General features: G+C 39.9%; 4 protein-coding genes across 8 annotated transcripts; 1 reads left to right on the top strand and 3 right to left on the bottom strand.

The window, feature by feature from the left end:
• Window positions 1–26,709: 26,709 nt before the first annotated feature.
• IMPA1 (inositol monophosphatase 1) lies at window positions 26,710–55,088 on the bottom strand. 3 transcript variants are annotated; one of them, XM_047783674.1, is made up of 9 exons: window positions 55,007–55,088; window positions 51,460–51,577; window positions 50,948–51,081; window positions 46,635–46,739; window positions 44,900–44,945; window positions 41,530–41,638; window positions 39,300–39,408; window positions 29,936–30,087; window positions 26,710–28,270 (listed from the first exon to the last, which is right to left on the bottom strand). In XM_047783674.1, exons 2-9 carry the CDS (start codon window positions 51,520–51,522, stop codon window positions 28,155–28,157), a joined length of 834 nt encoding a protein of 277 aa, XP_047639630.1. In that variant the 5' UTR covers window positions 51,523–51,577; window positions 55,007–55,088; the 3' UTR covers window positions 26,710–28,154. The 3 variants fall into 3 exon arrangements, with proteins under 3 accessions (XP_047639630.1, XP_047639631.1, XP_047639632.1); XM_047783675.1 differs by having other exon boundaries at window positions 51,460–51,525; window positions 55,007–55,086; XM_047783676.1 differs by lacking the exon at window positions 50,948–51,081.
• Window positions 55,089–60,060: 4,972 nt separating this feature from the next.
• SLC10A5 (solute carrier family 10 member 5) lies at window positions 60,061–63,662 on the bottom strand. The gene has a single exon (XM_047783673.1). It carries the CDS (start codon window positions 61,585–61,587, stop codon window positions 60,271–60,273), a length of 1,317 nt encoding a protein of 438 aa, XP_047639629.1. The 5' UTR covers window positions 61,588–63,662; the 3' UTR covers window positions 60,061–60,270.
• A 2,055-nt stretch (window positions 63,663–65,717) lies between these two features.
• ZFAND1 (zinc finger AN1-type containing 1) lies at window positions 65,718–86,610 on the bottom strand. 2 transcript variants are annotated; one of them, XM_047783671.1, is made up of 8 exons: window positions 86,536–86,610; window positions 83,069–83,111; window positions 81,724–81,763; window positions 78,840–78,967; window positions 78,661–78,752; window positions 77,482–77,603; window positions 66,411–66,566; window positions 65,718–66,317 (listed from the first exon to the last, which is right to left on the bottom strand). In XM_047783671.1, the coding sequence occupies exons 1-8, from the start codon at window positions 86,588–86,590 to the stop codon at window positions 66,147–66,149; spliced, it is 807 nt and encodes a 268-aa protein (XP_047639627.1). In that variant the 5' UTR covers window positions 86,591–86,610; the 3' UTR covers window positions 65,718–66,146. The 2 variants fall into 2 exon arrangements, with proteins under 2 accessions (XP_047639627.1, XP_047639628.1); XM_047783672.1 differs by lacking the exons at window positions 81,724–81,763; window positions 83,069–83,111 and having other exon boundaries at window positions 86,448–86,604.
• A 13,210-nt stretch (window positions 86,611–99,820) lies between these two features.
• Window positions 99,821–133,843, top strand: CHMP4C (charged multivesicular body protein 4C). 2 transcript variants are annotated; one of them, XM_047783670.1, is made up of 5 exons: window positions 99,821–100,208; window positions 125,820–125,997; window positions 129,790–129,904; window positions 133,316–133,436; window positions 133,675–133,843. In XM_047783670.1, the coding sequence occupies exons 1-5, from the start codon at window positions 100,019–100,021 to the stop codon at window positions 133,737–133,739; spliced, it is 669 nt and encodes a 222-aa protein (XP_047639626.1). In that variant the 5' UTR covers window positions 99,821–100,018; the 3' UTR covers window positions 133,740–133,843. The 2 variants fall into 2 exon arrangements, with proteins under 2 accessions (XP_047639626.1, XP_047639625.1); XM_047783669.1 differs by having other exon boundaries at window positions 133,316–133,481.
• Window positions 133,844–144,179: the final 10,336 nt, after the last annotated feature.

The following is a 144,179-nucleotide window of genomic DNA, read 5'->3' as shown; positions in this document are numbered from 1 at the left end:
CACTACGTCAGGTTCTTAACCCACTGAGTCACACCAGGAACTCCTCATCCTTAAATTTTTATCCAAGTAATTTCATCTTGGAAGCTTCTGTTGTTGACAAGAAATAAGAGTTAAAAAATGAATTATAGTTGACATAATATTGTATTCATTGCAGGTGTACAGCACAGTGAAATACAATGAAGGAAACCTTTGACAAAACAAAAAGGCAACCTACTGAATGGGAGAATATATTTGCAAGATGACTTTGTTTTAACAGCCCGACCTTGAAGATACCATAGAGCAAATCTCTAAAACCAGGTCTAGACAGGGGTGATTGGAGGGGACAGATTTAGAAGAGGCTGGTTTTCAAGAGGAGTAGCAGCCCAGGGTCTCCTGCTGAGTAGAAACGCTGAGGTTCCACAAAGGACTTGAAGGCTGGGTAGCAGGTTTGAAGGGAGGAAGAGCAGGCTCTCAAGGGCTCTTCCACCTTGGCTCAGCCTGGAGGGGCCACACAGCTGCCCACCTGCAGGGCTTGGAAAAGGAGGACTTCAGCTGTGGTCCAAAATGTCTACACCTTAATGTCCTTACTTGTGGAAACACTCCCTTTTGACCCTCAGGAAACAGAAGGAATTCCCCCGAAACCTGAGATTAGGAAGACAAAGCTCACAACCAAATTTGATTTGATATTGAACAAATAAAGGAAGGTGACATTTCTTTTTCTTTTTTTTTTTTTGTCTTTTGTCTTTTTAGGGCCACACCCATGGCATATGGAGGTTCCCAGGCTAGGGGTCAAGTTGGAGCTGTAGTCGCTAGCCTAAGCCAGAGCCACAGCAACGTGGGACCTGAAATGCTTCTGTGACCTACTCCACAGCTCAGAGCAATGCCAGACCCTTAACCCACAGAGCAAGGCCAGGGATGGAACCTGCGTCCTCGTGGATACTAGTCAGATTCGTTACCGCTGAGCCACAAGGGGAACTCCAGGAATATGACATTTCTTAGACCCAAGTGTTATGCAGTAAGTCCACTGCCACACACATGCCCTGCCTCGCCTGCTCCAGCTCTCAGGTATTTAAGCCAGACACCTCCAGAGAAGAATATTTAAAATATTAAAATATATAACGTGTATACATATAGGTGTGTATATATGTGTATATATAATATGTATATATTATACATATTATATGTATATATGTGTATATATATATGTATATATGTGTATATATAATATGTATATATTATACATATATATATCAGAGTTACCATTGTGGCTCAGCAGGTTAAGAACCTGACACGGTGTCCAGGGTGGATCCCTGGCCTTTCTCAGTGAGTTAAGGATCCAACTTTGCCATAAGCTGTGGTGTAGGTGGTAGATGTGGCTCAGATTTCTCCTGGCTGTGGCCTCAGGTGCAGCTCTGATTCAACCCCTAGCCTGGGAATTTCCATATGCCACAGACAGGGCCTTAAAAATATATATATAGGAGTTCCCGTCGTGGCGCAGTGGTTAACGAATCCGACTAGGAACCATGAGGTTGTGGGTTCGGTCCCTGCCCTTGCTCAGTGGGTTAACGATCCGGCATTGCCGTGAGCTGTGGTGTAGGTTGCAGACGCGGCTCGGATCCCGCGTTGCTGTGGCTCTGGCGTAGGCCGGTGGCTACAGCTCTGATTCAACCCCTAGCCTGGGAACCTCCATATGCCACGGGAGCGGCCCAAAGAAATAGCAAAAAGACAAAAAAAAAAAGACAAAAAAATAAAAAATAAATAAAAAATAAAAAAATAAAAATAAACATATATATATCTCGTAGCAAATGTTGCTGCTTAAAATGAGTAGCTGTGTGGGCTTTCAGATTTAATGGTATTTTTAATGCATTATTTGTTTATAGGATAAGTAGAACGGGGCTCATGAAATTTAAACTTTGCAAATTCCACTTCCACGTTAGATAGAAACTGGGTCCTGAAAGAGTTGGAAGGTCATAATTATTTAGCTATAAGAATAAAGTGGAGGCTTGTTTGGAACAAGCCATACAGCGCACAGAAAGATATGATCTGGTATAAGCCTCAAGGGGAAAATCAGCTCTGATGATACCAGTGACACAGGGTGGGGCTCAGGAGCAAGCCTGCTGACATGTCTGGAGACTCAAATGCAAACAGCAGGTAAGAAGCCTGGTTTAAGGCTGAGTCTGTAGACAGTAGGAGGGAGGAGCGATTCAAGTGTGGTCTTAAAGCTGATAGTTTTCCCTTTATTTTTGTTCAGGTTTTCATTTAAAATTTATTGTAATGGAGTCTGCACAAAGGGAGGGGGTGAAGGGTGGGGAGCAGCAGGAGACTCAGGAACACAATGACATGGCCAGGACCACAGCTTCTGTCGTGGAGGAGAGGGATGAAAAGAAAAGACCAGGGCTGGAGCTGGGGAGGAAAAGGGAAGGGGAGACACTGCAGCTGTATCTCCCCACCCCCAGGAAGCACCTCTAGTCCCTGTATCCCCCCATTTTCCCTGGGCCCCTAAGATTCCATCTCTTGTCCTGGTCCTAGTGGCTCTTTTTTTTTTTTTTTTTTTTTTTCGCTTTTTAGGTGCGGCATATGGCGGTTACCAGGATAAGGGTTGAATTGGAGCTAAAGCTGCCGGCCTTAGCCACAGCCACAGCAATGCAGGATCCAAGCCACATCTGCGACCTACACCACAGCTCACGGCAATGCCGAATCCTTAACCTACTGAGCAAGGCCAGGGATTGAACCTGCATCCTCATGGTTCCTAGTCGGGTTTGTTAACCACTGAGCCATGAATCCTTCCTTTGCTCCCCTTGACTTGTTTTCCCCTGACAGATTCTCAAATAAGATGATGTTTAGGGCCTGACCTCAAACAACCCCACATCATGAAGGTACAAACTTTGCTTTGCTTTCCCTCCTCCTGCCCATTCTCAAATCTCACTTCTCCCCTCCTCTCTGGGACAGAATCTTTGATTTCCTTCCTTCCTCTCCTCCCTGGGGAAAAAAAAAAAAAAAAAAAAAAGCACCAACTCCTCGGGGAGGGGCAGCAGACAGCAGCAGGGCACTGGAAGGACGAGAGCAAAAAGGTCCATGGAGGCAGAAGGCTCACAAACCCTTGGAAGGGCAGGGCAGAGGGTTGCAGAGAGGAGAGGGGGTGAGGGAAGTGGCCACTCCTGTCCTCTGCCTCCCCTGCCCACTGTCCAGGGGGCTTCAACACACCCAAGGGAACAGATATGGGGGTGGGGGATCAGGTCTGATAGGGAGAAAAGAGGAGCAGGAGAAACAAATTGTTAAAACCTAGCGAATTCCTCTAAAAAAACATTTCTTCCTCCTTTCTGTCAGCAGGTTCCTTGGTGGGTGGGGGAAGTAGTGAGGAGTTGGTGGAGTTTTCCCACTAAAAGGGACTTCTGTCAGGGTTCCTGGTGGTGCAACAGGTTAAGGATCCAGTGTTGTCATGGCTGTGGCACAGGTTTGATCCCTGGCCTGGGAGCTCCCACATGCAGCAGGCACGGCAAAAAAAAAAAAAAAAAAAAGATTTCTGTGAGTTCCCGTCATAGCTCAGTGTTAATGAACCCAACTAGCATCTATTAGGATGCAGGTTTGATCCCTGGCCTCGATCAGGGGGTTAAGGATCCGGTGTTGCCACGAGCTGTGGTGTAGGTCACAGATGCAGCTGGGATCCTGAGTGGCTGTGGCTGTGGCCTAGGCCAGTGGCTACAGCTCTGATTGTAGCCTGGGAACCTCCGTATGCCATGGGTGTGGCCCTAAGAAAACAAGACCAAAAAAAAAAAAAGATTTCGACAACATATTAGATTTCTGAATGTTAATTGGAAACATCATAGGATTATTTGCATAGATTTTCCAAATGACGGAGATGATTCTGTTCTACCAACACTTGTGAGGTATCTTATTATTCACAATCTACTGTGCAAGGCACGTAGGAGACATAAAAAGTTGAAGGACAGTCCTGTGTCTTTCTTCAGGAACTCAAGTTAATGAGCAAAAATGGACACAACATAAATCAGACTAAGACAAGAATCAGCATGTCATATGTTAAAAGAAAGTAACGTTACTAGCTTAAATTTATTAAGGGCTTTCTATGAACTAATATACTACACTAATATACCACAGCCTTTTGAGGTAGCTACTATTATTATCCCCACTTTACAAGTGAGGGAACCAAAGTCCAGAGAGGTTAAAAATCACTTGCAAACCATATCATTAAGAAGAGTCGATTCAGAATTCGAATCCAGAGACACTGACCTCAGAACCGAAGCCCTTAAAATCTACAGTGAAATACACACACTGTGTGACAGCAGAATGCAGTAGAAAGAGGTTAAGTTGTTCACAGAGGGAAGGAGAGATCAGGAACAGATTAAAGCTTTTAGAACCTTTCACATGTTAGAAGAAGAGGGGAAATGGATAAACTATGCATTAATTCACTTTCAAAAGCAAACAAATTCCTTTCACTTATTTATACTCTATAAATCAAAAGGTTAGTTTTTCAAAGAGAAAAAAGTTATTATTGTGGGAACTATACAATTTTCCATGCATTTTTTCTCATATCTGTGTCTATATGTAGCTATATGCATTTTCCTTACCTTTTCAGTAAAAATATAATATTTGTACTATTTTTCAGAATAGGTAATACAATTTCATTAATCAGCCTTTCTGCCTACAAATAATATGATGTCCATGTACAATAATAGTAGTTATCTTGCATTTCTTTTGCTCTTTTCTCTCAAATGATTCTAAGGTCTTCATGTAGCCATGAAAGCTTTCTATTGTCGGGCTATCCTTGTCAATAATTTATTGTACTATAGGTATTACAGGGAGAACTAAACAAAAAAAAGATTTTGTGACATTTCTGGGGGTAGAGATTACTGTCTTTGGGAGACTGAACTAGAATTTGTAACCTCACTTCCACCCAAGTCTCAAGCTCCCAAACCACATCAAGTAGCAAAGTAAGTGAGAATGGATTGGACTAATCGAATAAAAAAAAAAAAAAAATCAGTGTCCTGGCCCAAAATTCTCCTTAAGAAATATGTCATGTGAATATTATTCATATCTGAAATAGCCACTTTTGTAATTCCCTCTATGGTGCAATAGGTTAAGAATCCAACTGCAGTGGCTCAGGTCACTGTGTAGGCAAAGTTTCGGTCCCTAGCCAGAGCAGTAGATTATGGATCCGGAGTTGCCACAGCTGTGGCCTAGGTCACAGCTGTGGCTCCAGTTCAATCCCTGGCCCAGGAACTGCCATATGTAGCAGATGTGGCTTTTAAAAAATTGAAAAAAAATTTTTTTGTCTTTTTAGGGATGCCCCTGCATCATATGGAGGTTTCGAGGCTAGGGGTCAAACTGGAGCTATAGCTGCCCACCTATGCCACAGCCACAGCAATGCAGGATCTGAGCTGTGTCTGCATCTTATACCACAGCTCTGGCAATGCTGGATTCTTAACCCACTGAGTGAGGACAGGGATCAAACCTGTGTCCTCATGGATACGAGTCAGAGAGCCATGATGGAAACTCCATGAAAAAAATTTTTAAAAAAGGAGTTCACATTGTGGCTCAGCAGGTTAAGAGCCTGACTAGTATTCACGAGGATGTGGGTTCAACCCCTGGCCTTGCTCACTGGGTTAAGGATCTGGCGTTGCCACAAGCTGCCCTGTATGTCACAGACAAGGCTCGGATCTGGCCTTGCTGTGCCTGTGGTGTAGCCTGGCAGCAGCAGCTCCAATTCATCCCCTGGCCCAGGAACTTCTATGTGCCACAGATGTAGCCGTTTAAAGAAAAAAAAGAAAAAAAAGAAAAAAGAAAAATACCACTTTGGAATTTTTCTCATTGTAAATTGTGTATGTCTGCATCTTTGTCACAATTGCATGTATATCATACATTCATGTACACAATGATAGAATGTGCGCAAAGAAGAAAAGGGAATGGAGTTCCCGTCGTGGCACAGTGGTTAATGAATCCGACTAGGAACCATGAGGTTGCGGGTTCGATCCCTGCCCTTGCTCAGTGTGTTAAGGCTCCGGCGTTGCCATGAGCTGTGGTGTAGATCACTAGGTCACAGACTCAGCTCGGATCCCGTGCTGCTGTCGCTCTGGTGTAGGCCAGCAAGTACAGCTCAGATTCAACCCCTAGCCTGGGAAACTCCATGCCGAGGGAAGCGGCTCTAGAAAAGGCGAAAAGACAAAAAAAAAAAAAAAAAAGGAAGTGAAGGGATGAAGACCTTAGGTCACAGAGTCTGGGGATTCAGTGTCAAAGTGTCTGGTTTAGTTAGAGCAACCTTCATTCCTGAGCCTCTGAAGCTGGGCACGTCCAGACTCACCAGAGAAAGCCATGTGAGTGTGGGTCCTGCCCTTTTCTTCCTCCAGGCTCGGCGTGTTAATGACTGAACTCACTCCACAATTGTTTCCCTGGGGGGTGGGGGGCGCGGGGGGGAGTCCTCAGACATAGTCATAATTCCAAAGCCAAGCTGCAGCGTTCTTAGCTATTGATTTTGCAGTCTTCAGTAGTTCAGGAATGTTCCTAGGACCTGGCAGATGAGCAGTTGTTTTCCTGAGTGAGGTCATTGAACGCACTGCCTGATAAGCAGCCATCCCCTGAGTCTGAGATAACAATGATTGTTTACCAGAGGAGCACATCACCTTTTCTGGGGCGGAGGTTCCTGAGGTCCTGACACTGCAGACTTTCTGGCACCAGGGAACCTCAGCAGTCAAGGTTCCAGCACCCAGAAAAAGGACTCATGCTTTTTTTTTCCAGTGGTGTTTGTGGCATAGAGAAGTTCCGGGCTGAAGATGGAACCTGTGCCACAACAGTCACATCACTGGAGCCTTAACTCACTAGACCACCAGGGGACTCCATGGACCCATGCTCTTAAGGGACCCTTGGGGTGGGTTCTGTGCTGCTGTGTCTTTTTTTTTTGCTTTTTAGGGCCGCACTTGTGGCATATGGAGGTTAGGGGTAGAATCAGAGCTACAGCTGACGGCCTGGCTACAGGCACAGCAACGCAAGATCCAAGCTGCATCTGTGACCTATACCACAGCTCACAGCAACGCCAGATCCTTAACCGAGTGAGGCCAGGGATCAAACCCGAAACCTCATGGTTCCTAGTCGGATTCTTTTCCACTGCGCCACAACAGAAACTTTTTTTTTTTTTTTTGCTTTGTACTCTTGAGTTCACACAACTGGGAATTTGTTAGTTTGCTTGTTGATTTGCTTGCTGATTAGAGTCAGCAGTGAGCCGTGACTTCAAGGCCACTACATAAGCAATGGAACAGAGGGCAGGGGACACAAGGGACGGTCCTGAGGTGGCAGGCCAGGGCACACAAATGGTGAGAGGTCATCAACAATAGTGTGAAAAGGCCATTCTCCTCCACTTCTTAGAAGTGGGTCTAGACTTTCAAGAAGACTCAGTCGGCTGAAAGCTAACTGAAGAGTAAAAGATATTTATCTGCATACACACTCACCCACTCAGGATGCAGGGAAAGGGTCTCTGCCCATGTGATTCAGGACCTTGAGATGGGGAAACTATCCTGGGTAATCCCAGCAGGTACTAAATGCTATCACAAGTGTTCTTGGAGGAGAGAGGCAGAAGGAGAGTTCCACACACAAAGCAGAGGTGATGTGACGATAGAGGCAGAGATTGGAATGATTCGGCCTGGCCTGAGGAGTTTCAGCTGTGGTTCAGCGGTTTAAAAACCCCACTAGTATCCATGAGGATGCAGCTTCGATCCCTGGCCTTGCTCAGTGGGTTAAGGATCTGGCATTGCCGCAAGCTGAAACATAGTTTGCAGATGAAGCTCAGATCCCACATTGCTATGACTGTGGTGTGGGCCTACAGCTGCAGCTCTAATTTGACCCTTAGCCTGGAAACTTCCATATGCCACAAGTTTGGCCTTAACAAAAAAAAAAAAAAAAAAAGAAGAAGAATGATGCGGCCCAAGCCAAGGAATGCCAGAAAGCCAAGGAATACCAGCCTAGGCCACCAGCATTCCACCAGAAGTTGAAAGAGGCAAGGTTCTCCCCTAGAGCCTCCAGGGGGAGCATATACCTGCTAACACTTTAATTTTGGTTCAGTGATATGGATTTCAGACTTCTGGCCACCACAACTATGAAAAAACACATTCCTAATGTTTTAACTCCCCCAGTTTGTGAGAATTTGCTTCAGCAGCCACAGAAAACTAATACAGATTATTATCTAATACAGATGTATTTATCTACTCACAAAAAATCACTTTCAAATATAATTATAAAGTTTAGATTGTAAAGACTTCACACCTTGTACCTTCTTCCCTTTAACTTTACTATAACCTGTCTTCTCATCAATCCAGCTATCCTGAGATTGGCTCACTTCCATCCCCAAATTTCTGCAGATGCTTCTCATCTTGTCTGCATTACTCTTTACACTGTCATGTGTTAGCCAGGAGTCCATTAAACATAATTGATTTTTTTTTTCTTTTTAGGGCCACACCTGTATCATATGAAAGTTCCCAGGCTGGGGTTGAATCAGAGCTGCAGCTATAGGCCTATGCCACGGCCATGGCAACACCAGATCTGAGCCACATCTAAGACCTATGCTGTAGCCTGTGGCAACGCCAGATCCTTAACCCACCAAGCAAGGCCAGGGATCAAACCTGCATCCTCAGGGACACTGTGTTGGGTTCTTAACCCCCTGAGCCACAACAGGAACTCCCAATTCGAACCTTGGTCCACATATCAAGATAATAAGTCCTGCAAATCTCTTACTTTGTAGGCAGAGGAGCTCAAAGAATTATAGAGTCAACCTCGGGTTTGTTAATGAGAAAACAAGGAGGTTATATCATTGGCCCATAGTGTTACAGCAAGTAGCTGAACACAGTGGGCAAGAGATCCTTCTAGGTGGGCAATTTGGTTTAGGTTAGAAGACATATTTATCAAGTCAGTGGGAGAACTAGAACTGTGAAAGAAGACACTCAGAGCTCCAAGCTGCTGTTACTGACTGGAGCCGAATACAGTGCAATGGGCTGGGTACTATTCCAGGACACTAAGATTGCTGCACAAGAAGCCAGGCATGTGCATTTTTGACACACTGCACTCCACTCCATACTGCACTGGAGTGAAAGCCATCTTCTGCTGTGGCACAGTGGGTTAAGCATCTGGCTACAGTCACTCAGGTCACTGTGGAGGTGAAGATTTGAACCCCAGCCCAGCATAGCGGGTTAAAAGATGCCACGTGGCTTCAGCTACAAACCTATGTTGCAGATGCTACTTGGATTCATTCAGTCCCTGGCCCAGAAACTTCCATATTTTGTGGGTGCAGCCAAGAAAAGAAGAAAATAAAAAAACTGTCAAAATTTGACCATGAAGTGACATTGATTTCTTCTAGTAACTACCTCTAGACATGCTATGTGGAAATGTTCCTTTCTTACTGCGTAATGAGTCCCTTCATGATTACTGGCCATATTTTATAACTTCCAATAAAATTTGATTATCATAGAAGTCTTGTTTCATTTTTAAAAGCTCATTTTTCTTCATTTAAAAAAATTAAACCACTAACCTTTAAAAATTATAAAAGGTTTTTTTAAAATTCTAAAAAGAGATTAAATCACATTAATCTAAAAAAAAGTAAGTCACAAATTTAATTCAAAGTTTTTCCCTGTAACCCCAGCATTGGCAAGATCTGTCTATATACAGTTCTCTGTTTTTCTTTGGGGGGGGGCATGGTTTGCTCTTTATGAAATATTCCCTTCTCCCTCTTCTAGTTTCTAGGTCCTCCAGTGTCTTGAAAAGAATAAATGCCTCCTTACTTAACTGGGAGAGGTTGCGTGCATCTCCCTGTTGGGCCAGAGCTGCTAATTTGGATGGACAATGGCTCCAACCTGCCCTGCTCAAGCCAGACTCAAGCCTTTGAAATTTTCCTGGGCATTGATGGTTCACTGTTAAGTTGGGCCACCTCTGCTGCTGACCCCCAGCAGGCACATTCCTGTGGGCTTCCTCAACCCATATCTCTCTGCTTCCCTTACTTGGTTGCCTAGCAACAGTCCAGCTATGCCTCTCATCTTCCCTCTCCAACAGGCTCTAGGCAAGGACACTCTGGATCCATTGTCCTCACCTCCCAGAAACCCCAGACAGTCCTGACTCCCCTCCTTACTTGGCAGTCTCTGGGACACCAGGTCACTCCATTGAACTCCCCCCTCCTTAAGGAGGATGAGACTGATTAACTAGTCCCTCAGAAGACATCTAATTAAGGGGGAAATTGTCCATTCTCTTTTTTTCAGGCATCACCAAGCCTCATAAGGATTCTCTCACCACCTCCACCTTTTGTGGTTTGGGGAAGAAAACATTCCACTGTCTGCAAACTGAGCTTTCTAAGACAGGCTGCCTTCTCATCTCTCCTGAGTCATCAAATCCCATAATGAGAAAGCCAGCAGCAGCTGTGTCTCTCTAGTCAGCCTTCTGGGAAGTAAATGGGTTTAACACAGGTATCACCTTGAATTTGGAACTGGAACCATAGGATGACTTTTGCTTATAACTGGGTTATTGAAATTTTAAACAACATGAAAAATCCCAGGCAACATTCTATTTATACATATAGCATAACATATCCAAGACATTTTTTTTCTGTTTTCTTTTTTTTTTTTTCACAGCATACCGAAGTTCCCTGGCTAGGGGTTGAATTGGAGCTGCAGCTGCAGGCCTACACCACAGCCATAGCAATGCCAGATCTAAGTTGCATCTGGGACCTACGCCACAGCGTGTGGCAATGCTGGATCCTTAACTGAGCGAGGCCAGGGATCAAACCCACATCCTCATCAATACTAGCTGCATTCTTAACTCCTGAGCCACAATGGGAATTCCCCAAGCATTTCAAAAATTGTTCTTTTTATAATACAATAATCTTCAGTCGTATCTGAGAGTTCCAGGATGTCACATCAAAGTCACCTGAGGCAGGACCTGGGACTTTCACCAGCACGCCATCCAGAGGCAGCACTCCAGCCGAGTCTCCCGGGCTTCGAAGATCACTAGGCTCTGTTAGAGGATTACCACTCTATTTACGCTGCTTCCCTCATCATTTCAACATATGCTCAACACTGATTTCATAGTGACCACTTATACATTACAGACGCCATCCATGAATATGAGAGTGAAAGAGACTTTAATGAAAAGCAAAATATTATGTATGATTCACAAACTATCTGGATCAAGCATACAAAAAAAAGAATATTGGAGTTCCCGTCGTGGCACAGTGGTTAACGAATCCGACTAGGAACCATGAGGTTGCGGGTTCGGTCCCCGCCCTTGCTCAGTGGGTTAACGATCCGGCGTTGCCGTGAGCTGTGGTGTAGGTTGCAGACGCGGCTCGGATCCCGCGTTGCTGTGGCTCTGGCGTAGGCCGGTGGCTACAGCTCTGATTCAACCCCTAGCCTGGGAACCTCCATATGCTGCGGGAGCGGCCCAAGAAATAGCAACAACAACAACAACAAAAAAAGACAAAAAAAAAAGAATATTGGCAAATTCTGATTTCTAAAACAATCAAGTAATGCTATCTCCATGATGATTTTTAGAGCTTCATAATTTGGGTGCCTAAAGATTAAAAAATGTGCAGATATACGCCCCATTATAAAAGATTTTGTTCTTTTTGCAGTTAATGAAATAAAATTTATCTCCCCTTAATTTTTTTTCTTTTGGTTTTGATCATTTCTTTTGGCTACCACATGATTTGATGGGAGAATGTTTTTTGGTAACACCTACATAAATCAAAATGTACAGGCTCTGGCATCAGTTCTAGTTATTCCATTAACTTACCTTTTTAAAGGGCTTTAGGATCAGATGTGCTTAAGGAAAAGGCTGACTTGTGGGAAGAAATATACTCCCTCTAGTGGAGAAAGAGAGAGAAGAAAGTATTTTATTTCTTCATTGAGGACTAGTTATGATTTTAATTTCTAAGCACTAATTCTCTGATTTTTTTGGCTTAATTTCTCCCTAAGGAGGTACACTTTGTTAGGTTAAATTTACCAAGACTCCATCAAGCAGTCTATGAAAGCTTTTTGTAATTTATCTCCACTGTTGTCATTTTTTCCCCATTATGATTCTCTTCATCATTGAAGTCATTCAGCCAATCAATATTTATTAAATGTTTACCATGCGGCAAGCTCAGCTCTAGGTACTGGGGATATAGCCACGAATGAACAAAATGATTCAAACGTCTGTCATCAAGGTGAGGCAGGAGATAGATGGGCCCCAGGATAGACATGTACAAGCAGCCACCTGCCTATATGCTTCAAGATAGAAATAACAATAGGCACAAGCCAAATAATGGTAATGGCAGAAGCAGAGAGGAGCTAAGCTCTGCTTGGGCAAAAGATTAGGAGGTCAAAACACTCTCTGTCCCTGGGGTCAGGGAGATCGCCAACTACACATGTGCAGAAAGACTCCTCTGGGTCAAAAATTGAAGAGGTGCCAAGCCATCATAAGTTCTGATAACCATCCCATAACCCTTTGCTCTGGAATTTATCTTGGCCAAAACATGTACATGCATATCAGGGAGGGTCCTGGGTCTGGTCAGGTGTAGAAAATAAAGCAAGACAATTGGCCAAAGGAAAACAAAAACCAAGAACTGTCCTATACAAGCGATTTAAATCACCTCTCTGGGAGTTCCCGTCGTGGCACAGTGGTTAACGAATCCGACTAGGAACCATGAGGTTGCGGGTTCGGTCCCTGCCCTTGCTCAGATGGGTTAATGATCCGGCGTTGCCGTGAGCTGTGGTGTAGGTTGCAGACGCGGCTTGGATCCTGCGTTGCTGTGGCTCTGGTGTAGGCCAGTGGCTACAGCTCCGATAAGACCCCTAGCCTGGGAACCTCCATATGCCGTGGGAGCGGCCCAAAGAAATAGCAAAAAGACAAAAAATAAATAAATAAATAAATCACCTCTCTGACATGCTCCTCATTCGGGGGAACGCCTGCACCCTCACTCTTCCTTTGGGTGTAAGCTACCGCTTTGCTTCTGTCTTAAATAGACTAAATCTCTGTGTGCTCTCCTTCATGTTGTACTGTGTTTCTAACTAATCTTTTTACTCGTTTTTACAATCTTTACCTCCTTGAAATATTTTTGCTTTCAACAGGGGGCAAAAATCAGGATAATTCTGCTTTTAGCCTCTAGCTGGTCTAGTGGCTAGGATTCCTGGTTTTCATCCAGGCTGCCCAGGTTCAATTCCTGAGCAGAGAATTAAGATCTGGCTTCAAGCCATTACTCACTTCTGTCTCTAAAATCAGAGGAGCTTAAGATATTATTACACAATGTTCATTGTGTGTGTGTGCTTTCTATGTGCCAGACAACATTCTTAGTGATTCGCAATTATTATTTAACAGAATCCTCTCCAAAACTCTATGAGGAAACTGAGAAGCTGAGAAACTTGCCAACATCACACAGAGAGTGAGGGCTCCCTAGCACTTTAGAGAGCTTCCCTAAACAGACCAGGAACTCTGAACCTTGTGGCTCTGTTTTGATGTTCATCATGGCATTTTTAAAAAATTGCCTGTCTTCTTCAACTAATACATGTGCTCCCTGAGCAGGCACTGTGCCTGCTTGTTCAGCCCCATGATCCAGCACTAGAGGCTGGCTCAGTACATCCTCCGGAATAATCTGGTTTAATGACAATGATAATGAAACCAACCAGAGAAAATTAAACTTGAGACTAATTAACTCCAAAACCTTCTCACCAATGTACTCCACCACCCCCATGAGCATCCAAAAAATAGGAAGTAATCCCTTCCTAGTTGGCTCAACTGAATTTCTTTAGAGTTAAATGTCCTTTCCATTTTCTTAAAAAGTGAAGGAAATCAAGTCTAAAATGAAAATCTGGAGTTCCCTGATGGCTTAGTAGTTAAGGATCTGGAGTTGTCACTGCTGTGGCTTGGGTTTCTGCTGTGGCATCGGAAAAACCATGGGTGTAGTTAAAAAAAAAAAAAGAAGAAGAACAGAATCTGGATTTTACAACTAGAGGAAACATGAAGAAGCCAAAGCAACATTCACCATTCACTGGGGCTGAATGGGTTTCCTCAGAGAGTCATTCATGCTTTGAGGTGGAGAGTGGAGGATGGACAGAATTTAGCTAGACTTTCTCATCTCTTCTGAACCTAATGCCTATCCTAAGGGGTCGAGTTCCACAGTGTTATTTTCTTATTATATAGTAGTTATTTTCTCAATCATTATATGCTCTATAAGAGTATTCACCATTTACCAAGTGACTTCAGAACATGATGGCTATCATTCAAATCTATTAGACTTTATTTGTGTGAAAGTCATTAGTGGCATTCTGGCTAAGTTGCCCTTGGCAGGAAAAATATTGAAAGAACCCTCTTGCCGTTTGAAGAGCTCCTTGCTGGAACAAATATTTGCTCAGGTTGCGGTACTGCCCAGGTAATTACTCGATAATGAAGCAGGATTGCTTCTCCAGGGCTGGGGCAAGCAAGGGATAATCACCAGATGTAGAAGAGCTTGTAGGGTGGGTCTCTCCCAGACTCCCCTTCAGGTTTGTATATTAAAGAGGAATTGCCAGTGTCAGCTCCTATTACTCAAGTTAAATAAAACCATCCAAAAGGAGAAAGCTGAGAAGAACTGATCTCAGGTTGACAGTTATTAAAACAATAGCGAGCAACCCAGGAAAATCCTGAATATTACAAATCAAGAGGCTGAGCCTGTCATTCAGTCTTTATTAAAATCTTGGGGATGGTTCTTTCCTCCAGTCTTTTGTGAATGAGGAGTTCTGTAACCATAGAACCCTATGGGGCCTTCCGGAGACAGACCCCTCCCTTCATATCCCCTGCTTAAGCTCCTCTCTGAAGTACCTAGATAACAGTATCTTATGCATATTTCCTGAGTTTTCCAGATGCTAAAACCACCACCAAAAGAAAGAAATTAACTACCTGGTGAAGGTGAATACACAGCCTCCAGACCTTCTGGTACTTAAGGATTGGTTACCATCAACAAATCAGGCCTTCTGGTACCTAAGGATTGGTTACCATCATCCAATCAGAGAATCTTACACATACCTTGTGATGCTCCTCCCTCACCTGGCCTTTCAAAATGCTTTGTTAAAATCCATCAGCATTTGGGGTTTTTTGAGCACAAGCCACCTGTTCTTGCTCAGCCCTGTTATAAACCTTTCTCTGCTCCAAACTCTGATATTTCATGTTTCATTTTGTTTAACTTCACTGGTGCACTGACCACATGAACTTACATTCCATAATATGTAAAAGTAAGTTTGCCTGTTGATTCTATACAGATATTTTTTCATTGCACCAGATTTTTTTCTCCAGAGTCAGATTGGGTTTATACTGGATAACCACTACCTTTTTTTTTTTTTAAATAAATGCACTTGCATTTATTTATTCTTTTTTAATTTATTTGTTTATTTATTTTTGTCTTTTAGGGCCACACACCGTGGCATATGGCAGTTCCCAGGCTAGGGTCCAATCGGAGCTGTAGCCCCTGGCCTACACCACAGACACAGCAACATGGGATCGGAGCTGCATCTGCGATCTACACTACAGCTCATAGCAATGCTGGATCCTTAACCCACTGAGCAAGGCCAGGGATTAAACCCGCATCCTCAGGGATGCTAGTTGGGTTAATTAAGCACTGAACCATGACGGGAACTCTGATAACCACTATCTCATTTTGAGAGATCAAGATACCAGTTTTTGATGGGGTTAAACTGTGCTTAGGCACTCTTTTTCTTTTACACATACCAACTTCCCTGATCTCCAAGTGAATGGACCCCACACTCTGTGAAGATCCTCTGAGGAGGATTTTATCTCCCACCTCTTCCTTCTGCCTTCCTGTAATCACCTCTTCTCCTATAGTGTCAACTATCAGCTCTTCTCATGTTTTATTAATACTCTCTTTCCAAACTCTGGGTGTCTCTTCCAACTGTCCTCTGAGCATCTCTATCTGGGTTTCCTACTCTTGCTTGAAGTTCAACACATGCCCAGTCTGCTCCTATTCTTTCTTTTTTGTCTTTTTTTTTCTTTTTTTTCTTTTTTTTTTTTTTGGTCTTTTTCCAGGGCCACACCTGCAGCATATGGAGGTTCCCAGGCTAAGGGTCCAATCAGAGCTACAGCAGCCGGCCTATGCCAGAGCCACAACAACGAGGGATCCGAGACATGTCTGTGACCTACACCACAGCTCACTGCAACACCGGATCCTTAACCCATTGAGTGAGGCCAGGGATCGAGCTCACAACCTCACGGTTCCTAGTTGGATTCATTAACCACTGAGCCACAACAGGAACTCCTGGTCCTATTCTTTCTAATCAATGGCCCAGGCCTGAAGATGTTAACTCTACCATGGGTTTTGGGCATGTCTAATCCCCCTCATTCTTTCTTGAACTTTTTAAAAAATTCTCTGAACTGCTCTCCATGCTCTCCAAGTACCACTCCTGTCTGCAATCTGTTATTCATCCTCTTACATCTCCAAGGCCCAACAACCTTATCAGTCCATTAGCAAATTTGAAACCCCTCAGGCCAGCCAGTCCTCCACAATGTGGTCCACCTGATTGGCCCTTAGGCTCAGCTGATAGGCTCAATGAGCACCCTCACCCATCTCTAAACTAAACCAGTCCTCTTCTGTCTCCAGGTGTTTTATCAGACTGCTTCTTCTTCAACCTGGTGTGCCAGTCTCAAGTCCATCTTTCCCAAATCCATGTATTCCTTAAGGTCTTTAAATGAATTCAAAAGCAAGTTTTACAATCCCTCCTAACAGAGTATTTTCCTCCAAATCTTTATAGTACATTGTTGGTTTTTCTCTCATCATACTTTGCTTATTTTCTTCTTGATATTATAGTTATTATTTTACATATCTTATCACACATGCACACACACACCACATGCCACACATCCCATGCTGAAAGTGGTACCATAAAGAAACTGAGCAGGGGCCTGTGGGACTCCTGGGCACAGAAGCCTTTCTGTGTCCCAGTTTCTTGCCTGTAAGAAATCGGCTTAAATCTCCATGAACTTCCTGGTGTTCCAAAGAGTAGGTTCAGACAGTTGCTAATCAGGGAAGGGAGAGGATGCAGGGACAAGGGAGGAACAGTCAAGTAACAACAATGCAACCTTGGTATACACGTATATATAAAACAATATCTTTTGAGTTCTTCTGCAGAACTGAACCCCCAATAAATGAAAGATTTCATGAAGCATTCTTCATTCCAGGACCCTCAGAACCAGTACTGGGGCCACTAAATACGAAATTTGAAGAAGAATACAAGCTCGCATTTACCCTGATCCTTATCTGTGGCCTTATTTTCCACACCCAGACTATAAAAACCACTTCCTAATCTCTCCCAAGGGAGGGCACCGTCTTTAGGGCATTAGCCTGCTGTGGCCTCCTTTGTCTGGCAAAGCAGTAAAGTTATTTTTTTTCTCCTTCACCCCAAACTCTGTCTCTGCATTTCTATTCAGCACCAGAGGACAGAGGCTGAGTTTCAGCAACAATAGTTGGGAGAAAGCAGTAGCTTTGAATCCCAGCCCTAAATCTTAACTAAGTGACCATTGTGTAAGTTCTTTGTCCAATCAGATCCTAGTTATCTTATTTCTAAGTGAGTGATGATGAACTTTTTCAAATTCACCTAAATACTACCAGGTGCTCACTGAACCTGGCTCTGGTTATTAACTCTCGAGGGCAGTCTTCCCATGTCCAGATCCCTATGATGCATAGCCCATAGCTTTCACAAACCAGGTGCTCAGAATGTTGGTGGAGCTGAAGAGGAACCTTATCTTTAGGTGGATCCATGTGCTTAATGCTTATCTCGAAATTTAGTAGCACTTTGATGATTATTGTATTTATCTACAGAGCCCTGAAGAACATTTCCCAACTAGATGAATCAGACTCTAGGGTTTTCAGTGGGACCAAAATGACCCAATTGTGATAAAACTGATCTTGGTGTGGTGAAGCCTAGCTGTCATTTATGTTTCAGGACAGATGGGACCATGTGACAAGTTGATATGCAAAAGGTGAAAACTCAGCAAATGCAGTGAAGCTTAAGAGCCCCCAGCTTGATTTCTAAGGCAGAGAATTACCATCACCCCATATCACCCCAATGGCTCCCTGAGGTCGGTTAGTTGAGATGTCTCAAACTGTGGCTCTCTCTTTTTTATGTCTGGTAGTATTTCTTTTCTTTCTTTCTTTCTTTCTTTTTTTTTTTTTTTGTCTTTTTAGGGTGGCACCAGTGGCATATGGAGGTTCCCAGGCTAGAGGTCCAAACAGAGGTAGAGCTATTGGCCTACACCACAGCCACAGCAGCACCAGATCCAAGCAGCATCTGCAACCTACACCACGGCTCATGGCAATGCCAGATCCTTAACCCACTGAGCGAGGCCAGGGATTGAACTTGCTTCTTCGTGGATACTATGTTGAGTTCTTACCCTGCTGAACCATGACAGGACTCCATTTGTTTTCTTTCTGATGATACCCATCCTGAAGGTGTGAGGTGAGGCCTCTTGGTGGTTTTGATTTATATTTCCCTGGTGCTTACTGATAATGAACAATTTTCATGCACCTGTTGGCCATGTGCATTTCCTCTTTGGAAAAATGTCTATTTGGGTCTCTTGGACAGTTTTTAATTGGGACTTTTTTTTTTAATAATGAGTTGTATGAACTTTTTTATATATTGAATGTTAACCATTTATTAATCATATCATTTGCAAACATCCTCTCCCATTCAGTGGGTTTTCTTTTCATTTTGTACATGGTTTCCTTTGTTGTGCAAAACCTTTTAAGTTTAATTAGGTCCAATTTCTTTATTTTTGCTTTAACTTCCTTTACTTTAGGAGACAGATCCAAAATTGCTGCGATTTATGTCAAAGATTGTTCTGCCTCTCTTTTCCTCTAGGAGTTTTATAGTATCTGGTCTTATATTTAGGTCTAATCCATTTTGAGTTTGTTAATATGGTGTTATAATCTCTTTCTTTTACATCTAGCTCTCTAGTTTCCCCAGCACCACTTATTGAAGAGACATCTTTTCTCCATTGTATATTCTTGCCTCCTTTTGTTTTTGAAGAAATGTTATCTAGTTAATCTTATCTTCAGAATTTACTGTTGAGGAACTGGTTATCCCCAGGATTTGAATTGTGACTGAGGGAGGAGGCAGGGGGAGGGGGATGGAAGGAAATGGGCTCCACCTTATTATGGAAATTGCTCTTCGTGGAGACCTAAGTCTGTTTTTAGTGGAACCAAATCATCGAAAGTTCTCAATGTGGTGAAATTCCCAATACACGTGAGCTTTGCATGATCATGTAAGTTTGTGTTCCTTCCAATGTTGTGGTAAAAGCCATGTGTGTTTTATTATATTTTCCACACCTCACATCTTGTCACCTTGAATCTGAAGTGCATCTGCAAGACTTTGGAGGTGATTCCTAGATGGTTTGCTTTGTCTATTTTTTTTTATGTTTTACTCTTTTTTTAAATGCATTTTGTTACAAGTTTTGCTTTGTCTTGTTTTTAAATATGTCAGGAACTAGATGGGATGATCTTTTTTTTTCCTAGGAAAGGGACGGCTTGAGCTGCTTGCTTGCTTGCTTGCTTGCTTGCTTGCTTTCTTTCTTTCTTTCTTTCTTGTATTTTTATTTATTTGTTTGTTTGTTTGTTTTTGGCTGCTCCACTGTATATGGAGTTCCTGGCCAGGGATCCTATCCAATCAGCAGTCGCTACCTGGTGGCAGCTGCAGCAGCAACGCCAGATCCTTAACCCACTGTGATGCGCCAGGGAGCAAACCTATGTCCCAGCGCTCTCAAGACTCCCACTTGTCTCAGCGGGAAATCCTGAGGTGGTTTTGGAGAATTTATTATTTGCAGGTGTGCATAAAGTTAGTGATCTCAACCCTGGGTACAAACCAGCATAAGGGCACTACTAGATATTGAGACCTCATTCACTTGTTCAGTAAATACCTGTGGACGACTTGGTATTTGCCAAGCGCTGAGACAAATGATGAAAATACAAGAGTGACCAAGACTGCTTTCATAGTGTTTGCAGTCTTGTCTTTACAGACAGGAAAAGAGGTGATTATAATAATGTGTGGTAGGTATGCAGTTTGAAAGAGGAAATGCAGAACACCCAAGAGAGGGAATAAAGCCATACTCTGATGGTCAGGGAAGACTTCTTGGAGGAAGTTACATGGAAGCTAAGACTTACTATGTAAGTAGAAGTTAAACATGTGAAGGTGGGTTAACCATGGGTTGAGATGGTCTTCAAAATGGAAAATGAGAGAGAATGCTACTAAACAAATAAACAAAAAATGAAACACCGAAAAATATCCCCCAGCATGGGAACATTCACGGGACAGAAAAAGACAAATTATTGAAGATGAAAGAAATCCCGTCTGAACTCTATATTTATATGTGGGATGGGACCAGGGGTGAAAAAGTTGAGTGAACAGGAGATGTGGGCCAGATCTTGAATGGTTTTCTAATCTATACTGAAGAATTTCAATTGAATTCCAAGGGAGTCAGGGAGCCATTAAGAAAAGTGGACAAATGATAATAAGCAATCCTGGCTTTGCAGGACTAGCTTTCCACAACTTCCTAAGAAAGGTGAGACATTAGCAAATTGAGTTGATTCTTTGACAGGACATTGAAATCTATCAGTAGAAAAATGTTCTCAAATATTTCATTGTGTATCTGTGTATGATTAGTAAACCCCTTTCCAAAGCTAAAGTTGAAGAGTAACTAAAATCTATGAGAAAAAGAATGTGTATATATATATATAAAATGAGTATATATATAATATAATGTGTATATACATTTAATGTGTGTGGGTCACTTTGCTGTACAGCGGCAATTGGCAAAACATTGCAAATCAACTATACTTTAATAAAAAATAAGTAAGTGCCAAAAAAAAAGTAAACTAAAATCCAGGCCAAAATATATATGAAGTATCTACAGTACTTCCTAAGGGATCAACTCATGTTGATCCACAACACAGAGTAATTCAATTAGAGAAAAAAATCCCTTAGTTTTAATACTATATCATTAAACTCAAATATTGGCTAATAAGGTTATTTGGAGGAAAAATCAAATGTTTCAGAGATGAAAAAAATGCTTAACATAGGATGATTCCCTATGCATAGTTTGCCATCTAGTGCTCATTTGTGGAATAAAAAAGGCTGCTAGGATCATTTTCAAACCAGGCTCACTGGGTGGCAAAGTGACACTTGCATTTTAAGACATGAAGTGATACCAGGAAACCCCCTGAGATGTATGGCCCTGGGGGAGTGTATGGATGGGCGAGCTGGCTGCTTCTAAGGAATCGTGAATTCAGAAGTAGGAAGCGTCCTCTGCTTCCCAGAGGAAGCAGCATGGAGTAGCAAACAGTTCTCAATTCTGGCTACCCTGAGAATCATCTGGGAAATTTTTTAAAACTGCAAATGGTGAGGCCACCAGATTCACTCAAACCCTATGATGCAGTCTGGGTGAGGACCATGGGGTCTTGGGTTAAGACTATGGAGTCAACTGTATTTCTACATGAGTTTCACCACTTAGTTGTGTCACCTTGAGCAAGGAAGTTAGGCGCATTAAATAACATCTATGTGCCTCAGTAAAATGAGGATAATAACCTCTCCTGGGGTTACTGTAAGAATTAAATATAATCATGAATGAAAAGTGCTTGGCATCATTTGTGGTGCACTGTGCTCAACAAGTGGTAACTATAACTAACACTATTTTTTTAATGTTTTTAAATTTTTAATTTTTTTCTAGAGCTGCACCCACAGCATATGGAAGTTCCTAGAGCTAAGGATGGAATTGGAGCTGCGGCTGCCAGCCTACACTGCAGCTACAGCAGCACAGATCCGAGCCACATCTGCAACCATAGCTTGCAGCCACACTGTATCCTTTACCCACCGAATGAGGTCAGGGATCGAATCTGCATCCTCATGGATAATAGTTGGGTCCTTAACCTGCTGAGCCACAATAGGAACTCCTGCTAACACTATTTATTATCAAGGAAAATCTTTTATGAGTTATTTAAGGAAATAACCTAAGGGAGATGCACATACAACATGGAATATTAAAAATTAGGACATGTTACTTATGGCCAATTTCTCTTCCTCTTAAACTGGAAGACTTGTAAGATTTGATGTCCATGCCCAGATCAGCCTGAGGTCTGGCCACTTTGAGAAGCACAGGACTTCTTTTTATTCTTTTTTTTTTTTTTTTCTTTTTTGGCCACCCTGCAGCATATAGAGCTCCCAGGTCAGGGGTTAAATCTGAGCCATGATTGTGGCCTAAGCCACAACTTTGGTAATGCCGGATCCATAACCTACTGTGCTGGACCAGGGATTGAACCTGCATCCAAGTGCGCCCAAGACACTGCTGATTCTGTTGCACCACAGCAGAACTCCCAGAATTCCACATGTGACTTCTTATTTAGTGCTGATCTCGTAACATTATAGCATAAATTATCCCCAATCATTTCTAATTTTTGTTCTACTCCCATTCCTAATTTGGTTCAAAATGCCCAGTTTCTTAGCAAATTTCATTTGTCTTCCTTGGGTCACATATTGTCTCATGAATGAATCAGGGACAGAACCATATCATTTACAGGCCTGTGTGCTGAGGGCAGTTCCCAGTGAAAGAGGATTGCTGTGACTTAGAGGTGTCTTTACAATCATAAAAAATGTTTAGTATTACTGTAATAATATTGGGCAGAAAGAGTATCATCTGAAAAGTCTCAGAGGAGTCCGATGAAGAGCAGGTGTTTTGGCTGGGGTATCCAATTGGAAATTATGTGGGGCCATATTATGAAACACTTGGTTTGGACAAGTTGGATATGGGGGAATAGTGAGAAGGAAACATCGAACAAAACAAATTCTAATTTGAGAGGATGGGGAAAGGAGGGAATGTATACAGGACAGTAGCAGAAAATTCTGGGGAGAAAATCCATTGGTTTGGTTAGAGGTATGTTGAGCTGATAAAAATAAAGGGCATTCAGAAAGGACCATCTGGCAAGGAGATGGAGAACAAGATCAGGGTGAGAACTCACAAGGGAAATGTAGCCTCAAGCCAAGATTTGGGCGTCCTCAGAATGGAGGCGATAATTCAAGTTATGGATGTGAATGAGTTTCCTGAGTGACTGGATGGAAGCTGGGACCAAGGCTGGCTCTCTACAGCAGAGTGTCAGCACTAGAGGAAGAGTCAGCAAAGGAGACTGACAAGGGGTGGACAGAAAGGAGAATTTGACAAGCATGATTTTATTTATTTATTATTTTGCTTTTTTTTAGGGCTGCACCCATGGCATATGGAGATTCCCAGGCTAGGTGTCCAATTGGAGCTACAGCTGCCGGCTACACCACAGCCACAGCAACCTGGATCCGAACCACGTCTGTGACCTACACCACAGCTCATGGCAACACCAGATCCTCAACACACTGAGCGAGGCCAGGGATCGAACCGCAACCTCATGGTTCCTAGTCGGATTCATTTCTGCTGCACCAAGACAGAAATTCCAGATGAGTGTGATTTTAAAAACACAGGCAACATGGGGGTGCCCTGGTACCCTAGCAGTTAAAGGATCCAGTGTTGTCACTTCAGTGGCATGTGTTCAATCTCTGGCAGGGGAATTTCTACATCCCAAGGTCGCAGCCAAAAAACCCCCCAAAACAGAAATAGAGAGCAGGCAGGGGAAAGAAAAAGAGTTCAAGTTCACAGCAGATAAGATCTGGCCTCTTTAGGACATCACTGGTAACTTCAATACAGGCAGAGGCTTTGGAGTGATAGAGGCAGCCAAACTCTTCACATCCTTCTCAAACCTTGGTATCATTATTTCCCTGACTCTCTGGTGTATTTGGGTGATAGAAGCTCCTAATATTAATGCAGCCTAATACATCAATCTCCCTTTAAGCATAGTCCTTTTCTATTTCCTTTTTCATAGACCAATTCTTTGTCTACCAAGGTCAGGAAGATACTCTCCTCTCCTGTCTTCTAGAAGCAAAGAGAAGCCCCAGAAGGACTGCCATGCAGCCTGCCTAACCTGGAAGAAATGCAACTGGAAGGAAAGGAACAGGGCCCCCAAAGGTATATCTTCAGGAGGAAAAGAAAATAATACTAATAGACAAGAATACCTGATCATGGTTGAACAAATGGAAAGGAAAGAGGATTTAGAGTCCTGAGGAAACTTGTCAGTTTCAGAACAAAAAGCTGCACAGGAAAGAATGTAATCATAACACACTACTCATTAGCTAACCAGTGAATATAAGTCTTAGGTTAAACACTGAATATAAGTCTAATAACAAAATAGATGTCACTGTAGTATAAGGATGGAAAAGAGGTAAAGGTAACACATGGGGTGAGTTGAGAGTACAAAAATCCTCATTTTCCATAATAGCAAGTTAATAATTAACGAAGTCAATAAATAAAGATGTAACAGAACATGTCTACCATGATAAATAGCAGAAAAAACTATTTTAAAAGTTTGGGGAGGAGTTCCCTTGGTGGCTCAGTAGTTAACGAACCTGACTAGAATCCACGAGGATGTGTGTTCAGTCCCTGGCCTCGATAGTAGGTTAAGGATTGCCATGAGGTGTAGGTCTCAGATGTGGCTCAGATCCTGCATTGCTGTGGCTGTGGTATAGTCCTGCAGTTACAGCTCCAATTCGACCCCTAGCCTGGGAACTTCCATATGTGTCTCTAAAAACAAAAGAAAAAAAAATTTGGAGAGATGGACACAGGGGAGGGGAGGATTGGGATGGGAAAATGTTGCTTTTCCTTCTGAGCTTTGTATATTATTTGAAATCTTGAACTATGTATATGTACTAATTAGATAAAAGTATTTTTCTAAATGAGGCAAGGAAAAGATAAGTATTATAAACATGAAGCAAAGTGGAAACAGTTTGATTTTTTTTTCTTTCTTTAAACACAGCATGTTAGGTTTTAGATTAGATCTTAAAATTGAGAACTGAGAGTTCCCTGGAGGCCTGTTAAGGATTTGGCATTGTCACTGCTGTTGGCTTGGGTTCGATCCCTGGCCCAGGAATTTCTGTATGCCACAGGCACAGCCAAAAAATAAATAAATAAATAAAATGAAAAAAAAAAAGGACAACTGAGTCAAAATGATGATAACAGGCAAACTACTGAGACAGACATTGTAAACCATTTTGAGGGATAGCCAGTAATTCAAATTGAAGACAATGAATGCTTCACACATAAGTACATTATAGATTGAGCTCATTTTTTGTTAAAAAAAGGTATGAAGGATAGCCAGCAAACACATGAAAAAATGCTCAACATCGTTGATCATAAGAGAAATGCAAATCAAAACTACCATGAGATATCACCTCACCCCAGTCAGAATGGCCATCATTAATAAATCCACAAATAACAAGTGCTGGAGGGGCTGTGGAGAAAAGGGAACCCTCCTGCACTGCTGGTGGGAATGTAAACTGGTACAGCCACTATGGAGAACAGTTTGGAGATACCTTAGAAATCTATCCATAGAACTTCCATATGACCCCGCAATCCCACTCTTGGGCATCTATCCGGACAAAACTCTACTTAAAAGAGACACGTGCACCCGCATGTTCATTGCAGCACTATTCACAATAGCCAGGACATGGAAACAACCCAAATGTCCATCGACAGAAGATTGGATTCGGAAGAGGTGGTATATATACACAATGGAATACTCCTCAGCCCTAAAAAAGAATGACATAATGCCATTTGCAGCAACATGGATGGAACTAGAGAATCTCATACTGAGTGAAATGAGCCAGAAAGACAAAGACAAATACCAAATGATATCACTTATAACTGGAATCTAATATCCAGCACAAATGAACATCTCCTCAGAAAAGAAAATCATGGACTTGGAGAAAAGACTTGTGGCTGCCTGATGGGAGGGGGAGGGAGGGGGAGGGAGTGGGAGGGAGTGGGAGGGATTGGGAGCTTGGGCTTATCAGACACAACTGAGAATAGATTTACAAGGAGATCCTGCTGAGTAGCATTGAGAACTTTGTCTAGATACTTATGCTGCAACAGAACAAAGGGTGGGGGAAGAAATGTAATTGTAATGTATACATGTAAGGATAATTTGATCCCCTTGCTGTGGGAAAATAAAAAAAAAAGGTATGAAGGGTGTTAAGTGTGTATATTTTATATGTGTATGTTTCTGTGGATGTATACATATAGGAAGATTATAATCCATGACTATAACATATTATTGTACTTGTTAATTTTTTTTTTTTTTGCTTTTTTTAGGGCTGCTCTTGTGGCATATGGAGGTTCCCAGGCTAGGGGTCTAATCGGAGCTAGAGCTGCTAGCCGACGCCACGATGCCATGGCCAGAGTAACTCAAGGTCTGAGTTGCGTCTGCAACCTACACACCACTGCTCATAGCAATGCCAGATCCTTTACCCACTGAAAGAGACCAGGGATCAAACCCACAACCTCATGTTTCCTAGTCAGATTCATTTTTACTATGCCATGACAGGAACTCCTGTACGTGTTAATTCTAATTAAGTCCTGATAATCAAGAAAAGATTTTCAAATTATTGTTGAACAGTTTACTTATCAATCATCCATTTTCAATGTCTAAAGAAATTTCAATCACAAAACATCTAACTGCAGTTAGAATGAAAAAGAGCTACCTATTAAAGGAGTATTTTGAAAATCTTTAGAAAAGTTGGGGAAAATTCAGGCAAGAACCAAAAGCATCTTTTCAGCCACAACTGCAAGTTAAATATTAAAACTCAACAACAAAAAACTCTAAAATCAGCGCACCAATTATATTTTTATTTCAAATTTATTCTTAATTACAATAAATTTAACTGCAAAAACAACCTGTTTTAGAATAGTACAGTATGAAATACATGTGAGCAACAGTACAAATACAGTAACTATAATGCTCAAATCTTAGTTCATATATATCTGACGTATTAGATGTGCACAATAAAATAACCCCCTGGCTTGAAAACTTGGTAGAAGCATTTTTCATTGCATCAAATATACAGCTCACATGAGCCTATAACAAAACTTCATGGTCTGTTCACTTGCCAAGTGTCAAGGCTAAGCAATAAATTAATCTTTTAAAAATATCTATGACCCAGAGCAATTTCTTTTTTGAGTTTGAGAAGACAGACTATTAAGGAATATTTAAAGGCTGAACAGAATCTAGTAGCGACGGAGTAAAATAAGGAGTTTGGGAAGAAACACATAGTTTGATCTTCATAATGCAGTGTATCTGCCAGGTCCCAGCTTTCCTGTGCTCAACCAGATCAGTTTGAACATCTTTAAAATCTGAATTTTGAATTCAGTAAAGTGTCATACAGTATCTAGTTACATTAGCTCTTTTGAAACCGCTTCTTTTCTTTTATATAGAGACTTTAAAGAAATCAAAGCAAATATGGTAATGCAGTGTTTTGAAAAATATACAAACTAGGGAAATGCCCATAATTATAAATGATATAAGGAGGTACAGTAATTGAAATGCCATGGAAATGAGAAATGTTAAAAGGAATGGTGATATGAAATATAAAAAGGATGACTAGATAATTTTTACTTCCAAACCTGAAGTGAAACTACAGAATGATGAGCTCATTACTTTATGCAGCAACTAGGAACTGCTACCGTCAAAATATCCATCCCTTCAAGGCTTATTTTTGGATTGCCTTCTATTTTATAGGCACCATGTTTGGTGCTACATGTATACTGATGAATAAAACAAGGTTCTCTGCAAAGAAAGAAACCTTTTGTCTAGGAAAGTATTCATTATATACTTCTTACAAATTTAATTAAGTATGGCTTTTGGAACTAAAGAAAAAAATTTTTTCCCCAAAATTTAACTTTCTAATTAAGAATGCACATGCACAAAACTGTCAAAATTTCAGAGGCTCACGCATAAATACTTGGAAACTCTAAATTGCTAATTGACTATTTCAGTGGATGTGATACCTATCTCAACAACTGCCTGCGTCTTTTTTCCCAGAGTACAGTCTTAACACACAGAAATTTTTAAAGCAAATATTTCATCCATTCTTGCAGGCCTACTCTTGGTAAAATGCAGAACAAGTAGCAATTTTTCAATCTGGGCATCAAAGACAATTTAAGCCAATCATATTATTCAGGTGAAACAGATGTCCCAAATTCTGTAACACCCATCAATGCACCAGCAAGCCTGGAGAGATGTGACTGGGACTGAATGTGTGAAGCTGTTAAAATTAATCTTCATCATCTCTTTGAAGAGGTATTATCTGAATTTCTTTGGCTATTCTTTCTCCTAATGCTTTATTACTTGAAGCAATTACTCTTCGTGACATCAAATCAAATGGTCCACCTACAATAAAATATGGAAAATGGTTAGATCTCATATAAAAATAATTCCTACAAAACTAACATAGTGGAGTTCCCGTCGTGGCGCAGTGGTTAACGAGTCCGACTAGGAACCATGAGGTTGAGGGTTCAGTCCCTGCCCTTGCTCAGTGGGTTAATGATCCGGCGTTGCTGTGAGCTGTGGTGTAGGTTGCAGACGCGGCTCGGATCCCGCGTTGCTGTGGCTCTGGCATAGGCTGGCGGCTACAGCTCCGATTCGACCCCTAGCCAGGGAACCTCCATATGCCACGAGAGCGGCCGAAAGAAATAGCAAAAAGCCAAAAAAAAGCAAAAAAAAAAAAAACTAGCATAGCAACGCATACTATGGTCAACAATAACACTGTAATACTTTCGTTTATCTTTAAAAATCTACACTGTCTCATAACCATGATGATTTGAACTCTGATAATATGTAAATTTCTAAGGATCTTCTTTAAGTAAATACCAGCTTTGAAGGGAGGAGGGTCTCAAACATACTAGTTTGGAAAATGTCATTTTTTTCACTATTTCCTTTTTTGTGTGTTCTATATTTTCTTTTTATTACTCTTATTACCTCTTTAATGTTTGGGAAACTATGGACAGAAAATTTGACTCCAGTGAATTTTCACACCACTCTCCTTCCCATTTTCTTAATTCCTTGCTGCCTTTCTCCCAGACCACTGGCGAATTATTTTATCCCAGGTTCCCTTTTTAAAAATATCGGAGTTCCCGTCGTGGTGCAGCGGAAGCAAATCTGACTAGGAACCATGAGGTTGCGGGTTTGATCCCTGGCCTCACTCAGTGGGTTAGGATCTGGCATTGCCGTGAGCTGTGGTATGGATCTCAGAGGCGACTCAGATCTGGCATTGCTGTGGTTCTGGTGTAGGCTGGTGGCTACAGCTCCGATTAGACCCCTAGCCTGGGAACCTCCACATGCTGTGGGCGTAGCCCTAAAAAGGGCAAAAAGACAAAAAAAAAAAATCACCATCAGTGCAAAGAAGTATATGTAACTTCTTTAGGCCCAAGGAAGGAAGTGATGGTGGAAAAAGCTCATGTTCAACCACCACCATGGTCACCGTTCAAAAGCTCTTGGCATACTCCTCAGATTCAGACTTTTTCTGTAGCCTCTCAAAGAGTTCCTGATACCCATACCTGAAGAGGCTTAGCCATTTACCATTATTAATCACTACCATTAGCAGCTTCTCCTTGCCTCTATCTCCCAATGTTTATAATTTTGATTTTGCAGAAAATTACATGGCTTGTTTTGCCGTTAAGGGTTGAAGGGTAGGACTTCCCATCATGGCACAGAGGAAACGGATCCAACTAGGAACTGATCCCTGGCCTTGCTCAATGGGTTAAGGATCTGGCATTGCCGTGAGCTGTGGTATAGATCGCAGACACGGCTCGGATCCTGCGTTGCTGTGGCTGTGGTGCAGGCCAGCTGTGGTGTAGCTCTGATTAGACCCCTACCCTGGGAACATCCATATGCCTCAGGTGCGGCCCTAAAAAGCAAGGGGAAAAAAAAAAAAGAGTTGAAGGGTAAACACTGAAAGAAAACATTAGATGAAACATTAAAAGAAAAAAAGTTACATCTGGAGAAGCGTCCAATAGGTATGGAAAGAAACAATGCTTTACTGTCCTGTAATATTACCTGTTATATCCATGAGGACTCCACCAGCTTCAGTAACAATAATGCCAGCACCTGCCATATCCCAGCAGTGAATTCCCATTTCATAAAATGCATCTGCAACTCCAGCTGCCACAAAGCACATATTAAGGGCTGCTGTTCCAACACCTCGGATCCTAACCAATAACATTTAAAAAATAAGATTGGAAAAATAATTATTTCACATAAGGCATTCCTCCTTATTAACTTCAGTTTCTTTTCTGTGTTGACTGAGATAATCTGAACCAATCTAGAGGATGCTGAAAAAAGGTCATATCTAATTTTAAAATAAAAATATGCAAAATCTAATTATCATCATGAACTAAATAAATGTCAAAAGTGATTTTTGCAGAGAAATAATTTAATAAGATAAACATTAAAACAACCATATTTTCAGGGAAATAAAAAAACTGAAGAAAATGCTATAATTCGGAGTTCTCGTCGTGGCACAGCAGAAACGAATCAGACTAGGAACCATGAAGTTACGGGTTCAATCCCTGGCCTCACTCAGCAGGTTAAGGATCTGACGTTGCTGTGACCTGTGGTATAGGTCACCGACGCGGCTCAGATCCTGCATTGCTGTGATTGTGGTCTAGCCTGAGAACTTCATATGGCACAGGTGTGGCCCTAAAAAGCAAAATAAATAAATAATAAATATTAAAAATTGTTGCAATTGTCACTTAAAAGAAAAAATAAAGAAATAAAGTAAATAAAAAAATATAGATATTAAAAAAAAAGAAAATGCTATAATTCCACTATCGGGGCATGTGTGTATGTTCATTGTGGTCTAAACCCAGAGACGGCAGCCCCACAATACAACCAGTTTTCAGGAGAGTGAGAATGTGCTACTGGTCATTCCCAGCTTCCTGGGCATCAGTCCATGTGACCAAAAGGTAAGAGCAGGGCTGGGCTCTGCATAGATCTAGGCCTGCCTGGGAAGACTATTTCAGGCTTGCCTTCTCATAGTAACTTTTCCTTGGAAATATACCAAGTTAAGGTAAGTATGGACCATTTATTAGCCATTATAATAATAAGTGATTCAAGAAAGAGTCATCAATAAATGCTGAAATGAGTGGATGAAAGACAGCAAGGTCACTATTACCAAGTGATCAAAGTTAGTATCCAATAATGGGACAAAAAGATATCATGTGCCTCCTGATAAAATGCACAGAGAAGGTCATAACATTACCTCTGTTGTATTCCTGCTGAAAATGCATAACCCAAAATCTAATTATGAGGAAATCTGACAAACTCAGATCAAGAGACATACTACAAAGTAATTGGCCTACACCTTTCAAAAAAGTCAAGGTCGTTAAAGACAAAGACTGAGTAACTGCTCTGGATTAAAAAAAACTGATGAGAAATTGACAACTAAATACAATGTATGTGTATGATACTGGATTGGATCTTAGACCAGAAGTTTTTCAAAATTTGGATAAAGTCATTATTTTAGATGATGTATCAATGTTAACTTCCTGATTTTTATAACTGTACTATGGTTATGTTAGAGAATGTCTTTTATCAAAAATATACACACACAAGTGTTTAAGAAAAAGAAGTCATCATGTCTGTAAGTTACTACTTTCAAATGGTTGTTATTCAAACTTCAATTGTTTAACCTTCTGAAAATAAAGCAGTGAGGTCTGTTCACTGAGATCCTTCACTATTTTATTTTATTTTAATTTTTTGGTTTTTTTGCCATTTCTTGGGCCGCTCCCGCGGCACATGGAGGTTCCCAGGCTAGGGGTCCAATCGGAGCTGCAGCCACCGTCCTACGCCAGAGCCACAGCAATGTGGGATCAGAGCCGCGTCTGCAGCCTACACCACAGCTCACGGCAACGCCAGATCCTTAACCCACTGAGCAAGGCCAGGGATGGAACCCGCAACCTCATGGTTCCTAGTCGAATTTTTTAACCACTGAGCCATGGCGGGAACTCCTTTCACTATTTATTTTAAAGAAATAATGGGGGAGTTCCCATTGTGGTGCAGTGGAAAAAAAATCAGACTAGTATCCATGAAGATGCAGGTTCCATCCCTGGCCCTGCTCAGTGGGTTAAGGATCCAATGCTGCCATGAGCCGTGGTGTAGGTCACGAACAGAGCTCAGAACTGGCCTTGCTGTGGCTACGGTGTAGGCCGGCAGCTGTAGCTCTGATTCAAGCCCTGGCCTGGGAACTTCCATATGCTGTGGCCCTAAAAAAAAAAAAAAAAGAAAAGAAATAAAAATAATGGGAAGTTGATGACTAGTTTGTATTTGTTTTGTATCTAAAAGTATTACACCTGCATTTACATCCTTCATGCCAAAGCACTTAAAAAAAAAAGATTAGAATTACATGATGCCCTTAATTTCAAATACATTTTATTGTCTATGTTCTCACTGTATATCAAACTTAAGAAAGAACTAACAACCCCAATAAGTTCGAATGGACGTCTGACTGCTTTAGCAAGGTATAATACCAAATTAACTTTAGCATCTTTTTTTTAGTTTATAAAGAATGGTGTATTTTTCTCCTTTTCTCATGGGATATGTGATAGTTCATATCTCATGTTATGGAAAGGAAATACTGAGATCTTTCTCAAATAGCCTCTTGCTATTCTATTCAGAGACAGAACCTTAGGCTGGAAGAACAGTGCAATAGGCAATGCTTCTTTCTCCTTTTAATGTACATAATCTGCTCTTGGGCAAGGGGTCTTTTGATCAGAAAGCATATACTTTTATGGACAAATAATACTAAAGACAGTACTTAATTACCAAATAATTGAGGCTGTGGTCTAGATTTTGCATGTGCTCTGAATCTTACCTTAGTCTGATCCTCCTATAAGGCTACAACGGTATAGAGTAAAAAAGACTATCTTTAGCATCATACAGATTTGAGTTTGCTCCCCTGCTCAGCTATTTAAAAACTATAATTTTGACAAAGTTTCTTCTTCTAGTTTTAGCTTTCTTATCAAAATTGGGATACCAACTTACCTTGGCCACGGTTTCAATGATTAGAACCAACAACTATAAAGCACCTAGCAGAGGACCTAGCATATATAAAAGCTTCAAAAAAGAGTAGCTATGAGAGTTCCCATCGTGGCTCAGTAGTTAACGAATCTGACTAGCATCCATGAGGATGCAGGTTCAATCCTTCGCCTTGCTCAGTGGGTTAGGGTCTGGCATCGCCGTGAGCTGTGGTGCAGATCAAAGACATGGCTCAGATCCTGCATTGCCGTGGCTGTGGCATAGGCTACAGCTACAGCTCCAATTTGACCCCTAGCCTGGGAACCTCCATATGCCATGGATGTGGCCCTAAAAAACAAAAAACAAACAAACAAAAAGAGTAGTTATGTTTATAATGAAAGTATTACCTAAAGCATGATACCAGAAAACATCATTTAAGTAGACAAACACAATGCATCTCTTCTAAATGAGTCCCCCCGAATTAAACAAAGGAAACTGACCCATAATGATTTGCTTTGCCTCATGAATGTCATTTATAATTAATATATAATTATTTTTTAATTTTTTTTTTTTTGTAAAAAAGAGGTGGTACCTCTTTGGACAAAGTGAGGGAAAAGCAGGAACTAAAAGTGAAATATTAAATATCCTGAGAAATGAAAGAGAAACAAGGCATGCCAATCCCAACCTCCCACCACCATTTAACAGAGATTCATAATATAAACTGCACAGAGGAGCAGAATTGATGGAATAGGAAGCTCTGTAACCAGGGACCTAGATCACAAAATGAATATTAATAGAAAAAAGTAGACACATCCACACAAAAACTACTGTGAAACATCAGACATTGCTAATAAAAGTGTTTTGGGTTTTTTTGGCTACTAAAGTTTCTCCCCAAAATACTAAGCACAAAAACAAACAAAACAAAACCAGGAAAAAATAAAACAAGAGATGACTGAACTCAGAAAAGCAGTAAGAGAAAAAAGACAAAATTCTATCAGGAATGAAGACTAAATTACAAGGTACCCTAAAGAGAACAGATGCAAGCAAAAACTTAATAAAGGGCAGTGAGGAAAAGCAATAAAAGAAAGGAGCTCCCTGGTGGTTTAGCAGTTTAAGGATCGTGTTGCCACTGCTGTGGTTTGGGACACTGCTATGGTATGGGTTCAATCCATGGCCTGGTAAGTTCAGCAAACCTTGGGCATGATCAAACAAATAAATAAATAACAAAGAAGTCCAAAGTGGGTGAAAGGGAAGACACAAAGGAGGTCGAATATTCCTGCTGGTATTTCTGAAGAAGAAAATGAAAACAGCAGAACTGAACTAAGATTTAAAACTAAAACTCATAAAAACTTTCCAGATAGAAGGAAAAAAAGGACATGCATCTACATATTGCAGAAAACCACCCCAGAAAGAGCAATTCCAAGCTATATCCTTATAAAAGTGTTAGCCATGACAGATTAAAAGAAAAAAAATTTTCTCAGAGCCTCCAAGTAAAACATGAAGTAATTTAAAAAACAAAAAATCTGAATGGCATCAGATTTCACAAAACAACATACAAAGCAAGGCAACAGTGAAACAGCATCTTTACAAAATGTAGTTCATGCTTTCTTGCACCAAGGATGTTCTATCCAACCAAGCTGTCCTTCAAGCTTCAAGACCATAGAAAAACAGTTTGGAATGTGCCAGATCTCATAGAATACTGTGCATGTGCGCCCTTTCCAAGGAATCTACCAGAGGATGAGTTTCATCCAATCTAAAGGAAACTGGTATTAAAGTCAAAAATTCTAAAACCAGTTTCGTCATACAAACCAAAGCTTAATTTAGAGGATACTGCAAAACTAACTCGATCTGGGTCATTTCTTGCTTATCCTTCTGGAAATCACAAGCATGACTTAAATTGTTTCCCAAGGTAGATATGAAGTAATAACTAATCAGGAGTTTCCGTTGTAGCTCAGCAGTTAACGAACCCAACTAGCATCCATGAGGATGTGGGTTCGATCCCTGGCCTCACTCAATGGGCTAAGGATCTATTGTTGCCTTGTGAGCTGTGGTGTAGGTTGCAGACACAGCTTGGATCCAGCATTGCTGTGGCTGTGGAATAGGCCAACGTCTACAGCTCCAATTGGACCCCCTAGCCTGGGAACCTCCATATGCCGTGGATGTGGCCCTAAAAAGACCAAAAAAAAAAAAAGAAAAAAAGAAATAACCACTAATCAATTTCCTATCATTTAAGAAAATTCTAGGAGTTCCCTGGTGGCCTAGCAGTTAAGGATCTGGTACTGTCACTGCTGTGGCTTAGCTTTGCTCTGTGGCCTAGGAACTTCCACATGCCACAGCCCCAAAAAATAAAAAACTCCATTATAACCAATCACTGTGAAGAATAAACAGTCACTGCTTTCTCACTTTATAAGCTGCTTTATAATAATACATATCCGAGCCTCATTCCATGTTTAGGTTTGTGTATTCCTGATTTGTAAACTGTCTTTTGGGTGTGTGTACAATAAACTTCTACTAGTTACTACTTCGGTGATTCACTGGTTTTAATTCTGTAACTTCTGAACTTCTGACACTGGGAAAACTTTACAGAAGGACTGTGAGCATTTTATAAAGTCAAAGGAAAAATTAAGACCACAGGGTGGATCCATGGATGAAGGAATATGTAGTAATAGTAGGTATGACAAAATAGAAAGAATGCAACTTTAAAAATTGAATGGAAAGGGGCATAAAAAGAGAAAAGTAGAGAAAAATCACTCTTTATAGGCAACAAGCAAGAACCAAAAAGTTCTGGAGCCTTTATAGATAGTAAATGGTTAAGTAAGAAAGAGAATATTAAGGGCATTATAAAGAGTTTTAATACAGAAGAAGCCTGACTAAAATTGAACCTTTCATAAATAGAAAAAGAGAAAAAAAACAGAGAGGACACATCAAGTAAATACCATAATTATTAACATACTATACAATTTCAAAATAAGATAATACAACAGAATTGAGACCAAACAAAATTGTTTTATCAATAAATGAATAAGCCTAACTTTTTAATTAAAAGAAAAAGATTTTCCACTCTATGCTGTATTCAAGAGATGTACTTAAAATTCAGTGATTCAAAAGGACTAAAGATAAGAGTTCCCATTGTGGCTCAGGAGATGAAGAACAAAACATAGTGTCCATGAGGATGCAGTTTCAATCCCTTGGCCTTGCTCAGGGGATTAAGAATCTGTAAGCTGCGGCGTAGGTCAAAGATGCAACTTGGATCAGGTGGTATTGTGGCTGTGGTATAGGCTGGCAGCTGCTGCTCTGATTGGAGAACCCCTTGCCAGGAACTTCCTTATGCTGCAATTGTGGCAGTAAAAAGAAGAAAAAAAAAGATAAGAACAGACAAAGATTAACCAGGCAAATGGAGAAAGGAGGGATTGCAATTCTGAAGTCCAAACATCAAAGTACAACGCAGAAGCTACTTTTTTTTTCCGTGCATATGGACGTTCCACAAAAAAGGATCATATATTGAGCACCAAAAAAACATAAAGTCCCATCAAATATATTTATTACAATGTAATAAAACTACAAATTAAAAATGAAATTAAAAAAACAAAAATAAGCATTTCCCTGTGGAAATTTAAGAACAAAACTCTTGGGTGAAAAGGGAAATATAGGAGTTCCCGTCGTGGCTCAGTGGTTAACGAATCTGACTAGGAACCATGAGGTTGCGGGTTCGATCCCTGGCCTTGCTCAGTGGGTTGCCGTGAGCTGTGGTGCAAGTTGCAGACGCAGCTCAGATCCCGTGTTGCTGTGGCTCTGGCGTAGGCCAGTGGCTTCAGCTCCCATTAGACCCCTAGCCTGGGAACCTCCACATGCCACAGGAGCAGCCCTAGCAAAAGCAAAAAAAAGACAAAAAGAAAAGAAAAGAAAAGGGAAATATAAGCAGAAGTTACAGATTTGGGGAAAAATAATTACAATGAAAAACTTCACATCAAAATAAATCTATAGGATACATTTAAAGCAGTAATCAAATAAAAATTTAGAGCCTAGATATAAATACAAATCAAAGCATAAAAATAAATTCTCTGCTCAAAAAGAGAAAAAAGAAAGGAATCAACAAAATGAACCAAATGAATGCACAATGATGAAAGTAATAAAACAGAAAAGAGAAAAAAAGTAGTTCAGATTAATAATCAAAACTTTCTTTGAAAAAAATGGACAAACCCCAAGTAACGTAATCAATATTTTTTTAAGAAGAAGAAAGCACAAATATACAAAATAAGAAAGGACAAGGGGTAAAATAATTATTGATATAGAGAGGCCAGAAACACAGCAACTAAATGTAATGCTGACCCTAGACTGAATCTTGCACTGAAGGAAGAAAAATGGTATAAGAGACATTATTAAATCAACTGACAAAACTAAGTAGGTATGGATGGCTGATTAGATTAAGAATAAATTTATGTAAATCAGTGAAACTGGAACACACCCTCACACCATGCACAAAAATAAACTCAAGATGGCTTAAAGACTTAAATGTAACTTTAAGACACCATCAAACTCCTGGAAGAGAACACAGGCAAAACAGTCTCTGACATCAACCTTATTAACGTTTTCTCAGGTCAGTCTCCCAAAGAAACAGAAATAAAAGTGAAAATAAACCAATGGGACCTAATCAAACTGACAAGCTTTTGCACAGCAAGGGAAACCATAAAAAAAAAAAAAAAAAAGACAACTTAGGGAATGGGAGAAAACAGTTTCAAATTATGCAACTGACAAGGGCTTAACAGCTAAAATATACAACCAGCTTATACAACTCAACAGCAAAAAAGCCAACCACCCAATGGAAAAAATGGGCAAAAGACCTGAATAGACATTTCTCCAAAGAAGATACACAGATGGTCAACAAGCACATGAAAAAATGCTCAACATCACTATTAGAGAAATGCAAATCAAAACTACTATGAGGTACCACCTCACACCAGTCAGAATGGCCATCATTAATTAATAAGTCCACAAGTAACAAATGTTGGAGAGGGTGTGGAGAAAAGAGAACCCTCCTACACTGTTGGTGGGAATGTAAATTGGTACAACCACTATGGAGAACAGTATGGAGGTACCTCAGAAAAATAAATATAGGACTACCATAAGACCCAGCAATCCCACTGTTGGGCATATATCCAAACAAATCTTTCCTTGAAAAACATACATGCACCCATATGTTCACTGCAGCACTATTCACAATAGCCAAGACATGGAAACAACCTAAATTCCCATCGACAGATGATTGGACTAAGAAGATGTGGCATATATACACAATCAATACTACTCAGCTATAAAAAAGAACAAAATAATGCCATTTGCAGCAACATGGATGGAACTAGAGATTCTCATACTAAGTGAAGTAAGTCAGAAAGAGAAACACAAATACCCCATGATAACACTTGTACCTGGAATCTAATATAAGGTACAAATGAGCCTTTCCACAGAAAAGAAAATCATGGACTTGGAGAATAGACTTGTGGTTGCCAAAAGGGAGGGAGAAGGAGTGGAGGGACTGGGAATTTGGGGTTAATCAATGCAAATTATTGCCTTTGGAATGGATTAGCAATGAGATCCTGCTGTATAGCACTGGGAACTATGTCTGCTCACTTGTGATGGAGCATGATAATGTGAGAAAAATAATGTAAATATGTATGTGTGACTGGGTCACTTTGTTGTACAGAAGAAAATTGACAGAACACTGTAAATCAGCTATAATGGAAAAAATAAAAATCACTTAAAAAAAGAATAAATTTATGAAGTCCATAATCTACTATGGTTATAGATATTCTTGGGAGTTCTCCTGAGGCTTGGTAGGTTAAGGATCCAGCACTGTCATTGCTGTGGCTATGGTTACAGCTGTGGTACAAGTCTGATTCCTAGCAGGAGAGCCACCAAAAGCCTCGGGCATGACCGAAAAAAAAGGAAAGAAAAAGAAAAAGAATATCCCTATTCTTAGAAAATAACTTAAGTATACAGAGCTGAAGAGCCATGATCTAAGTAATTTACCATGAAATAATTCAGGGAAATAAAGGAGTGTATATACACAAACTCACACACACACACACACACACACACACACACAGAGACAGAGAAAAGAAGAAATGATAAAAGGATAAAGCAAATGGAATAAAATGTTAACAATAGGTGAATCTGGGTACATTTTTGTTGTTTCTTGTATTCTATTTCTGTAAATTTTGTTAAATTTGAGATTATTTTCAAATAAAGATTCAAATAATTACATTATAAAATTAGAATTATGGTACCAATCCCACGTCCATTAATAAAAAATTTCATTTATAAAAAAATTCATTCCTTAGAAAGTTAAATTATCTGTAACATTAATATTACAGAGTGTTAAACTGCAGGGAGAAAGTGAAGAGCTTACCCATGGATGGGAATGCAAAGGAGCCTTTCCATATTAGAAAGAATAATTCTCACAGTCTCCGGTGTTCTGGAAGAGCCTAACTCTGTCACCAAGAGTGAGTTGGTAACATCTAAAAGAAAAAGTTTTAAATTATCACTAGAGTTTATTAATAAGAATTCTGGTAAAAAAAATTTTGAAACTTGTAACTCAGAACAAATTGGACTTTTTAATCCCTCTTGCTAGTTGTATCATATTTCTTTCTATGCTTTAAATATTAAAATGTTGATCAATTTACTATCTCTTTTATGTATTTTATCATCATTCATATAATCATCGAAAAGAATCTGGCTCCTTAGACCACTCCCCTCAAAGTGCAGAATATAACCAATTTGTCTGCCTACATGATAACTTTAGTGGGAAACCAGCACATGCCTTATGTACATATTTTTTAAGAAAAGGAATTTAAGAGTTTCTGTCATGGCTCAGCGGAAAGGAATCTGACCAGCATACATGAGGACGCAGGCTCCATCCCTGGCCTCGTTCAGTGGGTTAAGGATCTGGCGTTGCTGTGAGCTGTGGTGTAAGCCAGCGGCTACAGCTCCAATTTGACCCCTAGCCTGGGAACCTCCATATGCCTCAGGAGCAGCCCTAGAAAGACAAAAAAGAAGAAAGACAAAAAAGAAAAATGGAATTTAGAAATTAAATAATTTATAGATAGGTTTGAAATAAAAATTAAATGGTGGCTATTTCCTCTGACCTCCATTTATTAACTTTACAGATTATCCAGTACTTTACATCCTCTGCCATCGTGACCGAAGTGCAGGACACATTCAACACTCTTGGCTAAGAGGCTACTCTTAGTACACCTCACATTTCATGTCCTCCCACAGCTGGGATGTATGCCCACTAGCCTTTTGCTTTTTAGGGCTTCACCCTTGGCATATGGAAGTTCTCAGCCTAGGAGTTGAATCGGAGCTGTAGCCGCCAGCCTACACCACAGCCACAGCAACGCCAGATCCAAGCTGCATCTGCAGCTTACACCACAGTTCGAGGCAACTCTGGATCCTTAACCCATGAGCGAGGCCGGGGGTTGAACCCACATCCTCATGGATACTAGTCAGATTCGTTTCTGCTGTGCCACAATGGGACCCCCCCACTTTTTTTTTCCAGAATCTGTTTATAATTGCGTGCTCTCCTAATGATCACATAACTTGCTCAGTTAAAGTGAAAAAATAATAGAAAAAGGGAAAGAGTTACCTCTCCGAAAACTATTACATTCCTTCAATTCTAAGATGCACATTTTTGCACATGCTAATAGCTCGAAAATTAGGATGCATCTTCTAATCTCTGGGGTCTTAGAGTCCAATAAAAAGGAAATGAACTCAAAATCTGCTCTCAAAGTAAGTGTTTGAGGAGAAAAATTATAAAAGCATAGGAGGGTTCTGAACTTAGATCGTTTTCCAAGTCTCTAAGTTCTTGCCACACTTAAAAGAATCTACAAGTGCAAACTGTGGGAACTGTTGGACATGGTTTAGGGGGGAAAATTGCCTCAAAACTGCAACAAACTGTCCCAGAGAAGGAAGACTTAAAAGGCCAATCATCAAACTCACTGAAAAATGAATGTGCCTCAGGGTTCCCATTATGGCTCAACAGGTTAATGACCCAACGTATTGTTTGTGAGGATGTGGGTTGGATCCTGGGCCTTGCTCAGTTGGTTAAGGATTGAGTGTTACTGGCGGCACAGATTGCTGACACAGCTCAGATCCGGCATTGCCATGGCTGTGGTGTGGGCTAAAGCTGCAGCTGCGATTTGACCCCTGGCCCAGGAACTTTCATATGCTGCAGGTGAGGCCACAAAAAGAAAGAAAAAAAATGAATAGTAAGCCTCATCTGTAATGATTTCTAACTTGAAGGGACTTTTGCCCCTCAATTTACTAATAACTGGTCCCAAGGGCATCAGATCAGAAGAAGCTGGGGTGCAGTGGCTGAAACAATATACCATGAACACAGTGAGGGCAGGGAGCCATTTTTACTCATCTTAGCCAAGCCCCTGACAGGCCTAAAGTGTCGTCTACTCAACTGCATTTGTTTCTCCTGCTTCCCAAACCTCGGTCCGATGAAAGAGTACAGAGAAAACAGACACAATTTATGAATCAGTTAACAGCTGGAGAGCTCTATAGGTTAACATTCCAAAACAATAACATAGGAGTACATAATATCAGTGGCACCAAAAATGAGAGACAAAACCTACCTTTTTGAGGTGAAACCTGCAGTTTTTGACCGTCACAAAAGGCACCTCTTCCTTTCCGGCCAGTGTACATCTTATCTTCCATGCAACTGTATACAACTCCAAACTCCATCTACAGAAGGTAAACAAGTTTCCTTTACCAAACCTCAGTATTTTTCTTCATCCAACTAATACTTTTCCTAAGAAAGAAACAAGAAAATCTGGAATACTAATGTTTCCAAATGGCTGGCCTATGGGATATTTAAAATGCTAACTCCCAGCTTAGTCAGAAGGTAAGCGTCATCAGACCCCTTGACGTGGGTCCCAACCATTTCTCAACTTAAGGCACCCTCCTTGACCCCTCTCCTTCCCACCTCAGATGAAGGCAGATGTTTCTGGTTATCTAAGGTGAATCCTTCCTCCTGTGTTATATTTCTTGGGAAAAACTGCTCCATCAACCGATTCCCTCCTCTCTTGGACCGTCTGGTACTTTCTCACCAAACCTTTCCCCCTCCCTCACAAAACCTTAAAGATCTTCTCTACACTGCAGGTGCGGCCCTAAAAAGACAAAAAAAAGGGGCGGGGGTCCTGTCGTGGCTCAGCAGTAATGAATACAAATAGGATGAGGGTTCGATCCTTGGCCTTGCTCAGTGGGTTAAGGATCCGGTGTTGCCATGAGCTGTGGTGTAGGTCACAGGTTCGGCTCAAATCCCGAGTTGCTGTGGCTGTTGTGTAGGCCAGGAGCTATGGCTCCAATTCGACCCCTAGCCTGGGAACTTCCATATGCCAGGTGCGGCCCTAAAAAGACAAAAAAAGAAAAAGAAAATAGAGAAAAAAAAAGACATTACCTTCTTTTCTCTTCATGGCCAAAAAAGTGGTCTAGAGTTTGCATCTCCTATTCTCTTACTACATTACAATCTGGCTCCTGCCCTCATCAGGCATTCTCCTGAAGCCGCCTGCAGAAACCATCAATGACTTTTACTGACCAAAGTCTTTTCTGGAGCCTTCAGAGACTGCTGGGCCATCATCAGTTAAGCCACACTCTGTGTTCCAGACAGTATTCTCTGAGTCCTCTGCCTCACTCACTAATCTATCTTGGTGTCACATTTTCTTATGACGCTCTTTTCTGACTAACCCTTAAAAGCTGTGTCCCTTAGGGGTCAGCCTTCATTCTTCCTTTCCTTCATTTCCCTTTTAGCTCTCTCAATTCTTACAGTTTTGTTCTTTTCAATCCACAAATTCAATTACCACTCTGAGGCTTCCACCCAGGCCATCATCACAGGTAAGAAGCCATGCTTCAGACCCAGTCATGCAAAAACCTCAACCAAAGAGGTCAAACCCACTCACTATGTAATCATACCCGCCTCATTCCTTCCCTATTAGTCACTTCCATCAAATTCTATCTTGAAAATACTTTCTGATTTTTGGCACTTCCTCAGCTGTTCTCACCAGCCCCATCTGAACTCAGAGTCACCTGTCCCTCTGGTATGACCTCTGCTTGCTGGGGAGAGAAATGCACTTAAAAACTTCTACTGGTTTCCTACCACCTAAAACTCAAATCTAAATGCTCTGGCAAGGACAGAGTACCACAGTGTCCCACGACAAGACAACAATGAGCTCACTCATCAGTTCTGCTCCTGCCACTTCCTGAGTTTCATTCACAGTGAACATCTCACTGCTCCCCACACACATCATGCACTTCCCCAAACTGGCCTTTCTGATTAAAATGTTTTCCTTTTTTATCTGGCAACCCCCTCATTTGTAGGACCCCATTCACAGGACCAAATTCTAAGGCCCCTTCTGCTTATTATGAAGATTTCCCCAACCAACCTTGGCAGAATTGGTTACATCTTCTTCATTTTCCCATAGTTTTTTTTTTTTTTTTTCATAGTTCTACCACATATTACCTTTATCTGTTCACATATCTAACTTTTGCAATGAACTGGAAGTTCGACAGCCCAGGGCTGCTAATACAGGGGAAATGTTCACTTATCTCCTTTTGAATGTTCTCACTGATTAACACAATCCTGTGCCTCAGATTTCATTTGCACTAACTTGTGTTTTTATTTTTGGAGATCGCTCAATTCCCTTGTTTACATGTTAACCAAATATATCACCAGCTCCTTGAAGACAGGTATGTAAGATGCTAGTAAACAGCATTCATTTTTTGATCAATCAAATAGCCAAACAGGAGTTCCTGATGTGGTGCAGTGGGTGAAGAACCTGTCTGCAGTAGCTTGGGTCACTGCAGAGGTACAGGGTTCAATTCACGGCCTGTCTCAGTGGGTTAAATGATCCAGCACTGCCTCAGCTACAGCACAGGTCACAGCTATGGCTCAGATTCAATCCTTGGCCCAGGAACTTCCATATGAAGTGGGTAAGAACAAAGAATTTTTTTTTTTTTGTCTTTTTAGGGCCCCACTTGCACTATATGGAGGTTCCATGCTAGGGGTTGAATCACAGCTATAGCCACTGGTCTACAACACAGCCACAGTAATGCGGGATCTGAGCTGTGTCTGTGACCTATACCACAGCTCACAGCAACGCTGGATCCTTAACCCACTGAGTGAGGCCAGGGATGGAACCTGAATCCTCATGGATGCTAGTCAAGTTTGTTAACCGCTGAGCCATGATGAGAACTCTGGTAAGGCCATAGAATTTAAAAAAAAAAAAAAAAATAGCCAAACAGCACAGAAACATAATAAGTATAGATTGTACTCTGCTGGGTTTTAGATATAAGCAAGAATCTGGGTTCCTAAACATAGTCTGCATTTTCTCTCTTTTTTTTTGGGTAATTTTTTTTGGACTTTTTAGGGCCGCACCTGAGGCATATGGAAGTTCCCAGGCAAGTGGTCAAATCAGAGCTGTAGCTGCCAGCCTATGCCACAGCTCACAGCAATGCCAAATCCTTAACCCACTGAGCAAGGCCAGGGATCGAACCCACATCCTCATGGATACTAGTCGGGTTTGTTATCTCTGAGCCACTCTGGGAACTTCCATACCCTGTATTTTCTAATCATGTTTGGCCTCTACTACTTACTGGTCTTTCCCTTCACTGATATCTGCTAAAGCATTCCTAGCTCAAAGCCCACCTCTTCCATTAAGCATTTTAGATCCTGTATCACCTCTTATCACATCTAACTCACAGATGTAATGGTGATTAAATACTGAATCATATCTCAGTTATTTGTGTGTATTTTTCCATTGAAAATCACAGAAAACATTTTCTTCACTGGAAAAAAATATAAGCTTAACAGTTCTCTAGCGTATTTCAAAATAATGCAGCTACATAAACTGAAGAAAGTCAAACCTAAATTTATTCTGGAGACACATTTACTCTTTCTCAAAAGATGAGAGAAAAGCATTTTACCAACCATAAATTTAAGCAACATACCTCTTTATTTACAACAAAGCCAATTGAAACAGCCACAAAAGGAAATCTTTTAAAAAAAAAAGAAAAGAAAAAGCACACAAATTTACCAAGATAGAACTTCTTTTCAAGAAACATGTTTTTTCATAACTTAACTGCTTACAATTTTTTTCATATGAACAGTCTCCTCCTTCCCCCACAACTGCATGTACAGTATGCAATCCTATGTGTAAATTGTGGGGGGTAGGGAGGGAAGAAGATACAGATGCATAATACAGGATGCTTCTATAGGCATGAGACATGTCTGAAAGGACCCATAAGAAACTGATAACAATGGTCATCTCCCGAGATGGGTCCTGAGAAGCTGGGGTCAGAAGTGAGAAGGCCACCTGGCACTGTACGCCATTTTATATCTTCTGAATGTCCACTGCCATGGCTATAGTAACCATGTAAAATGTGTTTTTCAGAAAATAAAAACAAATAAGAGTTTTAATTTTAACCAAAATGTGATTGTACTATATACTGTATTATACTTTTTTTTTTTTTTTTTGCTTTTTAGGGCTGCACCTGCGGCAAATGGGGGTGCCCAGGCTAGGGGTCGAATAGGAGCTACGGCGGCTGGCCTACGCCACAGCCACAGCAACACAGAATCCAAGGCACATGTGTGATCCACCCCAAGCTCATGGCAATGCAGGATCCTTAACCCACTAAGCAAGGCCAGGGATCGAACCCACAACCTCGTGGTTGCTAGTCAGATTCATTTCTGCTGCACCACAATGGGAACGCCTACATACTGTATTATAATCTTCTCTATGTTACATTATAAGCATATTTCCATATTAACATTCCATCACATAAAGATTCCAGATCTTATTACAACTTTAACAATTCTATTATTAAAGATACACACAGCAACGTGGCAACTTCAAATATAATAACTAGGCGTAATCCCACCAAACTAGGCTGCTCCTCTGAACTCTCACAGGCAGTTCCATCAGGCTTTCTTCTATATATATTGGGTAATATATTACTTTGCATATGTATTCTAGATATACTTCTCAGCACATACTAAATTATACACTTAAATTGTGCCAGGCACTATCTTAAGCTCTTATATAAATGTACAACTCACTGAGTCCCATCTACAAGCAATTCCATGAGGAAGATACCATTTATGTACCCATTTTAGAGACTGAAAAAACAAAACCAAGGCCTAGAAAGATTAGGTAACTTGCCCAAGGTCACAAGGTCACACATCCTAAAACCCATGCTCTTTTCAAACACTTTTTCTACATAGACAACAGTCCAGAAATGAGTTTCTTAACTGATCTCATAGCATCAATACTGCTTGCATATATTTTTATATGGTTTCAACAGTGAGAAAAAGAATGGTTACAGGGCGCAGGGCTGCACAAGACAAGTCTAGGACATCAATATTTCATCACTTCTTCCATAGCTGATGAAAACTCTGCATAATACATTTTACAGAATTCTCTATGAGGACACAGGTTCAATCCCTGGCCTTGCTCCAATGGGTTAAGGATCTGGCGTTACCATGACCTGTAGCGTAGGTCACAGATTTGGCTCAGATCTGGCCCTGCTGTGGCTGGGGCATAGGAACCTCCATATGCCACTGGTGTGGGCCTAAAAAGACAAATAAATAAATAAATAAAGTATATATGTTTGCAAAAAGCGTATCTAACAGTCCTTCAGTTAATATATAAACAGTAATTACAACATGAAAAATTAAAAAACCTACCCATGTACAAAGTTAGTCGTTCCATCAATAGGGTCTATGATCCACGTTGGGTTGTCAGTTAAGACACTTTTTTCCCCAGCTGCCACAGATTCCTCACCAATGAAACTAAAAGCAAAAACAACAAACTCAGAATCTTTACAGTGCTTTCGATAATTTCTGAACCTTAAGCCACACAGAACCTACCATAAAACATAATAAAAGGCTATACACTACATTTTTCTATTTTTTTTTTCCTTCAGATTGGTGAAAATAAGAAAGCTATATTTGCCCCAGAGCAAAATTATGAAAAATAACAAAATTCAAAAAGCTCAAATGCAACAGCAGGATAAAGCCACACACACTGAAAAGGGTATGTGTGGCAGATGAAAATTTACTAAGGAAATGTGGTGGTTTTAAAAATAAGACCACAGCAATATTACAAAGCCACAGTAATCAAGACAGTGTGGTACTGGTACCAAAACAGACAGATAGACCAATGGAATTAGAGAACCCAGAAATAAACCCAGACACCTATGGTCAATTAATCTTCGACAAAGGAGACAAGATAGATAAAATGGGAAAAAGACAGTCTTTTCAGCACGTGGTGCTGGGAAAACTGGACAGCTGTGTGTAAATCAATGAAACTGAAATACACCCTCACACCATGCACAAAAATAAACTCAAAATGGCTTAAAGACTTAAATGTAAGTTTAAGACACCATCAAACTCCTAGAAGAGAACACAAGCAAAACATTCTCTGACATTAAACTTACAAATGCTTTCTCAGGTCAGTGTCCCAAAGAAACAGAAATAAAAACAAACAAACAAAAAAACCCAATGAGACCAAATCAAACTGACAAGCTTTTTTTTTTTTTGCACAGCAAAGGAAACCATTAAAAAAAAAAAAAAAAAAAAGACAGAGTTCCCATTGTGGCGCAGTAGTTAACGAATCCGACTAGGAACCATGAGGTTGCGGGTTCGGTCCCTGCCCTTGCTCAGTGGGTTAACAATCCGGCGTTGCCGTGAGCTGTGGTGTAGGTTGCAGACGCGGCTCGGATCCTGCATTGCTGTGGCTCTGGTGTAGGCTGGTGGCTACAGCTCCGATTCGACCCCTAGCCTGGGAACCTCCATATGCTGCGGGAGCAGCCCAAAGAAATAGCAAAAAGACAAAAAAAAAAAAAAAAAAGACAACTTAGGGAATGGGAGAAAACAGTTTCAAATTATGCAACTGACAAGGGCTTAACAGCTAAAATATACAACCAACTTATACAACTCAACAGCAAAAACAGCCAACCACCCAATGGAAAAAATGGGCAAAAGACCTGAATAGACTGTTCTCCAAAGAAGATATACAGATGGCCAACAAACACATGAAAAAATGCTCAACATCACTATTAGAGAAATGCTAATCAAAACTACTATGAGGTACCACCTCACACCAGTCAGAATGGCCATCATTAATTAATAAGTCCACAAGTAACAAATGCTGGAGAGGGTGTGGAGGAAAGGGAACCCTCCTACACTGTTGGTGGGAATATAAGCTGGTACACCACTATGGAAAACAGTATGAAGGTACCTTAGAAAACTAAATACAGAACTACCATAAGACCCAGAAATCCCACTCTTGGGCATATATCTGGACGAAACTTTCCTTGAAAAAGACACATGCACCCACATGTTCATTGCAGCACTATTCACAATAGCCAAGACATGGAAACAAGCTATATGTTCATCAACAGATGAATGGATTAAGATGAATGGATTAATATATATATATACACACACACACACACACACACACACACACACACAATGCAATACTATTCAGCTGTAAAAAAGAACAAAATAATACCATTTGCAGCAACATGGATGGAACCAGAGATTCTCATACTAAGTGAAGTAAGTCAGAAAGAGAAAAACAAATACCCCATGATATCACTTATATCTGGAATCTAATATATGGCACAAATGAACCTTTCCACAGAAAAGAAAATCATGGACTTGGAGAACAGACTTGTGGTTGCCAAGGGGGAGAGGGAGGGAGTGGGATGAACTGGGAATTTGGGGTTAATAGATGCAAACTATTGCCTTTGGAATGGATTAGCAATGAGATCCTGCTGTATAGCACTGGGAACTATGCCTGGTCACTTGTGATGGAGCATGATACTGTGAGAAAAATAATGTAAATATGTATGTGTGACTGGGTCACTTTGCTGTACAGAAGAAAATTGACAGAACACTGTAAATCAGCTATAATGGAAAAAATAAAAATCATTTAAAAAAACAAAAATAAAACTAAGCCCATAGGAGTTCCCATAGTGGTTCTGCTGTTAAAGAATCTGACTAGTATACATGAGGATGCTGGTTCCATCCCTAACCTCGCTCATAGGGTTGGGGAATCCGGCTTTGCCGTGAGCTGTGGTGTAGGTCGCAGACCCAGCTAGGATCCAGTGTTGTTGTGGCTGTGGTGTAGGTCAGCAACTATAGCTCGAATTTGACCCCTAGCCTGGGCACCTCCATATGCTGCAGGGGCGGCCGTAAAAAGCAAAAAAAAGTGCTGGAGCTGGAATCCTCAGCCACAATACAGATTTTACGGTGTATGTGCCTTCATGCACATGGGACCACTGTATCTCTTATTGAACTTAGGGCTGATGGAACCAACACAAAACTATGCTGACGTTCATGTTGTTTGGTGTTGTTTGAGTAATAGACTGCCTAAAAAATAAAGAAATATTCAAAAAAATTAAAAATAAGCCCACAAATTCACTCATGCGCCTCTCTTCAAGAGGAAGAGACTAATACCCAATGCCTTGAGTATAAATTTGAACTTAGTGACTTGTTTCTAACCAATAAAACAAAGTAGAAACGACAATGTGCAACTTTGAAGACAAGTTCACAAAATGGTGCCACGGTTTCCATCTTATTCAGTCTATTTCTCCCTCCCTTCCCTTCCCTCTGTCTCTCAGGGGGAAGCCAGCCGTGACATTGTGAGCGGCTTGGTGGAGAGGCCCAGGTGGTGAGCAACTGAGGGCAGCTGCCATTAGACAAGCCACGAGGAACAGAAGTCACCAAAAATCACAGAAGTGAACAGATTCTTCAGCCCCAATTGAGCCTTGAAGTGAAGGACATTTTGCCTATAAATTTATGAGGCTCTGGCCAGAACCATGTAGCCTGGATACTCTCATACTCCTGATGCTGGAAAACACTAGGATAATGAATGTGTGTTGTCTAGAGCTGCTAAGTTTTTAGGGTAATTTGCTATGCAGCAATAGAAAATCTATAGAACATTAAATAAGTCATTGAGAAGGCAAATCACTCACCAAACTAAATGTGTCTACATGCCTAAAACATGCTACACAGTAAATCTCAGGTGAATTCTATAAATGGTATCTGAGTTCACTATATTCTTCTTTCTTTCTTCCTTTTTCACTTATGTCCTTTATTTAATACTGAACCGTCCTAATAGTCATTATTATTGTATCTCTTCTCTTAGCTATAAAAAATTTTCAATGAAAAGTATATAGCGCTTTAAACATTCTTTTCTCCTCAGTGGCTAAAATACTAGGAATGGCCAATGGCATGATCAAGAAGTAGAGAATGACAACGTTAAAACTTTAAAATGATAACAAAGTTCCTACTATATTTCCATGCTCATAGGAGAGCCCTAATTTTAGTATTTTGTCTCAGACTCTTTAAAGCTACTACAGCTTTAGCACCTAAAAAGTTTGCAATATAGAGAAAAAAAAATGAATGTCAATCTTGTCTGTGACAGATATTTTCCAATTTAACTTCCCAGCATCAAAATATTACTCCTAATATAAAGAAATCCAAATATCCCCTATTCACTGCTACTGGAAGCTTGAGCATAGGAAAACAACCTGAGTTCAGCAAGTTCCTCTCCAGGATTTGAGAAGTTAAGCTAGCAGGGTAAAGACATCCAAAGAGGGTAGAATTGGGAGTGAGACTACCAGCAGCATCTGAAGCAATGGCTCCTAACCTTAACCCTACCTCCAACCCCAACCCTAATCCCAACCCCAACCCTAACCCCAACCCCAACCCTAATCCCAACCCCAACCCTAACCCTAACCCTGACCACAACCTTAACCCCAACCCTAACCCTAACCCCAACCCCAACTCCAACCCTAACCAGCTCTGCCTTCTTCCCTGGTTCCTGCCTGAGCCCTGCTCTCAGGGCTCCTGAGCTGCCCAACACCCTCCAAATAAATTACTGTTCATCTTAAATTAAGTAGTCAATTTCTAAGTCTGAATTTTTTTGTCCAGTATATTGACTCCAACCTAAATTTCATTTCTAACTTGTGAAGCTGAAATAATACCTGTGAGACGGATACTTTTCCTTTATGGAAGAAATAAGCATTTTTTCAACTTTCTCGTCGGTAGCAGTTACCAAATCCGCTGGAGAACTTTTAATCATAATATTCATTTCATTTTTTAGAGCTTCACGAACAATCTAAAAAGATTGTTTAGTAAGCAAATAGGAAAAGCGTTTAAGTCATTTTAAATCAAACTAAAAGATGAAATATAGAAATGGCTTGAAACATTCAATCTGTCTTAAATAATAGTCTTAAATATTTTTTACCACAATGGATAGAAAATAAATCCTTAGTGCTTATGATCTTCTAGGTATAAAGTCATAGAATCTTATATCCTAGTTTAGATTCACAACTGTCATCACAAAAGATTTAATAACATAAAATTGAAGTATTCACTCAAAGTTTAATAAAATAAAAACAAATACAGATTAATTAAAACATATGTTTTGTTTAACAAGGCAACCACACACTGTCCACATCCATCATATCGTGGCTGACAAGATTTCACTTCATACCTCTCCAGCTTGTCTCGCCAGGATAACTGCATAATCCATGCATTCCTGCCAAGGATCGGCCATCTTCTAAAGAGGTTTAACACGTATCAGGACAAAGCGGTTACAAATCTCTGAAAGTCTTAATTACAGAACAGTTAGTTCACAAAAAACATCTCAACTTGCAAAATATTTTCTTGCAGGATTCCCCCTCTTCCTGATTCTAGAGTTCAGTTTTTTTCAATATTCATTCATAGGTCCATTAAGAAACATTTTTTACCAAAATCACTTCTATAGTAGAAACATTTTCACAACAAAAAATCCTCTAGAAAAGTGTCTCCCAAAGAGCCCATACCATATCACATTTTAAAAAACAGCCCTGGGAGTTTCCATTGCGGCTTAGCGGTAATGAACCTGGCTAGTATCCATAAGGATGCATGCAGTTTGATCCCTGGCCTTGCTCAGTGGTTGGTTAAAGGATCCGGCGTTGCCATGAGCTGTGGTGTATGTTGCAGATGCAGCTTGGATCCTGCATAGCTGAGGCTGTGGCATAGGCTGGCAGCTGCAGCTCTGATTTGACCCCTAGCCTGGGAACTTCCATTTGCTGCACCTTCAGCCCTAGAAAGCAAACAAAACAAAACAAAAAACCCAACAACACCAGCTTGGGAAATGGAGAAGAAAGGACACAAGAAACATAAGATAGAAACACATTTGGGTTAAGAATAAAGTGAAAATTAGGGAAAGAACACAGGGAACATAGTCAGCCCTCAGTATCTGCAGTTTTGGCATCCATGGAGTCAACTGACCACGGATGGAAATTAAAGCAGCTTTGAAAGGAAAAAGCAGAAGCCACGTGTTCTAACTGAATGTTGGGTAGTTCGGTGCTTAATACATGTGAATTTATTTTTATTTTTTTGTATTTCGTTTTTTCTTTAGGGCCGTACCTGTGGCACATGTAAGTTTCCTGGCTAGGGGTGGAATCAGAGCTGCCACTGCCGGCCTATGCCACAGCAATGCCGGATCCAAACCACATCTTTGACCTATGCTGCAGCTTGCAATAACCTTAAGGATCCTTTAAGGGAGGGAGGGAGGCCAGGGATCGAACCTGCATCTTCACAGACACTATGTTGGGTTCTTAACCACTGAGCCACGATGGGAACTCCTGAATTTATTTTTAATGAGGTTGTAAAGATAGAGAACTTAAAGATCAGTGATTAAAAATAATCTGCCCAAATTTTATACACAGATGACACAGTCAGAATTCAAACTCAATTATGAATGTAAAGCCCACTGCTCTTTCTATCATAACATTCCAAGCAAAGAAAATTTCAGGACAGAAAAAAAATAACAATAAAGCAAAAAGGAATTTCCCCATGTTTCAGAGAGGAAAAAACCAACACATTTTTGTCTTCTGAACTGTCCAGCTTTCCACTGACTTCTGAAGAGAAGACAAAAATAACTCACCACTGGCTCGACCACACTCTAAAACCTGTACCTAGGACACTGAAGCTTTTTAAGCTGTCAGACTCAGAAATATGTGGCATCATTTATAAAGCATCTTTATAGCTGAAAATAACTGACACAGAGTTTCACCTGGAACACTGATGGGAAACCCCAATCATGGTGCTCACATTATAGGAATGGGGGAGGGGTGGAAGGGAGGGAAAGGCAAAGGACAGAGGGCTTGAGCTGTTTCTGCTAGTTGCTTCTTCTTCCTGATATAATCATTTAAATAACTTAAAGAGGAAGCCACTTTTTGAGTTACAGAAGTAATTGCTTAGAGTACTTCAAGAATTGTTTCCAATTTCTCCCATCCCTCTCTTCTAGGCTTAAGCAGAACTCGATGGTCTCACCATGAATCTGTTCTCTAGCCAGAAACTCTGCTTAAGCCACTCATAGGTCCCCCTTCTAACAGCACTGATAATAATGCCTATCAATTCTTCCAACTCACTTCAAAGGCTACCTTTTCTTCTTTCTAGGGATTCTCCACCCAGAAGTCATACTTTGTTTAATCATTCGAGAGAGATGTGCTAAATACCTATTATATGCTATGCACTACTTCAGGGTGAAAAAAAGCAGGCCCCGTTCACACTCTTTAGTGGAGATACAGATACTAATACAAAAAAAAAAAAAAATCACAGACTACATGAAGCATCACAAATGTAAAGGCTAACTAAGCAGGAGAAGGACAATGAGAAGTAACAAAAGAATTCAGACCTGGTCTTAGGTACCAGATGTGGTTTCCCTAAGGACATGACTCAACCAAGATTTGAAGGACAAGTGAATAGGTATTAACTAACTCAACTGCAGGACTCCTGGTATGTGAAGAGTAACCAAAAGCCCTAAGTATGACAGCTCAAAGATCAAGGGAAACAGGGAAGGGCTGGGCTGGGGAGATAGCAGGGATCATCCCATGAAGGCTTTAGCGGGAGGATTCTGATTTGACAGCCATGAGAAATCCCTACATCATGGCTACTGAACAGAATGGATTGGAGGGTGGAGGGAAGAGTGGGGAGTGGGGATATTTGCTTTCGGAGGTAAAGTTGAGGGCACTTAGTGACAGATCAGATATGGGGTATGAGGGAGAGGAAGAGTTTATGACTCCCAGATTTCCCACTTTGGCACCTGAATGGATAGCGGTGACACTTGCTGAAACAGGGAGCAACAACAACAACAAGAAGAGTTTCAAATTTGGGATCTGGGTAGGAGGTGGGGAGATGAAAACTTCATTAGAAGAGGAGCCTTTTCGAAATCAAAAGGAGATGTAGATCAAGCAGGTGAATGAATGAATCCTGACCTCAGAGGAGAGGTATGGCCAGCAGATACAAATATGTAAATCATCTGAGTAGGCAACAAACTGCGTCCGGAGTCTGAATGACACTCCTTAGGAGGGAATATGCTCTGAGAAGTTCTGAGAACACCCAACCCTTCCAAGACCCCCTAAACCTATGTACATGACTTACTTAAGGCACTCAGGAATGTCTTCCTTACATTTTGATTGTTTTGTGTGCACGCTTTGCCTTCCCAACAAGTTCTGAGTATATGCCTCAGTGGAAGGCAGTAAATTTTGTTCACCTTCACTTTCAAAAGGACAACCCCCTAAAACATTTCCAACTCTTTCTGTGCTGGCCACCACCTTCCCTGCTGTGGGAGCCATGTCACTTTCCTGCCACCCGTCCCCAGCAGAACGACTGCGGACAGCACGGGATCAGGGGCTCACACTGGGACTCAGCGCCCCGTAGAAATATGCCAGGTCTCTCTGAGCCTCTTCGGAATCGGTAAATTGAAAACGAGGGAATTATTCCACATAAGCTGCCGCAAAGGTTCTGTGAGATCGCGTGGGCGAAACCGCTACACAACACCGGGACCGTTCCTGGCGTCACTCGGAGGCAGCTTCAGGACAAAACCGCAGAGGTGATGGAAACCCAAAGCGGCCTCGGTCCCTGGATGCCGCCCCCAGCACCGCCGACCGCGCCCACCCATTCCGACCGGTCGCCTGCGCCAGCAGCGCCCGCAGCGTCCACCGAGTCCTCCCGAGGGCCGGTGCGGGTCGCAAGAAAGTAGGTCTCACCTCGGGTTGGAGGGCGTGAGGATTGCTAGGGAGCCAGCCGGCTCCGAGGCTGGGCTCTTCCGGATGGAAATGAGTGACAGGAGGGAGAAGGCACAGCCCTGACAGGAAGTCCCGCCCTTCAGCCCCCCCCCCTTGGTGAGTGGCTTGTTCTGGCCCCGCCCCTGCCGCGGAGCACACACCCTCCCATCCCTTGCCCAAATCTGGCGGGTGATTTGTGCTGCCCTGCCTAGTCCTTTGAGATTTGCCTTCTCTTTCATCTGTGGTTCTTACTTCCTTTCTCCTGCTTGTACATTCTTCTATATTTTTTAAAATTATTTTCCTCTATTTTGCCATCCCTTCTTTCATTACTTGCAGTTTTTCTATTTCCCTTTCTCCCTTCTTTTATTCCATACTATTTTTTTGACAAAAGAACTGGAGATATGACTCCAGCTTTGCAACTTTTATTTGCTAAACCTGTGCTGGGTAAACCTACCTATATTCACATATTATAGGGGTTCATAATGTAGCCCCCTCCCAAATGTTCCACTTTTGCATTAGAATTACTTTGAGTTAAAGGTAACTGAAAGGAGTTCCCATTGTGGCTCAGCTGGTTAAGAACCCGCCATAGTGTCCTTGAGGATGTGGGTTCAGTCCTTGGCCTGGCTCAGTGGGTTAAGGATCTGGCTTGTCCACAACCTGCAACTTAGGTCACAGATAAGGCTTGGATCCTGTGTTGCTGTGGCTGTGGTGCAAGCCGGCAGCTGCAGCTCGGATTCAACCCCTAGCCCAGAAACTTCCATATGCCTTGGGTGCTGCCATAAAAAGAAAAAAGGGAAAAAAAGGGGGGAGGGGTAACTAAGAACAGGTAACTGCAAGAGAAACTACCACTCCTCCCTTAATTATTTAGAAGAATTTAAATTGGGCTTTTTCTCAGAATAGTTATTACTAGAGATAAATTTTATCTAAAGGGCCCCATCTATATGGTAGGGCAAATATCTAATTACAAAACATCTGCTTTTCTTCTTATTGTCCATTGAGTGACCCTCCTGTCCTTGGAAGCCCGGGGCCCCAATCCCATTCCTTAGCTGAGGATGGCACAGAGTCTTCAGTTTACTTTTCTGTCTCTGATTCTCTCATGTGTATGGGATTCTCCCAGGTAAAATTATTATTATTATTATTATTATTATTATTATTATTATTATTTTGTCTTTTTACCTTTTCTAGGGCCGCTTTCATGGCATATGGAGATTCCCAGGCTAGGGGTCCAATCGGAGCTGTAGCCACCGGCCTACGCCAGAGCCACAGCAACTTGGGATCCAAGCCACATCTGCAAACCTACACCACAGCTCACAGCAACGCCAGATCCTTAACCCACTGAGCAAGGCCAGGGATCAAACCCGCAACCTCATGGTTCCTAGTTGGATTCATTAACCACTGCGCCACAATGGGAGCTCCAAAATAATTAAATTTGATTTTCTGCTATTAATCTGTCTCATTTCAACTTAATTCTTATATCAGCCAGAAAAATCTAGAAGGTTTCTTTCCTAAAAGTTTTCTTCCTCCCCAACAATATACACTATAGTAACCTATGATAGGTAGGTAGATAGGTAAATACATAGATAGATAGATAGATAGATAGAGAGACAGACAATTTGTTGGCCAGAACCAATTGCCCCTATTCTTATTTGTTTGATTATCATTTATTGAGTACTTACCATGTTTCAGGCAGTTGTATTTCCATATGCATTATTTTACTTAAATGTTGCAGCAGTTCCATTAGAAGGTATGATCAGCTCCATCATATGGACAAGGAAACTAGGGCTCAGAGAAATTATTTGTCCTCAATTCACACAGCAAGAGTAAAGAGTAAAACACTGATTCCAAACTCCACACTCATGGAATACATGGCACGATGAGGTTGTATCCCATGAGGCACAAGGACTAGTCTTTGGCCCTTAAAATGTTTCCTCTTCTTGAAACGACAGGCCGGGCATCACTGTATATATAGTCTTAGCATTACAATGCAAAAGGCAGCACTCAGGTATAAGACGTCCCAGCCACAACAGGACCAGGGAAGCAGATTATTATTAGGCTCCTTGCATTTGCAGTGATCGCTTCTCTCAGTTTGATCAGAAGACAGAATGTCATCACCAGTGTGTTGCAAATGAAAGAGTTCTCAAAGATGAATGACATGAAGTGTGGGACCAATTCTTAAACCTCACAGGAGCCAGAACTTTGTCTCCCTTCTTCTAAAGAATGATGCCCTAAGTATCTGATGTGGACACCTTGATTTGTCTAGCAAATGATGCTTTAGTTTTCTTGATTAAAAAAAAAATTCAGATATCAAAATTTTGGTTCTTCATCGTCAGTCATTTTAAAATAAAAATCTTGCCAACTACAACATGGTGACAAGTGTGGATTTTTAACCAAATAAAATTTTCCAGGCACTTGCTGAAATGTCATTGGAGTCTTCTTTAAGCCTCCTTTACATAAACATAGTCCCACTGCTTTGGAAAGCTGCTAAAATCAGCATAAGTAAAGTGAAGATAGAATATCTCATTCCTTCAAATTAAAACCATTTCAAGCTGCCCAACTCTAATGAGCAAGAAAGTACAATATTTTTCTAGGGGCCTCAGCAGCTACTTTACAATTGTCTTCAAGTAACTCAGTTTTTTCCGTCCAAGGAGGTTGTTCTACTTTCCATTGCTTGACTAAAGTGAAATGAAGAATCTTCTAGTACATAGAGAGTCCTAGTGCTCAGATCTGGTTTTGGCAGTTTGCAAACTGGTTCCACACAATCCTAAAGTTTTTGTCCAGTGCTGTGTGCCTTGCGCTGAGCTTCCCAATGGGGCAATTTTTAAAGCTACGATGACATGTAACCATTGTTCCCAGCCCCCAAAATCGTCTGCTGTGCCAAGGTGGTTGGGGGTTACGGAGGGGTCAGGTTCCATACTCAGCCACACACTGTATCAGGACAAAATCTCTTTACTGTGGCATCCAGACCACCATTCCAGACTTCTCTAATAGCAAGTTTCCTCCTGGGAAACTTTGATATCCTTTCCTACCAGCTGACTTCATGGGTGAGAGATGTTCTAATTATGCTAAACCTCAGAATGGAAGAGAGGCAAGATCCAATGCCCCTGAAACCTCCCAGACACCTGACTGTCCTGGAGGCAATTCTGGGAAGAATGGCCTTTGTCAAAGCCACAGAGTACTCTGGTCATCACCTGCAGAAGTGATAGATGTTCAATTGCCTCATGTTCGCAAAATAAAGAGTGACCTCCAAGGTGAGTCTTTTTCCAGGAATCCTGGGTATTTTGTTACTCTTTAGTTTCTGGAGCTGCTTTTAAATGGAAACTCTGGTATCTGATTGCACATACCAAGACTTTGCTAGATCCTAATTGTTTAATGGACTTTGATCGGAGTTCCCATCATGGCTCAGCAGAAACGAATCTGACTAGCATTCAGGATTACTCAGGCTCAATCCCTGGCCTTGCTCAGTGGGTTAAGGGTCCGGCATTGCCGTGAGCTGTGGTGTAGGTTGCAGTTGAGGCTCAGATCAGGTGTTGCTGCGGCTGTGGCATAGACCAGCAGTTGTAGCTCTGAGTAGACCCCTAGCCTCCATATGCTGTGGGTGAGGCTCTAAAAAGCAAAAAAAAAAAAAAAAAAGACTTTGATTACAAATGACAAAAACTTGGAGTTCCCGTTTGTGGCTCCGGGGTAACAAACCTGACTAGTATCCATGAGGCTTGGTCCCTGACCTTGCTCGGTGGGTTAAAGTTCCTGGCATTGCCATGAGCTGCACTGCATATCACAGATGTAACTCAGGTCTGGTGTTGCTGTGGCTGTGGTATAGGCTGCAGCTACAGCTCCAATTCAACTCCTAGTCTGGGAACTTCCATATGCCACAGACATGGCCCTAAAAAGACAATATATACAAACACAAAGTGCATATCCTCATGGGTGGAATCTTCAGGATACCTAACAAGATTTCATGTTTTGATGTAATATAGGTTGAAACTGCAGAGCTTTTTATCTTTGGAACAATATATCACAGAATCATCTCTCTTAAGGTTTGGAAAGAAACTTTAAAAACTGACATATCTCTCTACCTCTGGCTCTTTTATCTAACCAATCATGACTGTGTAAAATATGTGAAAGGAAAGTCAACATGCAGCTTGTATTGCTAAGAGAACTCTAAAACTGAGCTGGGAGGCCACTGAGGAAGTTCGACTCATGTGTGTCTCAGCCCAGATGGATTCTGAACATTTGACCATTTATTGTCTTCACACACGCATCCAGAACATCTACCCAATGTTCCAAACACTCAACATATTCATCAGTCTCTTACCCTAAAATAACTCATGATAGTCTGTCTCTTAAAGACAAATATTTCCATTAGGGTCAATCAGTTCTTGAACAAACTTGTCTGTATAAGCCCCTGGCTGGCTCTTTTTCTCCCCTGGGACATTCATTTGGTTTAATCCTCCTGAATTGCAAATTAAGAAATTGAGGTCAGGAGTACCTGTTGTGGCTCAGAGTTACAAACCCTACTGGTATCCAAACCCTATTAGGATCCCCGGCCTCACTCAGTGGGTTAAGAATCTGGCGTTGCCTGAGCTGTGGTATAGATCACAGATGTGACTCAGATCCCATGTTGCTGTGGCTGTGGTATAGGGTGGCAGCTATAGATCCGATTCAACCCCTAGCCTGGGAACCTCCATATGCCACAGATGTGGCCCTTAAAAAGCAAAAAAAAAAAAAAAAAAAAAAAAAAAATGAGGTGAATTTCCTAAGACTTCAAATAAAGTTCCTTGTTCTTTGCAGATTTGATAACTGATTATTGTAGGACAACTTGTTGGTATGAACTCAAGCAATTAGGCAGCCTGCTTTATGCTTCTTATTCTTGAAAAATTAAAAAAAGCTTGAATAACTTCCTCCTTATCCAAATTAGACTAATTTTACTATGCAAAAATCTCAGTCTTTCATGATTCATCTATATGATAAAGTATATTTCAAGTTCCAATTCAGACACATTCACCTGTGTTTAAGGTGCAAGATCAAATACGCATAGGGAAACCATAATAATTTTAGAGTTTACTATGTGTCAGGCATGATTCTGAGAACATTGCTAATATTAACTCATTTAATTTTTACAATGCCACGAGGTAGGTACTATCATTCTCCCCGCTTTCCAGATAAATTTAGACATAGAGAGATTAAGCTACTTAACCAATGTCACCCATCTGGTGACAGAGCTGGAACTGCAGACCCAGGCATAACAATTAGATCAGGAGATTTTTTTGCCTTTTCTCTTCTATGATAAGGACACATCTCTTCTTAGCTTTGTAGAGCAGAAGAATCAGTAACATTTCACATCCACAGCACATGGCCACTGTAAAAGGAGCTGCAGAAGCTAAGTCTGCATCAGACTGTGAAAAAGAAAGCTGAATAATGGCAAAGGCTAAGAAACTATTCAGGACCCCACCTTCGATAGCAACCGTTTTACAAACAGGAAGAGGCAGCATAGAAATTTTAGCAAAAAAGTACCCAAACAACAAACCCAATACAGGAACTAACAGACCCAACAGAAGCACCTCTAGATTAACTGTTTTTAGAAACACGAATCCCATTCTGAAAGTCAAAGAAATCCCTACAAACATTAAAATAAAACTCAGAGGTCTAATGATTCTCTCCAGGAAAGTTGCTTTTTCGGGGAGTCTACGCTTAATGAACATTCCCACTGATATGGGGATAAGTATGAAAAGGAGAGTCGACATAATTTTTGAAATAGGAACATGAAGTGTACCTGATAACCCTAACATCCTGCTGTATATATACGAATTGGCAGGCATCGCTATCAGGGCTAGTAATGTTGACGTGCAAGTCATCAAAATGGCCAAAGTGACATCTCCTTCCAGAAGCAGAGCAAAGAGATAGCCCCCACCCCCTCCCGGGCAGGTGCAGGTCATTACAAATCCAAAAGCCTGTGCCTCAGGCAATGCCAAAATCTGCGTCAAAAGGAATCCACAAAATGGCATAAGAAAAAACTGTATGATTGCCCCAAGAATTATTGGCAAAGGTCTCTTCCATACCATTTGAAACACCTGGAATTTGATCTTGCAGCCGAACGCACATTTATTTAACAGTATCATTGGTAGAAAAAGCATTAGGATGTTTCTGTCCATAAGGTTTGAGGCCTGGAAAAGGTTGTCTTGTCTCCGTTTGAGCACCCTGACTCTGACATTCTTTATTTCTTCAATGAGTCTTTCTTGCCTACCTGCAGAATCCCACAGCTGAATGGTTAAATTTGTCTCTCCGTTTTCAACCGTCACCAGGTTTATGGTAAAGTTCGTAACATCCGATGAGGTCTTGGTCACATTTACCACTTGCAGCATTTTAGGATCTTCTAGCTGCACAAAGAGGTAGTTGGAGTTTGGTTGTTTACCTCTGTAACTTGACCTTACAACAACGGTTTCTTCAGTCTTTGTGAAAAAAAGTATTTCAGTCTTTTCGACATTTGGAAAACTGAGAAATGATTCCTTTGCTTCTCCAAGAGTCTCAGACGACAAAAGCAGGACAATAAAAAGTTTTCTGATCATTTTGAAAGCTTAAATAAATCACACGGGTAGAACCATTTAAAAAACTAAAGAACATTCTTCGTGCAGGTGTCGTGGTGCCGGTCTGAAGTTGTTAGGTAAGTTGTTTTTGCTGGATCAAGGTCCAGTAGGAGGGACTCTTGTACTTTTCAAACAAATCGAAAGCTACCTAATGAGTGACACAACTGGTTCAACCTAGTTAGAAATGTAAAAGCCATAGAATTAAACAGGTTCAATTTATCACAGCAGAAACCTAATCTCCTTCCTTCCGACTTCCTCATTTCTGGTCCTTGAAACACAGCCTCCTTTTTACCTGAATTAAAACCCTCAGTGTCACCATTTTTGAGTTCTCTTCCTTCCTAAGGAAAATCAACACTAAAAGCAGAGAGGATCCAAAACTTTTAAATAGCTATTGAGAAGAACTACAGCCTGGCGTTACTATTTTATTTGTTCAGGTCAAAATCAAATAAAAATTTACTAAACATGTGTGCTGGGGCCCTGAGCTAGGAGCTCAGTATACAGCTCCAGCTAGGTGTCTCTTCTCTCCTGGAGCTTAGGCTGGTGGCCCCTTATTATCTAGGAAACTGCAGGGCTCATAAATGGCCTTGCAGCATCCTTAGTCAATAAGAGTTTTCCTACAACTCTAAACAGGGATTGTATATAAGGCAAAAACCGTAACTGTTCATCTTGTGCTTAGGTAAGAAAACAATTTCCTGGAGTTCTCACTGTGGTGCAGTGGGTTCAGAATCCGACTGCAGCAGCTTGTGTCCCTGCAGAGGTACAGATTTGATCTCCAGCCCGGTAAAGTGGGTTAAAGGATTTGGCATTGCCACAGCTGTGGCTCAGATTGGATTCCTGGCCTGGAAACTTAAAAACAACAACAAACCACAATTTCCTGAATGGTTATCTGATAGTTTGGCAACCTGGGGAAAGCAGATAGCTGGACCCATGGTCAAAGGTACAGCCTGGTTAAGGGGCCATTCATTATAGCTGGACACTTGGACCCCGACACAACGGGGCAATGCAAGGCCACTGGGACTAATTCCAATCTCTTATTTCTTCCTTGTAACACTATTCTCTATTTACAGATAGTGGTAAGGACGTTCAATTGACCAAAATGAGGTGATATCCATGTGTCTTAGCTGCCAGGAAAGAGGAAAAGTTATCAGGCTTTTTGGACTTCAATCTAGACTCACAAACCTTTTCATTTTCCAAACAAGAGCAGGTGGTTTTGATGCTAAGCAGGAAAAAAAAAAAAGACAACAAAAAACAAAGCCAACAACAACAAAAAGACAACAAAAAACCCTCTACTACAATTATTTCCTGAGCTTACAGATTCGTCTTGAATCTATAACCATTTCAGCAGATCTTTCATGTCATCATGACAAAATCTGTGTCAAATGCAAGTGACAGTGACATATTAAGTATTTTAGATCATAAAATATTTGCTCCTTGAAACTTGCCAAAGCAATTTCTGATATTTTTTAAGTTTTAAAAAATTTGACTTCTGCAGGTTGAGCTTTCAAATACAATAGACTTTATATTCCATAAATTTTATTTCCATGCGAAAAAGATACACTGTATCAATGTGGAAAATGGGGACTTGGAACTGATGTTTCTGTGGTATCTGTTAAATTCCCATAGAACTTCCCTAGTTTAAAAAGACAAAAACAAACATAAGACAAGAAATTTATTATGTTTTATTTTTGTCCACCACACCGGCCCCGGCCAGGGATAGAACCTGTGTCATAGCACTGACAACTCTGGGTTCTTAACCCACTGAGCCACCAGGAAGCTTCAAGAACTTTATGAAGCAAAAGCTACCTTTATAGTCATGTGACCAAATACCTTAATGGACAATTTTTGTCACCCAGGTTAAAGAGGTGAGGAATGTAAATTTAGTTTTCCTTAGATTCCTGCCTGCAAACTTTCCCCTCCTTCAGTTTCTCTGAAGTTTCTCCTTATCAGAAAACTGGCCAGAAGCAAACCTGACAAATCTCAAAGTAATCTGATAATCTATCACTCGTGGGTTTTTTCTTTTTTTTGTCTTTTCTAGGGCCACACCCATGGCATATGGAGGTTCCCAGGCTAGGGGTCTAACCAGAGCTGTAGCCACTGACCTACACCAGAGCAGCAGCAACACAGGATCTGAGCCGCATCTGCAAGCTACCCCGCAGCTCACGGCAACACGGAGACCTCATGGTTCCTAGTCGGATTCGTTAACCACTGAGCCACAACAGGAACTCCCATCACTCATGTATTTACTGGCTGATTACACCAAACTGAAGCTCATTTGTATCATAGTGTAGTTACAAATATTTATCTGAATTCAAAATGTTTTTCTATGTGTGGGTTTTCAACTTCTAATTCCAATTGTCTGTGAACAGGTGGAAAACATACTAAGGTGAGGTGAGTTCCGTCAAAATTGAATATTGTTTTAAGCAGACTCTATTGAAAGCCCTAAGAAAGCTGTCCGATTTCAGAGTAATTTGGAAGTGAGACACTAGGGGGATTTTTCTCTCACCTGCCATCTTGTTCTTCTTAGGAGAACAAGAGCCCTTGGTCATGAGAGCTTCCAAGAAGGCTGGCACTCCTGTCTCTTCCAGGCCAGACCAGTTTGCTCTACTCTCTGGGACCAGATGCCTGATGCCATAAGTCCTCCCTCCAAGTGGCTCTGTGTCCTCTACTCATTGACAAGACCTCTTCTTCATTCTCTACCAGCCTTATTACTCCTCTTCTGAACCCCCATTGGTATTTTTTTCTGGTATATTTAGCTTCAGTTCAATTCATGAGACATATGTTAGTCACTACTATGTGCAAGTAATAATGACAGATGTGAAGGTATTAGTTTGTATTAAAACTTTCTGGTATCTAGGGATATAGTTAAGGGTTACTTCTACTTCTAGTCTTACAGTTTCTGATAAAAGGGCTACTGGAACATACCTATACTTACCATCTATTCATCTGGCACGTTCCACACTGCTTTGTATTATAGTTTTAGGTATGTATACATCTCCTCATTGTATCCACCATGGCAATTAGAATGAAGTACCTACCTACATGGGACTTGAATAACTAACTTAATAAGGGACTTGAATAACTAAGTTAATAAGTAAATGTGTAAGTCAGAAGTTATCTCTATTCCCTGCATGAAAATAATAGGAAGAAAGAATTAGAGAGGAAGTGAACATTGAATTTATTCCTTTAATTAAACCTAAAGCCACTATCCCGATTGCAAAATAGAAAAGGAACAAATAAAAAATAGAATTTCTATTCCTTCTCTATAGTAAATAGTACTTTGTTGAGCATAGATGGAATACATTAGTGAGAAGCCTTAATTTTTTTTCTTAAATTTTTTCGTCTTTTTAGGGCCACACCCATGGTATATGGAAATTCCCAGGCTAGGGGTCAAAATTGGAGCTGGAGCTGGAGCTGCAGCTGCCGGCCTGCGCCACAGCAACACAGAATCTGAGCCACATCTGCAATCTACACCACAGCTCACAGTAATACCGGATCCCTTAACCCACTGAGCGAGGCCAGGGACCGAACCTGAGTCCTCATGGATATTAGTTGGGTTGGCTACCACTGAGCCATAACAGGAAGTCCGAGAAGCCTTAATTTTAACATGTTGGTAAAATGTAATCATTCTGGCATGTGTTTTGCTTTGGTGTACATAAAGGGCCTGTGATGAAGTCGAGCTATCCTATCTTTCCTCTCATTTGTAATACATCCACACAGATAGAAAAAGTGAATCCCACTGGAAGGGCTTTTTATCAGAGACATGCTCCAAAGCATGTAGGTGACAAGAGAATCATTTTTCCTTCCTAGGCCTGAGATTCTTCATCCACAGACTTGGAAGAATGAATGAGATGACCCCTACGTTTCTATGATGGTATACACATCGATTTATACATCGTGATATAGGCAGATAGTAAGGCTATACTTCTTGGCCCAGTGATGTTAGCCTTGGTCCTGTGTCTTGCTTATAGCAAAAGTGATACAAAGCATCTCCTAAGACCATCTCTTTCTTCTTCTGCCATAAGAAGCAATACCCCCAAAAGCGTTATTCCTTCATCTTAGATTGTGGAGTGAAGATAACATGGAGGAGAGTCACAGCCAATCAACAGCTGACATTAACCAAATGAAAAATACATCTTTGTTATTTTTACTACAGCACAACCTAATAAAAGTGAATTAGATACAAGAATTTGCTAATAATTGAATGTCAGTTCATAGTTAAACTTGAAAACACAAAAATTCAAATTCAACTTAATAGAAAACTGATAATTAAATTATGACATAATGGAAATAAAAAGTAACTTTCTCTTTTTCTTTTTTTTTGGCTGCACCTACAACATGTGGAAGTTCCCAGGCCAGCGAATGAACCTGTGCCACAGTAGCAACCTAGGCCACTGCAGTGACAATGCCAGATCCTTAATCCACTGCACCATAAGAGAACTCCCCCCAAAAATTCAAAAATAAAAAAATATATAATACTTGCAATAAAAGAAATTGATTAACATTGAATTTTCCTTGTGATTCCTGGTTTGAATCTTCAAAGACTATTCCAAGTAAGAATCCACATTTTTTAAAAACTGTTCTTCATCATTAAGATATTCCAAGATAACATTTCCACCATTATGTAAAGGACAATCCTCCTTAGCAATCCAGGTTTCCAAAATATGATCCAAGGGTAAGGCTTCTCCTGAGGTAATGTGACACAACCTCAATTTCTGTTAAGAGACAAACACATCGTACTGTAACAAATAAACATGCTTTATAGAGTATTCTAAAACTTTCAGGGAAAAGTTCTAACTTGCTGTTACCTTAGCTGTTAATTTGTTGTTGTCATTCTTAAGACTGGCTAAAGAAGCTGCAAAGTCTATGACCTTTCCAATGCTCCATCGTTGGCAAAAAAACATTGGTTTGCTTTTCTCTTTGCTCCCCTTAGGTAAGAAGACCTGAAAGTAAATTCTTTCTGTCTGTAAAAATGAAAAGTTAAAATACAGATTAGAGGAGTTCCCATCGTGGTGCAGTGGTTAACGAATCTGACTAGGAACCATGAGGTTGCGGGATCGATCCCCGGCCTTGCTCAGTGGGTTAAGGATCCAGCGTTGCTGTGAGCTGTGGTGTAGGTCGCACATGCAGCTCAGATCCCACGTTGCTGTGGCTCTGGCATAGGCTGGCGGCTACAGCTCCGATTAGACCCCTAGCCTGGGAACCTCCATATGCCGCGGGTGCAGCCCTAGAAAAAGAAAAAAAAAAAATCAGATTAGATAGATAATGTAGACAATCTGTTTTTGTCTGGTGACATCTCTTCCTCTCTTCCCCTGGTCAGAGAAGGATTACCCTCTAAAGATACAACTTGTAGTGGGAATGCAATCAGCAGTACCCCAGCCACCTAAATGCAGGGGCAAAGGATCTAAGACACGAGCCAGGATGATCTTGGCAAAAATAAGCACATGACCTAAGTTAGGCCAATCAAGGTCCTTTCCTGGGATTTTACATTCAAAAGCTGGGTCAGGGAGGCGCAATATTTTTGCAGAGTTTTTTTGAGTCTTGCTGAATTAAACCTCGAGTTGCCTGTGGCTATCCCTCATGCCTTGCAGCCATGCATGAACCAATGTGGAAAAGTTTCCAGTGAAAAAGAATGAGTCTAACACACACAGAAAGAATTCAAGGAAACAGATGGCCTCTTTCAACAGCATTTAGTCCGAGAATTCAGGCATTCCCTGAGATCAGATCAATGCATTACTCCCCACTATATGGAAAAAAAAAAAAATTGTTTTGTGTAAGCTAGTTTATTTCTGTCAAGTTTCTGTCACTTGTGATTGAAAGATTCCTGATACATTTAACATTTCAACTGGAAGACCTTATTACATATTTAGAGACAGCAGGACTTTTGAAAACAAAGACATTTAAGAAACATTAAAAAAAAAAAAAAGATTAGACAAGCACCATATCAACAAAAGAGAAAGATTCAGACATTCAGGGATGGTTTCTCTAGTATACGCGCTGTATATGTTTCCTTTATATTGAATTTTCTTGCTAAATTAACAAATGTAGGAAACAAGAACAGGAGCAAAGCTTCTTGGCTTCTGATCCTCCCTTCTTCCTCAAACTCCTTTTAAAAGTTCTGGCTTTACAGACCAATTCCTACTACAACAAATATTTTGGCATAACTAGAGCACCTTTAAGTTATAGGGAAAGATCACAGTTATTTTAAGAAATAATAGATTCAACACAATTTCCACCTTAGCACTAAGGAATTTAGATTTGTTAAATACCAGTAGAGTTGAGTTATTACAGATGGCAAGTATTAAAAGAAAACTATTGGAAATTCAAGCTTTGGACCAACTCTATAATCTCACAGTCCTTGGTCCAAAAACACAGCAACAAGAGTATAAATATGGATAGGGAAATTAAAAAAAAATTTTGCCACACCCCCAGCATATGGAAGTTCTCAGGCCAGGGATCAAATTCGAGCCACAGGTGCAACCTATGTCACAACTGCAGCAATACCAGATCCTTAACCTACTGCGCTGGGCTGGGATCAAACCTGTGCCATCAGAGACAACGCCAGATCCTTAACTTGCTGTGTTACAGAAGGAACTCCTGAAGAGAGAAATTTAAAAACACAGACCCTCACCTAAAAATAAAGAAATATAAATATGTCTGAGAATCCAAAAATGAAACAGAATGCAAAACAATAGCAGGTAGGCTGAGCCACAGGTTTTCAGGGCTCTAGAAGAGGAAGAAGCAGTCAAGAGTTCAGCTTGTGAACTGAACAATGCTGCACAGTGATGGGGCACCTGGGTCCAGCTTAGAACAAGGGCTCCAGGAGTGGAGGCTTAAGAAGTTGCTGCTGAAATGGAATTCCCATCATGGCTCAGTGGTTAACGAATCCGACTAGGAACCATGAGGTTGCGCGTTCAATCCCTGGCCTTGCTTAGTGGGTTAAGGATCTGGCATTGCCGTGAGCTGTGGTGTAGGTTGCAGACACAGCTCAGATCCCGTGTTGCTATGGCTCTGGTGTAGGCCAGCGACTACAGCTCCGATTCGACCCCTAGCCTGGGAACCTCCATATGCCACGAGAGCAGCCCAAGAAATGGCAAAAAGACAAAAAAAAAAAAAAAAGAAGTTACTGCTGAATGTTGACTTAGGCTATTGCTTACAAAGGCCGACATTTAGGGAAGCAGAAAATCATAGATATAACCTCTTGACACTAAATAAAGCCAAAGCCCTCCAGCTCAGTAGTCGGAAAATCTCTGTAGAGCAGAAGCACAAACTGTCAATCTCAAACTTGGGCTTGGAATAAAAGTCCTGGGTAGGTGGGCCGGGGGAAGAAAACGTGAGACTGCTGGCAGGGAGAGGTGAGTGAAAACAGCAAAACAGACACAGAAAGAACCTCTTACTTAACACAAACATGCAGAATCTGTAAAATGAAAATTTCACAACTAATTGAAGGTTAACTTATTATGGGTAGGTAAAACTAATTAAAATTGAAAAAGTTGTTTAGGATGTACAATAAAATAAAGAATAATATCTATAAAAAAGGAACAAGAAGTTATAAAACCAAAACAGGCAGAATTGAAACAAGAAAAGTTAAGACTGGAGTCCCTGACATAGCTCAGTAGGTTAAGAACCCAAAACAGTGTCCCTGAGAATGCAGGTTCGGTCCCTGAACTTGCTCAGTGGGTTAAGGATCCAGCCTTGCTGCAAGCTGCCATGAAGATGCAGCTTGGATTCAGTGTTGCTGTGGCTGTGGCGTAGGCCAGCACCTGCAGCTCTGATTCAACCCCTAGCTTGGGAACTTCCATATGCCACAGGTGTGGCCCTCAAAAAAAAGAAAAGCTGTGACGATACAAAAATATAGTTTCTGAAATAAGAAATTCAAACAATAAATATCTATATTCTTAAATAAAAAGGTTTAATTGATTAGAAGATGGATTTGAGGCAGTCATCTAGAAGGCAATATGAAGAGACATAAAATATAAATCCCCCAAATATATCTAATAAGAGTTTCAGAAGAGAAGAAAAGGAAGCAGCAATTAGGAAAAAAATAACAATAACTTTCCAAGAGCAAGAGATGAGTCAAATTTTAAAATGTACCTCAAGGGTCAAGGTGGGTAATTAAAACAAATCCACACCTAGAAACATTGGCACTGAAACTGGAAAATATCATAGATAAAATCTTAAAAGCTACAGAAAAAAAAAAAAAAAACAGAGAGATAAAGATAGATTACCCTAAAGCAACAAGAATAAGAACTACAGCACACATTTCCTGAACAATAGTCAAGAAGCCAGTGAACAAGTGAGGGAAAATAAGGGCCATTTCAGAAAAAAAAAAAGACTGAAAGAATTTGCCAACAAAGACCCTTACTGAATGAACTACTAAAGAATGTACTTTAGCCAAAATAAAATGAGCCTTAAAGAAAAAAGTAATTTACAAAATATATTGGTAAATTTAAATAACAACTGACTTAAAAATAATCATGTATGAATAAAGATAATGGGATGGGGGATACTCAACTGCAGAAAGCATGTCAAGCTCCTTGTCTTATTCAAGAGGACATAATACCAAGTAACTATATATATTGAGAGAAAAATTAGTATTTAATGATATATGCAAAAATTTTTAAGTAAGCACATGCCTGTTATCATCACTATTATAAAACATTATATTGAAGATTATATATAATGTAGTATGAGAAAGTGAAATAACTAGTATAAGTATTAAAAAATAAAAACTAAAGCTATTTGTCAAGGAGATGTGATTATATACCTAGGAAATCAAAGGTTAAAAAAAAAAAAAAAAAGATCTCAGAAAAATCCACAACAACTTCAAAATAAATAAAAGAATTTGATGATAATGATTAAACAAGATGAATATACAGAAATCAAGACACTTTTCCTCTATATTAACAGTTAAGTACCTGGAAATAGAGGTAAAGGGAACATTATCGAAATAAAAGACAAGAAATAAAGTTCTTAGATAGGAAGACGATGTGATAAAAATGTTACTTCTCTCAAAATTAATACATAATATGTAATGCAAATGCAGAGAATCCTTCAGGAATGATCCTCAGTCAGTGCTTGTTAAGAGACGCTGCTGGGAAATTAAATTTTATTTCACTTAACTACATAGAAATAACTCAATAACACATTAAGCAGGTTTTGCATCAGTTCTTGCACCTGGTGGGCAGAGAGGGCACCAAAATCCCCAATAAAAGAGGAAGAGGCCAACAGGGAATAAAATCCTCCTGAGAATGGCATATCAGCCTTCTTACAAATGGCAGAATTCTCACTTCGTGTAGGCACTATTATTAACAGCTTACATCCTTGTGGGAAACTTTGAAAGATGTGAGAAGCCACATTTCTAAGATCATGCTGTGTTCTCTCTTGCTTTTTATAATGATTACTCTCAGTTTCTCCATTTTTACAGAGCCTACATTCAGTTATTAGCTTGGATCCCACATTGCTGTGGCTGTGATGTAGGCTGGCAGCTGTGGCTCTGATTCAACCTCTAGCCTGGGAATGTCCATATGCTGCAGATGCAGCCCTTAAAAGCAAAAATAAAAATAAAAATAAAATAAAATAAAGATAAAAAAACAAGAAAACCAAAACAGAAATGAAAGAAAAGACAGACTTTTTCTTTAGAACATTGATATTTCAATGAGAACACTGATATGTCAATGAGATATATTAAGCAAAATCAAGATATCTGAAAGATTTAGAAAAAAAATTTCCAAAGTGGGTTGATCATAAAGGGTTAATAATATCTATTCTACTCTAAGAGTTTCCACAAGTTGCCCAAGCAAAATAAAAATAAAAATAACAACCCCAAAGAAAAATGATCAAAGGATATATATGGGCAATTTAGGGAAAAGCCACCACACATGGACAATGAACATATTAAAAGAAGCTCAAACTAAAGCAATTAGGACATATCCTTATAGCCATGAGACTTGAATACATTTTTAAAAGATGATAAACATAAATAGCTACTAGAAACCGTGTGAGAAGGGTACTCTCACGTATGGGCACCAGTGGCAGTGTATTAAACACGTTAAGGATGGTAGGCTCTGACCACGTGATTGATCTTAACAACACTCACTTCAGATTACTCATCTGTGAAATCAGGATAATAATGTATCACAGGACAGGTGTGAGTGTTAAGGGAGATAAAATCTAGAGCCACAAAACAATACTTGGCATAATATAATCAGTCAATAAAGGCTGACTATTAGAATTACTGATGGTAGAAAAGTCATTTGTTCCAAGGTCTTTGTAAAGCAGCTTGGCAACATCTAGTAAGGTTTAAAATATATATACCCTCTGGCCCAGCGAACATGCTCCTGGGAATTTATCTCACAGAAAGAGAAAACCAGATCAAGGCCATTTAGCACAGCAGCCAAAACTGGAAACTAAGTGGATATTCATCAATAGGAAAATGGCAATATAAATCACATTACATCCACATCATGGAATATTACCGAGCTTTCAAAGAAAATGATTTAGAACCATATCAATTCCCTTAGGAAAATTTCTGTTAGGCACTAATGAGAAGAATATATGGAGATAAAAGTATATCTAATCTAACAGAAATCTGCTTTATTTTTATTTATAGGCTTAATCACTGTCTGACAGTGTAGTATGTTTAGTAGCTGTGTCATCCTACTGGAATATAAACTCCATATAGTCAAGGACTTTGTTGTATTTACGGTTGTATCCCCATGACCTGATATAAACAGGTATTCAAAAAGTGTTGACTGAATGAATATGATGCCATTTTTATTAAATAATGGCTCTAAAACACTCTTCATGCCTTTGCATACATATACAAGTAGGCATTTTCATTTATGTAAAATTATACAAAAGTACATAAACATATATACATGGGTACATATATACATGTAAATAATATAGATAAGTACATGAATGTATACACACACGAATATTAACGATGCGGGGGAAAAACATACACAAATATTAGCAATGCAGGGGAAAAGTTCTATCTACAAACCTGCCTCATGCTCCATGATAAAGTGTTCAGTGTGTTGAGAATATGATTTCTGAGCCAGCCCGCCTGGTTTCAATTCATAGTTCTCCACTTACCAGCTTTGTTACTAACAAGTTACTTAACCTTTCTGTGCCTCATCTATTAGGCAGAGTGCTTCACCAGCCTATTGTGAGGATAAAATATGTTAGAAGAGGGCCTGGAACAAACTAAGTGCTAAAGAAGTTTTTGCTACTATGTTTTAAGTAACAACTATGTCACTATTGACACTTTGGACCAGAAAATTCTTTCTTGTGGGTGCTGCCCTGTGCATTGAGGGATGTTTAGCAGCATCTCTGGTCTTTACCCACCAGATACCAGCAGCACTCCCATGCCCAGCTGTGACAACCAAAAATGTCTCTAGGTATTGTCAATTGTCCCCAAGGGGGCAAAGCCACCCTCAGTTGAGATCCAGTGCTTTAGTGGGATAGAAATGGGCACAGCAGGATGTGTTTGGTTTTTTCCTTTATGCAGCTTTTAAAAGTTACACTTTTTAAAAGTATGCACAATCTTTGCAATTTTAAAAACATCAAATGAAGGTTTCCAAAAAGAAAAATATTAAGCATAATCTATTGACTAAAAGAAGACTATACTCAATGGTTTCTAAGTCAACAGAATAAAAGGGAATACAGAAAACTCAATGGATACAAAGGATGACTGGAAAGAAATACATAATAAAAGGAAAAGGATGATGAGCAAAAAACATAAGATGGAAGAAATACATTCAAATGCACATGATTGTAATAAATATAAATGGGTTCAACTCACCTATAAAAGAGAGATACTATCAAACTGGGTTAAAAAAAACAAAGTCCAGCTATACGCTGTTTACAAGAAATGCCCTAAAAAGAAAATAACACAGAAAAGTTGAGTATAAAGGGACAAAGACATAATAGTTAACTATTCACCAAAATAAAGGTAGTAAAACCATATTATTATAATTCAAAATAGGATTTAAGGTAAAATTCATAAAGAAGACATAATGATGAAATTCAATGTACCTGCTAATATATAACTCAGCAAAACTATTAGAATTACAAGAAAAAAATTGACAAAACCACAGCAACAGTAGGAGATTTTTTTTTTTTTTTTTTGAGCTGTGCCTGAGGCATGCATAAGTTCCTGGGCCAAGGATCGAACCCATACCACAGGAGCACTCAAAGCCACAGCAGTGACCGCTGGATCCTTAACCCACTAAGCCACCAGGGAACTTCCCAGTGGGAAATTTTAATACCACCTGTTTCAGAAACTGATAGAGCAAGCCAACCAAAGATTAGAAAGAACACACACACACACACAGCCCATAGACAGAGAGACTGCAAGTGAAATAATAAATAGGACAAAATGTAAATAATTGGTAATTTGAGTAAATGATTAAAAAAAATTCTTTGCACTATTCTTGCAATTTTTCTGTTTGAAACCATATCAAAATAAAGTTACCAAAAAAAAAATATATATATATATATACCTAAACAAATAGTTGGAAAAAAAGTAAGTTCACCATTCAATGTGAGAAGCTGGAAAAAGAACATCAGAGAAAATCTAAACAAAGCAGAAAAAAAGGAAATAATAATATAAGTAAAATTAGTGAAGCAGAAAACAAAGAAATAATAGGTCAATCAAAACAAAACATGATTCATTGAAAAAACTAAAATATAAATTAAAAAAGTAAACACAAACCACTAGCAAGACTGGTCAAAGAGAAATAAAAGTACAAATGAAAAATATTAAGAAGGACTAATAAAATACACAGTAGAAATTTGGGAATGTAAGAAAATAAACTGAAAAACTTTATAACAATAAACTGAAAAATCAACATCAAACAGAAATTTTTCAGAAAATGTTATTTACCAAAATATATTTCAGAAGAAATAGATTATTCAAATAAACCAAGAACTATTTAACATATTAACATAGTATACAAAATTCTTCCCTCAAAAAAAGGTTCTACCTACTATTAACAAAACTTCAAGAGCAAATAATATCCAACTATTTCAAAGAATAGAAGAGGGAAAGCTGCTCAACTAATTTTGTTTTTTTGCTATTAATATCAAAAGAAAACACTAAATAATATAGTAGTAACTCAGTTTAGCAGTACATTTTAAAAGAATTATATACCAGAGTCAAGTGGTTTATGTCAGAATATGTGAGTGATTCAACAACAACAAAAAATTGATCAATGTAATTTATCACATTGATAAGGAAAAAAGAAATTCAAATCATCTTACTAGACAGAGGGAAAAAAAAACCTATAGGAAAATTTAATATTTGATATAAATTCCTAGAAAACTAGGAATAGAAAAAATAGTTAACCCAAGGAAGGATACTAACAAAAAATCTACAGCAAATATAAAAATGTAATGATGAAACTATAGAATATATCTTGCATTAAAGATCAGAAATATGATGAAGTTACCTGCACTTATCCATATTATTCAGCACTGTTGTGGAGATTTGGCCAATGCACTACCACAAACAGCTAACAATGAGAAGATAGAAAAATAAAAGAAAAGAAAATTTGAAAAGAAAAAAAAAACCTTCACAAAACTGTCATTTGCAGAAGATGTGACTGAACCAAAAACCATGCCAAGAAAACTACAACTTATGAGAAATACTAGGAGTTTATCTGCTGGGTAGAAGGATATTATACAACAATCAGCAATAATCAATTAGGAAAATGTTGATTAAAAACTACCATTTACAATGGCAGCAAAAATTATGAAGAGGCAAAATACAAACCTAATAAAAGATATATCAATGTGTATGGTAAACATTATAGTATGTTATTTAAAGACATGAAAAGACCAAAATAAAGTTAGATAGATCCTGGAGAAGAATGGGAAGGGTAAAATTTTAAAGATGTCCACTGTCTCTTAACTTAAAATTCAGCACAATTCCTATCAAAATCACCGTTTCACAGAATAGGACAAAATGATCCTAAATTTTTTTTTTTTTTTTGGTCTTTATGCCTTATTCTAGAGCCGCATTGTGGCATATGGAGGTTCCATGGCTAGGGGTCTAATCCGAGCTGTAGCTGCTGGCATACACCATAGCCACAGCAACGTGGGGTCCAAGCCATGTCTGCGACCCACACCACAGCTCACGACAACACCGGATCTTTAACCCACTGAGCAAGGCCAGGGATCGAACCCACAACCTCATGGTTCCTAGTCGGATTCCTTAACCACTTTTAAGGAATTCCATAAAATTCCTAAAATTTTTACAAAAGACTAAATGGCCAAAACTAGATAAAGGTGAAAGCAAAGAATGAGCTGGAGAGACTTGTCCTACTAATCATAAAGGTATTACAATGAAGATAGTTTGATACTGATGCAGAAAGATAAACAGATCAAAGGAACAGAATTGAGATACCCACACTAGTCCCACATATACTGGACAATCTGGTGTATGAGAGGGGTCATTATAAGGATGAAGTCTGCAATGTCTTATGACAACAGAGACTGGTGGCTTTTTGGGGGTGGGGGTTGGCTGCACCTGTGGCATGCAAAAGTTCCTTGGCCAAGGATCGTCTTATGTTAGGACAATAAGTAATTCATTGGGTGGAAGGGGGAGGAAGAAATCTCTACTTCTACTTACTTACAATTAAATTCCAGATGGAATAAAGAACTAAACAATAAAGTAAAATAAAATTTTTAAAGGAAAATTAAAGAAAACCACTTATTTTAAAAAGCTAGCGATAATGGAAAAAATAAAAATCATTAAAAAAGTATAATCTTAAGGAAATCATTAATGCATTTGAGTGTATTAAAATCTTAAGTCTGGATCACTAAAGAGATCAAAAACAAAGACAAGCTACAGACTGAGAGAAGATATGTGCAACATATTTAATCAAAAAAAGATTAGAATTCAGAATATATAGACTCATAAACCTTTTTAAAAGTCCAGCCTTCCCTCCCAAAATGGGCAAAGGATATGAAAAAATAATTCACAGAAGAAAAGTCAAACAGCCAATAAATTTATACCAAGTAACTGAGCTTCAATAATTACAGGAAAATTCAACTTAAAACCTCAGTGACTTATCTATCATTCCACATCTATAAGATCGGTGTTGGCAGGAAACAGTGAATCTTTCAGACACTACAGGAAGGAGATAAAACAGTCCAACTACTGACAATAAAAAGCTAATAATATTTACTAAAGCTAAAGATGAGTAAACCCCATGATCCAGCTTTTTCATTTCTAGGTATGTTCCCTAGAGCAGCATTTTTTAATCTGATGGTCTCAATCCTTTGGGGGCTATAAAATCAACAATGTTTAAAATAAAACAGAATAAGAAACATACTTGTAAAGCTAGATATTACTTAATGAAACTGTGTTAAGGTATATATATATAAATGTACTGGGTTGTTATATAAAATGTAATTGATAATATGGAGTTTTAAAGAAACTGCCCTAGAGAAACGTTCCCACATGTACACAAGGATGTTCACTGCTGAATAGTTTATATATAGCAAACAACTTGGGAAAAAATCTGAATTGTGTTCATTAAGACAATGGGTAAACTGTGGTATACTCATACTATAGAATAGTGTGAGCTATCAAAATGAATGAACTAGATGTACCAGCATGGATAAATGTTTAAAAAAAATGATAGCAAGGGTAAAAGAAAAAAGTTGAAGGGTACATGTGGTTTACTGCTATCTCTATAAAGTGAAAAAAAAAAAAAAGCTCATGAAACTATTATTTATGTAAACTTGTACCATGTAATATTAGAAATGAGACATAGCAGGTTCTGGTTAGTAGTTACTTAGTGGAAGGCAAGAGTAAAAAGGGAATCCCAACTGTATTTGGAACTTCTATAAATCTCCAAGACCAACCTGTGGCAATGATTTATCTCCATCAGCATGCATCTTTAATTTCATCAATGCTACCTTTGCAGCTGTTTCACTATTTTTTGCACCTTTCCTTCGTTTACTCGCTGTTTCTCCTGTCTTGGAATCTAAGAAATAAGAATAAGCATATAAGCACATAAGAACTTTTACATTTTCCAGTTTTGTTATTATTATAACAGAAATGGCCCTGAAATGTACATGAATTACACATAATACAGATATATAGAGACTATATTCATTTTATAGGTATTATATTTTAATTACATGATTAATGGAAAAATAACATTGAGTTGACTTAAATAATCTCCACATCAAAAAACTCTGCTATGTGCTTCTTTCCAACTTAAACCTATTCAATCCAAAGCAACCACTAATACTTCCACAGAGAACTTTAAGATTTGGTTATAGAAGATCTTAATTTAATTAATTTAATTTAAAGTACTATACTTAAGAAGTTCCCATTGTGGCACAGCAGAAACCAATCCGACTAGTTTCCATGAGGATGTGTGTTCAATCCCTAGCCTCGCTTAGTGAGTCACTGGCGATCTGGCATTGCCATGAGCTATGGTGTAGGTCAAAGACACGGCTCAGGGCTGGTGTTGCTGTGGCTGTGGCATAGGCTGGCAGCTGTAGCTCCAATTTAACACCTAGCCTGAGAACTTCCATATGCCACGGGTACAGCCCTAAAAAGAAAAAAAAATTTTTTTAATTAAAAAAAATAAAAATAAAGTACTACACTTAATATAGAATGAAAATTTAGCTGATCTAACATGTTGGCAGACAAGATTGGTATAAACCACAGATAAATTCTTTCCTCACATCTCAGATTATCAACAGAATTCATAGGACAGCTGAATAGACTTAAAATTTAATCTTTAAAGAATGTAAAACACTACTTTAGCCTCATGAATAAAATCTCTAGCCATGATGGTTAACCATAAGCAGTCCAGTAAAAGAAACCATCTGGTAGGTTACTTCCATAGAATTTCCAATTTTTCATTTGTTTAGGTAAGTCTTGTGAGAAATACTGTCATAAGAATGTCATCAAAATCTACAGCAAGTTATAAACAATGGGGCTGCTAGTAACACCTTCTGCAGCTGGCAAGCTGATCCAAGAAGTAGGAGCAGTAAGGATACAACAAAACAAGCTTTCCAGATACTTGCCAATAATGTCTTTAACAAGTTTCTGAGTGGCAGCCATACGAGGCTTAGGGATTTCCAATTTTTCACATTCATGATCTGACTGATGACGGTGTCTATGAGCAACAGAAGAATGACACTTGTTCATGTTTTTGCATAGACTTAAACCGATATACAAAGTTTGAAATGGTCTCAGTGATTACCTCAGGCAAAAATTCTTCTCACAATAAGGGCACACAACTGGTACAAGCTCTCTTTCAGCACATTCCTTGAATGAGCATGGGTAAGATGTATGTGTATCTGACTTCAGTCCCTCACTGGTTACAGTCACCTGAAAATGTAGAAAGGGGGACATGGCATTATATTTTAGGTTTAAAGCAAATCAACAAATCTATTTTGGATATTCATATGATTTTTGCTTAAACTTATAAGAGCAACTCATACTTCAAAGAGATCATAATAAATGTTTGTGTGAGAAATGATTACTGTGCTAACTGCTCTACATACATTTTCAAAGCTCTCCTACTGCAGTATATTTATCTTCTAAGTCAAGTTAAAATGACTATTCAGTTACTCTCCTTAATTTTAGTCTTCTTTGTAATGTACTACACAACGATGCCCCCACAAGGATAGGCTTAGGTAATCAGCCGATCACTCCTCAAATGGCAAGTCATATCTATTTCCTACTCTGATTTTAGTGGCTAAAATATATGTAAAAGAACACTTAAAATTATACATTTATCCATGATACAGATGATTAAAGACAGTTTTCACACTGAGATATTATTCTTCATTCTACATTTAATATTGTGTTACCAGCAAATACTACATTAGAGGAAAAAGATTTTATGAGGGTTTTTTTTTTTTTTTTTTAAATCCAGATCACTTGGGCTATTTTGTGTATTAAGTAACAGGTTTCTAGAGTTTAATGAACTCAGCTGACCCTTGAAGAACTCAGAGGTTGGGTACAAACCCTCCATGCATTTGAAAATCTGAGTCTAACTTTACAGTCAGTCTTCCACATCCTTAGTTCTACTTCTGCAAATTCAATGCATTATGTAATACTGTAGTACATATGTAGCGGAAAAAAAAAATCCAAATATACGTGGACCCACACAATTTAAACCCATGTTGTTCAAGGGCCCATTGTAATTGCTTGAAATTACCAGAAAGTTTTCCAAGAGGCATTCCTCTATATAAATGATAGTTATATCTTACTGGAATTCTTAACTATTTTTCCAAATTTGTTCCAATGGTCTAAAAGTATAAGGGTTTGTTTTTTTTTTTTTTTTTGTCTTTCTAGGGCTGCTCCCTAGGTATATGGAAGTTCCCAGGGTAGGGGTGGAATCAGAGTTGAAAGTTGCAGCTGCCTGTCTATGCCACAGCCACAGCAATGCCAGATCCGACACACCGTCTGGGACCTACATCTCAGCTCAAGGCAACACTGGATCCTTAACCCACTGAGTGAGGGCAGGGATTGAACCTGCATCCTCATGGATACTAATCAGATTCGTTTCTGTTGAGCCACGATGAGAAGTCCGAAGATTTTTATTTCACTTTTTAATTAATAAGATTTAATTGAGAGACATCTATGAGAGATATTCATGGAAACCAACTTATAGAAGAAAAAGGAAAGCACAGGGAAGATTTACAAGCTGTGTAAGAAACACCAGTATGTTTACCATGACAGCATATGAGTATTTCCTCCCAATTAACCCTGAATAATGCCAATATCTTGGTTAATTTTTATTTCCTTCAAACAAATCACCAAGACTTCAATGGGCCAGATTTTGACTAAAGCTCATTTAACCTTAATTTTCTATAATTGAGTGAACAGATGTAAAAATCCTTGGTAAAGTGTTTGGTAAAATGTGGGTAGGCGTAAATATCAACTGCAAAATGTGAGATTTTCTTCCCCAATGGGGTGAATTCAGTTTAACTTTCTGCCTCTCTCTGGATCCCAGGGAGGTGGAACAACTTCTCTGATTACAAATTTGAGAAAAATCACCTTAGGCTCAGCTTTCTCTTTTTTTCCTCTTGGAACTGATCTTCCCTCAAGGAGGCCTAACCTGGTGCAGCACTGCTGTGACTTGTGGGCAAAGCCACCTCACTCTGGATTTCTTTTACAGAATTAATTGGCTCTACACTAAGATTCATTCTTCAATTTATTCTTCATCAGTGATAAAGATGATATTTTGGTTTCTATTTAGTACCCCTTTTTAATCTCTTGATTTGGTCAGAATTAGGGTAGGGATTTTGTTGGGCTACAGGTTTGCTCCTGGTGACTTAAGGCTGATGGAGTCAGAAAAATTAATCTTAATATCAGGCACCAATGAGAATGAACAAAACAGCAATATAAAACTGGAGGGAGTTTATAATGAGGATATTCATTTCATTATATATTTATAAATAAAGAGCAAAACTGGAGGGAGTTTATAATGAGGATATTCATTTCATTATATATTTATAAATAAAGAGCCTAAAGCTGTAAGTAGGCTACTCAAACAGAACTGAAGTATAAAGGAATAAGAATTAGAAGAATAAAAATATATTAAAAAAATTATCCTTAAGACAAACTGAGAAAAATGGTAATACATAATCAGTTTAGTATGCCAACTTTAACCTGCAAGACACTGGTTTTATTTTTATTTTTTGAAAGTTCCTGGTCAGGGATTGAAACCACACCACGACGGTGACAACATCAGATCCTTAACCTGCTGAGCCAAGAGGGAACTCCATTTTGGTTTTATTTTTTAATTTTTTTTTCTTTTCACGGCCATAACTGAGGCACATGGAAGTTCCTAGACTAGGGGTCAAATTGGAGTTGCAGCTGCAGCCTATACCACAGCCACCACAACACCAAATCTGAGCTGCACCTGCAACTTATGCCCAGCTTGTGGCAATGCTGGATCCTTAATCTACTGAGTGAGGCCAGGGAGAGAACTTGCATCCTCACAGAGACTACACCAGGTTCTTAACCAAATGAGCTATAATCAGAACTCCAACATGCTGCTTTTAAAATGAATGAAATTCTAAATGAAAGTACATAAATACAGATATGTTTTAACAGGAGAACAATTAACATACCTCAGGACAGCTATGTGACTCCCTGCTCCTGTGTTCAAGGCTTAAATAATAATAATAATAAAAAGTGTTTTATTTAAATGCAATCAATAATGTACTTAAAGATAGCTGCAGTAATTTTAGACATTTTAATGGTTAGTAGCCTTAAGACTAATTACACTCACATTATATTAACAACTTTGTGTATAAGAATAAACTGAAATGACAGATAAATAGGGAGCATCTACAGTCTCAAAAGTATTAGAACCCAACTATTCAACTTCAATAGTAAGTACAAACACTTCACCACTCTCAATTACCTTGACTTTGAGTGTTTTACGGTGTGTGAGAATACAAAGAATCTTTCGATTCCTTTCTCAAAAAAAAAATCCATAATAAAATATCAAGGAGTTCTCTAGTTCTGAGTGACTGAAAAAAAATGCATTATTTTTATTTACTTCTTCTTCTTCCTTTTTTTTAAAACCTTTATGGCCACACCCATTGCACATGGAAGTTCCCAGGTTAGGGGTGGAATGAGAGCTGCAATTACCAGCCTATGCCACAGCCACAGCCACAGCAACGCAGGATCCAAGCTGCATCTGCAACCAACACCACAGCTTATAGCAAGGCTGGTCCTACACCCACTGAGTGAGGCCAGGGATCTAACCCACATCCTTATGGATACTAGTCGGATTCTTAACCAGCTGAGCCACAATGGGAACTCCTTTATTTACGCCTAATAAATCTTTCTGTACTATCTTCTGAAAAGAATTTATTCTTTAAGTGCTCCATTTAATAAATTAAATGCCTAATACTTGAAAGTTTAACTGAAAATACATGTTCCAAAATTTTTGTTTGTTCCAAGGTTTTACTTTGCATGTGATGTGTGTGCAAAGAACAGGTAATATCCAATTTAAGGAATGTACAGCTTGGCCTCTTTTCATTTTATTAATTAAAGACTATAATCATAACTGGATTTTTTTTCTTTCTATGGCCACATGTGCAGCATTATGGAAGTTCCCAGGCTAGGGGTCAAAAAACTGGATTTTTTTTTTTAACCGTATTCTTTATATTGTAGAATTGTAGATATGTTCTCTCCTTGAGATACTAAAAGACACAAGTATTACTTTTACATAAATACCACACACATAACCCCATTTTTGGGAGTCTACAGACTAGCCATATATTTGCACAAGTAATCAGAGCCTATGACTATTTTCTTTTCCCAAGTGATTACTACAATGAATATCAGGTATCAATGGATAAAGCAAAAATTATTTTAAATCATTCTGATTCTGCTTTTCAGCAATAAATCTCATATTATAAACACTAAAATTATTCCCAAATCCTGCATAAGAACTTAACTTACCAAAATATTCCTGAACAACCATCACATACAAATGGAAGAAAATCTAAAATTGAGGGAAAATGTTATATGTTCTGGTCAGTATCTGATTTTGATTTAGTTTTCTTAAGTAAAAGAATCTTAAAGTACCAATCTACAGCTATAGGGGAACCTTCCTTTTTGAATAATATCCTAGTATAGCAAGCAGTGGTTAGACAAAAGCCATCACAACCTCGAGCACTCAGAAAGTAACTAGATTGTCAGGAGATAAATGCTACTTATAGAAGCATGCTAAAGCAGAAAAAAAAAAAAAAAGTCTTGAGTTTTTTTGTGTTTCCCTGAATTACTAGGTATTGTTTCTGAGGACTGTGTATTGCAAAAAAAATTCTGCATTTGAAGTGACAGTCCTGGGTTTCAATTTCCATTGCTTACTAATCTAGCCATGCTGGACAAGTTACTTAACAGAAGAGCATTGGTATAATATATAGAATACAGTATACGGTGTATTCATGTACATGTACATACATGCACACAAAACCAAAGCTCTATTATTAGGTAATATAGATAAAAACATAGATATAAGTATATTGCGATTGTGTGCATATGTACGTGTGTGTATAGGTGTGACTATACCTATGCTATACACCATAGCTTCTTTATACAGTAACTGTAAAAACCAAATGAGATATATGTAAAAGAATAGTAGTATAACAGTAACTGTAGGAGTTCCCGTTGTGGCGCAGTGGTGAACGAATTGACTAGGAACCATGAGGTTGCGGGTTTGGTCCCTGCCCTTGCTCAGTGGGTTAATGATCCGGCGTTGCTGTGAGCTGTGGTGTAGGTTGCAGATGCGGCTAGGATCCCGTGTTGCTGTGGCTCTGGCATGAACCGGTGGCTACAGCTCCGATTGGACCCCTAGCCTGGGAACCTCCATATGCCTCGGGAGTGGCCCAAGAAATAGCAAAAAGAAAAAAAAAAAACCAAAAAACAAAAAAACAAAAAACCAGTAACTGTAATTAACAAGAATAATTACAACAGTTAACTTGTTTTGAATATAGTCAACTCTGAGAAAAATCCTGGGGTAACTAGGTAGAGATGTGTTCAAAGATTTCCAGAAATTAAATAGATGGATTGCTTTGATACTGCAAAATTTAGTTCTGAATTGTTTCTTTCCTTGCTGTTGAGGAACAACAAAGAAACAACAAAGTTAGGAACAGAACTTTTGGAAAACACATGAAAGTATCCATTCTTAGATGTGGCAGTTGATCAAGAATACAATCATTCTCTAAATTGCTTTCAATGTACCTCGTATTAAATTACGTATACAGCCAAGTAAGTCTGGATATTTCTTTCTTTCTTTTTTTGCCATTTCTTGGGCCGCTCCTGCAACATATGGAGGTTCCCAGGATAGGCGTCTAATCGGAGCTGTAGCCACTGGCCTACGCCAGAGCCATAGCAACATGGGATCCGAGCAGCATCTGCAACCTACACATGGCAATGTCAAATCCTTAACCCACTGAGCAAGGCCAGGGATCGAACCTGCAACCTCATGGTTCCTAGTCGGATTCATTAACCACTGAGCCACGACAGGAACTCCAAGCCTGGATGTTTCTAATCACACCACTTTTACAAAACGAAAACAAACACTGCGCTTTAGAGAAAGTTACTATTGCTCCCCAAAGATCTCACCCTACAGGGTATCTTTACCAGAAAGAGAAAGAAGAGCTCCTATTATAATCCAAAGGGACTCTTGGATATTTTTGCTTGTGGGACAAGAGGGCCCAAATATAGCTCTTCTCTCACCTGAGAAATGAGCTTAATGAACAGTCACTGTTGTCCTGAAAGCATGACACTGTAAGCATCTGTTTCATACCAAAAAAGTAGGTATACATTTGTCAAAAAGAGAAGAAAACTGAAGTACCTAATACTCCGCAAAATGTTTGTCTCTTTCAAATTGGAAAAATGTACATGCGTCCAATTTTGAGACTTGGGTGACCAACTAAATATTAGATGCAAACCAGTAGGAGCCAGTGGGAAGAGTTAAGATCAAGACAACTTCCTGACAGCTGACACCATCCCTCTTATCCATCCAGAAGCTAGGTGAGATTTAGGATACTCACTTAACATACCCTGAATCTTAACTCCTCTTCACTAGTCCAAAGGAGCTAGTATCTGGCCTCATTCCAGATACTTACATTTTAAAAAGACACCTGAAGTTGGAAAGGAAGATGAACTATGCCACAAATGGTAGATATCATGGACTGCTGGGGGTAATCAGGTATACCTGAATTAAGTAATTTACAGTTAAAGCCTAACTGGCTAAGATTCCCAATGAAAGGTCTGCAAGGAACATAAGTTCTTGCCTGCTTCATGGCTAGAGATGACAACCAGTGGTGAAAGATGCATATCAGAGTGCCGTAAGTAACAAGAACCCAGCAGGGATTGTGTCCTTTTGCCCACCGCCCACAACTAGTATCACTTATCAATTGTGTGGCACTCCCACTAATTCTGAGCTAAACCCCAGAGTCCTTCTCAACAGTAATCGGGTCCCTGCTACCAATGACGGAAGCTGCAATGCGAGATAAAACCTATTTTGCCACCCGATGTAGTATGAGCCAAAAGTGATTGCAAACATTTGGGGAGAAAGCGAAGTACCAAAGACTGAGCATTCTGTGTGGCTCTAGCGCTTCCAGAAAGTGCCGGTTTCCCATGTCCCTGAGGCCTGTGCCACACCACCCCTGACTATGGGATTGATTACAAGGCCCCTCACTTCAGTGGGGAGAGATCATCACCTTTTACTGCTCTTAAGTGCAGCTAACTACTCTTGAAAGCTTTTCTGTGGGAAGGACTGTATATTATACCCTTACGTGGTCCCAGCACCAAAAGAAGTGCTCAGTAAATGTTTGCTGAAACAGGGATCATCAGAATCTGAGGGACAAGCTGAGTGAGCTCAAGGATCATCTGAAAGAAAAGCTAAGGGCCTTCTCACTAGAAGCTCCTGAGCAGTCCGTGAAAACCAGGTTAGAAACTGATTTCACCCAACTCCTCCGTCTGACAGCCAAGGAACAGATAAGCAAACAAAAAGTTTGGGAAAGGCAAGTGGCTTGCCCAAAGTCGCAGGGGCAGGATCAGAGGGGAATTCTCCCGACTCCCAGACCAAAGCGCTCCCCCGCCCCTTCCCAGAGCTCATCAGAAAGGAGTGGACGCGATGAGACTTCCTGGCAAGGCGCACTGGAAAACCAAAGCTAACATTGCAAGGTGTTTTCAGGAATCTCATGGTTCCCTTCCAAGGAGACCAGAGGTCTCTCCCAAAATCTCAAGGGCAGCAAAAAAAAGCACAGACACATCTCATTGCAGACCCACGAGGGACACGCCCGCCCTAACTCCTGAGACTCCGCCTCACCCCACCGCCTCCCGTCATCCGCTGCCTCCGTGGAGGCAGAGCGGCGTCCGGATCTCCCGCGGCCCGGGGCTAGGGGCTCCTCGATCACCTCGCTGGCGGCAGTGTTCCACCTGGCAGTGCTGCCCAATGTCCAACTCCGCCATCTCCGTGCGCGGCGAGGGGCGGGCACAGCCGGGGGGCGGGGCGAGGGCGCGCGCGGCGCCTGCTGGGCGTGGGGGCGGGCCCAAGGGCGGAACCTACAAGTGGGGCGGGCTGCGGAACAAAAGTGGTCTGGCTGCTTTCCTTGTTCTGATTTCTGTGTATTTGCTCCCTGGGCGCCTAGGGAGGCAGGCCGAGGAAAGGGCTGTTGGTCTGATGTTTCCGGGCAGGAGTCCTAATGCCCAGTCCTTAGGAAAATACCCATCTGCCTTTTTGGAATGTCGCGTACGTGGGTTTCCTCCCGGAGTCCCGGACGGCCTCACAAGGATTTTGTTGTTGTTGATTAAATTAATATAACGCCATATCTTTAGGAACCAACACAGTTTGGCACAAGTATATGCAAGAATCAAGGGAAGGAGAACTGCCGCTGGTTCAGTTCTTGACTTGTCCTACATTAGTGTTACTTGATTGTATAGCTTAAAGTAAATGCTCCTTGCAAGGGAGTCAAACTTTTTTAAAAGTAAAGTTTTCCCTCCTTCCCTCCCTTCCTTTCTACATTGTGGCAAGAAAAAAAAAAAAAAAAGTCTAGCTCTTGAGGTCTCAAGTATGTACTGAGCCACATGGTTCAAAGGCGCAGCCTCAACACAGAAAGCTTGTGGTGATTCCATTGGGATGTAAGGAGCTTTATGTGCTTGATGAGCCACTTCAAAGGTACTGAGGAAAGGGAGGCTCTTCTAGGTGGGGTGCAGATGGATGCCATTCCACTGATGTGACGTTAGGGTGACAGACTGACAGGACTCAGAGTGGATGAGTGACAATCAAAGCTGTGCTAATGAAAAGAACTATAAAATTATCCATTGCCTTTTATATAACTTTGACTATTTTCATATCAATATTCATTGAGAAAGAGGGAAGTGTGGGATTGAGAAACATGTGATTTACTTCAAGATTTACTCGAATAAATCTATTTAAAATGTTCATCTCAGACTTCTTGGGTCTCTAGAGGAACTTCAGATTTTAGAGCTGGAAGTAATGGAAGTTATCGCACTATCCCAGCTAACTTTTTAAAACAGGATCAGAGAAGTTAAATGATTTGTCCAAATTAGTGGAAGAGCCAAGACTAAAATCCAAGTATCAAAGGCTTCTGATATTCTTGAATTTAAGAATCAGTGGCTTATCTAGATTGTGTATGTTTATTTTTACCTCATTGGGTCAGCCAATATTAGCAGATTTTCTAGATTTTTGCTGTTAAAGTACTCTGGATAGATGGTAAATATTTGTTTATTAGTCCAAATGAAATGGAAACATTTCCATGGTTTGGTTTGGGGTTTTGTTTGTCTATGTGTAGCTCAAGGAGAGCTCCTAACTTTGTCTTATACTTGTTTGTTTATTGTCTGTTTCCCCAGCTAGAATGACAGTCCCATAAGGAAAGGGACTGTCTCATTCACTGCATTTCCAGTGTCTACAAAATGTCTGATATGTAGTAAGTGTTGATTAAACATTGATCGCTTTTTGGTCCTCTTTCGATGATGCCTAATAAAGACTCATTCTTTTCTTCATAAAAAAAAAAAGGAAACATTTCCATTTCCGATGGAAATATTTTTCTTATTTTAGTTCATGAGCCTAGGAGTATAGGGAGCATTAGATGATTAGGATACCCAAGAGGACAGTTGCTAGCTCTTACATCTTTATTTAGTCTTCTTTGCTGATTTCTCCTTTAGGTGCTGCTTCAATGTGTCTATTTCCCTGTAATTTTGTGTTTAGTCTATTTATCAATTTACATCCTCATACATGGTTCCAGGGACGCTCATAAACATATTCTTTGCCCTGAGAACTTTCTCCCAGACTGGGTGTCTCTATGTCCATATTTCTAAGCACAAAGCGGGATGCTTTCTTACATATCATACCCTCCCTAACAAAGGCAGTCAACCACATTAGAAACCTTGCATTCATTCTCCACCTTTCCTTTCTTACTTCTCTTATGGAAGTAGCCATTAAATGCTCTCCCGTTATGACTCAGAAATACCTCTCAAACCAGAACTCTTTAATTTCTTGAGTTATTTCCTCCCCCCAAACTCACTTCCTTGCCTAAGATCATCCATAGTTTCTCAATTATTCATAAGATTTTTTAGCTTCACAATTTCCAGCCTCAGCAACAACCACTTCTGGTCAGGCTCCCTACTCTCCAATCGTTTCTGTAATATACCTTCTGGCTCTTTCAGATGTTTGTACTTTTGCACATGCCTTTCTTTTTCCCTTGAGTGTTCTCTATAACAGAGTTTTCCAAATCTTCTTGAGCATAAGAATCAGGTAAAGTGCTTGTTAATAAGTACAGCTACTCATACTTTTCCCTGAGACTTATGATTTAGGGGACGGAATGGGTCCTGGGAAGCTCTGTTTTTAACAAGTCCCCTCACAGTCATTCTTATCATTGGATCAGCTTAGCAAATAGGTTTCTGTCTTCCTCCACCATAAGACTGTAAATCTGTTAACCTTGCACCTGGGAAAGCCTTCTCAATGCACAGGCAAAATTCAGTCCTCCACCTGTAGCAGCGCTAGTTAGACAGTTTTCTTCCTACCACTAACCATGCACTATTATAATTTATCTGACAAAAAAACCGAAAAAACAAAAACAAAACTTCAGTGGCTTCCATTAACCGCAAAATAAAATCTGCACTCAAGTCAATTTAGCACATCTTTTGAGTATCTACTATATATCAGATATTATCCTAGGTTTGATATGGAATTGAGTAAGACATGGTCCCTGGCCTCAGGGAGCTCACAGAGTCTAGGAAGGAATGACTGTACTTGGCATTTAAAGTCTTTCAAATCTTGGCCCAACCTACTTTTCTCTCACATATTATTTCTCAAGGGCCTTTCCATACTCTGTGCTCCTGGTAGCCTCAGGCCCTTCAGGCTTGGTCTCCTTTCTACTCAGAATGCTCTTCCCTCTCCCATTCCATCCAGTTCATTTCTGCTTTTCCTTTAGCTGTCACCTCAAGTATCTTTTCCTTAAAAAAGTCTTTGCTCTTCCTGACTGGGACAAATCCTGCTAATAATCATACTCACTTTGTATCTCCTTTAAAGCATTGGTCCCAGACTTGGTTTTCTATATGCTTGTATGATTATTTGACTAATTATTTGTCTCACCATCTAAACTGTAAGCTCCATAAGGACAGGGGTCTGAGTTGTGATTATTTATTTATTTATTTATTTATTTTGTCTTTTGTCCTTTTAGGGCCGCACCCGTGGCATATGGAGGTTCCCAGGCTAGGGGCTTATCAGAGCTATAGCTGCCGGCCTACACCACAGCTCACGGCAACCACAGGATCCTTAACCCACCGAGCGAGGCCAGGGATTGAACCAACCACCTCATGGTTCCTAGTCAGATTCCTTTCCATTGTGCCATGGTGGAAACTCCCTGAGTTGTGATTATGTAGATGTTCACTGTGTAACTCTTTGTTTTCTGTTGCTAAATGTCTGCACTTTTCTGTGAGTTTGTTATATCCCTGAATATCAATTTGTCTTGCATACCATATTTTATTATTATACTTATGTTTTATTTTTATAAATGATAATTATATTAATAATATTAATTTATTGTTATCATCATCATTATGTTGGGGCCCACACTGTGTAGCTGCTTGATGTGGGAATCTCAGTTCCCAGACCAGGGAACAAACCCAGGCCACAGTGGTGAAAGCACAAATCCTAACCACTCAACCACCAAGGAACTCCCTAAATTTATTCATTTTTATGGACATATAGTTGATTTTCAATGTGCTGTTAATTTATGCTGTGCAACAAAGTGATTCAGTTATGCATAGGCACTCTTTTTAAAAAAAATATTCTTTCCCCTTATGGTTTACCATAGGACGTGGAATATAGTTCTCTGCTATGCAGTGGAGCTGAGTTGTTTATCCCCTCCATGTATGATAGCTTATTTCTGCTAATCCCAACCTCGCACTCCAGCCCTCTCCCTACCCCCTCCCCCTTGGCAACCACAAGTCTGTACTCCTTGCCCATGAGTCTGTTTCTGTTTCACTAAGTTCATATGTGTCATATTTTATCTTCCACATATAAGTGATATTATATTTGCATACCACATTTTAAATCAAATCCTTTTTTTTTTTTTTTTTTGCTTTTTAAGGCTGCACCCGTGGCATATGGTGGTTCCCAGGCTAGGGGTCCATTTGGAGCTACAGCACTGCCCTACGCCACTGCCACAACAATATCAGATCTGAGCCATGTCTGCAACCTCCACCACATTTCATAGCATCCAGATCCTTAACCCATTAAGTGAACCCTCAACCTCATGGTTCCTAGTCGCATTCGTTTCTACTGTGCCACCACGATGGGAACTCCTTAAATCAAATCTGGAACATTCTAAATTCAAACTTAACAACATCAGAGAATTCCTTGATTATTTTATTTGTACCAGGGTACTTAAATGGATCATTTAATCTTTACAACAACACTTTAAGATATATTCTATTATTAGCTCCATTTCATAGAATGGCTTATAAAAATGACTCCACTCCTGCCTCCCTGTCCCCAGCATCTAAAACCACTCTCCTTCTCTTTCTCCCCGCTGACCTCTTAAATAATTATACTTAGCAGCTATCTTCCTGCTCAACCTCATGGACTAGTCTCTTAGTCTGGGGTGCTTTCTCTTTTCTCTAACCTTGGTTTTCTCCTCCTTTTCTTTCAGCTCTCGTAAGAGGACCTAGGACCTGCTTCAGATCAGGTCAGCATCTTTGTTATAGGTAGTAGTTTCCTATAACAAATTACTACAAATTTAGTGGCTTAAAACCACAAATGGGGAGTTCCCCTCATGGCTCAGTGGTAGGGAACCCAACTAATATCCATGAGGATATAGGTTCTATCCCTGGCCTTGCTCAGTGTGTTAAAGATCCAGTGTTGCCATGACCTGTGGTGTAGGTGGCAGACCCAGCTGGGATCCCGAGTTGCTGTGGCTGTGGCTTAGGCTGGCAGCTACAACTCTGATTTGACCCCTAGCCTGAGAACTTCCATATGCTGTGGGTGTGGCCATAAAAAGACAACAAAACCAAAAACAAACAAACAAACAAAAAAAAACCCCAAAGCAAAAAAAATACAGATGTATGATTTATTATCTTATAGTACTGAAGTTCAAAAATCCAAAAACCAATGTGTTGGCATATAGCTATGTTCCTTCTGCCGGCTCTTAGGGAAAATCCAATTCTCCAGTTGTTTTTCCAGCATCTAAAGGCTGCCTGCATGCCTCATCTCATGACCCCTTCCTCCATCTTTAAGGCCAGTAATGTGCCTTCCTCAAACATCTCCCCTTTCTTGTCCTTCTCCACCTCTCCCCCTTCCACCAGTCTCCTTCTCTTACACTGATTCTCTGACCTTCCTCTTTTAAGGACCCTGTGATGACATTGGGCCCTCCTGGATACTTCAGGACACTCTTCTCATCTCAAGATCTTTAATGACACCTGCAAAGTCCCTTTGTCCATGTAAGGTGACATAGTTATAGGTTTCAGGGTTTAGAATGTGGACAAAATTGGGGGGAAAGGAGGGCATTATTTTACTTACCCCAATATACATTCTCAAATTTACCCTAATTGTTAAGTGTTTGACACATAATAAAGTCTCAAAAAATATTTGTTCACTGGAGTTCCCATTGTGGCTCAGCGGTAATAAACCCAACTATTATCCATGAAGACAGGGGTTCAATCCCTGTCCTTGCTCAGTGTGTTAAAGATCTGGAGTTGCCCTGAGTTGTGGTGTAGGTTGCAGACGAGGCTCGGTCTGGTGTTGCTGTGGCTGTAGTGTAGGTTGGCAGCTACAGCTCCGATTTGACCCCTAGCCTGGGAACTCCTATATGCTGCACAGGTGCAGCCCTAAAAAGACAAAAAACAAACAAACAAACAAAAAAACAACCAACCAACCAACCAAAATCATTCACTAAATCAACCAATGAACAAGTCAGAAGTTTTCTTTCTTTCTTTTTTTTTTTCTATTCTATTCTTAATCAGCAGTAATAAAATTAGAATCTTCAGAACAAGGAACATGAACATGGTAGCTCATTTCACTCTGGTCAAAAACACCAGGAATATTGTGCTTGGTTCTAAGTACCACATTTCACAAGTGAAAGAAGCAAACCGGGGCATGTTTGTTTGTTTGCCACGCCCCAGGCATGTGGAAGTTCCTGGGCCAGGGATTGAACCTGCTCCACAGCAGGGACTCGGGCCACTGCAATGGAAATGACAGATTCTTAACCCACAAGAGGACTCCCAAACTGGGGCGTATTTAAAGGAAGGCAGCAGGATGATGAAGAATGAAAAGCCGTGTTAGTGAAACTCAGAGCCTTTATAATGTTTAGGGCTTAATCACTAGAGTTGAGTGAGGAAGGGTGTGAACAAGGAAAAGCCCATCATCCAAACTACCATCACCACTATTATCATAACAGCCTGTGTGTGTGTGTGTGTGTGTGTGTGTGTGTGTGTGTGTTGGAAAGATCATCTTTTTTAGCAACAGTTTGCCCCAGAAGGAATTTTCATGGGTGATTATTTTTTAGAGAGGTAATTTTAGTTGTCCTAATGATCATACATAAAATTTTTTTGAAATAATACCTTCAACTGTGTTTTGGCACAAACTGAATAGTCACACATAATCGATTAACTAGGATTTTTTCTCGATATGCTGTTATTAGCTCTACTCCTTGAAATTCTCACCAGTGGAAAGGAATCACGTATTTTAAAATATGAACTAGTTTCTTTCTTTTTTTTTTTTGTCTTTTGCTATTCCTTGGGCCACTCTTTCGGCATATGGAGGTTCCCAGGCTAGGGGTCGAATCAGAGCTGCAGCCACCTGCCTACGCCAGAGCCACAGCAACGCGGGATCCGAGCCGCGTCTGCAACCTACACCACAGCTCACGGCAACGCCAGATCCTTAACCCATTGAGCGAGGCCAGGGATCTAACCTGCAACCTCATGGGTCCTAGTCGGATTCGTTAACCACTGAGCCACAAAGGGAACTCCTGAACTAGTTTCTAGAGAGTCATTTTCAAGTGCTGAGGAGGAGGTAACCAACATCTGTCCAAAGCTTTTTTCCTTTGCTCCAATTAAGACAGCCAGAGACTTTGTGAAAACCTTTGCATACTGGTCTCAGATTTAAAGCTAGGATGTACCAGTGTTTCTGCTGTATCAGAATGATGACAGAGATTATTGGATCTAGGAAATGCATTTCCCAATATTTTCATATCTTATAGCATCTTTGAATGTTTTATCACTTTGTACTTCTTCATTCATCCATTCATTTATTCAAAAAATATTGATAGAATGGTTAGGATGTACCAGGATCTGTTCTACGACTTGGAAATTACCTGGTGAATCAAACAAATAATCCCTGCTCTCCCAGGGGAGCATTCTATGAGGGAAGGGAATGAAAAAATAAGCTGAATAACAAGACCAAGACAGCTTATGTTAGATGATGTAAGTGCTATGAAGAAAAATAAAGTTGGGTAAGAGAATAGGAGTTCTGTAGGAGTGAAAGGTGAGAGTGGAGGGTTGCAATTTTAAATAAAGTGGGGTGAGAAGGTGATACTTAAATAAAGACCTAAAGAAGGCGAAGGAGTGAACCAAATGGATACCTGGTTCCTGGGCAGAAGAGCAGCAAGTGCAAAGATTCTGCAGTGAGAGTTTGCCTGGTAGGATGTGTGGACAGGGGAGTGCTGGTGAAGGGAGGGTGGGGTTGGCAGCACTTCATGTCGGGGCTCGAAGACATTGGTGAAGATTGAGTTTTTACTGGCATGAGGTGAAAAGTCAGTGGAAGGTTCTGACCCAGGCTCATTCTGGCTGCAGTGTAGGGAGACGGCAGCCAGGTCAAGGTGATCACAAGGAGGGTCAGTTAGAAGTCTGCAGTATTTAGCTGAGAGATGAGAGTAGCTGGGAGCAAGGTATTGGCAGGGATGGTGATAGCGAGTGGTCAGGTTTTTGTAGTAGTGAGAACACATGGGGTTTGCTGATGGATTGGAGGTGAGGTGAAAGAGAGAGGTATCGAGGATGATGCCAAGGTTTAGGGGCTGAACAAAAAGAAAGCTATAGTTATCATGATCTGAGAGGGGAAAGAGATGGCCTGGAGATAATCTGGTTTGGTTTTGTTTTTTCTTTTTAGGGCTGAATCCACAGCTTGTGGCAACACCAGATCCTTAACCCACCAATTAAGGCCAGGGATTCAACCGGAATTCTCATGAATACTAGTTGGGTTCTTAACCTGCTGAACCACAACAGGACTCCGCTTCTAGATAGTTTGTATGTTCCTCCATTAGGTTCAAAATCGCCTGTGATTGCACTCAGGTATAACAAAATTCTGGAAATAAATGAATGTGTTAAGAGTCAATTTGGGGGAGTTCCTGTTGTGGCACAACAGAAACGAATCTGACTAGTATCCATGAAGATGTGGGTTCGACCCCTGGTCTCACTCAGTGGGTTGGGAATCCTGCATTGCCGTGAGCTGCGGTGTTGGCTTGGATTCCATGTTGCTGTGGCTGTAGCGTAGGCTGGCAGGTGTGGCCCTAAAAAGCTAAAAAAAAAAAAGAATCAATTTCGGGAAAATATGTAATAAAGGTTATACTGAGGTAGAGGCCTCATCTCGTTTGACATCCACTAAGTGGTTGGTGTTAGAAAACACTTTACAGTCAAATCTGATAACCCTTCTACTCCTTAACGTCTTTCTGATCAGAGGTGGACAGAGATACAAAAAAACATAAAGAGCTATGAAGACAAAAAATTAGGGCAACACAACTTTTATCTTTGCAAAATTATTTTGTTTTTCATAATGGCTACTTTTGTACTCATTGTTGTGATTGAGTATTATATACAATGCATATTTGGCTCTAAGAAACAAACAAAAGAAACTGCTGCTGATGGAAAGAATGTGTACATGCTTGTTGAGCTGCTTAATAAATAACTATTTGATGATGACTCTGCAGTCTGTTTAAAGGATAATTCTTCTTCTGTTGCTTTAGAGAATTCTCTTTGGCATTCTAAAAATGGATGTAATTTCAAGGGGTAACCAAAATATATCAATTAGCCTGACATCGAGGTCTCTTTAACAGATCTATAAATTTCTAATTTCCTTTGCCATCTTAACCATGGTAAATCATCCTGAACAAGATCATTCTTTTGAACAACAGCCTCCTTATTAGCTGAGATCAATTGAGATTAGAAAATGAAAAATACACTTGATGCTGAGAACTCCTTATGAAACCACATTCATAGGATGAGTATTGAATGAAGATTAATGTGTTATTTTCAGCTTCTACATCATTGATTTAAACATTTATTCTCTATATCCCCTTGCTGGATTAAAGACTAATACATATTTGGACAGTTTGTTTGCTTGCTTGTATTATCTTTTCCCTATTGAGATTATGTATTAATGGAAGGAAATGATTTTTAATTCAGATGTAGCTTGCTTTGCCCACCATGTGTGTTTTTGAAAGTGCTACACATTAAGTTGAGTAAAATAGATTTTTCCACTGAATTATACATTAATGATTAAATCCTTTGTTTTAACTTCCGATAGATTTTCATTTGCTCTTTGGATAAAACACAAGAGATTTTCATTTGCTCTTTGGATAAAACACAAGATCTTTAGCACATCCTGTGGCCACTATGTGATCTGGACTCCACCTACTTTTTTTTATTTTTAGGATAAAAATAAAAATATACAAGTTCCCAGGCTAGGAGTCGAATTGGAGGTGCAGCTGCCCACGTATGCCACAGCCACAGCAATACCAGATCTGAGCCACATCTGTGGCCTACACTGCAGCTTGAGGCAATGCCAGATCCTTAACTCACTGAATGAGACCAGGGATCAAAGCTGCATCCTCACAGACACTATGTTGTGTTCTTAACCCACTGAGCCACGATGAAAACTCCTGGACTCCACCTGCTTTTATTTTTATTTGTCTTTGTAGGGCCACTCCCATGGCATACGGAGGTTCCCAGGCTAGGAGTTGAATTGGAGCTGTAGATGCTGGCCTATGCCACAGTCACAGCAACACCAGATCCAAGCCGTGTCTGAAACACTGGATCCTTAACCCACTGAGCAAAGTCAGGGATAGAAACTGTGTCCTCATGGATGCTAGTCAGATTCGTTTCCACTGAGCCATGATGGGAACTCCTGGACTCCACCTACTTTTAAAGGCAAACTCATGGCACTCTTCTATTTCCAAACCCCCTGATACCCTGGCCTTCTTTCAAATCCTAACACTTCAGACTCAAGATTTTTGTACATATTGTCTCAAATTTTAATTCTCTACCAGCTTTACTTTTTCCATATAAAACATATATAGTACTTTACATCTTAATTAATGGTCTGTTTTCCCCAGTTAGAAGTTAAGTTCCAAAAGTGTATGGATTTTTTTTTCATTTTTTTTCTTTTATAGGGTCGCACTCGCAGCATATGGAGGTTCCCAGGCTAGGGGTTGAAATCGGAGCTACAGCTTCCAGTCTATGCCACAGCCAGAGCAATGCGGAATCAGAGCCAAGTCTGTGACCTACATCATAGCTCATGGCAATGCCGGTCCTTAACTCACTGAGCAAGGCCAGGGATTGAACCCAAAATCTCATGGTTCCTAGTTGTATTCGTTTCTGCTGCACCATGACAAGAACTCCCAAAAATATGCCTGGATTTTAGTATTTCTTTCCTCCTCACTGTTGAATTTCCAGGGTCTAGAACTATATTGGGTATATAGGATGCATACAGAAAAAATGATAATAAATGAATAAATGAGTGAATGAATTATTCCTTTTCCTGGAATACCAATTTCCCGTCTCTGTACTTAGATAACTTCTATTCATTCTTCAGATTCCAGCCTAAATGTCACTTTTTCAAGCCGCCTTTTTTAAATCCCTAAGACAAATCAGCTTTCTCTACAATTTGTTCTTCCAGGGCTCTGTAGTCAAAGTTCCCCCTAGCATTTATTAGAACTTTAACTTATGAAGTCCATTATTTGTGAGATAATTTGCTTAGCTCCTGTCTTCTCTAAACTGTAAAATGTCTTTATCTTGTTCTTAATTATCTCCCCAACATCTAGCAAAATGCCTGGAACATAGAGATGCTTTGTAAATATCTGTTGGGAAAAAACATGGTTAGATGGATGGCTAAGCAACTCCTCATTATACCTTTCAGTCCCTCTGGTCCACTTGTTCAATGTTAAGTGGTTAATGAACCAAAAAGGAATGTTTTCTTTCTATGCTAAAGTCCTTATTTAAACATTTCCCTTTTTGAAAGCAGTAATGCTTGAGGATTCCTTAAAGTCTGATGCACCCCCATAGAGTTGAATTAAATACATACTTTGTGGATTTCTCCTCTGGACCAAACCACATAGAGGGAAAAGTCATATAAGTAGTAAAAAGATCAGAAGCTTTAAAACAGAAAGCTCCCCTACACTCTGTCCAGTGAGCTTGGCCAAGTTATCTGTTGAGCCATGGGTCCTTCATCTGTCAAATAGAAACAGCAATATCCACTTTGTATGGTTTATGTAGGGATTATTAATAATTCAGGTAGTGTGCTTGCCGTATAATAGATACTCAAAAGATGGCAGCTGTTGCCCTCTCACTAGAAGGTAAGATCCCAGAGGGAAGACTTACTTGCATTCCTACTATCTATGTGTAGAATACTCTCAATAAAGGTTCATTAAACTGATCAGCAATGGGAGCCAGCTAGTAAAGGTTGGTTAAACTGATCAGAAGAATATGTGCCATTTCTTAACTCTTAAGGGGCTTAAAATCAAATAACTAAAATGTCCCAAAACAGATTCATGAAATACTTAGATAACAATGAAATATAATGCTCATTGTAGTGTAAAATACATACAAGATTAGAGCACAATATGTCTTACAGGCCATAAGTGCTTTGAATGTCCAGGCAGGAAATGGTAAGAGGTGGCTGGCTATAGTTATTGGGAATTGATAAGTTCACACTCTTGTGTGTATACGATAGAGACCAGTAAGACTCCTATAGAAATATTCAATTTCGTTGTCAAAATTTGATGCTGGCTATACCAATGTTGGATAAAATGGATTGACCTTCTTCTTGTGTGTTATTGGGATGGTAGACAAAATTGAGTTATTGATCTTGAGTAGCAAGGTGTATTTGTTATAGTAATGGATGCTCTTCTCCCCTTTAAAAATCAGTGGTTAGCTAATGATCACAGATAGGTTCTGATGACGCTGGGCAATGTTGCTCAAATAGGGCTGTATTATGTGGCATACCTGGAAAACTAGAACATAGACTCGGTTCCATATTCTACTTCTTTGTAGCATGCTCTGCACAGGTTTTCAGGTGAATTGCATCATCCATTGTCATTACTTACAGCTGTCCAAACTTAGCAAACTCTTTGCTTGCAGCTCTACTAGATGGGACTGAGATAGCATGAGCAAAATAATGCTTCTTTTCTCTAGGACATTCTCCCGTTTTTTGTTACTTAGGTGTCTCTGTAAAGGCATTTGACATAGATCCAAACACAAGGGCACATCATTAAAGGCTTTGGATACACGAACAATCATTGAAAGCTTCCGATTCCTAATAATGGGAATTGAATTCAGCCACAGAACACGCTCAGAAGTCCTCACGTGAGGGAAAAAGAGGTCCACCATCTTCAAGCCATATAAGGATGATCTAGAATCCACCCATGCCAAGTGGCAGCCAGGCACACATCAACTTGCCCAGATTCTACACCTGCAGGACAAGCCCAGGCGGCTGCTCTGAGAATAAGCCATACACCTGCATCACAGAGGCAGACAAATGTTTTGGAACCCAGTGACCCCCACACTCCTACCCACACGATGTACACCAAGACCAACATATCTAAATATTCTTATTCACAGGGAGCTGACACGGTGCTCACGCGCGCTCACAAACAAAAACACGGAAAACCCATGCTGTGGAATAAAGCATCTTGTTTATCCAGGTAAGCAAAGCACCTTTATTAAACATTGGCTTTCGGGCCGCACAAGACCCCTGGAACAGTGTTTTTCTTTTCTCTGAGCCAGGGGTAAACTAGTCCTTCCCTCGCGGGTGCCTCCCCAACATGGGCAAAGCAGCCCCTCGGCTGCAGCCCGTTCGGTCCTTTCAACTCTTTTTTTTTTTTGGCCTGAATTCCCGGAGGGCAGAGTGGCGCCGGCCGTCCAAGTCCGACTCGGAGGCCCTCCCCGCCCCGGACGGGCGCGTCGCGGGGCGGGGCCCAGTCGGCCGCCAGGAAATGCCCAGGAGAGGGTGTCACCTGCGCCCGACGGCTTGTTGATTCCCAGGAGCGCCGCCTTCCCGGGTCTGGACCCCCAAGACCAGAGCCGGATCTCGCTCACCTGTTCCCCCTGGCGCCTTTCCCGGACAGCCCTGAGATCCTCCGGGGACCGCTCGCCCCTCAGCTCCACACCATGAGCAAGTTGGGCAAGTTCTTTAAAGGGGGAGGCTCTTCCAAGAGCCGAGCTGCTCCCAGCCCCCAGGAAGCCCTGGCCCGACTTCGGGAGACAGAGGAGATGCTGGGCAAGAAACAAGAGTACCTGGAAAATCGAATCCAGAGAGAGCTCAGCTTGGCCAAGAAGCATGGCACCCAGAATAAACGAGGTAGGCTCGGGCTCTGGCCCCAGGTGTGAACTCTCACCTTCCTACCTCTGGCCTTTTCCTTGGGGACAGTCCTGTCTGGCCCACAGCACCTGTCCCCCTGGCAGGCAGGTGTGCTCCCACAGCCTTTCTAGGAACTGGTAATGCCCCTCCAGGGCCTGGATTTGGAGATAACTGAGCAAGGAGCAATCTTAGATGGCAAAACCGGAGACATCAAAAATTTAAGCAAACAAGATGATTGATATTTTTATACAATTTTTAAAAAACAAAACTGATACAACACATCCACAATGAACAAAATATCAATATAGAAAATGAAGACGGAATTGGTACTATTGATTCTTTTCTTTTACAATGGATTCTTTCGTGTTCTGCACAGCACTTCTTTATTTAAAACATTTGGAAATGTGATGTTTTGTTCATCATGGATTTTTTGCATTAATTTTGAATTTCAACAAATTGCATTAAATATTATCTTGATTATTGCTTTTTGGAGTTCCCCCTTAAAGTTTTCTTGCCTCACCATGTTCCAGCCCTGCAGCTCTCAACATTTAATATCAACTTTTCTGCTGTGTGTTTGTATTTTGAATCATGTATTTTAACTTGCATGTAAATCTCCAGTGAAGTATATTCTACTATGTTCTGGTTTCCCTTCTCCTCAGCTGTTGAAGACTTTAGTTGGCTGTTGTGCAGTTGCGATATTATACCAAAAAAAAGGTCGCAATTAAATATTAATTCTATCACTAGCTTTTGCCATACGGAAAGGACTTTGAGTCAGTTATGATTCTTGGTGCTCCTCTTGGACCTTGAACCCTTTGTTCTTTGCCAAAGTTGATTGGTTTCTTCAGTGTATGGCTCTCTTCATACAGAATAGATCTAAACAGCACCCGTGGCACATATAAAAACCCAGCAAGAAGTTGAAGTGATTTGCTCTTGTAACACAAGGTCAATGGCAGACCCAGAAATAGAAGTGGCAATTCAGAACTCTGCTCACCACCAAACTTTGAACTTGAGCTTCTTTAGTCATATTGAAGCCTTGGGAAGATTGAATTTGCCCTAAATGACCCTGGAATTGTTTAACACAGGGAAAGAATAACGTCTCCTGGAATTGACCTTGAAAATCCTGCCTCTTCCCATAAAAATGTGCCTGTTACATTTATGCCCATTTATTACCAACAACAAAAAGCCAAGTTTCATTTTCCTCTGCTCCTGCGTATAACTCTTGTCCATATTATAGCCTATTTTAGAGTTAAGTGCTGGTTTCTATTTTTACTTCATGTCTGAAAATATTTTGGGATGTTTTTAAATGACAATTTCTACAGAGAGAGACTATGCCATTATGACTTGCCCAAAAGTCATTGGTTGTTCTGTTCCTGGGCCCTTCCTCTTCAGTTTGATGGGCACTCTGACATTTGCTTAGTATCTGTCAAAGTTTTTTTTTTTTCTCTTCTTTTATATTTTGTCATCCATTTGGATCTGTGTGTAGCTTTATCTACAGTTTCCTAGTAGATAATATTGGCTTAAGAAATCTGAAAAATTGAACATCTGCTTCTAGGAAGTGGTAGAAATACAGACTTGCTTTCAAAAGACAAAAATGTAATATAATATAAAAATATTCTTGAACTCAATGGACTAAAGTGTATAAATGTAATATAAAAATATTCTCAAACTGGCATGCACTTTACAAAGTGTATGAAGACTTTATAGAGACTCCAAGAACATTAATTTAGGGAGTTCCTGCTGTGGCACAGTGGGTTAAGAATCCAACAGCAGCAGCTCAGATCACTATGGAGGTGTTGGTTTAATCCCTGGCCCAGCACAGTTGGTTAAAGAATCTGGCATTGCTGCAGTAAGTCACAGCTGCAGCTTGGATTCGGTCCCTGGGCCAGGAACGTCCATATGCAACAGGTGTAGCCATTAAAAAAAAAAAAAAAAGTCAGTCTAACTTCCTTATATCAGAATGTTACACATATAAATTATCAATTGTAAATAATCAATTGGTATCAGAAAAGCCATTTTATTTTTTGTCATTTATCCTTGGGAACTTCACTGATGCTAGCCCAGGTCTGGTTCTTCAGTGGTCCTGGGGGTAGGAAGAGGCTGGTTACCATGAGGCCATTTGTAATCCAAACAATGGAAAGAATCCAATCATGGACTATGCATTGGAACATTGTCAATATCAACATCTTCCAAATAAACCAAATATCTATATATATACACCCATGCTTACTAATTTCCATTAGCCACCAGGAAATAGATTCACACATATAATAAGGTCAAATATACTTAATACTAAATGGGCCTTGTTCTCTACAATGTCAGTGCTAGAAAGGCTGTAATTTACCAGGTTAGCAGAGTGACAGTGTATCTGCAGTTCAAGTTTTACTTCTAGAGGTGATTGGTCAGCTAACATGTGGTCAAGAATACTAGTTGAGCGACCAGCTAGCATCATATCAGAAAGAGCCGAATTCCTGGCCAGTACAAATTCTTCTGTGATCTGTTTTTCTGCAACAGAGGTTTTGACATTCAGCATTCTGAATGTGAAAAATGGATTTTATTGATAAAATGAGTAACTTAAATTAGCATAAAAATGTTAGAGATGGGATTTCATTGGTGAAATTGTGGGTATTTTAAACGTGTGGATTGGCTGAAATCATTTTGAGATACTTCCTTGCTCCCCATTAAGAGATTACTGTGTAAATCCCATAATTCTGTGCCCTATAAACATCAGCCTTTGTGATAACATAGCATTAAAAAAAAAAAAAAAGAAAAGAAAAAGGGGGAGTTCCCGTCGTGGCGCAGTGGTTAACGAATCCGACTAGGAGCCATGAGGTTGCAGGTTCGATCCCTGGCCTTGCTCAGTGGGTTAACGATCCGGCGCTGCCGTGAGCTGTGGTGTAGGTTGCAGACGCGGCTTGGATCCCGAGTTGCTGTGGCTCTGGTGTAGGCTGGCGGCTACAGCTCTGATTAGACCCCCAGCCTGGGAACCTCCATATGCCGCAGGAGCGGCCCAAAGAAATAGCAAAAAGACAAAAAAAAAAAAAAAGGGAAATCAGCTTACTAGTAAGTTCTGCAAACTGGCTCAAATTTTGTCTTATGGAATAGCATGGAATAAATCTACCCCTTCTGTCACGTGAAGACCTTTCACATATTTGGGGACAGGACAGCAGTCCCTTCCCTGAGTCTCCTGTTCTGCAAGCCCATCTCTGTCACTTTCTCAGTTATCACTTCCTGCACTGAGGTTTGCTCACCGAGGCCCATCCGTGAGGGTGAGTCAAGTAAGGTCCTGAGAGTGAGTGTCCCTGACATTTGTACCCTATCTGCCTTGCTCCCCCCTCACCCTAGTGGTGGCCCTCTTGCTTACCATGTCACAGGCAGAGCAAGAAATCCAAGTCTGAAACGATGTGTAAAGGGATGGGTCCAGGCTGAAGTTGTAGCCTCAGGCTGTTGGGTCGTGGACTTGAAAGACTGAGACAGAGAGGAAGCCAATTTGACCAAAACCCCTACTCAGTATCATTGCACAGGATTCCAGTGACAACCTGGTGTAGAAATCATTCTGTCTCTTCACCAGGTGTCTGTTTGGTGAAATGAGACCCCATGGCAAACAGTCTTCCGTTTGGATATCCCTGGCTCACTTTGAACCCTGTCCATTGGGGGCAAAAAGGATGACCTACCAGTTCAGCTCAGCATTGGAATATCTTTGAGCTTTTTATGATAGTTGTCTCAGAGCTGAATTCTGCCATCTCAGACACTGGGGGCCAGGAGAACTGTGTAAAGAGAACCACATTGGTGTCAGCTAGTTGAATGTCAAAGAGTGAGAACAAAAGCATGGCTTATGTAATAGGAGACAAGGCACAGACTGACGACCCGGATGGAAGTTTCCCCTGGGAGATATCACTTACCTAGTGACCTCCTTTCTTTCTTCTTTCTTTCTTTTTCTTTTTAGGGCCACACCTGTGGCATATGGAGGTTCCTAGACTAGGGGTTGAATCAGAGCTACAGCTGCAGGCATACGTCACAGCCACAGGCATCACTGAATCCAGCTGCATCTGTGACCTATGCTGCAGCTTTCAGTAATGCCAGCAGATTCTTAACCCACTAAGAGAGGCCAGGGATCAAACCAGTGTCCTCATGGATACTGTGTCGTGTTTTTAACCCACTGAGCCACAGTGGGAACTCCCAGCGACCTCCTTTCTTCACCACGTTTCTCAAAATGTGGTCCTCAGATCAGCAACCTCAGAATTCCTGGAGGATACCAGTTAAAATGTATACTCACAAGTATGCCTGAAAAATTCTAATTTAGTAGATTGACCGTAAGTTTCAGAAAACTGAACTTTGAGCAAATAACTTAATGACCCTGAGGCAGTTTGAGTTTATTCAATGGGCTGTTAAACCAGAAGGCACTATCTCTGTTCTATATTCTAACCTCGCCAGTTCCTATTGCTTCTCCCCTCCTCCAGCATCACTCAAGTACCCAGATGAGAACTGTCCATCCACCTCCTTCTTTGTTGACTGCGGAGAAACTTTTCTTGAGCTTCTGACAGCTCTGACAGCTTCTCTTAGGCACTGGAATTAGCTTTCTTTAGGGATAACGTGCACAGGGTCCTTCAAATAACTCCACAGCCTTCTGAAGTGTCCCCATATTCAAATTACAACCAGGCATTATAATAAATGGTTCTATGTCTCTGATTATCCAATTATTTTGTACTATATTTATTTTGGGACCAGGAGAAAGAATTCCCGGGGTATTAACTACCAATCCCTTGGTTTTATACTTCTGTCACCTGCCCCTCTTCTGAAAAAGAGAGCAATGGTAATGTGACCATCACTTCTGCCAACTTCCCCTCTCTCTTCTGGAAAAGCCAGATGAATAGCAATGTGACCCTTCCTCCAGCTCCACCCTCAATTTCCCTCCCTCACCTCGGGAGCTCTCCTCCTGCTTTACCCCATAGAGAGGGAGGAGGGAGAAGGGACCTAAAAGTCTCTGACCAGCCCTGGGAGCCCTATGCATTTAAGCTGTAATTTTTAAACTTCTTGCTTTCTCAGTACCTCCCTCTCTCCTTTGAGCCCTGCCAAGGACCCTGCATAGACTTATATCCTCACTCACAAAACTGACCAGCACAGAGTGCATTGCATTTATGGTCTTTTTTCTTTTGCTCACAGCCTCAGCTTGTATCTGCTGTGTCAGATGCCTTATTTGTTGCTCTTTCTTCAATTGGGCTAAGAAAGAGTTAAAAATCCCAGCCAGATTTACTGTTCTGTACCCCCCCTTTATTTAAATCAGTATATTAAACTTGCATTCATATTTTACATTTATTTATTATTTTTTTGTTTTAATTTTTTTTAAGGGCCGCATATGTGGCCTATGGAAGTTCCTGGGCTAGGGGGTCAAATCAGAATTGCAGCTGCTGGCCTCAGCACAGCCACGTCAATGCCGGATCCGAGCCATGTCTTGGACCTCCGCCACAGCTCACAGCGACACTGGATCCTTAACCCACTGAGCAAGGCCAGGGATCGAATCCACACTCTCATGGTTACTAGTTGGGTTCATTACCACTGAGCCATAGCAGGAACTCCTTCATTTATTTCCATGCCATATCATCTTATTTTCAGTTGTCTTAAAATTAAGATTTTTTAAATTCCAATTTCATTGTCTTATAAGTAAACTATTTCTTTTAGTTGAATGAGTCACAAATTTGTTCAGCTGCCTTTTGTTGTTGTTGTCGTCAAAGTATTTGTTAAAATATATTGAATAAGACAGACCAAGGACAGAGCCCCGAGGCATGTCCCTAGAGACTTCCTTCCAGGATCACCTGGCATGACAGCAACAATGTTTCATAAGATTCAGCTAAGGCATAAGGACCAGTTTGACAGATTCACACTAAATGAGTTCAGTCATTCATCTAGCTATGAATATAATTGACTTATATCTCTAGCCTGTATCACTTTATTTTTTTTCTTTTCCCTAACAACGCCTTGGTATATTGTGTGAATCGTATTCCTAAAACTAAGCTATAACCACACACCTGTGGTTCGCAAACACTGGTTTATAAACTGATAGTGTGTTAGCTTCCTCAGATTCTCCTGGAGAGCTTTTTAAAATGCCACAGTGGGAGATTTGCTTTCAAGCCATCTGGGATTAGGTTTCGCATTGTGATACTCAGAGTTTTCTGGATGATTTTGATAAGTATAAGGTTAGGAGGCCAGTGGGTGGTCCATGTTTTTTCCTTAGGTCAGCATCCAGTAACCCAAGGAAAAGAAGCCTACAAGATTATTCTGGTGCTTTTCATCATTGTGAGCTCACATTGGCTTTTAGTTACCACTGGCTTCTTTTCTAATTCTTCAGAAACTAGAGTATAGAATCTTTATGTTTTAGAATCACTCTTTCAAGAATCTGTGGCACAGATTTTGACAGTTTGCTGACATATTACAGCTGCTTTTACAGGGGTAATTGGTACTGTTTCTTGTGTTACATAACATTACATCTACTTTACTTTTTTCCTTAATGAACATGGAGCAATATTACAAATATTGGAACATTATTCGCTATTATTCTTCATTTAAATTCCACAAAGCTGGAATAGAACATCACATTTTGGGAACTATTTACATTCAGCAAGAATATATGCTTCTTTGATGTATGATTTTTGGAACTTATTGAATCATCAGCCACAATAAAATAAAGTAGAAAAGTTACTACTAACACTGTGTCTATGCCAAAATCATATGACTTATGCAGCTTCAAGAAGTAGCAGTGGGAGATTACTGTATGCTTGCCTTAGATGTACTTTAGCATTACTAGTATATTTCTTAAATTAAAAAAATTATTATAGTTGATTTAAAATGTTCTGTCAATTTCTGCTGTACAGCAAAGTGATCCAGTTTTGTATATATAAATATTTTATACACACACGCGCACACACACGCATTCTTTTTCTCACAGTATCCTCCATCATGTTCCATCACAAGTGATTGGATATGACTCTCTGTGGTATACATCAGGATCTCATTGCTTACCCACTCCAAATGCAATAGTTTGCATCTACTAATCCCAAACTCCCAGGCCATCCCACTCCCTCCCCACCCCGTGGCAACCACAAGTATGTTCTCTCTCTTTTTTTTTTTTTTTTTTTTTGCTTTTTAGGGCCGCACCCGTGGCATATGGAGGTTGCAAGGCTAGGGTTCCAATAGGAGCTACAGCTACCAGCCTATGTCACAGCCACAGCAACGCCAGATCCGAGACGCTTCTGTGATCTACACCACAGCTCATGGCAATGCGGATCCTTAACCCATTGACCGAGGCCAGGAATTGAACCCGCAACCTCATGGTTCCTAGTCGGATTCATTTCTGCTTCACCATGATGGGAACTCCCACAAGTATGTTCTCTATGTTCATGGTTTTGTTTCTTTTCTGTAGGTTCATTTGTGCCATTATATTAGATTCCAGATATGTGATATCAGTAATTGCCTTTCTCTTTCTGACTTATTTCATTTAGTATGAGAGTTTCTGGTTCCATCCATGTTGCTGCAAATGGCAACATTTTGTTCTTTTTTTATGGCTGAGGAGTATTCCATTGTATATATGTACCACATCTTCTTAATCCATTCATCTGTGGATGGACATTTGGGTTGTTTCCATGACTTGGCTATTGTGAATAGTACTACAAAGAACATAGGGGTGCGTGTATCTTTTTCAATGAAAATTTTGTCCAGATATATGCCGAGGAGTGGTATGGTAGTTCTACATTTAATTTTCTTAGGTACCTCCATACTGCTTTCCATAGTGGTTGTATCAATTTACATTCCCACTAACAGTGTAGGAGGGTTCCCTTTCCTCCACACACTCTCCAGCAATTGTTATTTGTAGATTTATTAGTGGTAGCCATTCTGACCAGTGTGAGGTGGTACCTCATGGGAGTTTCGATTTGTATTTCTCTAATAATCAGGGATGTTGAGCAGTTTTTCAAGTGCTTGTTGGCCATCTGTATGTCTTCTTTGGAGAAATGTCTGTTTAGGTCTTCTGCACATTTTTCAATTGGGTTGTTTTTTTGTTGTTGTTATTGAGTTGTGTAAGTCATTTGTATATTTTGAAGATTAAGCCCTTGTTGGTTGCATAATTTGCAACTATTTTCTCCCATTCTGTAGGTTGTCTTTTTTTTTTTTTTATGGTTACCTTTTCTGTGTAAAAGCTTGTAAGTTTGATTAGATCCCATTGGTTTATTTTTGTTTTTATTTCTATTGCCTTGAGAGACTGACCTAAGAAAATATTTGTACAGTTCCTGTCAGAGAATGTTTTACCTATGTTCTCTTCTAGGAGTTTTGTGGTGTCTTGTCTGATGTTTAAGTCTTTAAGCTATTTTGCATTTATTTTTTGTGCATGGTGTGAGTGTGTATTCTAGTTTCATCGATTTCCATGCAGCTGTCCAGTTTTCCCAGTACCACTTGCTGAAGAGACTGTATTTTTCCCATTTTATATTCTTGCCTCTTTTGTTGAAGATTAATTGACCATAGGTGTATGGGTTTATTTCCAGGTTCTCTGTTCTATTCCATTGGTCCATATGTCTGTTTTTTGTGCCAGTAGCACTGAAGTCTAGGAGAGTTATGCCTCCTGCTTGTTCCCCGCCTCCCAGGATCACTTTGGCAATTCTGGGTCTTTTATGGTTCTTGATTCCTAAGACTGCTGATTTCTGGTTGGATATCAGTTTCAAGATAACAGTATAAAAAACAACTCAAAACACATGACACTCTAACCTATGAGATATAAGGTAAGATATCTAACACTGAGTTTTAAAGTTTATGATTCTTTGCTTTGGGGGTTGAGTTTGGAAAAGGCATGAATGAGTAATCTACTTTTGCATTCAATTTTTGTTTGTTTGTTTGTTTTTTAAGGCCCCACCTGAGGCATATGGAAATTCCCAGCCTAGGGTTTGAATCAGAGCTGCAGCTGCCAACCTACACCACAGCCACAATGGCAGCACTGGACCCCTGAACCACTGAGTGAGGCCAGGGATTGAACCCGCATCCTCACGGATATTAGTCAGATTCATTTCCGTTGTGGTGCAATAGCAACTCCTCCCATTCAATTTTTGTAATATGCTTAAGTACACCTGAATCTGTTGGTGCCTTTAAGGGACAAAATTATCAGATACTTAAAAGTAAACAGATATAGGAGTTCTCTTCTCACTCAGTGGGTTAAGGATCTAGTGTCGTCACTGCTATGGCTCAGGGTTTGTTCCCTGGCCCAGGAAATTCCAAATGCTGAGGGTGCAGCCACAAAAAAAAAAAAAAAAAAGGTTGGTAATACTAAAGATTTCTTTTTTAAGCTCACTCTCTCAATCCTCTGCCTTAGTAAACCTTAGCCAGAACTTTCAGCACGTACTGGTAATTTTAGTTTCTCCTCCTTTTCCTGACTATCATTTGATAGAAGGCTTAACCATATGGGTTAACCATACACAATTGGCTCAAAAGTTTGCAAAAGGTGAAGGAACAATTAAAAAACAAACCAACAGGAGTCCAGATACAGCAAATAGTAAACCAGTTCCTGAGTAATTGACTTTACAATACCAGAGATTATAATTAGTTACCTCAAACAACTGGTGCTAAAAGAGAATTGCTTATTAGAAATATTTAGGATTTAGTTTATATGGTCATGGTTTTAAGTAGTAAGAGCTGTTATACCTGGACCAGCAGCTCCCTCAATCCACTGCTATGCCCTTTTCCCAAGTATTTCTCTCTTGTAGGTATTTCCAGTAAGAAGATGAGGAGCAGCTAAGGGCCCCCACCCATCATCTGCTCTGTACAACCTCTGTCATCTCTTCCTCAATAGAGCAATCTAGTAATTTAAATATCTATGGTGTAATTGCTATCCTCAAACAAACCAATCCTCCAAAGGCAAGCAAATAGGATTGGTGATTTTAAAACTGTAGGAAAGGAAAAGCTGATTGTTCTCTGTTGGGAATGCTTGCATTAGAAATTAAGCACTTTATTTAAAGATTAAAATTTAAAGTCAACCATTGAGCTTAAATGCATAAAGTTTACACTGTTACATTTGGCTTACATGTAAAGTTAGAGAAATTGTGCAACCAAATATTTGACAAGCACTTTAAACATTTCATTCTGTATTTGGACCTGCATTTCCAGTGAATCTTTTTGGTTCTTTCACATAATGTGATATGTTGCACAGTCGTATTGGGTATGTCTTCTTCACTGGAGCAGGAACATTGTTCTATAGGCCTTTTGCCAGGAGCAGTGCTGTTTATATTGCCAGTTCTTTCCAGATATTTCCACTCATGTTAAGTGAAAGTTGATATAATCTTGGAGTTTGAACAAAGCTATTATCCTAACTCAAATCTTCTACTATATTAACTGCAGCAAGAAAAAGAAGCTATGATTATGTTAAGCCAATTTGTACATATTTAAAATATCAGATACACAAGAACCTATGGTTTACCATTTCTGAGCAATTTGACAACTTTTCCTTTTTTTTTTTTTTTTGGTCTTTTTAGGGCTGCACCTGCCAGGTGCAAATCGGAGGTTCCCAGACTAGGGGTCAAATTAGAGCTGTAGCCACTGGCCTACAACATAGCCACAGCAATGTCAGATCCAAGCCGCCTCTGCAACCTATACCACAGCTCATGGCAATGCCAAATCCTTTACCCACTGAGCAACGCCAGAGATCAAACCTGCATCCTCATGGATGCTAGTCATATTTGTTTCTGCCGAGCCACTACGGGAACTCCAACAACTTTTATTCATATGTATATATGTTAAAAATTTATGGCCACAGCCACGGCATATGGAAGTTCCTGGGCTAGGGATTCAATCCAAGCCACAGATACAACCTATGCTACAGCTGTAGCAATGCTGGATCTTTAACCCACTGGACTGGGCTTCGGATTGAACCTGCACCTCTGCAACAACCCAAGCCAGTGCAGTTAGATCCTTAACCCACCGCACCATAGTGGGAACTCCTCATGTAAGCTATATTTATTGAGTGTTGTTCTCTCACATTTGAAAAACTAAAGAGTTCATCAATTTCAAGGTAAACCAATTCTTAATGAATTTAAAATAGTCACCTTGTTGAGGATAGGAGCTGTGTGTTCCTCAAGATTTGTTGATCATAAGATCTCCAGGGAATAATCAGAGACTCAAAAGCAGTGAGAACTGAAGGGAGCTCTAGGGATAAAGTTTGTTGGTTCTCAGGAGCATCTGAAAGCCACAGGCACAGTAGTAGGAAATATTAGTGCATCATATGAACAAGGAATACTTATTTACAAGAAGAAAATAGAACCATATTACACACACATGTATACACATAATACATACACATATATGCATACAGATGTACACATATATACAATATACACACATGTATTCATATATACACACATACACAAACTATCAAAATTACATCTATAGGTACTACATCTACCCTGTAGAATGAAGCAGAATCAGCTGTTTCCGAGCTTTTATTTTTTTTAATTTATTCTTTATTGAAGTGATTTACATTGTTGCATTAATTTCTGCTGTACAGCAAAGTGACTCAGTTATACACATATATATATTCTCTTCCATTATGGTTTATCCCAGGATATTAAATATTGTTCCCTATGCTATGCAGTAGGACCTTGGGGTGTGTCCATTATTTATGTAATAGTAACCCCAAACTCTAAATCCATCCCTCCCTCTCCCCTCCTCCCCCTTGGCAACTACAAGTCTGTTCTCTATATCTCTGAGTCTGTTTCTGTTTCATAGATGGGTTCATTTGTGCCATATTTTAGTTTCGACATATAAGTGATGTCATATAGTATTCATCTTTCTCTTTCTGACTTACTTCACTTAGTATGAGAATCTCTGGTTCCATCCACGTTGCTGCAGATGGCATTACTTTGTTCTTTTTTATGGCCGAGTAGTATTTCATTGCATATATTACCATATCTTCCTTATCCATTCATCTGTTGATGAACATTCAGGTTGTTTCCAAATCTTGGCTATTGTGGCTAGTGCTTCTGTAAATATAGGGGTGCATGTATCTTTTTGATTTATAATTTTGTCTGGATATATGCCCAGGAATGGGATTGTTGCAAAATATATTAATTCTATTTTTAGTGTTCTGAGGACCTTCCATACTGTTTTCAATAGTGGCTACACCAACTTACATTCCCACCAACAGTGCAGGAGGGTTCCCTTTTCTCCACATCCTTTCCAGCATTTGTTATTTGTTAACTTTTTAGTGGTGATCATTTTGACCAGTATGAGGTGGTACCTCATTGTAGTTTTGATTTTCATTTCTCTAATAATTATCAGTGTTGAACATTTTTTCATGGGCCTATTGGCCACTGTATGTTTTCTTTGGAGAATTTTATTCAGGCCTGAGTTTTTTCTGTTTTATTTGCTGGTTTTGGAGTTCCCGTCATGGCTCAGCGGTAATGAACCCAACTAGTATCCATGAGGATGCAGGTTTGATCCCTGGCCTCTCTCAGTGGGTTAAGGATCTGGAGTTGCTGTGTACTGTAGTGTAGGTCACAGACAAGCTTGGATCCCATGTTGCTGTGGTGTAGGCTGGCAGCTGCAGCTCTGATTCGACCCCTAGCCTGGGAACTTACATATGCTTCAGATGCAGCCCTAAAAAGACAAAAAAAAAAATTTTTTTTTTGCTGGTTTTATATTCATACCATTTTCTCTATATTCTAGGCAATATCAAGTCCACTACTGTTACCAATTTGTGCAGTTACTAATAATACTAGTAGAAAACTCATTCATTCAATTGGTTATACATTTTGCCTGCTCAAATACTTGAGTTTTTATGAAGAATATCAAGCAGATTTTAATTAATACATTGGTATATTATTCCAATAACTAGTTAATTCTACCTGCCTGAAAATTGACCTTGGGAGTAATTTATTTAAAAAAATTAAGAATTTAAGTGGAGGAATTCCCTTCTTTGTTCATCAGTTAACAAACCCAACTAGTATCTATGAAGATGTGGGTTCCATCCCTGGCCTCGCTCAGTGGCGTTGCCATGAGCTGCGGTGTAGGTCCCAGACTCAGCTCAGATCCCAAGAATTTCAGTGGATATTTAAAATGTCTTTTATGCAAGCATTTCTTCCTTTTTTGACAACTCGAGCCTGTAGCTCTTTTAGGACACACCCTTCCCCTCTGAGATTTATCTCTTCGAATAATCTCTTGGGGGACATCCTGGTGATAAGAACTGTCTCATCCCCAAAAGTAACTGTGAGTTTTTTAGGACAGAGAGAGGAACATCACTTCTGCGGGAAAATAACTTCCGTTTCCTTTATCTCTTTCTATCTTCTGCAGATGGTTGAGGCCACATCTTTGCAATCTTTTACACTTTATAATATTAATCAGCTACTATTTCTTTCTTTCTTTCTTTTTTTTTTTTTGCACAAATTCAGTCCAACATTGGGAGCAATATTTCTCTCCCAAATGCCCTTCCCTCTGAATATATCTCTTATTTACTTTCTCCAGTCTCAATCCTTTTTACTATTTTCTCAGGCATCTGCTTTGCCATTTATAATCCCCTCTACCATTGCTCTGGTTTCGTCTTCTTTTAGCTTGCTATTTACCCTTTTTTATGACATTTGATATTAGTGAGACTTCTGGAAATATGAATCTTACTTATAAGTAGTTCCAGCTCATGTGATAAACTGGTGTGATTTTCTAATATATCTCAGCCAGAAACTTTGCAGAGTTAGTAAGAGGTTTGCAGGAGGGGAGAGGGTCGGGCTAGAAGGAAGTCTTTTTGTTTTTTTCTTTTTGACTGACCCGTGGCCTATGGAGTTCTTAGGCCAGGGATCAGATCCAAGCTGCAACCTTGGCAATGTTGGATTCTTAATCCACTGTGCGGGCCAAGGATGGAACCCGCATCTCAGCACCAGAGATGTCACAGATCTCGTTGTGCCACAGGGGGAACTCCTAGAAGGAATTTTTGTGATACTTTTTAGCATTCGTGTTCCTCACTGAGCAGTGTTTTGGAGCATCTGAGTAGACAGTCACTCTGGCTTCATCTATGTCACCTCCTGTGTGAGGCCACCCTTTACCCTCTGGACAGAGCCTATATATTCCTCTGTGTATCTCCTCTCCCTTGTACATGTCCCTTATTATTTAACTCTATGTCTCCTCTGCTACTTGAAGTGAAACTTATACATGTGTACCTTATACATGTTAGTATCCACGGGCACAGCTCTGGTAAGATGGTAGTTTCTTAATAAATGCTTGTTAAGTGATGAATGAATGATTGGACGCCCCTTTTATATTTTACCTCCTCTGAGACTCTAGCCTTATTTCTTTGTCTTTGCAGTGCCTGGCATAGTACCAGGCACATGGTAGACCTTCAGTACATATTTGTGGAATGACTAAAACAGATGGATGAAGGATGTTTTTTTTTTAAAATTGAAGAAGGCTTGGAGTTCTCATCGTGGCACTGCAGAAACGAATCCGACTAGGAACCATGAAGTTGTGGGCTCAATCCCTGGCCTCGCTCAGTGGGTTAAAAGATCTGGCGTTGCTATGAGCTGTAGTGTAGCTGGCAGACATGGCTCAGATCCTGCATTGCTGTGGCTGTGGCTGTGGCCAGCAGCTGTAGCTCCAATTTGACCCCTAGCCTGGGAACCTCCATATGCCTTGTGTGCGGCCCTAAAAAGCAAAAAACAAAACAAAACAAAGGCCGAGAGTTCCCTGGTGGCTCAGTGGGTTAAGTAAGATCTAGTGTTGTCCCTGCTGTGATACAGATTCGATTGCTGGCCCGGGGATGTCCTCATGCCATGGATGTGGCCAAAAAAATAAAAATGAAGAAGGCCAGGGAAAATTCATCACGGGCTGGCACTGGGCAAATGAACCTTAGAATTATCTACATTTCCCCAACTGTTTCCAATCTAACCTGTGACTTTGAACAGGTCTTTATTCCACTTATGGAATGCTCATGATGATACTTACACAGACTGTGTTTTTGGAGAACTGTAATAAGGTGCCATAACTATCAAGTATCGTTTAGTTGAGGAAGTGATTGGTATGTGAGTAAGAACAGGGCCTACATTCAAGTTTCTCAGATAAATCAACATGATTATGAGACTTCCCGATTAACAGCAAAAGAAGACATAACCAATGATAAATGACATGTCACTTAAGCATTCCCTGGGACCACTCTTCTGAGCCTTCATCTTTTAGGCCTTCTCTAGAGATCACCCATTCCTGGGAAAGAGAAAAGCTATTGTAAGGCAGTTTCATGTTTCATGAATGGGTTTGTCTGTAGTCACTGGATATGATGGTTCCTAAAATCTTCTTCCTTTTTTTTTTTTTTTTGCCAACTGCACACATTTATACACCTTGAACAAAGAACAACAAATAGACCTCTACAGCCAAGATGCCCTATACATAATCTGAGCAATGAAACTGCCATTTTTTCCTGCTATTTAAAGTTATTTTTCATAGATGACTGAAAGCCTTCTGCCTCTGGCAACATGGTAAAATTGTATAGGGCTATTCAAAGTTATTTTTTTCTTTTTAGGGCATAAGGAAGTTTCCAGGCTAGGGGTCAAATTAGGTCTACAGCTGCCAGCCACAGCCACAGCAACACCAGATCCAAGATGCATCTGTGAGCTTCGCTGCAGCTTGAGGAAACACCGGATCCTTAACCTTCTTAGCAAGGCCAGGGAACAAATCCATATCCTCATGGATACTGGTCAGCTTCTTAACATGCTGAGTCACAAATGAAATTCTTTTATTTTTCTTTTTAGAGCTGCACCTGAGGCATATGGAAGTTCCCAGGCTAGGGGTCGAATTGGAGCTGTACCTGCTGCCCTATGCCACAGCCACAGCAATGCTAGTTCCAAGCTGCATCTGCGAACCACACCTCGGCTTGTGGCAATGTGGGATCCTTAAGCCACTGAGTGAGGCCAGCGACCGAAGCCACAATGGCACATATACTATGTCGAGTTCTTAACCTGCTGAGCCACAATGGGAACTCTAGGCCTAGTTGAATTTTGGTTCAAGTGGGTTGTTCTTAAATTTCAGTCCCAATCCTCAACGGGCTGTGTAGTACAGGCTCTTCGTGTATCCCTTGGCAATGGTATATAAAGGACATTGTTCTGCAGTTCCATTGCTGAAGGAACATCACTGCTGTACAAGGAGACAAAAGCTCTGGAAGTTTCTCCCCCACAAAGGAATACAGTAGATTCCTTTGTTTTAGAAAGAATGTTTTCCAGGTTTCATCAGCTGCCTAAAAGCATGTATAGGAGCTTGGAAGATTGAACTGCACATTCTACATAGGTTAAATTACATGGCTCTAAATCAGGAGCAATGCTTGATTTGCAACATTTGTTGCATATCTTGGGGGGAAAAATGCAGCTCTTTCTTTTCTAAATTGATTATTTGAAAACAAAGCCTGTCCAACTCATGGTGGGCCCACAGCATCATCATTTCATGTAAGAAATAGCTCACAGGATACTGGTCACATATTCTTCTTGGATTCTTATAACAGAAGCCTCTTGTCCTAGTGTTTGGGAGAAGATTCCTGTGCCAGGCAGAAGCCACGAGAAGTGTCAGGTGACCTGGGGCGGATCCAGCCATGCAGAAATCATTAGTTTTGCTTGCACAAGATTTCTTTGAAAGATGTAACTCAGCTTTTAAATTTGAAAGATTTGGGATGCGAATCCATGTCTCTTGCTTCTTTGAACTTGTGGAGGGCCAGGTGTGCAGACTGCGTGGCAGCCGTGGACTGGAGCCCCGGAGTGCTGCTTCCATTGAATCAGGCTTAATCTCTCCAGAGCTCCCACTTCTTCCAATTGACCCTCTGATACTGGAGCCAGGGTCTACTGCCATTTATCATTACTCTTGCACAATGGTTTTCTATTATAATAAAGAATCATTTCTCTTCTTTCTTACAGGTGAGAAAACAAAGGCCTTTATCTCTAACCTCTCTCCCTCCCTCCTTTGCTTTTTAATTAAGGTATAGTCAATTTAGAAAGTTGTGTCCATTTATACTATACAGTAAAGTGACTCAGTTATATATATATATATATATATATATATATATGAATAAAATAAAAAATAAAATAATGAATAAAATAAAAGAATATCATATTCTTTTAAAAAATATTATTTTCCATTATGATCTATCCAGAGAGAGATTGGTTGAATATAGTTCCCTGTGCTATATGGTAGGACTTTGATGTTTATCCATTCTAAATGTAATTGTTTATGTCTACTCACCCCGAACTCCCAGTCCATTGACAACCACACCCTTGACAACCACAAGGCTCTTCTCTATGTCTGTGATTCTGTGTCTGTTTTGTAGATAGGTTCATTTGTATTCTATTTTAGATTCCATATGTAAATGATATCATATGATATATTTCCTTCTCTTTCTGACTTAACCTTACTTACTATGATCATCTCTAGTTGTATCCAGTTTGCTGCAAATGGCATTATTTTGTTTTTTTTTATGACTGAGTAGTATTCCATTGTATACAGGTACTACATCTTCTTAATCCTTCTGTCAATAGACATTTAGATTGTTTCTGTGTCTTGGCTGTTGTGACTAGTGATGCTATGAACATAGGGGTGCATAGTTTTTTTTTTTTTTGCTTTTTAGGGCCACACACGAGGCATATGGAGGTTCCCAGGCAAGGGGTCTAATCAGAGCTACAGCTGCCAGCCTACACCACAGCCACAGCAATGCCAGATCCAAGCCGTGTCTGCGACCTACACCACAGTTCACGGCGACACCAGATCCTTAACCCATTGAGTGAGGCCAGGGATCGAACAAGCAACCTCATGGTTTCTAGTCAGATTCATTTCCACTGTGCCATGACGGGAACTCCCATACATCTTTTTGAATTATAGTTTTGTCTGGATATACACTCAGAAGTGGGATTGCTGGATCACATGGTAGTTTTATTACCTAGTTTTCTGAGGAACCTCCGTACTGTTTTCCCTGGTAGTTACACCAATTTACATTCCCACCAATTTTTCTTCACTTACTTTGATTACCTACTGGCTCCTTTAGAGTTTAGGATCCTGATCTAGCCCATTGTGTGGTTCGTGGTATGGGGACTATAGCGTAAGTTGAGATCTCAAATCTTGGTGAATTTTCAAATTTATTTCAACTGTTTTGAAGGGGAAAAAATGTATGTTAACATAGGCATTCAAAATTGTATCTAAACCAAAACTTATTATTATTAATAAAAAAATTGGCAAGGTTGGGCATTGTGTCATGTGGCTCCCATACTATGGTTCTAAAATCTTGTGAAGGAGAGGATGATGATTATGATAATGGTATAAAGGTTTCTAATATTTAGTAATCACTCACTATGGGCCAGGCACTGCACTAAATTCATGTGTTATTTCATTTTAATCTTAGCAACTGAATAAGTTCTATCCCATTTTCCAGTAAGTAACTCTGTAAGGCTGCAAAGCAATGGATAGCTGGAGCCTAGATTTGCAAGTCGGCAACCTGACTCCAAAATACAATCCTCCATCCTCATCTTCTAGGTGTTATTGTTGTTGTTACTATTACTATTGAAGTGAGGAAGCATCGCTTAAGAAGATCATATACCAAGGTTATCACCCAGTTTTTAACTGGTAGAAGTAGGATTAAAATACAAGATCTAGGAACTCCAAAATCTCATCTTTTATACCAAATTGTATTTCTCCATTTTCAGAAAGTAATCTAAAATTAATTCTTACTAGGAAATGTGGTGTATTTTTTTAAATGAAAAAGTGTTTTAAAGCTCCTAACATTTCTGTATACCAGCAATGAAATATTAGAAAAGGAATACAAAAGTATAATACCTTTTAGAATTGCACCTCACAAAATCAAATACCTCGGAATACACCTGACCAAGGAGGTAAAGGACCTATATGCCGAGAACTATAAAACTTTAATCAAAGAAATCAAAGACGATGTAAAGAAATGGAAAGATATTCCATGTTCCTGGATTGGGAAAATCAATATTGTAAAAATGGCCATACTACCCAAAGCAATCTACAGATTCAATGCAATCCCTATCAAATTACCCAGGATATGTTTCACAGATCTAGAACAAACAATCCAAACATTTATATGGAACCACAAAAGACCCAGAATCGCCAAAGCAATCCTGAGAAACAAAAACCAAGCAGGAGGCATCACTCTCCCAGACTTCAAGAAATACTACAAAGCCACAGTCATCAAAACAGTGTGGGACTGGTATCAAAACAGACAGACAGACCAATGGAACAGAATAGAGAACCCGGAAATAAACCCTGACACCTATGGTCAATTCATCTTTGACAAGGGAGGCAAGAACATCAAATGGGAAAAAGAAAGTCTATTCAGCAAGCATTGCTGGGAAACCTGGACAGCTGCATTAAAATCAATGAAACTAGAACACACCCTCACACCATGCACAAAAATAAACTCCAAATGGCTGAAAGACTTAAATATACGGCAGGACACCATCAAACTCCTAGAAGAGAACATAGGCAAAACACTCTCTGACATCAACATCATGAATATTTTCTCAGGTCAGTCTCCCAAAGCAATAGAAATAGGAGCAAAAATAAACCCATGGGACCTCATCAACTAACAAGCTTTTGCACAGCAAAGGAAACCAAAAAGAAAACAAAAAGACAACTTACAGAATGGGAGAAAATAGTTTCAAATGATGCAACTGACAAGGGCTTAATCTCTAGAATATATAGACAACTTATACAACCCAGCAGCAAAAAAGCCAATCAATCAATGGAAAAATGGGCAAAAGACCTGAATAGACATTTCTCCAAAGAAGATATACAGATGGCCAACAAACACATGAAAAAATGCTCAACATCGCTGATTGTAAGAGAAATGCAAATCAAAACTACCATGAGATATCACCTCACACCAGTCAGAATGGCCATCATTAATAAATCCACAAATAACAAGTGCTGGAGGGGCTGTGGAGAAAAGGGAACCCTCCTACACTGTTGGTGGGAATGTAAACTGGTACAGCCACTATGGAGAACAGTTTGGAGATACCTTAGAAATCTATCCATAGAACTTCCATATGACCCCGCAATCCCACTCTTGGGCATCTATCCAGACAAAACTCTCCTTAAAAGAGACACGTGCACCCGCATGTTCATTGCAGCCCTATTCACAATAGCCAAGACATGGAAACAACCCAAATGTCCATCGACAGATGATTGGATTCGGAAGAGGTGGTATATATACACAATGGAATACTACTCAGCCATAAAAAAGAATGACATCATGCCATTTGCAGCAACATGGATGGAGCTAGAGAATCTCATACTGAGTGAAATGAGCCAGAAAGACAAAGACAAATACCATATGATATCACTTATAACTGGAATCTAATATCCAGCACAAATGAACATCTCCTCAGAAAAGAAAATCATGGACTTGGAGAAGAGACTTGTGGCTGCCTGATGGGAGGGGGAGGGAGTGGGAGGGATCGGGAGCTTGGGCTTATCAGACACAACTTAGAATAGATTTACAAGGAGATCCTGCTGAATAGCATTGAGAACTTTGTCTAGATACTCATGTTGCAACAGAAGAAAGGGTGGGGGAAAAATGTAATTGTAACGTATACATGTAAGGATAACCTGACCCCCTTGCTGTACAGTGGGAAAATAAAAAAAAAAAAAAAAAAAAAGAACAAGTTTAGAGATTACATTAAAAAAAATAAAAAAATAAAATAAGAGATAACAAAGATAAAAAAAAAAAAAAAAGCTCTCAACGACAACAGATGTTTTGTGGTCAATGGGTATCAGGTTCCAAATAAGCGTAGACACTGATCCAGCCTGACGAGCTAGGAAGGAGTTGTGTTTTGAACACTGTACTTCTGGGTATGTTGGGTGGAGATGTGTATTTGGAGTTTAGCTTCTTAGGATACTCTGCTGAATAGTATTATGTACTGCATTGAAATGCAGAGCTGTTTTTGTAATATTATATTCCTGTTATGGTGCGTTACGGTAAAAAGCAACAGATAACTTGTTGCTCAAGGGTCTCAGAAAAAGGTATACATTAATGGATGTTATAAAAGTCACTGTTTTTAGAACAATACCCAGTTTCTTAGTCTCTACTATGTATAGGTTCTTTTTATGGTGGTTTCCATAAATGATTGCTAATTCTTGGAACAGTCACCCAGCCTCATGGGGATTACATTCCTTACTCCATAAGAGCAAACTGAAGCTCAGAGAAGGGAAGTGACTTACCCAAGAATATACATTTATAAAGCCATGGAAGAAAATTTCACACTCTGGTCTCGAAGGCCATACTCTTTTCAATATATTATGTTGTCACCAGGCACAAATTATCAAATTAATTCATTTAATATTTGTTAATCTTATATTCTATCAGATAGGCCAATAATAGTATCTACTCTTGGAGTTTTTGTGAGAATTAATGGTTAAACCACATAATGCACATAAAGGACTTAATACCAAATTGGCATATACCAAATGCTCAATAAATGTTGGTTTTTGTTATGGATTTTATTGTGCCATGTGCCGGGGAAACAGATGAATATGTTGCTATATCTTTCCACAAAGGGCTTATACTTAGTATAAGGAGATGGAGTAGAATAGATTTTACCAAAATTATGATCCAGTGTGGTACATGCAGCAGTAGATATAGGTCCACAGGCAGAGTGATAAAGCAAAGGGCCAGTCGGCCATTTCTCTGCTTAGGAGAGAACCTTCACAGCTCTGGTCATTAACGTGCTATTGTGTGTATTACAGAAAGGCCTTTTGCCAGGAACTATTTTTTATTTTTTAGTTCTTTCCTAAAGGACAGATTAAACAATGAAAACTGTTCTTTAGGGAGTTCTCTTGTGGCACAGCTGGTTAAGGATCAAGCGTTGTCATCTCAGTGGCTTGAGTTGATGCTGTGGCATGGGTTTGATCCCTGGCCTAGGAACTTCTACAAGCAACAAGTGCAGCCTCCCCCCACAAAAAAGGCCAAAACTGTTCTTTATTTTTATTTATTTATTTTTATTAAAGTATAGTTGATTTACAATATGTCAATTTTTGCTGCATAGCAAAGTGACTCAATCATATATACATCCTTTTAAAAATATTATTTTCCATCATGGTCTATCCCAGGAGATTGGATATAGTTCCCTATGTTATATAGTAAAATCTTGTTGTTTATCCACTCTAAATGTAGTAGTTTGCATCTACTAACAGATCTGTGGTTGCCAAAGGAGAGGGAAGAGGGAGTGGCATGGACTGGGAGTTTGGGGTTAGTTGATGAATACTGTTCTTTAAATAAAGCATAAGTGCCATTCAATGAGGATTTAAATTGTTGAGTTGTACCTGGACAGGGAAGTAGAGCAGAACTAAGATGACCCTGGAATTTTACAGTGGGAAGAGAGGGATGGGGAAGGGAAGTTATCACTCATGAGGAAAATACAGAAAAATGATCCACACCTAAAAAGGCTTTCTTTGGCATTTGTAGGAATCCCCAGCCTACTTCCTCCCTACCCATGGAAGGAAGACTGCCTATTGGCAGGCCCCACCCACTTCTGCAGAGCTTTGGGCAGCATTCTCTTTCAAGAGATAGTTTCATGGAGAAACACGTAATTATAAGAGGCAAGCCACTAACTATTCTAGTCTTCCATTTATAAATATGAACCTACAGTAGAAGATCAAAAGAATTTCGAGAAAAGGCAATTGCATGCAAGAGAAAAACCAAGATAAGCAAGCAACTGAGTCCAAAAGAAGAGAGATAATGTAGGAAATAAAATATGTTAAAAACAAAACTTTACAGTGGGAAAATAAAAAAAAACTATAAAAACAAAACAAAACTTGTGTTTTTATCTTCAGGGAGATCAAGAGGCTATTACATTATGAGACAAGAATGGGCTGCCATAAAAACAAGCATCTTGAAAATAAGAAAAAGTTCCTAGAAATTAAAAATGTAACTTAAAAAAGAAGTTAAAATGTTGAAAAGCGGAATAAAGACAGCTGAAGACTAAATTAGTAACCTGGAATATAAAGTCAAGGAATTCTCCCAGAACATAGAACAAAAAGAGAGATAAATTAATACATTGGAGGACAGAGCCAAGGAATCCAATGTCCACCTAACAGGGATTTCAAAACAGGAAAAAAAAGAGACTGGTTTTGGGGGAATGTGGATAATAATATAAAAATAAGTAGTGATTTCAGAAGAAAGTAAACAGAAATAATGGGGAGGAAAGAAGGAGTAAAGAAAGAATATGATTTCCCCAAGCTGCAGGAAGATGATTCTTCAGAATGAAAATACTGAGGAGTTCCCACTGTGGCACAGTGGTTAATGATCCAGCTTGGGAGGTGCCAGTTAAATCCCATGTCCTATACAGTGGGTTAAGGATCAGGTGTTTCTGCAGCTGTGGCTTGGATTCAGTCCCTGGCTTGGGAACTTCCATATGCCTCGGGTGCAGCTATTAAAAAAAAAAGAAAGGAGAAGAAAAGTTGGAGACTATGTGAATGGTTAAGTACAACCTCATATGTGAAACATTCAAGTATATGCTTTCTATAATAGGCACGTTAAAAAAAAGCAAATAGAAAACAATTTGGAAATAAAGATCCATGTAAAACTATTATAGGCAAATCTGAAGAAAAAGAAAGAAAGGTGACATTAATTTAATATAAAACCAAATGGAATTTAAGGGTAAAAGGATTAAATGGGCAGCAAATAATATTTATTTATCACCCATAAAATATAGTGAGAAAGTATGGTGGCTCTGGGTCTTTGTGCACCAACAAAAAGCATTGGAATAAATAAACTGAATCTGTTGGAGCTACAAGAAGAAATTGACCAAAACAGTTAAAAAAGAACCTTCTCTCAGAAATCTGTTGCAATAACTTACATGTTTCATTCTGAAACCATAAAACCATTTGAGTTCTTTTGTCCGTTCCATTTAATTATCTTTGCCTTTGCCTTCTGCTGCTGTTCTTCTCCTGCATGCACTCTCACTTATCAAAACACATTTTAGGGCCTTTTCTTTTTCTTTTTTTGCTTTTTAGGGCCTCACTGGAGGAATATGGAAGTTCCCAGGCTAGGGGGTTGAATCGGAGCTACTGCTGCCGGCCTATACCACAGCCATAGCAATGTGGGATCTGAGTGTCATCTGCACCCTACACCAGAGCTCATGGCAACGTGGGATCCTTCACCCACCGAGCAAGGCCAGGGATTGAACCTGCATCCTTATGGATACCAGTCAGATTTGTTTCCGCTGAGCCACAAGGGGAACTCCCAGGCCTACTTTTTTTGAGTGCCTTCCAAAGTACCATAGTCAAAAGGACTCCATGTTGATATATCCAACAATAATAAAACTTATTACAAAAAAAGGACGCTATTAGTTTTGTACTTTCTGAAAGAAGCCGATAAATTTATTTTGCTAAGTGCTCATGGGAGGGTATTTGGGGATCATTTTTCTGAAAGCAGTGTGCCATCTAACCCTTGAGTAAGTTCTACAGTGCTGATTTCGGTGTTCATGTTCATGAGTGTCTCATGATGGACACTCATGAGGAGATATAACCTTACTGGTCATGTCATCATCACTTCAGACCAAGACATGCAGCTTGGCATCCTAGGTTTTAAATTGTCACTCACTGCCCACCTTCAAGTAAGTCACGTAACTTCTCTGGGTCTCCATGAACTTGTCTTTGAAAGAAGAAATGGGGCTAGAATAGGCACAGTCACTATGGTTCTTTCTTCCTCTCAAGTTTTATTTTTCTATTACATGTTATTTACTTTTATTTTCATCTATCCTTTCTTTAAGGTCCAATATTTACAGAAGTATTTTTGTGATATATTTTATGAAATATCAAATTTTGACTTTTCACCCTCTGACGCTTGGCAGATCTTTGGAAGGATAGTAAAAAGTTTCAAAACCAAATTTACCGGTTACCAAAGGGGAAACATTGGGGGGAGGGATGGATTGGGGGGTTGAGATTGGCACATACACACTAGATATAAAATCAGTTAGTAACAAGAACCTATTATATAGCTTAGGGAAATCTATTCAATATTCTGTAATAACCTATATAGGGAAAGAATCTGAAAAAGAATGGATATGTGTGTGTGTGGCCGATTCACTTTACTGGTACACCTGAAACTAACACAACATCGTAAGTCACCCATACTCCAATAAAATTTATTTTAAAAAGAGAGAGGCATTCCCATCGTGGTGCAGCAGAAACAAATCCGATTAGGAACCACGAGGTTGCAGGTTCGATCCCTGGCCTTGCTCAGTGAGTTAAGGATCTGGCGTTACCATGAGCTGTGGTGTAGGTTGCAGATGTGGCTTGGATTTGGCGTTGCTGTGGCTCTGGCGTAGGCTGGCAGCTATAGCTCTGATAAGACCCCTAGCCTGGGAATCTCCATATGCCACACCATGGGTGCGGCCTTAAAAAGACAAAAAAAAAAAAAAAAAAAACAGAGAGAGAGAGAGGTTGTTGGTGGAAACCATTGAAAGGGAAGGTGTCACCCTTAAGTTTTTTAGCTTTAGTTGGTGTCCTCTTTGTTTGTAGGTATCAACAATGCTGAATCCATGGTTGGTACTGGTAAATGTCTCTTGATTGATTGAGCTTTCTCCTTATACATGTGGCTTCTCCCTTATTTAGCTGCACTGCAGGCCCTAAAGAGAAAGAAGAGGTTTGAGAAGCAGCTCACTCAGATTGATGGCACACTTTCCACCATTGAGTTCCAGAGAGAAGCCTTGGAAAACTCACACACCAACACCGAGGTGTTAAAGAACATGGGCATGGCAGCAAAAGCCATGAAAGCCGTTCATGAAAACATGTGAGTGACTTTGGTCTCCCTGAGTCATAAATTCCCCCAATGCTGGGATGAGCCTTTGAAACTGTATGACAATTTGGGCAGGAATGGGCTTACTCATTTGAGACTCTTTGACATGTTGGAAAGGAATGCTCCCACAGAGAAAGATTGGAAATTATAGTGGCAAAATAAAGAAAAGACCATGAAACAATAAAAGACATTGGTTTTGCCCTGAAGGTTTCCCAGGAGCCTCACTATTATCTGACACTCCACCTGCAAATATTTTCATCCTGTAATTTTAAAAAGGCTTAAATGTTAACATCTGTGAGTGTGTTAGGACTATACAATAGTGGTTGTTAAACTTTGGAGGAGACTCAAAAATCAGTGCTAAAGAGGAGTTCCCATTGTGGCACAGTGATAATGAGCCCAACTAGTATTCATGAGGATGCAGGTTCGATCCCTGGCCTCGCTCAGTGGGTTAAGAATCCGTCATTGCTGTGGCTGTGGTGTAGGCTGGCAGCTGTAGCTCTGATTCAACCCCTAGCCTGGAAACCTCCATATGCCCTAAAAAAAGGAAAAAAAAATTACTAAAGGGAACCCAGATGCCCATGCTCTTTCAAGAAGGATAGGGCTCGGGACTTTTTATTTTTGGCCAAGTTCTCCAGGTGATTCCGATACTAAGAAATGTCTGTGAATCAATGATATACAGTAATAGTTACTTGTATTGATTTGGGGTCAGATTTTCTGAGTTATAATCTCAGAACCTGCCAACTGTCTTTGGGCAAATTACTTCGCCTCTCCCTGAATCAATTTCCTTGTCCGTAAATTGGAGGTAATAATAGTACTTACCTCCTGTGTTTATTGTGAGATTCGAGATTTGAGATATATATATATGCACTTAGCACAGTCCCTGGTACAAAAGTAAGCACTCAGTAATCAACAGTCATGGCAATAGTAGGGCTGTGATAATTTGCTTTATAGTTACACTGAAGATCAATGCCTAGAACCTAATCCTTTCTTTAGCTTAAATATGGTAATGAAGATTGGGCCAAAGATGCACAAGATCAGTGGTTGTCTGAGGGATGCAGAGGTTTCATGGATGGGAAAAGGTGGTTGAGGGAGAGGCTGGGCTTAGTGATGACATTTTTTGCTAACATCCTCTTGCCTTGATAATGAATTGACAACCAGCCATTATTTTGGCAGCTTCAGAGAAATCATTCCATTCATTATCAGAGTCATGATCTTCTATCAGTGCTGCAAGCTGGGTGCCAAAATGGATTATAAAATCAGAGCCTTTCCCTCTGGGTAGTTTGGCAGAAGTTCCTCTGGGTGTTCTTTTTGAGAAAAATTCACTCCCAGGCCCACATTTACCTGAACCGTTCTCATATGATTCTTTATAATTAATCCTTGTGCATTTTTTATAAACATAAGAATTGGAAATAAGGGGTGGTAGGAAGATGGTAAAAGTTTTCTTTTTGATTAGTATATGAAATTATGTCAAAATACACAGTTTTTCCCATATATAGAGTCTGGGAAACTAGCATTTCAGTGGTGGTTCCACTGGGAACCAACATTTCAGTGTTAATTGCTTAAAAATGAGGCAAATTTACAACAGAACTTGGCACAACATTGTATATCAACTGTACTTTAATAAAAAATTAGAAATTAAAAAAATAAGGAATAAAGTATGGAGTTCCCGTCATGACTCAGTGAATGATGAACCTGACCATTATCCCTGAGGACATGAGTTCAATCCTTGGACTTACTCAGTGGGTTAAGGATCTGGCGTTGCTGTGGCTGTGGTGTAGGCCAGCAGCTACAGCTCCAATTTGACCCCTAGCCTGGGAACTTCCATATGCCGACATGCAGCCCTAAAAAGACAAACAAACAAACAAACAAACAAAAAGAAAGTAGAAATTCATCAGTTAAAAAAATTGAGGAAAACTGTCCCTTCTCTGGTATCCTATCACTTTGGCCTAGCTTCAAGGTTGGAGGAATGATTCAGAGACAAGGTACCACAGCAGCAGTCTGGACACTGGCATTCAGACACTGGCAGTTTAGGTGGGTGGTTAGGGCCCGTGGGATTCAGGTGCTAGAAAAAAAAAATCTTTTTTTTTTTTTTTAAATCTTTTTAGGGCCGCACCTGTAGCATATGGAGGTGCCCAGGATAGGGGTTAAATCAGAGCTCTAGCTACTGGCTTACTCCACAGCCACAGTAACGCCAGAACTGAGCCATGTCTGTGACCTACACTACAGCTCATGGCAACACCAGATCCTTAACCCACTGAGTGAGGCCAGGGATCAAACCTGTGTCCTCATGGATACTGGTCAGATTTGTTTCCACTGAGCCATGGCAGGAACTCCATGGTGCTAGAAACAATCTTGACAGCTGTTGGTCCTGGGCCTTTGGCACCCAGATTCCTTGGCTTGAGTTGGTATTCTTCTGAGGAACACAAAGGCCTGATTCTGCTCTTGCCAGTTATTTCTCAGCACATTAACAGCTGTGGGAAATTTCTCAGGGAGTCAGGATCTCAGGGTTTTTTTTTTTTTTTTTTTTAGGGCCGTACCTGTGGCATATGGAAGTTCTCAGGCTGGGGGTTAAATCAGAGCTGCAGCTGCAGGCTTATATCACAGCCACATCAATGCCGGATTCAAGCCTGCAATACAGGATCCTTAACCCACTGAGCGAGGGCAGGGATCAAACCAGCATCCTCATGGATACTAGTCGGGTTCTTAGCCTGCTCAGCCACAATGGGAACTCCCAGGATCTCAGAATATTTAGGTATTCTGGAAAATAGAGTTCCAGGTCCAGAGTTCAGCTTCTACAAAAAGCTGCTCTCAGAGGCTGCTAAGAGCTGCCCCAGTTTATTTATCTTATTCATGGTATCCTTAGTGGCCCCTGGCACCACTTCATGCAGAGTTGATAAATGGTAGCATGTATTTAAATTTTCCATAGGCCCCATCAGGCAAAATTTCAAAATGGATCTACAGATATTGTTAGTGATCAAATAATTCACCCTCTAGTGGCTCCCAATTATTAAGTTAATTTATATAATTTAAACTATATGTGCATATACATGGAGTTCCCATCATGGCTCAGTGGTTGATGAATCCGACTAGGAACCATGAGGTTGTGGGTTTGATCCCTGCCCTTGCTCAGTGGGTTAAGGATTTGGCCTTGCCGTGAGCTATGGTGTAGGCTGCAGACATGGCTTGCATCCCGTGTTGCTGTGGCTCTGGTGCAGGCCGGCAGCTACAGCTCTGATTAGACCCCTAGCCTGGGAACCTCCATATGCTGTAGGAGCAGCCCAAGAAATGGCAAAAAGACAAAAAATAAAAAAATAAAAAATAAAATAAAATATATGTGCATATACAGAATTATTAATATTTTTTGAAATGCAAATTCTTATAAAAGAAAAACCTTGGAGTTTCTGCTGTGGTGCAGTGGGTTAAGAATATTTTTTGAAATGCAAATTCTTATAAAAGAAAAACCTTGGAGTTTCTGCTGTGGTGCAGCAGCTGACTTTGTTGCTGAGGCATGGGTTCAATTGTCAGCCCAGCTCAGTGGGTTAAAGGACCCAGCATTGCCATAGCTCTGGCTTGGCTTCAGTCCTTGGCCAGGGAACTTCCATATGCCATGGGTGTGGCCATAAGAAAAAAAAAAGTTGATAAATCTTATCACCAGGAATGTTTGTTATTCTGTTGAAGTAACTAAAATTTTATATTTAATTGACTCATTTTTCATACGGGATTGTATCTGAATTCACAATTGTAAAGTCAGATTCTAAAATATTTCAACAAAATCTTATTTCCCAGGGATCTGAACAAAATAGATGATTTGATGCAAGAGATCACAGAGCAACAGGATATTGCCCAAGAAATCTCAGAAGCGTTTTCTCAGCGGGTTGGATTTGGCGCTGACTTTGATGAGGTGGGTAACACAGTATAAAGGACGGAGTATTACGACTGCCAAAAAGGACAGCTTCCCACCATATGGAGCAAACAGGTTTCCTTACACATTCCCTTCAACCTCATTAAAGAAGAAATGATATTTGTTAGAAAGGTACCTGTCTTAGGAGGCAAATGAAGTGTTGGGAGCTCTGATTTAAAGGAAAGATTAATATAGTTTGGCAAATAGCCCCCTAATTAAGTTTCCAGCTATTAAGGAAAAGCAGCATGTGCTTATGTAAAGTTAGTGACTTTTAATGGTTGAAGCCTAAATAGCCTCATTACGAGAAATTGAGTGCTCCCGCACATCTGGGCAAAACAAAGCAGACTGTGTCACTGCAAGGAACAGACGTATCACGTTAAATGAGAGGTTAGGCTGCCTCTGTTTATTACTCAGGCTGTGAAACAAAATAAATGTGGAATGGCATTAGTAACACACACATTCCGTTTAGATTAATCAGTCCAGTAATACAGACTATAATTATAATGGTGATGTCTGCACTGTGAATTTCAATTGTCCTATTCAAAGCACACACAAGTAGGAGTAGTATGTATTTGGAAACGTGTCCAGTTCTCCGATTAGCATAGCAGAGGATCTGACTTCCTACAACCACGTGGTACTAAAAATGATACCTGATAAGGAAGGGGTAGTTCCACAGAATCCCCAAAAGTGAGAATTAGGAGTAGAATTAGCTTTTCGAAATGCCGTAGACCAGGGCTTTGAAAAATGCGGCTTTCAAGGCCAAATCCTTCCCGAGTTCTGCTTTTGTATGGCCTGTTGAGCTAGATTGTTTTTTTTTTTTTTTACATAATATGTATATATTTTTAAAGGATTGCAGAAAACAACAGCAGCAATGAAAATGGCAACAAAGGGAGTTCCCATTATGATGCAGTGGAAACGCATTCATGAGGATGCGGGTTCGATCCAGGGCCTTGCTCAGTGGGTCGGGGATCTGGTGTTGCCATGAGCTGTGGCTTGCATCTTGCATTGCTGTGGCTGTGGTGTAGGCCGGCAGTTATAGCTCTGATATGACCCCTAGCCTGGGATCTTCCATATGCAGCGGTAAAGCCCCAAGAAACAAAGAAAAAGAAAATGGCAACAAAGAACACCATATATGGTCAACAAAGCCTAAACTATTGCTCTGGCTCTTGACAGAAAAAAAGTTTGCCTACCCCTGGTTAGACTAACAACATCTAATGAGTGCATTATGATGGAAAGGGCTCTGGGCTCACGTGTTCATATGGCTTCTCCCATTTATTACTAAATATAAGTCCACTTTTCTGACCCTTAATTTTCTTATTTATAAAATGAAAATTACTGGATGACTAGATTATCTTTAAAGTTTCTTAAATTCTAGGAGTTCCCACTGTGATATGACTGCAGCAGTTTGGGTTGCTGCAGAGGCACAGGTTCGACCCTGGCCCAGTGCAGTGGGTTAAGGATCCAGGGCTGCAGTTGAGGCATAGGTCGTAGCTGCAACTTGGATTTGGTCCAGGAACTTCCATATGATGCAGGTGTGGCCAAAAAATAAAAATCTTTAAAAAGTGAAAAAATAAAGTTCCTTAAATTCTAAAATTCTTTTATTAATGAAGAAGTGTTTGGTACCTGAAATCTGAAAGTGATGGAGGTGAGTATTCTGTCACCACATATTTGCAAAAGAATATATCAACATCTTTTTAGGGCTATGATAACTTTCAAGCACTATTGGCAATTCTGGGCATATATTCATTGTAGGATAGTGTGTTCTGCTATTTCTGTATTTACTGCGTTTGCTCCTGGTTGTTTTGTGAGCAGAACTAGGATATCAGAGTGTTCATTCTGAAGCCACTTTATTCATACGGATGTGGAGAACCATAAAGCCCTCAACTACACTGATCACACTATTCCACGTGGTCTCATGTGATACACTTTCATGTTTATTTCCTCTCTATGAGGTAGATGTATCAGTGGTCAGACAATCATTCGGCTGTGCTGTGTGTCTGATACATGTTGACTTGATCGACTGTTCTGGTTGGCTTAAGGATCTCCACTCTTGGCCCCTAGTATTGTTGCTCTCATTTTAATATGGAATAATTATTTCTTTAAGCACCTTTCTCCTACATTCAATAAGCCACTTAAGTGTAGGGACTGTTGATTCAACATTGTCTCCTGAGCCTTGAACTCAGTACCTGGCTAGGAGTGAGCTCTTTGTAAATGTGTTCAGTGATGAATGAATGAATACATGAAGAATCTCCTAGGTCAAATATAAGAGTGTCTTAAGTCATTTCTAATATGACAACCTCAGAATTTTAATGATGACAAATTCAGTTTTGACTCCCATCCTCTGGGGCGGTGGCGGGGACGTGTGTGTGTGTGTGTGTGTGTGTGTGTGTGTGTGTGTGTGAGGGATGTGGACTCCACCTGTGGGCCCACGGAGCCAGTTAGACCAGAACTAGCACAAGTCATCTCATATCTGTCATAGTTGACTTTTACCCTTAAAGTCTCAAACTAGTCTTACTTCCCTAAGGTTCTTGGAACAGAGATAGTTTAGGATTAAACCTGACTCTCTGGGTCTATTGCTAAAAGAAAGAAATATAGTGTACCTACCTTGAGTTGAAACCATTAAAATTTTATTTTTTTTTTTGCTTTTTTTAGGGCCGCACCTGTGGCATATGGTAGTTCCCAGGCTAGGGGTTGAATCAGAGCTACAGCTGCTAGCCTACACCACAGCCATAGCAATGCCATATCTGAGCTGTGTCTGCAAGCTACATCACAGCTTACAGGAAGGCCAGATCCCCAACCCACTGAGCGAGGCCAGAGATTGAACTCGCATCCTCATGGATATTAGTTGGATTTGTTTCCGCTGCGCCACAACAAGAACTCTTGAGTTGAAACTTTCATAACTCAAACATACAGCATGAGTTTTATTGGTTTTGGTAATTTAACCAAAAAACCTTGGTATCTTTGATTCTTTTTACTTTCCATATGTTATGGTTTTTGCTATATCTATTGTTTGATTTTCAATAGCATTAGCCAAATGAAAATATTTATTTTCTCTAAAGTTTCCCAGATTAATTCTTAATCATAGAAAATAAAAGATATATTGGAAAAATGGCAAGCACGATGTCAACTTCCTAGAAACTGTGGAGGTTACATATTCAGTTAGCACAACTTACTTGAAAAACTGTTGACTGAAGTATTATAAGATTAACTGCAACAAATTTGCACAACCCCACATATTCATATTTTAATTATTGCTCAGTGTTGCAAAAAAGACTTAGCCTTAAAATAAATATTCCATTTCACTGGGTTCTCACATATCAATTGGGTAGCAGATGTTCTTGTTATTGTGCTGGAAGAAACCCACTTCTTGAAACGTTAACTCCATAATTCTTGCTTTTCTCCTATGTTCAGGATGAGTTGATGGCAGAGCTTGAGGAATTGGAGCAGGAAGAATTAAATAAGAAGATGACAAATATTCGACTTCCAAATGTGCCTTCCTCCTCCCTTCCAGCCCCACCAGAGAGAGTGCCAGGTAGAATGGCCAGCATGCCCTCCTCTACACCTCGAACCCGAGCAGGTCTGTTCCCCACCTCAACCACCTGTGGTCACTTCATTACCCAAAATAACAGCCAGGCTTATTCCTTTTAGCTTTTATATTTCATTTCGTAAATATACACCTGTTCATGCATAATTCATATCTGTTTTCTGTGCTGAAAGTGTGCATGTCACCAGGAACTGATTCCCCCCCCTTTTTTTTGTTGTTGTTCCAGCATCTTCCAGGAGGGCAGAAGAAGAGGAAGATGATATCAAACAACTGGCAGCTTGGGCTACTTAAATTAAAACAGAATTTTTTGACGCCTAACTTAATGAGCTGTACATAAGACACAAAAAATGCTTTGGCTAAATATGGAAGTTAACAAAGACTCTGTTTTATATTTATACTGGGTGGATAATTGCCTTTTAAGCCTTGTAAGTAAAATTTTAAACAGGAGTCCTGTGTAGATTTAGGCCTGTGGGATGGAAAGGGACTTCTCTGCAGCATTTTGGAGGCTCTCTCCATACTGGTGGGAGGGGGTGTGTTCTACCTTGTTCATTACTGTATTTCCAGTCCTGGAACATGGTTGCTACTTTCAATAATTTGTTAAAAGAAAACTGAATTCTGGGAGTTCCCATCATGGTGCAGCAGAAACGAATCCGACTAGGAACCATGAGGTTGTGGGTTCAATCCCTGGCCTCGCTCAATGGATTGAGGATCCGGCATTGCCATGAGCTGTGGTGTAGGTTGCAGATTCGGCTCAGATCTGGTGTTGCTGTGGCTGTGGTGTAGGCCAGCAGCTGTAGCTCTGATTAGACCTGGGAACCTCCATATGCTGCGGGTGCGGCCCTAAAAAGCACAAAAGACAAAAAAAAAAAAAAGAAAGAAAGAAAGAAAGAAAGAAAGAAAGAAAGAAAGAAAGCAAGCTGAATTCTATCGACATGTAAAACATTTAACAGTTTATAAGCCATAGAAGAGTGATATGTTTAGGATAGCTGAGGAAAATAATTTTCCTTCCTTTTTTTTTTTTTTCTTTCAAGGCTGCACCTGTAGCATTTGGAAGTTCCCAGGTTAGGAGTCGAAAAGGAGCTGCTACAGCCACAGCAAGGCCAGATCCAAACCACATATGCAACCTACACTGAATCTTGCGGCAACGCTGGATCCTTAACCTTCCGAGCGAGTCCAGGAATCGAACCTGTATCCTCATGGATACTAGTTGGGTTCTTAACCTGCTGAGCCACAACGGGAACTCCTAATAATTTTCTTTCCTATGAGAATGCAGGTTTGCCATGTGCATCCGTAGTTGAAGCTATGTACTTCATAGTAGATGTAAAGGAGACATATTTCTTACAGGAGAGACTTCCTGTAGAGAAGTCTTATGTGAGTCTATACATAAATAGTTTCACTTAAATTTTGCAGTTTAAAATCTTAAAGGAGGTTTAATTGACACTTATTATGCCAATTAAGCTTGGAATGGGGCAATGGATGCATTTCCCAAAATGTTGAAAGCACTAACAGCTTACACTGCTGAGCGAGAACCTCCTGGGTGTAATTTAGCCACTTAGGGAGCTGTGTTAACATTCCCAGGCCATTATGATGCTGTTATGGCTTCAGCGTGCTAATGTGTGAGTGTTCATTCTTTTCTGTTTTGTGCCCTCTTGTACATTTGTTTACCCTTTACATCATATTCCTTGTAAATACATAAAAAATATAGGCAATTAAGAGTATATCTTGAATTTTGGCCATAATGATTTTTAAATGAGAGTAAATTACAAAATTATGTATTGCCCATAATATGTCATGGACCATAAAATGACAAATGTCATTATATAAAATGTTCTCGTAATTCCCAACATTTGCTTAGCAACACAGTGTGGTGGAAAGAACACTAAACCTGGGATTCTTTTTGGTTATTAAGAAATACATTCAATATAACTTGAGACAAACTTGGATTTTTGGGAAATGATTTGGATAGTTGCCATAATCAAAGAAAATGCTTAAAGTGCAATTCAGAGGACGATTAGAAGCCAGAGGCTCTGGAACCCACAGTAGCCAGATCTAAGGGACTCCTTCTTCAGAGTAGCCAACCATAAGAAAAAGTAAGCTAATACCATTTTGAACAATCTTGTTGTTCTGCTCAAGAGTCAAATTTCAGAGCCAGAATATTTGATTGGCCAAGCTTGGTTCATGTAACTTACTCTGGAGTATCTACCTGGACACTCATGAACTGAGAAGGAGGAAGGCAGTTTGCTAAAGCATAATCAAGGAGTTCCTACCTAAAGAAGAGAGAATGAATGTTGGCCGCCTAAAACACCACCTCAAACATGTCTACTCAGCAACTGAGAATAGTGAAATCTGAGTCTGAGCACTGATCTGTTTAATAGAAACTGGAGTAGCAAATAGTTTATGTACCATGATGGTATATGTCTTACTAAAAAAAACAAAAACAAAAACAAAAGCAGGATAATGTGTCAAAGTTAGCGATCCAAGCAAGAAGAAAGAAAAAAGGAAAAATCCAGAAGAGCTAGGTCCAGAAAGGATATCTTTGTATCATTACATTACAGCTCAAGGGAATGCATTGACGAAATGTTAGTGTCTATTTCATCTCTCTACTTCTTTTCATCTCCTTAATTTGTGACAGATGTTTTTGCTGGAGAAAGTGTTTCTTTAAATAGTTCAAAATCCTCCTCCAGCTGCAGATTTACTTTGTATCATTTATTTCTTGGCTGACCAGAACTTTTATTGCACTTTATACAAGACTTGGGAGCTACTTTTCAGACAAAGAAGACTTAACACACACTGAGGGAGTATAGACAGGGCAAAATGTTATTTAAAAGAGGGAGTTTCCATTGTGGCGCAGTTTCCACTGCGCCACAATGGAAACGAATTCGACTACAATCCCTGAGGGTGCGGGTTCGATCCCTGGCCTAGCTCGGTGGGTTCAGGATCCTGCGAAGCCGAGGGCTGTGGTATGTGGCTTGGATCCTATGTTGCTATGGCTGTAGTGTAGGTCAGCAGCTCAGGAACTTCCATATGCTGGGGGTGCCCTAAAAAAAAAAAAAAAAAAAAAAGAGAGAGAAATGTTCAAACACTGAGCAAGTAGGCAGTGCCTCTGATTATGAATGATTCTCCTGAACATTTCTGGTATTCACAGGCTATTGAAGGTAATAAGCACTGTTATTTATGATATCAGGAGGCTTAAGTGTTCTTTTTTAGCATCCAGGAAAAAACTCCAATTCAGAATTTTCTGTGAAGCACTGAAAGGGTGACATGTATGTGGCTTATTATGTTGTATATAATATATCTATATATAAAATTTGTGTATGTAGAATATATATGCTCACAAGTTATACATTCTTTTATTAATACACTATGTGTGTGTATTCTGTATTCTATTAGAAGTCTGCTCCTTCTTGCTTTCCACAGCTTTCCTGTATTTTCTCAGTCTCAACTCTTGCATTTCATTTTCTTTGGAGGACTCAGCCTTCTTCCTAATTTATAAATGTGAACCTTTCCCAGATTTTCTATAATTTAGTTATTTGTCTCCCTTTCTTCTATGTAATTCATAAATCTCATTTTAAATTATAACTTCAACTATCTCTTCTATGAGAATGACTTCGATTTCACATATACATTTTTTCACTCAGTCAAGCAATACCTTCTATATAGTATACCCTGAGCTCTGATCTAGTATGGGAATTAAATAAAGTTGAACATAACATAGTCTTGTCATCATGTATATTTCTAGCCATGACCCAAGCTCCAGTCAACTAAAGGTTAGAGGTTTACTCTAGTTTTCCTGCCGTCTCTTTGATGTTAACATCCTGGTTTTAAAGTCTGTTTTTCGTGTTAGTATAGCCACTCCATCTCTTTTTGGTTATAGTTTGGATGGAATATCTTTTTTTTTTTTTTTTAATCCAAAAATTTTTTTTGTATTTCTTGCCAACTTTTTTTAAAATAATGATTTTTATTTTTTCCATTATAGCTGACTTACAGTGTTGTGTCAATTTTTTTACTGCACAGCAAAGTGACCCAGTCGCACATACGTGTATACATTCTTTTTTCTCACATTATCATGCTCCATCATAAGTGACCAGACACAGTTCCCAGTGGTATACAGCAGGATCCCATTGCTTATGCATTCCAAAGGCATGGAATATCTTTTCTACCTTTTTACTCTCAATGTATATCTATACTTGAATCTAAAATGAGTCTTTTATAGGCAGTGTATAACTTGATATTCCTTTTTTATCCATTCACCAATCTCTGCTTTTTAACTGGAGAGTTTAATCAGTTCCGTGGAATATAGTTACTGTATCTGTCACTTAGCTGCTTGTTTTCTATATATCTTTTGTCTGTTTTTTCCCTTCAGTTCCTTTATATCTCTTTATAAAAGTTAATAAATAAATGTTAAATAAATTCTAGTGTACTATTTTAATTCATTCTCAGTTTCTTTTACTATGTAATTTAAAGTTATTTTCTTAGTGATTTCCTTGGGAATTACAAATAACACCTTAATTTGTAGTAAACCAGTTCAGATTAATAAAAATTTAACTTTAATAGTATATAAAAATTATGCTTCTATGTATTTAACTTTAATAGTATATAAAAATTATGCTTCTATGTATTTCCATCCCCCTTTTACATCACATCTTTATGCACATGTGCCCGTCAATACGGATTTATAATTATTGTATTATATACTTGTAACTAAATGGGAAAAATTACAAACAAAAACATATTAATGCTGTCATATTTACCTACATAGTTACTTTTACTGGTATTCTTTTGTGTTGATTCAAGTTACTGTCTAGTGACCTTTTATTTCTGCTTGAAGGACTACTTTTACATACCTTATAAGGTGGATCTACTAGCAATGAATTCTTTTAGTTTTTGTTCATCTGGGAATGTCTTAATTTCTCCTTCATTTTTTGAAGAATAGCTTTGCTGTTTATACAGTTTTGGATAACAGTTTTTTTTTTTTTCTTTCAATGCTTTGAATATGCTACTGCCTTCTGGTCTCCATTGTTTTTGATGAGATATCAGCTCTTAATCTTATTGAGGATCCTTTGTACATAATGAGTCTCTCTTACTGCTTTCAAGATTTTTGTCTTTTGGCAGTTTGTAATGTGTCTAAATGTAGATCCTTTTGAGTTTTTCCATTTTGGGGTTCATTGAGCTTCTTGGATCTGTTGGTTCATATCTTTCATCAAATTTGTGAAGTATTTGTCATTACTTCCTCAAATATTCTTTATGCCCACTTTTCTCTTTCTCTCTTCCTTTGCGGGTCCAATCAAATATGTTAGTTTGCTTGGTGATACACACAGGCATTTTATTTTCTTCCAGAAAATTAATTTTATTAAAAAAACCTCCACTTTTAGTCACGCAAGTATTTTAGACTCTGCTCATTTTTTCATCTTTTTTCATTTCTTTTTTTTTTTTTTTTGCCTTTCAGACTAGATAATCTTAATTGATCTATTTTCAAGCCTACTGATTCTTTACCTGCCTACTGATTCTTTATCTGCCTAAAGTTTGCTGCTGAATTTCTCTGGTGAATTTTCTTCTCAATTACTATATATTTTTTTTAACTCCAAAATTTCTATTTAGTCCCTTTTTAAAGAAATTCTGTTTTGATATTTCCTATTTGGTGAGAAATTTTTCTCATGTTTTCCTTCAGTTCTCGAGAAATTGCTTGTTTTTGTTATTTGAACATATTTAAAATAGCTGATTTAAAGTTGTCTAATAAGTTCGACATTTGGACTTTTTCAAAGGAATAGTTTCTATTGATTGCTTTTTTTTCCCCTGTGTGTGGACTGTGCTTTCTTTTTTGTGTGTCTCATAATTTTTTGTTTGGAAATGGGACATCTTGGACATTATATATTTGAATATTATAATCCATTCCTTAGGGTTTGTTGCTCTTTGTACTTGTCTGTTCAGTTACTTTTCTAAACTAATTTTGTAAACTCTGTATTCTTTGTTGTGTGTGCCCACTGAAGTCTTCATTCCATTAGTGCTCAGCTAATGATTGGACACAGATTTCCTTAGGCACTTGGAAACAAAATATATTGTATAAAACAAAATATTCTCCATAGAGTGGTCATTACACTTTCTCCATCTTTTATGAGCGTACAATAACTGTATACATGATTTCTTAACATTTCAGTAGGCTTTTTTTTTTTTTTTTTAATGGCTGCACCTGCAGTATATGGAAGTTCCTGGGCCAGGGATTGAATCTGAGCTACAGCTGCAACATATGCCTCAGCTGCAGCAACTTGGGCCTTTAATACACGTGCCAGGCCAGGGATTGAACCCACACCTCCACATTGACCCAAGCCACTGAAGTCAGATTCCTAACCCACTGTACCACAGTGGGAACTCCTCAGTAAGGCTCTTGTTTCCTTGAATGTGACATATGTACAGTCTCCACGACATGGAAATAAGGCTTATGTTTAATTTATACCTTACCCAATTTATTCAGTTGTTCATCAAGACTGCTTGATGATAGATGTTTTGAATTTAAGCAAAACACAGATCCTGCTCTTAGGTAGGTTGCAGTCTAGCTGTGTGACCTTGGGAAAGTTTCTTCATCTCTCTGGTGCTGAACTTCTTCTATGATATAATAGGAACACTACCCTTGATATCATTGGATTATCATGAGAATTAAATGGGAATACGCATGTAAAACCAGTACAATACCTAGTACAAAATTAATGCTTAATAAATACTTTCTTCCCCCTCTTGTCAATTCTCAAAGCAACAGAGGCACTTTAGGGAACAATTATCGCCTTCTGTCATGCACTATCTATATGCCAACTGAGTGCAGGGGGTCTTATTCAGTATTTTATTCAGTTTGTAAAACATGGCTATAAAATAGGTATTAATGAGTAGAAGAAAACATTAATAATAAATTTGGGGACTTCCCGTTGTGGCTCAGTGGGTTAAGAACCCGATGTAGTATTCATGAAGATGTGGGTTCGATCCCTGGCCTTGCACAGTGGGTTAAGTATCCAGTTTTGCCATAAGTCACTGTGGTGTAGGTTGAGGATGCAGCTTGGGTTTGGCATTGCTGTGGCTGTAGCACAGGCTGGCAGCCGCAGCTCCAATTAAACTGCTAACCTGTGAAATTCTATATGCCACAGGTGCGGCCCTTTTTATATATAGAAAAATATAAATAAATAAATAAATGAATAAATAAATAATTTTGAAAATGGCTCAAAGAGATTAAGCAACTGCCTGAAGCCACATAATTGCAAAATTAGGATTAAGAATTTGACTTCAGGTCCCCTTTAGTTCAATACCTTCCTCCCTGTATCTCTGCTGACATCAGTGCATCCCTCACAAGATGACACAGGTAGAAAATTCTTAAGAAAATAGGAGTTCCCGTTGTGGCTCAGTGGTTAGCAAATCCGACTAGGAACCATGAGGTTGCGGGTTCGATCCTTGGCCTTGCTCAATAGGTTAAGGATTCAGTGTTGCCCGGAGCTGTGGTGTAGGTCTCAGACTTGGCTCGGATCTGGCGTTGCTGTGGCTGTATCATAGGCCGGCAGCTACAGCTCCAATTGGACCCCTAGCCAGGGAACCTCTATATGCCACGGGTGCGGCCCTAAAAAGACCAAAAAAAAAAAAAAAAAAAGAAAGTTCCAGACTAGTACATCCTAAGAAAGGATGATTCATTACCTTTCCTTGGCTGTAGAGGGCAGCAGAGACCTAGACTGTAACATGGCTGAGCGCCTCGCAGGGTGAAATTAGACCTTAGCTTTTCCAGTGGCATTTCTCCTAGAAAACTATTTTACTTTGAACAATGAAAAATTACATATGCTTAAAACAGTTTAATAAGCTCCTGGGAAACTGGGCTGGATTGATTGCATTTCTAATTGATTAATTAATTATTTTTCTGACAGAGATTTTATTTTTTATTTTAAAGAGCATTCATGCTTTTCACAGAGAGAGAAAGCAAACTTGAGCCAAAAAGATGGAGCCAATAACAGTTCAAACACTGATTCCCCTCGGTCTTTATTTTAAAAATTAGCCCTTCTGTAGTTTTTATTCAAGATTGATGAGTTCGGTTCATGTTTTAAAACTAAGGTTCAGGGAGTTCCCCATGTGGCATAGCAGAAATGAATCCAAATAGTATCCATGAGGTGGCGGGTTTGATTCCTGGCCTTGTTCAGTGGGTTAAGGATCCCAGGTTGCCATGAGCTGTGGTGTAGGTCATAGATGCGACTTGGATCTGGCATTACTGTGGCCGTGGTGTAGGCTGGCAGCTACAGCTCCAATTAGACCCCTAGCCCTGGAATTTCCATATGCCGCTGGTGCACCCTGACAAAAACAAAACAAAACAAAAAAAAAGAAAACAAAAAACTAAGGTTCAAAGGAATTTGAATTGTTTTCCCTCTGATTTCTTTCCTGAACCTGCATCCTGGCACTGCAGAGATGCGACCAATCCCATTGCACCATAGCAGGAACTCCTCAATTTGCATTTTACAAGTCCAATCTATCAAAAAATAGAGAATGGATTGGAGAGGGGCAAAGCGAACACAGAGAGACCCACCGAAGCACTGTCCTGAACTGAGTGTGGCAGAGGGTTTGGAAGTGGTGGGAGGTCAACAGGGACTGAGGGGGTCATAGATAGCCCCGATTTCTGGTTTGAGTGGCTCAGTAGATGGTGGTGCCATTTTCTATGAAATAGGGATGTTGGGAGGAGGAGCAGACCTGGGTGAGAAGAAGGGGAGTAGTTTACTAGTTTGGGACATCAAAGCTGAGATGATTCATGCCAGCTGATGCTCTCAGGGCTGGAGTGCTGAGGCCATCTGCTAGAAGAGTCAGAGTTTGGAGTGGGCATATTGCTGCTGTAGAGAGAGGAGGGTGGGGTGGAAAAGGACTGGTTAACATCCAGTTAGTGGAAATTGCAACTGAGCAACGAGTGGGAAACATAGCCAACCCAGGAGGTTTTCTGGCTTGTATGACATATTTTGACAGTACTGAAAAATGCCCTATTTCCATCCAGTCAAGAAGCAGCTTTCCAGGGAGTTCCCTGGCAGTTTAGTAACTAGGAGCTGGCACTTTTGCGGCCATAGCCTAGGTTCAACCCCTAGTCTGGGAACTGAGATACTACATCAAGCTCCTGCACCCTGTGAGGGGGAGGGAAAAAAAAAAAAAAAGCAGCTTTCCATCTTTAATTACTTGAGCAAAGCCGCTTCTCTCTGAATATCAATGTTTCCCTCAAAAGGAAGATATAGAATAAAAAGGAAGAATTTTTTTTTTCAAAATAAGGTGACAAAAAATTATCAAACATTCCATTTTTAGAAAAACAACTTAAGTAAAAAGGAGCTAAAGAACAAGAAAAGTTTTGATAAAGGAATAAAGAGAATGTGAACAAAAATGAAAGGGTAATATAGTGGGAAGAATTAACAAAAACTTTTAGAAACAGATACCCTTCAGCATTGTGTAACTGGCAGTCTGAATGAAAAGTAGGTAAAATACTAGAAATGGATATATCTCAAATTTTATTACAATAAAAAACTGTTGATAATGACATAGCATCTTCAGATACAAAAATGCATAAGGAAAGGGGCAATTTTAACTTTCTACTTTATAAAGGTAAAGGAAAAAAATCACCAAAAATTTTACAGTAAATGAGAAATTCTCCTCTTTTGGCTATTTCAGGCTCTAGATGGGATGGGTTCACTCATAGAGGTAATGCACATTCTTAGATGAGAGAGTCACTCAAGATGAATCTCCTTGGGATAATATCTCCTTTAGGTCTGACAAACCCATAAAATAGCAGCAGATACAGAGACCTTGGAATGTTCAATTTGTAGCCTTCCTGACGTCTCTGGTAGTTTTTCCCTCAGCAGAATGCGGTGCTATCGCTACCACTCATCACGCCCACGAGGCGGCGCTCCAAGCTCATCGTCAAGGCGAAGATTCGCTGCAGGCTAAAATCTGCCCTAGGCAGCTCAGTTTGTGGGAAATTGCTAACAGTGTGGATTGTGTTCATTGAAACTTTAGAAGTGATAAATGGTTCTTTATAAGCTAGGCCGCAAGGAAGGCTGTATGGTTTAACCGAGCCTGAAAGTGAGTCGTCTTTGGAATCCTTCTTTCTGCCTCATCTCACACTCCCGTGCTTCTTGGGGACCAGTAAGGTGAGGCTTGCCAGTGATGGTATCAAGTTTGCAATGATGCCTGGGGTGGCCCTCTCTTCCTCGAGTATAGGTGGTCTGGGACTGTGCTAAATGGGTGATGCAATGGTTGACTGCTTCTCAAGGAATTGATAGGAGTCACCAATCTTGCTCCAGCAGGCACACAACAGAAGTAATTTCTCTAGCAAGCAGTTCAGAGGGGCAAGGTTTTCACTGCTCACCGGCAGAGAGGAAGCAGGACTGCCTGACTGTAGCGGTGACTAGGAACTCAACATTGTAGTTAATTCAGAGAAACAGCTCCCCTTACCTAAGGGGTTCCGGGCACTGGAATGCACAGCAATTTTCAAAGACTTCAGGGAGGAGGGTAGGATGCATGCAGCCAGGCTCAGGCTGGAAGTTATTGACCTCTGCTTGTTGCTGTTAACTCAGGGAGTACCCATTGTGGCTCTGTGGGTTAAGAGCCCATCTGGTATCCATGAGGATGTGGGTTTGATCCCTGCCCTTGCTCAGTGGATTAAGGATCTGGTGTTGCTTTGCTGCAAGAACGCCGTGGCATAGGTCACACATGCTGCTTAGATTCCTTGTTGCTGTGGTCGTG

This window comes from Phacochoerus africanus, chromosome 6, assembly GCF_016906955.1.
Source record: "Phacochoerus africanus isolate WHEZ1 chromosome 6, ROS_Pafr_v1, whole genome shotgun sequence".
Taxonomy (NCBI): domain Eukaryota; kingdom Metazoa; phylum Chordata; class Mammalia; order Artiodactyla; family Suidae; genus Phacochoerus; species Phacochoerus africanus.
Note: the sequence above shows the minus strand (reverse complement) of the source record. Positions and strands in the feature narration are given on the sequence as shown.

Excerpts from the sequence above, each read along its gene's own strand:
- IMPA1 (XM_047783674.1), bottom strand. The coding sequence starts at position 51,522 with ATGGCCGATCCTTGGCAGGAATGCATGGATTATGCAGTTATCCTGGCG. Across the intron at positions 46,740-50,947 it reads GAAAAGTATCCGTCTCACAG|TTTCATTGGTGAGGAATCTG; the intron begins GTATTATTTCAG and ends TTTTGCTTTTAG. Across the intron at positions 41,639-44,899 it reads GCTTTGTTGTAAATAAAGAG|ATGGAGTTTGGAGTTGTATA; the intron begins GTATGTTGCTTA and ends TACCTTCTGTAG.
- SLC10A5 (XM_047783673.1), bottom strand. The coding sequence starts at position 61,587 with ATGATCAGAAAACTTTTTATTGTCCTGCTTTTGTCGTCTGAGACTCTT.
- ZFAND1 (XM_047783671.1), bottom strand. The coding sequence starts at position 86,590 with ATGGCGGAGTTGGACATTGGGCAGCACTGCCAGGTGGAACACTGCCGC. Across the intron at positions 81,764-83,068 it reads GGTTGTTCAGGAATATTTTG|CCTTGAACACAGGAGCAGGG; the intron begins GTAAGTTAAGTT and ends TTATTATTTAAG. Across the intron at positions 78,968-81,723 it reads AGTCACATAGCTGTCCTGAG|GTGACTGTAACCAGTGAGGG; the intron begins GTATGTTAATTG and ends CTACATTTTCAG.
- CHMP4C (XM_047783669.1), top strand. The coding sequence starts at position 100,019 with ATGAGCAAGTTGGGCAAGTTCTTTAAAGGGGGAGGCTCTTCCAAGAGC. Across the intron at positions 125,998-129,789 it reads AAAGCCGTTCATGAAAACAT|GGATCTGAACAAAATAGATG; the intron begins GTGAGTGACTTT and ends CTTATTTCCCAG. Across the intron at positions 129,905-133,315 it reads TTGGCGCTGACTTTGATGAG|GATGAGTTGATGGCAGAGCT; the intron begins GTGGGTAACACA and ends TCCTATGTTCAG.